General features: G+C 36.2%; 1 protein-coding gene and 1 pseudogene across 1 annotated transcript; one reads left to right on the forward strand and one right to left on the reverse strand.

Annotated features, from left to right (window-relative positions):
• Positions 1-47,531: 47,531 nt before the first annotated feature.
• Positions 47,532-109,419, reverse strand: SLCO4C1 (solute carrier organic anion transporter family member 4C1). Its single transcript, XM_019940755.3, has 13 exons — positions 109,074-109,419; positions 105,736-105,999; positions 75,123-75,305; positions 69,219-69,315; positions 67,238-67,359; positions 65,956-66,068; positions 63,768-63,912; positions 63,158-63,353; positions 58,363-58,516; positions 54,513-54,703; positions 53,169-53,233; positions 51,618-51,755; positions 47,532-49,439 (listed from the first exon to the last, which is right to left on the reverse strand). Exons 1-13 carry the CDS (start codon positions 109,417-109,419, stop codon positions 49,279-49,281), a joined length of 2,175 nt encoding a protein of 724 aa, XP_019796314.1. The 3' UTR covers positions 47,532-49,278.
• An 11,125-nt stretch (positions 109,420-120,544) lies between these two features.
• On the forward strand, positions 120,545-121,519 carry LOC117311919 (AN1-type zinc finger protein 1 pseudogene; annotated as a pseudogene).
• Positions 121,520-129,024: the final 7,505 nt, after the last annotated feature.

Consider the following 129,024-nt stretch of genomic DNA (forward strand, 5'->3'; position numbering starts at 1 on the left):
TCTTCTGCAAGGGAATGCTCCAGAAACACAGCTTAGCTGCTCTACAGATATGTTATTATTTCCAAAACCTTATTCAACATGGAAGAATTCTGCTGATTAATAACTTCAAGGCAAGAAAGAGTTCTTGCTATTTTTCAACTTGCCTTGGCTAGTCATCAAACTGTGGGGAAGATGTAAACTGTTTATTAGGTTTAAAGTGCCATTCTCCATTTCCTTTAAATCCCTAAATTTCCACTAATCTTAAAAATATTTTATGTTCTTACTACAGTCCTCTATTCACTCAAAAGATGATGATTTTTCTTTTTTTTTTTTTACGGTACGTGGGCCTCTCACTGTTGTGGCCTCTCCCATTGCGGACCACAGGCTCCGGACGCGCAGGCTCAGGGGCCATGGCTCACGGGCCTAGCCGCTCCGCGGCACGTGAGATCTTCCCGGACCGGGGCACGAACCCGTGTCCCCTGCATCGACAGGCAGACTCTCAACCACTGTGCCACCAGGGAAGCCCAGAGATGATAATTTTTATCATCAGTAGAAATATATCTTTCTATCTCCACTTCAGTAAGTGATTTCTACCCCTATATTTATTGCCTACTGTTAAAAGATACGTAGTCAAGATTATAATGTGGAGAACATTTGCTGTCCTTAAATGCATGGATGCTCACTTTAGAAGTCAGCAGAGCTATCACTCCGTCTCAGATAATGGCCTACACTTTGATCATTATGGTAATTGCTTGACAATGGTCAGCAGATCACTAGAGGCATTTGGAAATAAAATTACAAAATTGACTTGCTCTTGAAATAGAAGGAAACAATGAAGAGAAATCATTTTAATAGAAATAGGAATTCTACTTATCTCAAATATGAATCCTCTGAGGATATTCATATTAGGGATTTAGACAAATATCATCACAAGGCATTTTTGACTTAAGGAAACTGAATATAACCTATAAAGAGGAGACAGTCTGAGAAACTGGAGCACTGGCTTCAGTCTTAATAGACATCTTTATTTGCATCTAGTAGTTGCTCAAAGGAATGAACTCCAGAAAGTGAGACCACTGAGTCAATTATAATTTATAATTTTTACATTGCAAAATTTATAAAATACCAACTTAGGTGAAACTTAAAATGTACTTGTGCATATTTCTGTTACTGTGTTGCAGAGGCCTCAGCTTAAGCCTACCTTGTGTCTTTTGCTAGGAGTCAGAGTTGGCCAGGCATGACAGATATCTGAGGAACGAGGTGGGCAGTCAGGTAAGTTTTGTGACCTGAGCTGCTCCTCATGAGAGAGATGGATGTACCAAGTCTTAGCCCACCCCCACACTGGAATCTGAGCCACGTGGTAAGGGGGGCTGGAGGCATATATAACTGAGCTATATTCATGACATTCTAGGTTTGGCTCTAGTCTTTCAGTAAGAAAATATAAGCTTGAATCAGAAAATCAACATTCTCCCCAGTTCTGATAAATACTCAGCATAGTTCCAGGGACTGTAGGACCCACCACTTTGGGTCCCAACTGTGTGAGTATCAAAATCTAGGTTCTGGGGGCTTCCCTGGTGGCGCAGTGGTTGAGAGTCTGCTCGCCGATGCAGGGGACACGGGCTCGTGCCCCGGTCCGGGAAGATCCCGCGTGCCGCGGAGCGGCTGGGTCCGTGAGCCATGGCCGCTGAGTCTGCGCATCCGGAGCCTGTGCTCCGCAATGGGAGAGGCCACAGCAGTGAGAGGCCCGCGTGCCGCAAAAAAAAAAAAAAAAAAAATCTAGGTTCTGGCACTGAAACTGGCATTATCAAGGTGGCCATCAGCTAAAGTGACAGACACATACCTATGCTTTTCACAGCCAACAGCCATCATGGAGACAGCCGGAGCTGCAGAGGAAGGATTATGGCCAGTGTTCACCAGGTAACTGAAGAGAGACGAGCTGATCACCTCTTCTGCCCTCTCCTCCTCTTCTGGGGGCTTGGCATGAGTGGCATTATTAAGAGCAAGGCTTGGGCTTCCCTGGTAGCGCAGTGGCTAAGAATCCGCCTGCCAATGCAGTGGACATGGGTTTGAGCCCTGGTCCGGGAAGATCCCACATGCCACGGAGCAACTAAGCCCATGTGCCATAACTACTGAGCCTGTGCTCTAGAGCCTGTGAGCCACAACTACTGAGCCCACGTGCCACAACTAATGAAGCCCGGGCACCTAGAGCCCATGCTCTACAACAAGAGAAGCCACCACAATGAGCAGCCCGCACATCGCAATGAAGAGTAGCCCCTGCTCGCAGCAACCAGAGGAAGCCCACGCACAGCAATGAAGACCCAACGCAGCCAAAAATAAATAAATAAATTTATGAAAAAAAAGAACAAGGCTTCTAATGTATAGCAGCAGCCTTTAATTAAGCTGACATCTGATAAAGTAATTTCTCTAGCCTGGAATTTTACCTTGTCACAAAGCTATAGCCTAGCCCCTCCTAACTGCTTCATCAATATGTAGAGCAGTATAGGTGCAGTGACTCCCCCAAGCCTTTATCAAGAGAAAAATGAGTATTGCAAAGCAAGACTAGCCCTTTGTGTGCTAATCTTCCTTATGTATCTGCATAATTGCCAACTTATTCAGACCCCAGTTTTTATTATTGGTGGTGTATTAATTTGAAAAGCATGCAATCTAATTTTGTGATCATCAGTTGAGTTCACTACGTAAGCTCTGAAAAAATTACACATTTGGTCTGACAGTACAACTGATATGAATATCATAATTGGTTAATGAATATAGAACAATTGGATAACATTCATTTTTCTGATTACTTTCACACGTTTTCTTCAATTGGTTTTACTATTATCACATATTCCTTTTTAACTTCCATTTACCAAAACAGGAAAGATATGGACACTAACTTGAATAAGGCTCAGAATAACATGAGTATATACATCTACAGTTGCCCTGAACAACAACGAGCAGGAAGCTGCTGGTGTTCTGGCTCCATCTGGGGCCTTGTTACTGATGACTAACACTCTTCAAGTCACAAGATACACAGATCTGAAAAAACAGTTTGTAAACTGTCAGCTACCCAAGAAAATTCTCAAAGTACATGAAAGTCTAGTTTTAATCCGGGTGTCTTGCTTGTCTTCTCATGTTGCCTTTCCCTCAGCAGAAGCCTGAATTGGGTGGGTGAGAAAAGCACTAAGTATAGGATGAAGAATAGAGTTAAAACTGTAAGACACTGATGAAAGAAACTGATGACACAAACAGAAAGATACACTGTGCTCATAGATTGGAAGAATTAATATCGTTAAAATGACCATACTACCCAAAGTAACCTACAGCTTCAACGCAATTCCTACTTAAATACCAATGGCATTGTTCACAGAACTAAAACAAATAATTTTAAAATTTGTATGGAAACACAAAAGACCCCAAATAGCCAAACCAATCTTAAGAAGAACAAAGCTGGAGGTATCACGCTCCCTGATTTCTAACTGTGCTACAGAGCTACAGTCATCAAAAAGTATGGTACTGGCACAGAAACAGACACATGAATCAATAGAACAGAATAGAGAACCCAGAGGTGAATCCACCTTTACTTGGGCAATTAATCTATGACAAAGAAGGCAAGAATATTCAATGGAGAAAAGGCAATCTCTTCAATAAACGGTGACAGGAAAGCTGGACAGCTACATGCAAAACAATCAAAATGGACTACTTTCTCACACCATATACAAAAATACATTCAAAATGAATTAAAGACTTAAATATAAGACTTGAAATTATAAAACTTCTAGAAGAAAACATAGGCAGTATGCTCTTTGACATCTTAATAATTTTTTTTTTGGATATGTCTCCTCAGGCAAGGGAAACAAAGCAAAAATAAAAAAATGGAACTACATCAAACTAAAAAGCTTTTGTAGTGTGAAGGAAACTATCAACAAAACAAGAAGGCCACCCACTGAATGAGAGAAGACATTTGCCAATGATATATCCAATAACGGTTAATATCCAAAATATACAAAGGACTCATAAAACTCAACATCAAACAACCCAATTAAAAAACAGACAGAGGAACTGAAGAGACATTTTTCCAAAGAAGACAGATGGCCAGCAGGCACATGAAAAGATGTTCAACATCACTAATCATCAGGGAAATGGAAATCAAAACCACAAGGTATCTCCTTACACCAGTCAGAATGGCTATTATCAGAAAGACAAGAAATAACAAGTGTTGGAGAAGGATGTGGAGAAAAGGGAACCCTCATGTACCACTGGTGGGAATGTCAATTGGTGCAGCCAGTATGGAAAACAATACAGAAGTTCCTCAAATAACTGAAGGTGAAACTACCATACAATCCAGTAATTTCACTCCTGGGTATTTATCCAAAGAAAATGAAAACACTAATTAGAAAAGATATGTGCACCCTGATGTCCATTGCAGCATTATTTACAATAGCCAAAATATGGAAGCAACATAAGTGCCCGTTAATAGATGAATAAAGATGTTGTGTATATATACAATGAAATAATTCTCAGCCATAAAAAAGAATGAAATATTGTATTTGTGACAACATGGATGGATCTAGAGGATATTATGCTTAGTGAAATCAGTCAGACAAAGACAAATACTGTATGATTTCATTTACATGTGGAATCTAAAAAACAAAAATAATGAACAAACATAACAAAACAGAAACGAAGTCATAAATACAGAGGACAAACAGATGGCTGCCAGAGGTGAGGGAAGTAGGGGGAGGAGAGAAATAGGTGAGGGAGATTAAGAGGTACAAACTTCTAGTTGAAATAAAAAAGTGTCACAGGTACAAAATGTATAGTGTGGAGAATATAGTCAATAATTATGTAATATCTTTGCATGGAGACATCGCTAAATAGACTTATTGCTCTTTTTGAAATGTATAGAAATATCAAATCACTATATTGTGTAACAGGAACTAACGTATGTTGCAGGTCAATTATACTTCAAAAACAAGCAAACGAATGCCTAGAAAAAGACATCAGCTTTATGGTTACCAAAGACAGTGAGTGGGGGAGGAGGAATTGGATGAAGGCAGTAAAAAGGTACAAACTTCTGGTTATAGGATAAGTATACTAGGGATGTAAAGTACAACATGATAAATATAATTAACACTCCTGTATGTTACATATGAGAGTTGTTAAGAATAAATCTTGAGTTCTCATCACAAGGAAAAAAATTTTTTCTTCTACATCTTTAATTTTTATATATATGAGATGATGGATGTTCACTACATGTACTGTGGTAATCATTTCATGATATATTTAAGTCTAATAATTATGCTGTACACCTTAAACTTATACAGTGATGTATGTCAATTACATCTCAATAAAACTGAAAGAAAAAAAAAGAATAAAGCCAAGACTGGGCAGGATGACAACCTAAGCAAGTTGGAGAAATTTGACTTTGACCACAGATAACCACTAAAATGACATGCAAAGGCAGGTATGATTGAAGGTTAAGAGTGAATTTACCTACCCCAGCAGGAAACTACAGAAACCTATCTTGCTATGATTCTCAACTCCTGACTGAAACAACAGTCTGCTTCTCACCTCTCCCAAGCTCAAAAGGCCATCCCAGTTTTGCAAATTCCACATAGACTAGGCAACCACTTTTTCAAATTTTACTCAAGACATATTATATTTAAATATGAACCATTCAACCAAATAATTCAGGGAAGTCAGAAAAAAAATATAAGCTCTAAATTGTCTTATGCTATGTCTAAATGCATAGACTAAAATAAGTCAAAATTGTATTCCACGATTATGAAAAAAACAGAAAAATTCTCATCCCCACCTAATATTAGAAACTATTCCTTTTCCAATTAGATTTTTCTGATCTTTTTAATAATACATTTCCCCTTGTTATTGATAATCGACCTCACAATCATAGTCATTTGTAGTTTAGGAGACATAGAGTCACTGAAATTGATTAAAACTACATGTTTCTTTTCATTCTATGGCAGTATCCCTCCTCATCGCTGCTTTGTCTAAGATTTTCTTTGTAAAAATCACAATTTCCCTTCCCACCTGCAAAAGTGTACTTAACTGAGCTCTAAAGACACAAATTTGTTTTTGCTTTTTATTGTGTTTCATTAAAAAATTAGAGATTTTATATAAATTTCCATCAAAAAATCTTCATTGCAGTTTAGTTTCTTTAATTATTAGTGATGGAAAGTGGTGCCTTCACACTATTATCAAAAATATATTTTGATTAATGCTGGCCATCTGGAATGATCTTGGAAAATATTAAAGTAAGGAATAGGATTCCTTTAATCAGCTCCATCATCTTTCCCCATGTGTTTACGAGAGTTTCTTAATTTTTCTGGTTCATATTTTACTTCAATATTTCCTAATCATTTATTGAACTTTTCTTTGAGGCCTAGTATGTAACATTTGGCATTTAGGGAAAATATTCCATGAATACATGAAATTTGTATTGATTACACCACATAAAATACAACATACAACTAGTGGTTCTGCTTATTTACTGAATTACTTATATCAAATTAATTACATAAAGATTATTTTGGTGCTTATTATATGGCAGTTTCTCATTTAAATTTTATCTACATGACCAGTCACAGATTCAATTTTTTTAGTCTCCAAATACAATTATATACCTGTATAAATTCTTTGTTTCCTTATAGAAATTTTCATCTTCTATATTTTTATTTTATATTATTCCACATTAGTACTTCTATTTGTTATTACATAATGATTATTGTTATTGTACTTTATTATTTCTTTAATTTTAGTCCAATTGAATTCAGTTCACTATATCTTTCATTGGTATTTAATGTTTTTGTCAAGATCCCTGGCTTGCAAATGCCATGCTGTTGAAATACACTGGTTTTAAACAGTCAAATCTGAGATTCTCTACCATCAAGGAAAAAAGTCTGGACCACTTATACTCTCATTACTATAATAATTACATTAAAATTGATTCCAGTTTTCCCATTTGATGCTTTTCCCTTCCATGTTGACACTTTAAAAATTTTGTTCTCATTGTATGCACTAGAATATATATTTGTTTTTACTTTTCACAAATATTCTAGATTTCTTTACTAGTGATAATTTCAAAACACATAATTCACAAATATTTTAATAAGTTGTATATTTGTGAAAATCTAATAAGAAAAATGACTTTAAATTTACTTTTATAAAGGGCCACTATAAAGAAATGTCTTGACTAAACGTGAAGATGGTGGAGTAGAAGGATGTGCTCTCACTCCCTCTTGCGAGAGCACTGGAATCACAACTAACTGCTGAACAATCATCGACAGGAAGACATTGGAACTGACCAAAAAAGAAACCCCACATCCAAAGACAAAGGAGAAGCCACAGTGAGACGGTAAGAGGGGCACAATCACAATAAAATCAAATCCCATAACTGCTGGGTGGGTGACTCACAAACTGGAGAACACTTATACCACAGAAGTCCACCCACTGGAGTGAAGGTTCTGAGCCCCATGTCAGGCTTCCCAACCTGGGGGTCTGGCAATGGGAGGGGGAATTCCCAGAGAATCAGACTTTGAAGGCTAGCGGGATATGATTGCAGGACTTCGACAGGACTGGGGGAAACAGAGACTCCGCTCTTGAAGGGCACACACAAAGTAGTGTGCATATTGGGACACAGGGAAAGGAGCAGTGACCCTGTAGGAGACTAAACCAGACCTACCTGCTAGTGTTGGAGGGTCTCCTGCAGAGGTGGGGGGTAGCTGTGTCTCACCATGAGGACAAGGACACTGGCAGCAGAAGTTCTGGGAAGTACTCCTTGGCGTGACGCCTCCCAGAGTCTGCCATTAGCCCCAACAAAGAGCCCGGACAGGATCCAGTGTTGGGTTGCCTCAGGCTAAACAACCAATAGGGAGGAAACCCAGCCCCAACCAACAGAAGACAAGTGGATTAAAGTCTTACTGAGCTCTGCCCACCAGAGCAACATCCAGCTCTACCCACCACCAGTCCCCTCCCATCAGGAAACAAGCCTCTTAGATAGCCACATCCACCAGAGGGCAGACAGCAGAAGCAAGAAGAACTACAATACTGCAGCCTGTGGAACAAAAACCACAATCACAGAAAGACAGACAAGATGAAAACGCACAGAGGTATGTACCAGATGTAGGAACAAGATAAAACACCAGGAAAAAAACTAAATGAAGTACAGATAGGCAATCTTCCAGAAAAAGAATTCAGAATAAAGATAGTGAAGATGATCCAGGACCACAGAAAAAGAATGGAGAGAAAGATCAAGAACATGCAAGAAATGTTTAACAAAGACCTAGAAGAATTAAAGAACAAACAAACAGAGATGAACAATACAAAAACTGAAACGAAAAATACACTACAAGGAATCAATAGCAGAATAACTGAGGCAGAAGAATGGAGAAGTGACCTGGAGGACAGAATGGTGCAATTCACTTCTGCGGAACAGAATAAAGAAAAAAGAATGAAAAGAAATGAAGACAGCCTAAGAGACATCTGGGACAACATTAAATGCAACAACATTCGCATTTTAGGGGTCCAAGAAGGAGGAGAGAGAGAGAGAAAGGACCCGAGAAAATAGTTGAATAGATTATAGTCAAAAATTTCCCTAACATGGGAAAGGAAACAGTCACCCAAGTCCAGGAAGCACAGAGAGTCCCATACAGGATAAATCCAAGGAGAAACATGCCAAGACACATAGTAATCAAATGGGCAAAAATTAAAGACAAAGAAAAATTATTGGAAGCAGCAAGGGAAAAATGACAAATAACATAGAAGGGAACTCCCATAAGGTTAACAGCTGATTTCTCAGCAGGAACTCTACAAGCCAGAAGGGAGTGGCATGACATATTTAAAGGGATGAAAGGGAAGAACCTACAACCAAGATTACTCTACCCAAGGATCTCATTCAGATTCGATGGAGAAATCAAAAGCTTTACAGACAAGCAAAAGCTAAGAGAATTCAGCACCACCAAGCCAGCTCTACAACAAATGCTAAAGGAACTGCTCTAAGTGGGAAACACAAGAGAAGAAAAGGACCTATAAAAACAAACCCAAAACAATTAAGAAAATGGTAATAGGAACATACATATCAAAAATTACCTTAAACGTGAATGGATTAAATGCTCCAACTAAAAGACACAGGCTCGGTGAATGGATACAAAAACAAGACCCATCTATATGCTGTCTACAAGAGACCCACTTCAGACCTAGGGACACATATAGACTGAAAGTGAGGGGATAGAAAAAGATATTCCATGCAAATGGAAATCAAAAGAAAGCTGGAGTAGCTATACTCATACCAGATAAAATAGATGTGAAAATAAAGAATGCTACAAGAGACAAGGAAGGACACTACATAATGATCAAGGGATCAATCCAAGAAGAAGATATAACAATTATAAATATTTATGCACCCAACATAGGAACACCTCAATACATAAGGCAACTACTAATAGCTATAAAAGAGGAAATCGACAGTAACACAATAATAATGGGGGACTTTAAAACCTCACTTACACCAATGGACAGATCATCCAAACAGAAAATTAATAGGGAAACACAAGCTTTAAATGACACAATAGACCAGATAGATTTAATTGATATTTATAGGAAATTCCATCCAAAAACAGCAGATTATACTTTCTTCTCAAGTGCGCATGGAATATTCTCCAGGATAGATCACATCTTGGGTCACAAATCAAGCCTCAGTAAATTTAAGAAAGTTGAAATCATATGAAGCATCTTTTCTGACCACAATGCTATGAGATTAGAAATCAATGACAGGGAAAAAAACGTAAAAACAGAAACACATGGAGGCTAAACAATACATTAAATAACCAAGAGATCACTGAAGAAATCAAACAGGAAATCAAAAAATACCTAGACACAAATGACAGTGAAAACATGATGATCCAAAACCTATGAGATGCAGCAAAAGCAGTTCTAGTAGGAAGTTTATAGCAATACAATCCTACCTCAAGAAACAACAAAAATCTCAAATAAACAATCTAAACTTACACCTAAAGGAACTAGAGAAAGATAAACAAACACAACCCAAAGTTAGCAGAAGGAAAGAAATAAAGATCAGAGCAAAATAAATGAAATAGAAACAAAGAAAACAATAGCAAAGATCAATAAAACTAAAAGCTGGTTCTTTGAGAAGATAAACAAAATTAATAAACCATTAGCCAGACTCATCAAGAAAAAGAGGGAGAAGACTCAAATCAATAAAAGTAGAAATTAAAAAGGAGAGGTTACAACAGACACCACAGAAATACAAAGCATCCTAAGAGACTACTACAAGCAACTCTATGCCAATAAAATGGACAACCTGGAAGAAGTGGACAAATTCTTAGAAAGGTATAACCTTCCATGACTGAACCAGGAAGAAACAGAAAATATGAACAGACCAATCACAAGTAATGAAATTGAAACTGTGATTAAAAACCTTCCAACAAACAAAAGTCCAGGACCAGATGGCTTCACAGGTGAATTCTATCAAACATTTAGAGAAGCGCTAACACCCATCTTTCTCAAACTCTTCCAAAAACTTGCAGAGGAAGGAAAACTCACAAACTCATGCTATGAGGCCACCATCACCCTGATACCAAAACCAGACAAAGATACTACAAAGAAAATTACAGGCCAATATCACTGATAAATATAGATGCACAAATCCTCAACAAAATATTAACAAACTAAATCCAACAACACATTAAAAGGATCATACACCATGATCAAGTGGGATTTATTCCAGGAATGCAAGGATTCTTCAATATATGCAAATCAATCAACATGACACACCATGTTAATAAACTGAAGAATAAAAAGCAAATGATCATCTCAATAGATGCAGAAAAACCTTTTGACAAAATTCAACACCCATTTACGACCAAAACTCTCCAGAAAGTGAGCACAGAGGGAAACTACCTCAACATAATAAAGGCCATATACGACAAACCCACAGCCAACATCATTCACAATGGTGAAAAACTGAAAGCATTTCCTCCAAGATTAGGAACAAGACAAGGATGCCCACTCTCATGACTATTATTCAACATAGTATTGGAAGTCCTAGCTGCGGCAATCAGAGAAGAAAAAGAAATAAAAGGAATACAAATTTGAAAAGAAGAAGTAAAACTGTCACTGTTTGCAGATGACATGACACTATAGATAGAGAATCCTAAAGATGCCACCAGAAAACTACTAGAGCTAATCAATGAATCTGGTAAAGTTGCAGGATACAACATTAATGCACAGAAATCTCTTGCATTCCTATACACTAATGATGAAAAATCTGCAAGAGAAATTAAGAAAACACTTCCATTTACCGTTGCAACAAAAAGAATAAAATACCTAGGAATAAACCTACCTAAGGAGACAAAAGACCTGTATGCAGAAAACTATAAGACACTGATGAAAGAAATTAAAGATGATACCAACAGATGGAGAGATATACCATGTTCTTGGATTGGAAGAATCAACATTGTGAAAATGACTCTATTACCCAAAGCAATCGACAGATTCAATGCAATCCCTATCAAACTACCACTGGCATTTTTCACAGAACTAGAACAAAAAATTTCACAATTTGTATGGAAACACAAAAGACCCTGAATAGCCAAAGCAGTCTTGAGAGAAAAAAGCAGAGTGGAGGAATCAGACTCCCTGACTTCAGACTATAGTACAAAGGTACAGTAATTAAGACAATATGGTACTGGCACAAAACAGAAACGTAGATCAATGGAACAGGATAGGAAGCCCAGAGATAAACCCACACACCTACGGTCAACTGCTCTATGACAAAGGAGGCAAGGATATACAATGGAGAAATGACAGTCTCTTCAATAAGTGGTGCTGGGAAAACTGGACAGCTACATGTAAAGGAGTGAAATTAGAACACTCCCTAACACCATACACAAAAATAGACTCAAAATGGATTAGAGACCTAAATGTAAGACTGGACGCTATAAAGCTGTTAGAGGAAAACATAGGAAGAACACTCTTTGACATAAATCACAGCAAGATCTTTTTTGATCCACCACCTAGAATAATGGAAATTTAAAAAAAAAAACAATGAAACTTAAAAGCTTTTGCAAAGCAAAGGAAACTACAAACAAGACAAAAAGCAAGCCTTAGAATGGGAGAAAATATTTGCAAACTAATCAAGGGACAAAGGATTAATCTCCAAAATATATAAACAGCTCATGCAGCTCAATATTAAAAAAGCAAACAACCCAATCCAAGAATGGGCAGAAGACCTAAATAGACATTTCTCCAAAGAAGACATACAGATGGCCAAGAAGCACATGAAAAGCTGCTCAACATCACTAATTATTAGAGAAATGCAAATCAAAACTACAATGAGGTGTCACCTCACACCAGTTAGAATGGGCATCATCAGAAAATCTACAAACAACAAATGCTGGAGAGGGTGTGGAGAAAAGGGAACCCTCTTGCACTGTTGGTGGGAATGTAAATTGATACAGCCACTATGGAGAACAGTATGGAGGTTCCTTAAAAAACTAAAAATAGAATTACCATATGACCCAGCAATCCCACTACTGGGCATATACCCAGAGAAAACCATAATTCAAAAAGACACATGCACCCCAATGTTCATTGCAGCACTATTTACAATAGCCAGGACCTGGAAGCAACCTAAATGCCCATTGACAGGTGAATGGATAAAGAAGATGTGGTATATATATACAATGGAATATTACTCAGCCATAAAAAGGAACGAAATTGGGTCATTTGTAGAGACATGGATGGATCTAGAGACTGTCATACAGAGTGAAGTAAGTCAGAAAGAGAAAAACAAATATTATATATTAATGCATATATGTGGATCCTAGAAAAATGGTACAGATGAACCGGTTTGCAGGGCAGAAATTGAGACACAGAACAAACATATGGACACCAAGAGGGGAAGCGGCGAGGGGCAGTGGTAGTGGTGGGATGAACTGGGAGATTGGGATTGACATATATACACTAATATGTATAAAATGGATATCTAATAAGAACCTGCTATATAAAAAAATAAAATAAAATTCAAAAATTCAAAAAAACAACTGTTTTGTCACATATAACAAAAATGTCATCAGAAATACAGTGTTGAATTCAGGCTGACTAAATTTAAGACTGTGTGATATGCATTGTCATTGATCTTTACCCTTAGAAAACAATTCCATTTCAATAGCAAAAAACATGTGCATTAGCATTACAAAGAACTCTACCTCCCCCTTGTGTTTATCATGTTTTTTGATGGGTAAGTTTATTTACTTAGTCATGATGCTGGACACAGATCTATGGCTTCATCGTAATTCCCCATGTATACTTATTTCTCTTTCACAACAATGGTTGCCACATCCTTGTTACTTCTATTTCTATCTTGATTAGGCAGCTGTTGCTAAATTATCTTAATTCTCACTGTCATCTTACACAAAGGAAATCAACAGTGCTCTGAACTTCACTTCAAGCAGTTTATATCATTTACAGTCTTATGATGTAGATGGCTACCTTTTCCACAAGTGCAAATAATCTTTCCACTGTTAAAATCAAAAACAAATGAGACCAGCCTCGAAAATTCCCTGAGCAGACAAAACGAGTTTAGTCATATAAACAGCTTAATTTAGCTTATTTTGCAAGACTACCTTGAACTGAGTCATTACTTGTTTGTCCCTCTGGAAATCATAAGCAAAACTTTAAACAGTTTCCCAAGATTGATATGAGGTAACCACTAACCAATTCCCTGTCATTTAAGATTCTATTATCATAACCAATCACTGTGAATAATCAAAGTCACGGCCTTCTCACTGTGCTGCTTTATAACAATACACCCTTCAGCCTCATTCCAGTTTTTAGTTTACTCCTGATTCACAAACTGCCTTTCAGTGTGTGCAAAATAAGCTTTGATTAATTACTACTTCGTTGATTCGCTGGTTTTACTGTTGTTTTTTCTGAACTTTTGACACCACCTCCTCCAAAATTCATGCTTTAAAAATATCGTTGTAGGACTTCCACCTCTAACTACAGAGGATTAAGTTGTATCAGGTCAACCTTCCTATGAGTAAAACATTTCTGACAACATCAAGGACCTACAATTGCGGGCAAGACGGCGTTCTAAGATATTTGTGGCAGACCGATGTCAAAAATGCCCCCAGTTTTCCACTCTTCCCGTGTGCACCCACTCCCTTTGCATTTGGACTTTGCAGACCCTCCCATTAAAGGTGGAATCGTGTCCCACACCCTTGGGTACAGAGGTGGATTTGGGACTTGCTTTTGGCCAAGAGAATGCAACTGAAGACGTGCTGTGCCACTTCCAAGGCTGATCCTCCAGAAGCTTTTGAAATTTTCTCATGGGTGCCCACCACTGCCACGTTAACGTCTTTAATGAATGACACACACGTAAGATGAGACACGCGGAGAACAGCCAAAGCGCCCAGGCTCTCAGCCAACCAACCTTCAGAAGCACAACTGTCTAGTTACTTGTAACTGTTTAAGATAAACGAGGAAACCCAGCTCAAAGAAAAGAAGTCCTCGGCAGAGTCCAGCCTAAACTGCAAGCCTACAGAATCATCGTTAAATAAATGTTTGGTATTTTAAGCTGCTAATTTGTGGTGTGGCTTGTTTCACAGCAGTTGCTACTAGTGTGATCCTGGAAGAAAGGAAATTACAAAAACGGAGGTCTAGTGAAACTATCCTTCAACCAGAAAGGAGAAATAAAGATATTCCCAGACAAAGGAAAATTAAAAGAATTTATCACTAGAAGACCGACCACTGAAGAACGGCGAGGCCTCCCAGGCGCCCAGGAGCAACCCTGAGCCCCGCGCCCCGCGCCCCGCGCTCCCGCCCCAGCGCCGCCACCCGCCTCGCCCATCTCCCACCTGTCCTTGCGCCTCTCCGGGGCCAACGGCGTGGTCGCAGTCGCTGTGCCGCTGCAACGTGGCCTCGTCTTTCGGCCTGGCCCGGCCTGCCGCCGGCGTCCATCAGGCTGGATCTGAGCTCTCCATGCCGTGCGCCGACGGGAACAAGACCATCCACCGCAACAAGGAACAGCTGCGGGGCCTCCGCCTCCCTTCGCCCGGAGAAGCTGCACCACCTGGAGATGCTGAACGTTAAAAGTTGCCTCTGAGAAAACCTCCCAGAAAAGCGGAAAGTTTTGAAGACGTATGTACTTAGTACATCTTAGTGTGTACTAAGAAAACCGAGAAATCAAATATAGAAGAAAGCACCATTTCAAGTCAAAAAAAAAAAAAATAGAATTCTCTTGCTTAAAACAAGTTAATGCTTGAGATGGAATGATTGGCATTTGACTTGTTAAACAGCCTGTTCCTGAACCAAAACACCTGTCACCACTATGTCTTAAAAGTTTCAAAGTTAGCATTGAATACTTACTTTCTCTAGTAAGAAAACCACACCTTAGATTGGAGCAAACTGCAGTTCTCGGGCAATCAGAGAAGTTACCTAAGGATTCAGCTCTCTCCTCTAAAGCTCAGCTTCCTATCAATAGATGATTCAGGTACAGGGGAAGTGCGAACTAAGGTGCTTAATCTGTGCTGATCATCATTTGCTGTGAATTAAAATTAAAATCTATATTCATGCACTAGACCCAACCCTTACTCAGCTGTATAATCTCACAACTGAGGATAAACCAATCATCCACGACTGAAGCTGTTACTGACCAGGGTTCTTGGCCTCCTTAATCAATAGAAATTGACCGAGGCTGGGCAAGAAATTCAGGCAAAGCTTTATTGGGGCCCCTGCTGCAGCAGGGGGGAGCAGAATAAGAAACAGTTTCCCTTGCTGCCTGGCTCCCCTGGGGAGTGGGGGAGCTTATTCCTTATATGGGGTGAGGGTTGGGGTGTGTCTAGGGGGTCAGCCGGAAGGGTGGCTTAGGTGGTCTGCCCACCCCTTAAGTGGTGTTGTGTGCAGGGGGCATGCGCAGTACCCACAGGGGGCATGTCACTTTCAGTCAGTCAACATCACCAGAAAATATAAAAAAGAAATCTTTCTTTTTAATATCCTGTAATAAACCATAATGGAAAAGAATATAAAAAAGAATATATATGTGTATATGTATAACTGAATCACTTTTCTGTACACCAGAAACTAACACAACGTTGTAAATCAACTATACTTCAATACAAAATAAGAAATCTTTCTCTTTTCTAAGAGTCTAGCCCAACAGTTTTCTCATTGCTACAAAGTTGGTGGAGTGTCTCTTTTCTGCTGGAGAGGAAGAGATACACATGCTCCTACTTGCATGCTAGGAAGTAGATTCTGGACAGCTGACTTTTCCTCTGCCCAGCTGTGTAGCAGCTGCAGTGCCCAGTGTTCCAAGTATGCCAAGTTGACGCAGGATTAATTCTGTCAGAGTCACTTCTACCTGAACTAAAGAGTTGCCATGTCTCTGTTGCACATCTCTATTAAAAGCTCTGTGGTGATAAGGTCGTGATGCTTTTATTGAACTTTCTTACCCTAGCACATGCTTCAATAGTTCAAGGAACTTGAAAGATACTTTCCACTTCTTCCTTTCCCTTACTCCATTCCCATCTTTACTCCCCACACTTATGTAAAACATTAGTATAATAAGAATTAAAAGTCACAAGAATCCCACACACACACAAAAGAATGGCTATAACAGTTCTTCAAAGACAAAGCAAATGATAAAAGAAAGAATCTTGGAGCATCAGGAAAGAAAGAAGAGTGGAAAGTGCAGAAAAATGGGTAAATGCAATAGACTATCTTTCTCCTCATGAGTTTTCTAAATCATATGTGATGACTAAGATACAAATTTTAACACCAACTGATACTCAGGACAGTGATGCTTAAAAATGGAAAGAGTAAACATCCTCAGTGGAAGTAAGTTTTCCACCCTTCACTTGAAATGGTAGAGCGTTGATACTGGTAAACTCTGATAAGTCAGACATGCATACTGTAACACTCAGCATAACCCCTAAGAAAACTATACAAACTATACACTCAAAAACACTATAAATTAATCAAGATGGAATCCTAAAAAATGTTCAGTTAACTCACAAGAAGGAATGAAAAGAGTAATAGAAGAATGGGAAAAGGAAAACAAATAAATAAATGGCAAACTTAAACCCTAACATATCAATAATTATCTTAAGTGTAAATGACTTAAATACACCATTTAAAAGATAGAGATTAGCAGAGTGCATTAAAAATAAAACAAAGAGAAATGTGACAAATAACATTAAGGTAACATCAACTGTAATGTTATCTTGAGAAGATGTGAAGTAAATGTCACATTACTTCAGTGGTATTTCTCCCCCAAACCCATAACCCCAGTCTTATCTTGATTTAAAAAAAATAAACATACCCCAACTGAGAGACATTCTACAAAATATTTGGTCACTAATTCTCAAACCTGTCAAAGTCATCAAAGGAAGGAAATTCTGAAAAATTCTGAGAAAATATCACAATCAAGAGGATCCTGCCAACAAACACATGAAAGAATGCTCAACGTCATTAATCATTAGAGAAATGCAAATCAAAACTACAATGAGATATAATCTCACACCAGTCAGAATGGCCATCATCAAAAAATCTACAAACAATAAATGCTGGAGAGGGTGTGGAGAAAAGGGAACCCTCTTGCACTGTTGGTGGGAATGTAAATTGATACAGCCACTATGGAGAACAGTATGAAGTTTCTTTAAAAAACTAAAAATAGAACTACCATAAAACCCAGCAATCCCACTACTGGGCATATGCCCTGAGAAAACCATAATTCAAAAAGAGTCATGTACTGCAATATTCATTGCAACTCTATTTACAATAGCCAGGACATGGAAGCAACCTAAGTGTCCATCGACAGATGAATGGATAAAGAAGATGTGGCACATATATACAATGGAATATTACTCAGCCATAAAAAGAAATGAAATTGAGTTATTTGTAGTGAGGTGGAAGGACCTAGAGTCTGTCATAAACAGTGAAGTAAGTCAGACAGAAAAACAAATACTGTATGCTAACACATATATATGGAATCTAAAAAAAAAAAAATGGTCATGAAGAACCTAGGGGCAAGACAGGAATAAAGAGGCAGACCTACTAGAGAATGGACTTGAGGACACAGGGAGGGGGAGGGGTAAGCTGGGACAAAGTGAGAGAGTGGTAGTGTATATATGGACATATATACACTACCAAATGTAAAATAGATAGCTAGTGGGAAGTAGTCGTATAGCACAGGGAGATCAGCTTGGTGCTTTGTGACCAGCTAAAAGGGTGGGATAGGTAGGGTGGGAGGGAGATGAAAGGGGGAGGAGATATGGGGATATATGTATATGTATAACTGGTTCACTTTGTTATAAAGCAGAAACTAACACACCATTGTAAAGCAATTATACTCCAATAAAAATGTTAAAAAAAAAAAAAAAGAGGATCCTCAGGAAACATGACTACTGGACCTGGTAAAGAAAACAACATTAGGAGAAAACTGAGGAATTCTGAGTAAAATATAGATTTTAGTAAATAATAATGTCACAATATTAGTTCATTAATTTTGACAAATGTACCTTAATAGTTTCAAATACTAATAGGAAAGAGTGAATGGAGGATCTATGGGAGCCCTCTGGTTTACTTATAAATTTTTTGTGCAAAATACTGTAAATCTAAAACTGTCCTGAAATTTAAAAATTTTAATAATTGAATGATCAAATGGTAATCTATTAAAATGACTGTATTATACGCTTCCTCCTTCATATCCTAGATGTGACTGTTTTATAGCCGTCCTAAACTAAGCAGTGCTCATGTGTCACAGCAGAATGTTGTAATGTAAACTTCATTGTAAGCTTCAGCCTGATATTTAGAAAGGAACACTCTGCCAAAAATCTTACTGCAATATGTTTCACAGTACATTTGTACATCATATGTCATTGTCAATATGTCAATAAAGCCAAATACCACACAGCTCCCAGACTCCCTGCTATGAGGCAACACATGTACAGTTATCGAAACTGAGTTCATATTAACCACCAGATAAGTATGTGTCTACTAGCTTCTCAAAGAACCCACTTATAGGTGGAATGAAGTCAATTAAGTGATGCCTGGCCTCAACCCCTTTGAATGGTTTTGTTGATTTTACAGTTGGGTTAAATTTGAGCGGGATAATTGATTTATATGTTGTCATGTCATATGTATCAGATCTGCAGACCATTTCTTCCTCTTTCTTTGTGGTTTTAAAACCAACAGCACAAAGTGCACTTGGGGCTTTGCTTTTCATAGCTAAGAGAGGTATAAGACTGAGCTGAAGGGGTGGAGTTCATGGCTCATTTCACTACACATTATGAAACACTTATAGGATAATAACCATTTTCAATTACACCCAGTCAAGCAGCAATATTCAAAAATGATTTTAGTAAAATCTCATTCCTATTCTTCCAAATAAACAATGCTTTTAATCTAAAGTCATATTTTTCAAAATAGAATCAAAACTTCCAGGGACATCTAAGTTTTTGCCAAGGTACAGAGCTCTGAGGCAGGCCTATATCTTTTTTAATTTATTTATTCACTTATTTATTTTATTTTTGGCTGCATTGGGTCTTCGTTGCTGCATGCAGTCTTTCTCTAGTTGCGGCGAGCGGGGGCTACTCTTCGTTGCAGTGGGCGGGCTTCTCATTGAGGGAGCTTCTCTTGTTGTGGAGCACAGGCTCTAGGCACATGGGCTTCAGTAGTTGTAGCACGCAGGCTCAGTAGTTGTGGCGCACGGGCTTAGTTGCTCCATGGCATGTGGGATCTTCCTGGACCAAGGCTCGAACTCATGTTTCCTGCATTGGCAGGCGGATTCTTAACCACTGTACCACCAGGGAAGCCCGGGGCCTATATCTTGAATCTGTCAACAATTCCTATTTTTTCTCTCTCCATCATTTCTTTCTTTGCTGCCATAGCGATCCTTATTGTTTTATCGGTTCATTGGTGTTGCCATACTGTCTTTTCTCTCTTTCTTCCTCCTTGCTCTTCTCTCTTCCTCCCCCTACCCCTCAAACACACCCACAGGCATCCTTTACTTCCTCTCCCTCTAAACTATAGCACATAAAGAAACCAAAGCTGAACTTCAAGAAGTTTGTTCCGCTTACACAGGGTGACCTTAGGGGCAAAGGAAGCTACTCATAAACACGTAATGACACTTGTGCAGCAGCAGGAGTTCTTATCGTGCAGATGGTCCGTGGAGGACAGATATGAGCAAGGCACCTTACCCTGTAGTTCACACACAGCCAGGAGTTGGGCAAGGAGCATAAACCAGGTTAAATGGAATCACTCCCTGGTGAATTTTCTGTTGCTGTTGATGGAAAAAAGCTTCTTCCTCTCAGGACCTGTACTAAAAGGACACAACCCCAGGCATGCTTGAGGCCAGGCCTCTCATCCAAGGAAGAAGCCTGAGGGCGTGAAGGTGGCACTCTGAGAAAAGAAGTGATGAGATGCAAAGAGAGAACCTTTGTTACATACATTTCGTAATTTGAGTCTATGAAGACAAAAGAGCTTTGACCTTGCCTTGCACAGTTCTGGGCAGGAATAACCTGAGACCATGAAAACCTGCAAAAGACAACATGAGAGGCTCTATGGGAGCTAAAGGATTAAAAATACAGATCATGAGGACCCAAAATAAAACAACTAAAGAAAAAGATCACTAAAGGAAAATGAACATTACTGTTCCATTTTAGGGATGATTTAATGATTGAAAACCTTTCATGGTCTTTACCACTATGTTAAACTCTAAATAATAAAATCTGAATTCACCAAATAGGGTTATTTATATTTTTCTAAAGACTTCTGCACTTTCATTATAAATTATGATTGAATTACTTTAACAGTGAAATTTTCTTGTGTGTTGAATGATATAAAACAAAATATTAAAGTGAAATAAAATAATGTATAAGTAAGTACTTACTGGACAAATGAAGAGTACAGTACTTTACTACACAGAGGATGATTATAAGCAGCTTCTTAATTGGAAATAATATTAAGATATGAGGTTAAAGTAGTTACTTTTTATAGTACATATGGTAATAGCCACAGGGATGAGCTATTACAATAATGAAATTTCCTCCTCTTTAGTTTTTAGAGCAAAATATGTACTCATTTTTCACAATGTTGCAGATACCGTTTTGTTACCTGCAATCCAGTTCTCAACAGATACTTTGTTTTTCAGTTTTATTTCTTTCATGCTGCTTGCCTCCCACTTTCTAGTCTAAGGAAGTCAAGGAGAAATATATGAGAAGTGAAATAGTTTTAAATGAGTCACATCATTTAAGATTATAGGAGGAAATAAAGTCAAGAAAGAAAGTCAGAGTTGTTAGCTCATTGCTCTCAGAGTAGACCATACACCTGGAAGGGATTGAGAGTCTTCAGGACATTCTCAGAAGTTCTCCTTCATTGATTTCCCCACCTCTGCCTGGGGCCAGACATCAGGATGATTCACCTCAACAACCCAAAACCTCATCAGAGATCTAACAAAGAGGGCTTTGGGTTTCTCCTTATCTTGACTCATTTCCAGCAGAGAGACGGATCATCCAGAATAAACTGACATGTGTAAAATTATGAGAATGTAAGTAGATTGGATCAGAACCATTACTGTCATCAGAGTGAGGGGGTAGCCTGGTATATCAGAGCTTTTCATAAAATGCAGGTGTTACACACTGGGTGTAATTGTGTGAAGCTATTCTTTATAGTGGGAAAGTTATCCTAAAAAAGTAGAAATTTATTCATTAAATGCATAGATTGATGGCCCACAATTCATACAAACTTTAAAGTGATAGCCCACTGTTGCATCTTACTTGTTATATTTAGGTCTAGAGGTCTTATCTTCCCCAATGTAATATAGATGAAGTAGTATTTCTTCCCCTCAACTCTACAACTTAAATCACTTAGAACACAGAAAATTATTATTGCATGGAATTGTGGTCTGAAATCCTACTAGGGTTTGTGGTAATACCCAAAAGTTTTCAATCTATAGTCACCAAGTCATAAAAACAACCTTGTTTGGTGAGTTCTCATATGTATAACATCAGAAGTTAATAAATGTCATCACAGAGCTTCCCTGATGGCGCAGTGGTTGAGAGTCCACCTGCCGATGCAGGGGACACGGGTTCGTGCCCCGGTCCGGGAAGATCCCACATGCCGCGGAGCGCCTGGGCCCGTGAGCCATGGCCGCTGAGTCTGCACGTCCGGAGCCTGTGCTCCACAACGGGAGAGGCCACAACAGTGAGAGGCCCGCGTACCACAAAAAAAAAATCATCACAAATGACTGTCCCTTCCAAGTTTATTTTCCTGCTTTCACCTCACTCTTTACTCCTCAGCTAGCAGATTTACTTGAAGTTTTTGTAGTGAATTAACCAAATTGAGCTGAAATACTGCTCCAGGTGAGAAGCTCTGTTGTGTGGGCCAGGGTGGCAGTAGTGGAAGACTTGAGAGTTAATCAACTTCAAGGTATATTTTTGAAGATTAAGAGGACAGTATTGCTCGTGGTTTGGACATGGTTTGTTTGTGATGTGGAAGGTGTCATTTACTGAGACTGAGTGACTATCAAGTTTGTGGGAAAAAAGGGGTTTAGGATAATGAAGTTTGATACAGAGGTCTATTAAACATTCAAGTACAGAAGTCAAGAAGGCATTTATAGTTATTGAAGCTTGAGTTCAGCAACACAATGAGTGCCTGAGATATAAAGTGGGGAATTACAGGTATAGAGATGGTATTTGAATGTATGAGATGAGATCAGGTCATCCAGGACCTGAGTGTAAATTTAAAAAATAAAAAAGTGCAAGAATGAGTACCAGGTGCTCCAATATTTAATGATTCAGGAGAGGAAGAAATCAGAAAAGGAGTCTGAAAAGGAGCTACTAGTCGGTAAGAAGAAAAGTGTGCAGGGTTCTGAAGAATGTTGCAGCCCAGAAGTCAAGGAAAGAAAATATTTCAAAAAGGTGACATAGATCAACAGTGTTGTTATTAAGAGGTCTAGTAAGAGAATGCTGTGGGTGGTGCACTGGGCTTCAAAGATGGAGATCACAGAGCACTTACATAAGAGCAATTTTAGTGGAAAAATGGAAGTGAAGCTCTGATTGGAGGGGACTGAGGAGGGAATAGGAAGTGAGTAAAGGGAGAGAATGAGAATATATAATGTCTTAGGGGGGACTTTTGCTATAAATGGATGAAGCAAAAGCAGCTAGAGGGCCATGTGGATTTAGGAGGATTACTTTTAATGGGAAATAATATATTACATATATATATACATATATATATATGCATACATATAATTACTGTATAATATATAGCTAATATTTACCCACTAGAGAAGAAGAAATCAAAAATGCTGAGGAGTTATGGGACAATTACAGAAGGTTCTTGATGTTAGAGGGCATAGTAGCCACTGGTCACATCACGGGCAGACTTAGTTAGGAGCTCGGACTAGTCAACCAAAGTAACAAGAGAGAAAGCAGAGTAAATACATAGTGACACAAATAGGTGTGCAGATTTGCAGGTGGAAGATAAGACAGTTTTCTTTGGATTGCTCAGATTTTTTTCAGGGAAATAAGAGATTAAATTAGCTGAGATTAGGAATGGGGAGAGTGAGTAGAGGTTTGGAGTGAGATGAGAATAGGGGAAACAGTTTTCTTGGAAGTAAGAGACAGCATGGATACCCTACCTATGAATATGGTTGAGGAATCCATGCTCCTGCCCACATCTTGCCCATCACATGACCAATGGATACCATCTACTCTAATATCAAGAACCTCTACCAATTATACCACAGTTCCTCAACATCTTCAACTTCTCTTTCCCTACTAGGTAATAGTTTTGTTTGTTTTGTCTTGTTTTGTTTTTTTGTAGTACGCGGGCCTCTCACTGTTGTGGCCTCTCCCATTGCGGAGCACAGGCTCCAGACGCGCAGGCTCAGCGGCCACGGCTCATGGGCCCAGCCGCTCCGCGGCATGTGGGATCTTCCCAGACTGGGGCACGAACCCGTGTCCCCTGCATCGGCAGGCGGACTCTCAACCACTGTGCCACCAGGGAAGCCCCACAGTATTATTCTTAACATGTCTTTCTGATTTATTTTTCGCTTATCTAGATCATTCATAATCATAATGTTTTACTTAATTTGAGAAAAAGAGAAATAATTCATGTCAATATTAGCATTACTAGGAAAAACAATGTAACGCTCGACTCTTCAAATGCCTATGTACTGTCATTTATTTATACAAATAGGAAAAGTGAGCCGCGTGAAACAAGTACAATATTTGTTGAATACCTCCTGATTTACACTCTCCTGTTTGTAAGCCTATTTCTCCCTCCCAAGGCCAACCTGCCAGTAGGATTTCAAGAAAGGAAACAGAATTAAATACGATTACAGAAAGAAGAGACTGATTTAAGAGAATACCTAGAAGACAAGATGAGAATGGGAAGTGCCCCCAAGTCCCCTGAGTCCCTTGAGATAAAAACAGGAGACATGAAGGTGGTAAGAAAGGTCAACCTATGCCCTCATTTTTCCTTTCTGGAAAATTCCTGCTGGGAATGGTAGATCCTGAGAGTAGGAGAGGGGGAGAGGATGGTGACATGTTTACCCAGGATACTCAGAGAAAGGCTGCAAGGCTGCAAGGCTGTAGGGCATGAGTCAACAAATCTTTTCTGTAAAGGTCCAGATATTAAATAGTTTAAGCTTTGTGGCCTATATCATCTCTGCTGCAATTACTCAACTCTGCCCTTGTAACATGCAGGTAGCCATGGACAGCACATAAATGAATAAGTGTCGTGGACCAATATAAGTTTCTTTACAGTATCAGGTGGCAGGTGGATTAGACCTAAGGCTGTAGTCTGGATATGTTTGCTCGAGGGAAGCTTTGCATGTGGCCAAGTTCAACCTGGCATGTCTGGAATCCTATGTCAGTATTGGCAGAGAGAAGCAGTTAGAGAGATAGCCTAAGGTAGCCCCCTTCTGGATCGCCTCCAGCTGGGGTGCTGTGGAGGGACGTCAGTTTTGTTACACCCTGGTAAAGAGATAGACACAGGGTACCATCAGAAGCATGTGGGACTGGGATCAAAAGAATGCTATGTGTAGGGACTTCATGGGACCGTGCACTCCAATAGGAAGTTTCAGCACAATGCCGTGTTAAATTAATTAAACAAGGAGGCCATTAGACTGAGGTGGCTCTAATGCCCTGGCCGCCTATGTAAGCAAACCAAAATTTAAGCCTATAAATGCCTCAAGGTTACAAAATTGAAACTTAAGGACAACCAATCACAAAGAGACAATGGGCTTTAAGCTACAGATAATCAATAATTTCCTTTCTTTGTGTCCACCTTTACTCCATAAGAATCTTTCCCCAAGCTCCTGTCAGTAGAGCACTCCTAACCACTTCTGGTCTGGATCTGCCCAGTTGGAATCAATTTTTGCTCAAATAAACTCTGAAAAATTGTATTATGCCTCAGTTTATCTTTTAACAGTCCAAACATTCATGGATCCACCACAGCGATCACTAACTCAAGGAATATATAGGACTAGTCACTCCACAGCAGAGACCAGAGAAAATCAAGAGAAGAATCACTTGTTTCCACAGACCTTGTCTCCTGACATCACCATAAGGTCACATAAGCCCCACGTCGCATGTACCAGAAGGCATCTTGGCAAACAGCTGGGGATGACAAAAATATTTTTTTTTAATGTCGAATCATCTCTAAGAGAATGTTACCAAATTATGTAGAGAAACTGTTAAATTGCTGAATTTGAATGCGTTTGCTGTATTGTAAATTAATAATAGTAAGGGAGGAGAGGGAGGACGTGAGACTTGTGTTCTACCCTACAGTCAAGGCATTGCAAGGAAAGCCAGACAAATTATAGGAAGAAAAGAGACACTTTAAGTTGAGCAGATCATTATCAAAAATAAATATTCCACCCTATTATACAATTTCACACAGGGTATTTCTTATTCCTTGAAAATTTATTTTGTGGAAAAAGGATGTTAGTTCAATGCCTAATCCTCACAATTCTGCATCCTGCCTACGTATCAACATAGAAAAATAATCCCTACGCAACTTTTCATCTTTAGATCAAAGACTGATACAAGGCTTATATAGATACAGGGCTTTTTTCCCTCTAATAGGAGTAGAAAAATTCAACAAACAACGTGAGCCACAGAAGAAGAAAAAATATTCAAATAGCTCGATTTATTTGCACGCTTGGGAATTTACTTTCTCTTAATACTAGCTTCTCCATTCTAAATTTCAAATGATAAAATGCAAACTTAGGAATACTAGGGAAGATCAAAAGGATTTTTAAAGTACATGACTCTAATCAAAGCTAGATGATACATTAAACTGAAAGCCAAAGTTTGATTTGGTGAAAGTAGCTTTTCCATTTCTCAGCAAGCTTGGCCTTGCTTTTATGACACTGACGTACTACCTGCTGCACTAAGAAGGCACTTGGCCTTTGCTTTAGATTAAGCGAGTCTGGTCCTCACTCCTGATGGCTCTCCCATGTCATCTTTGTACCATCGTGATGTTATGGAAGAAAATACAAAGTTGGTTCATATCATTCTAAAGGCAATCTTTCTTTAATTATTCATCGATGGGCCAGTTTCTAAAATATTATAACTGAAGATAGAAATTAAGATCCATTTTCCCAGATGACTTGTAAAATATCAATGACAGAGATAAGCAACAAGAAACTGGAAGTATGGCAATGCTTTAGAGCTAGAATTTTGTTTTATTTTTTCATTATTTCTAAAGTTTCTCTATTAAGATGTACCTTTAAAGGCTTAGTCAATGATGTCAAGAACTTCCCAGAAAACCCATGTCCTGTAATTTTATGACTATAATAAACTTTTTGCAAAGACCCCTGCTATTTATTTACTTATTGATTTTTTTTTTTTTTTTTTTTTTTTTTTTGCCACAGAAGAGACGGCTCATTCCTGAAAGCAGAGATTCTGACTTGATTTTTCTAAGCCATCAGAATATTATGAAAAATAAAAGTAACAGATCCCTGGATCCCTAAACTTACAGGTAACTAACAGTATATGAAAGAACAGGACTAAATATTCAAAACAAAAAATAAATACCGTATTATTATGGTAATTATTATTACAAACAAAAATTTATACTATATTGTTATGATAATACCACATTTAGTTATATAAATCCATATCTCTTCTCATAATTTCAGCCTAATTGAAGGGTGAGTGGCATGCAAGCATCTAGGTTCTGATCTATGGCTACTCTTAACAAATCCTTTAAATCTCACCATTAAATCAAGAATGATGACTGCATTTAAGAATTCCTTTTAGGGACTTCCCTGGTGGCACAAGTGGTTAAGAACCCACCTGCCAATGCAGAGGACACAGGTTTGATCCCTGGTCCGGGAAGATCCGACATGCAGCAGAGCAACTAAGCCCATGCACCACAACTACTGAGCCTGTGCTCTACAGCCTGCGAGCCACAACTACTGAACCTGTGTGCTGCAACTACTGAAGCCTGCGCGCCTAGACCCCGTGCTTCACAACAAGAGAAGGCACCGCAATGAGAAGCCTGTGCACTGCAACAAAGAGCAGCCCCTGCTCGCCGCAACTAGAGAAAGTCTGCATGCAGCAACGAAGACCCAATGCAGCCAAAAATAAAAAATTAAAATAAAAAAAAAAGAATTCCTTTTATTTAAGGGCATAGCTAATTAAAAATAAAAGAGTACCCTTAATCAAGATCTCCATTTCCTCATATTTATTCCTCTTAACTACATAATTCCACAGAGTATAATGTGTCTAATCATGAGAAAAGAAAGACAAATCATCAGACCTTTCTTTTCAAGTTTTAAATTTGGAATTTTCAAGCAATTTTGTTTTCAGGGATAAGGAAAAACAGATGCTTCTCCAATTTCAAGGCTGTAGCCAGATCTTTAGTATTTTCTTGCTAAGAGAGTTTTGCAGGGTAGGAAGACAAAATCTTGTTGAAGCCAAGCCTTTCCTCTTTCCTTTGAAAAATGTTAGTCTCATAAAGAGACTATTTTAGTGTGATGAGGTAGGGAGAGAAAGAGCCAGATCTTCCAGAGGGTTACGACCCTCAATATTGGGAAGTAGTATAATGAGAAGTAAACCTAAGTAGTATAATGAGAAGGAAAAAGAAGTCAAAGTAATGGAATTTTCTTCTCTCTGAGAAGACAACAGTCCTGCAGAGTACCTCTAAGAATGTTCAACACTTTCCAGCCCTTCACATTTGTCATATGAAGCAATAAAAGCCAAGAGAATGGATTGAGAGGGTAGGGAAAAGGTCACTTGGAGATTAGGGGAAGATGAAAAGGCTTCTAGCAGAGAAAGCAGCATTCCTATTTCCATTCTAAATTCCCTGTGTGTGGCAATGGCTGGGTTAGTTATCTTTGATGTAATACAACTTCATTTTGGATTAATTTTGTGAAGAGAAGTGAAAGTTACAAAAGGTAAATAGTGATTACAATCGATGTACCTCATATTGCTGTTTCTTTCAGTTTATCAGGAAAAAATGTCCAATGTTGTGAAATAACCTAAATGATTTCCTATGGTCTTCTACTTACCCAGGGTCTCTGTTAGTATGCAGTAAATTTTATGATGGATGCTACTAGTTCTAAGTATTGAAACTCATTTCCTGAACTATGCTTAGTTACAGAGCTGTTCAGAACAATTATTTACTGGATTTAAGGCTGCCCCATAAAAGATACCTTTCATGTGTGTTGTGTGCAGGGAAGAGAAAGTGAGGTCTTCATGTTACTGTGCCGACACAGCTCTAAAGTGTATTCATTCATTCATTTTATAGTGGTTAGTTTGAATAATAGTCATTTAACCTTCTCAAATCTCTGTTTCTTCATTTATTAAACCCATCTCAGGGGCTTCCCTGGTGGCGCAGTGGTTGAGAGTCCGCCTGCCGATGCAGGGGACACGGGTTCGTGCCCCGGTCCGGGAAGATCCCACATGCCGCGGAGCGGCTGGGCCCGTGAGCCATGGCCGCTGAGCCTGCGCGTCCGGAGCCTGTGCTCCGCAACGGGAGAGGCCACAACAGTGAGAGGCCTGCGTACCGCAAAAAAAACCAAACATCTCAAAAGGTTCTGTGGACTAAAGGAGTTAATATATGTGAAGACACTTGGATTGGTTTCAGGAACGTACAGGTTTTGAATTTTTCTAAACTTTACTGATTCATTAAGTAGCAACTATGAGACAAGTGATTTGAATGCACGCAAAGAAATATATGACGCGTTCTCTGCCCTAAATTTCTGAGGCACATTCATGACTGGGTCAGTTGCAGAACTTAAAACATGACCGATAAACTTGGCACATACTAGCATTCTGTCCCTGACAATGATTTATGAGGGGTCCCTTACATACTTCCTGCCTGGGCCATGGGGAGACTTTCCACCAGGAGCCCAGAACTGTTTCAGCACTGACTGGCCAGCAACAGTAGTGTTCTTTCAGTACAGGAAGACTCAAAGTCACCTGGGCTAGAAGACTGTGTGAGGCACCTGCATCAAGTTCCACCATGCTTCCCTTCTCTCAGCGCATGGTGTTCCATCATCATTCTAGTCATGACCTTGCTTTATTGCTTAGGGAAAGATTACTAACAGGTCATGGATAAGCTGTATAGAAAATAGCAAGCTCATAATAAATATGCCGTGGAACAAAATCACTGGCAGACAATGCCCTGGTATAGGAAGTAGGTGGAGAGGGGACCCATTCACTAGATCTCTGTGACAAGAAATGTAATTTTTATGATTTAAGGCAGGGATTTTCACACCTTGTTTAAAAGAATGAACAGTATGATCAAAGAAATGCATGTTTTATGCTAGCACTATGAGCACACTTTGACATTTCTTTTCATTTCCTGACAAATGTTTTGCAAATTTCTCTCTAATATTTCCATAAATCAGTAGCTGAGTATATAAAATTGTGATTACATAGTCTCTGCAAAATCGGAGAAAAACTTCTTTAGGTGACTAACTTCAGGATTTTCAAAAGTCTGTATATTTTACACATTTTAGTTTAAATTATAAGCAATCAACTTCCTGGCACTTCCATCCTGCTCCATACCTGTGTCAAACCTGCTTCCATGACCAGAGAATTCCCTCAGGATGCCAGCAAGTAAGACAACGGACTGTGTGTAAGCTCCTCGGGGTAGGCTGAGGGAGGTGGCTGGGCACTGACAGTATCCTGGTACAGTAAGGATGGTAAAGAGTCCAAAGTATTTAGGATGGTTTGAATTTGTGTGACTTGAGGCAAGTAATAGAATAAGTATAGTCAGAAAAAGAGCAGTGTGTAGACTCTAAACCCAGTTTTGGTAGCACTGGGTTTGTGATGCTAATGAAACAATTGAAAACGTGTGTCTGGGACTTGAGAACTGATTTGGGTCAGTATTATACAGCATAAACAAGAAGACAGGCTGCGGGGGAACTCCCTGGCGGTCCAGTGGTTAGAACTCCACATTTTCACTGCCGAGGGCCCAGGTTCAATCCCTGCTCGGGGAACTAAAATCCCATAAGCTGCGTGGTGCAGCCAGAAAAAAAAAAAAGGCTAGGAACAGGAGAAAAATTGGCATCTAGGAGACAAAAAGAGCTGCCCCTTAAAAAAGAACAAGCTTAAAGGTTGAGGAGGAACCAGATATTAATGAATTGGGTTTTATTGGCATAAAACTATTGGCATAAAACATAATAGTATTATGCCAGTTTTGCTATATTAGAATTTTTTATCCAAGATAATTTGTTTCTAATATTAATTTGGAGATGTAACAAAAGTTTATGGAATATTTGGTTTTGCAATATTAAGTTTCATCCATCACTGATGCGTAGGATTGGCTATAAGAGGAAACGTGCAGACTAATTTTTACGAAAGTAGACATTGTTTCCTGAGACTTGAGTTTTCAAAGATTGCTGAAGAAATATTTCTTCAACTTTCAGAAAAAATAACCTCTGGAAAGCCTGAGAACAAATGTGAAAAAGTTATGTCAAAACTAGGTTTTGTTTTAGTTAATTCCAAGTGATTGAAAATAATTATTTTGTTGAAAGCTAGTTTGTAAACTTAGTTATTGTATTCATTATCACATACCCCATAGTAACAGTCATTTGGTCCAAATGACTTTCCCTTGCCTTTGTTTAATAAAAATGCTGTTCCAATTGTTCCTTCTTCAAAAATAACCTGTAATAACATTGCCACTGCAAAGTTGGCCACTGTTGGGATTGCAAGGGTTGCTCTCCTGATCAGGATCAAACTTCAAGTCCAGATGCCTCGCATTTCTGTGACTAGAGAAAATATGATGCAATCAAAGCATGTCAGAAATGTACCAGCAGGAGGAAAGACAAAAAAGACTATGAGGTCCTTTTGGAGAGATTCTTTAGGCTTATTATCTCACATGATAGTATCTTAGAAGCATAATGAACAGTTTTCTTTTTATTAGTTTAATGATAAATCTTCTGATGTCTAGATATTACGTGAATTCAGTGATGATTTTAGTAGATTCTCATTTTCTCACCTTAGAGCTTAAGGCTGCTTATCAGTAACGAAGAAAAATGATTACTTTGATTTTCAATTTTAATGTTACTTACACACTTTTTTAATTAACAAAGTTGTGGAGCACATAACTTTAATGCACACATTGAGCTAAAATTTATCGCATGTGAAAAAAATCACAAAACTTGCCTTTCTCACCAACTCCTGATTATTTTCCTGCCATAAGCTGTGAGTATTCAATCAAATAAATTTCAGGTTGTGCTTCTGAGCATAAAAATGAAGTATTCTATTTCCATGTATTTCTATTACTGTGGTCAAGAAATTTTTTAAAACTCAGGATTTGAATTCTATGAGGGAAAGAAAAAAAGTGTGTGTGTGTACGTGTGTGTGTGTGTGTGTGTGTGCGTGCAAAAGCTTGGAGGTCTATTTAACCATTCCATAGCAAATGCATTTAAAACTCAGTAGCATAAATGCTAGAAAGCACTGAATTTGTATCTATACAAGATGGAAAAAACCTGGCAAAGAGTCAAAAGCCTTTTTGCATTCCCTTGACTGACTAAATTCTTCCCTTTTGAGCTGATTATTCTGGCATCCTATGCAGACATAATGTATCTATTCCAAATTTTTAGACAAATAACAAATTTCAGAAAATCTTCAAACTGTGTGTTTTACCTTGAGATCCATCAGTCTCTGTGCATCCTTTTCATAAACACATAGGAGAAGCAGAATGAGAGGACAGAGTATGAAAGTTCTATCAAAGTTCAGGCAATTGTACTGAAGGAAAATTTTAGACATTCCACTGAAAAACCCACAAAACTCTTTGTAGGTCAACTTTTTTGCAAAAACAATCTGTTTTCCTGTATGAATCAAGAGGTTTTTAACTTTAATCTTTGTATACATAATATATACACAGAGTTTGAAAGGTCAAATAGTGCTGAAAGCTAAATGAAAACAAGAGTTTTTGTGAAATGTCAGAGAAAGACAGAAACTGTATGATTTCACTTATATGTGGAATCTAAAAAACAAAACAAATGAACAACAAAACAGAAACAGAGTCATAGATACAGAGAACAAACAGGAGGCTGCCAGAGGGGAGGAAGCTGAGAGGAGGAGAGAAATAGATGAGGGAGATTAAGAGGTACAAACTTCCAGTGACAAAATAAATGAGTCATGGGTAGGAAATGTACAGTTGGGGAATACAGTCAGTAGCTATGTAATATCTTTATATGGTGACAGATGATAACTAGACTTATCATGGTGATCATTTTGAAATGTACAGAAATACCAAACCACTGTGTGTGACAGGAACGAACACAGTGTTGTAGGGCAATTATACTTCAAAAACAAACAGGCAAACAAACTCAGAAAAAGATCAGATTTGTGGTTACCAAAGGCATGGGGTTAGGGGAGAGGGAATTGGAGGAAGGTGGTCAAAAGGTACAAACTTCCAGTTGTAAGATACATAAGTACTGGGGATGTAATATACAACACGATAAATATAATTAACACAACTGTTACATTTGAATGTTGTTAAGAGAGTGAATTCTAAGAGTTCTTAACACGCAAACTTTTTTCCTATTTCTTTATTTCTGTTTCTATATGAGATGATGGATGTTCGCTAAACTTTTTGTGATAATCACTTCATGATGTATGTAAGCAAAATCATTATGGGGCTCCACCTGTGTTATGTTTTTTAAAATGCTCTGTGGTCAGTTTTTGGCAAACACTGTCCTGCAAGGGAGAGTTATCTTTCATGCTTTTTAAAAATTAGTATGTTCTTCCGTGATTACTACTGGATGACTTTTAATGCCACTATTTAGTCTTTGTTCCAATATAATCTTGTCCCCTTAAGGTTCTGCTCAAAATTTGCTATTCCTTAGGAATTTTTCTAAGATTTCAATCTCAGCTCTATGAAGTTGGATGACATGGTTTCAAAAATATTGGCAAAGAAAGCTTTTAATTTTCTTTTGATTTCTTTCATTTTTATGTTCTAAAATCACTTTATGTCCTACATGAAGTACCACATCTACCAGATGTGGTACTTTAAGTACCACATAAGTACCACATCTACCAGAAAGGCTGTGTTGCATACCACAATTGTTTATCTCTTGGTAACTGACAAACTCATCAAATTTATCTCCCATGTCTGATGCAACTTCTACTGCATTCAAACCCATTTAAAGATATTGGCCTGTCATATTACTTTTCATAATATGGAAAGAAAGAGTAAATTAATCATGATAGTCATACATTAGAAATCTATGAGGTTGTTTAAAAACTAGGTTAGATCTATCTAGAGAGGCACTGATGTTGCCCATGATATAGTAAATGAAAGGGGGGAAAAATAGTGCAAGATTCGTTTTATAAAATTAAATAGACAAATAAATAAGAAAACACTTGTGAATGTGTGTGTGTGTGTGTGTGTGTGTGTGTGTGTGTGTGCCTACATGTAGGAAAAAGTTAGAAAGCCTATGCCCTATTACACTAATTAATTAGGGGAGTTAGAATGTGAGGGGTGGGAAAATCGAGAAAAGAATGGTGAAGGGATGGAAAGATTATTTGATTTGTGTCCATAGCCATATAAAAATGTTATAATTTAAACCAGAACAGAAAATATCAATAAAGTATAGTCTCCTGAAAGAAAAGTTCCAGGACCTTACTTGAATGTGATTTCTAATGTCTTACAAATTTTAACATACAGGAAGATTTTTTTTCTCATAATTTAAGCATATTTCTTCTTTGTTAGTCTTTTTTTTTTCCTCCTGGCTGGGTTAGAGCTTTATTTATTTATTTATTTAACATCTTTATTGGAGTATAATTGCTTTACAATGGTGTGTTAGTTTCTGCTGTATAACAAAGTGAATCAGTTATACATATACATATATTCCTGTATCTCCTCCCTCTTGTGTCTCCCTCCCACCCTCCCTATCCCATCCCTCTAGGTGGTCACAAAGCACAGAGCTGATCTCCCTGTGCCATGTGGCTGCTTCCCACTAGCTATCTATTTCACATTTGGTAGTGTATATATGTCCATGCCACTCTCTCACTTCATTCCAACTTACCCTTCCCTCTCCATATCCTCAAGTCCATTCTCTACATCTGTGTCTTTATTCCTGTCCTGCCCCTAGGTTCTTCAGAACCATTTTTTTTTAAGATTCCATATATATGTGTTAGCATATGGTATTTGTGTTTCTCTTTCTGACTTACTTCACTCTGTATGACAGACTGTAGGTCCATCCACCTCACTACAAATAACTCAATTTCGTTTCTTTTTATGGCTGACTAATATTCCATTGTATATATGTGCCACATCTTTATCCATTCATCTGTTGATGGACACTGAGGTTGTTTCCATGTCTTGGCTATTGTAAATAGAGCTGCAATGAACATTGCGGTACATGTGTTAGTCATTTTTTAAAAAAAAAAATCCTTCTTTCATGAAGTTGTGGAAAGTGTGATGAGATAGTGAAATTTGGGTGCTGAATTAGACTCTCAGGCAAACCATATACAATGAGTTTTTTAAAATAATGTAAAAGAATAGCTATCATACCCATTCTAGATACTAACCTTGTCCTTTTCCTGGCAACTCACATAATCCTTGTTAGATTCTTCTTTGTCTCTAAAATCAGTTTTTAAAAAGGAGTGTGATATCTGCCTTCTAACTTGTAGAAGGTTGTGCTAATGTTATGGGATACAAATGATCTCTTCAACATATAAAAAAGTGAAAATGTCTATAAGTATAAATCTATGATAATCATAACTTGTTTGTAATATTTGAACCAGGTAAAAACATGGAAGACTACAAACTTTGCATCTAGGATCATATTCTGAAACTAAGCCCAAGATCATAGAGAAATATAATTAAAAATCTCCTCCCTACAGGAGAAGACAGAAGGAAGCTACAAGTACAAGTTTTCTAAAGATTAAATGCTCTTAGAAAAGGGAGGGAAAAGAAGTCTCTTTCCTTATTCCCACAGGGAGAATTAAGCATCTAATTTTTAATTTTTATTTGCTCTTTACATCCCAGTATGCCACAGCAAACTCACAAAGGCCCAGTGGGATATTTAAAGTTTTTAAGAAAACAGCACTATTCAGTATCTGTTGTACTCTGTACAAGCTGCCAGCTTGAGAAATTCAAAGTCTTAATATTTGATTGTACTATATTCCTTTAGATGATGTTATTTGCAAAGATGGGTTTTCAGCAATCACTATGATAATAAAAGCAAGTACCTGTGAATATCAGTGTAGGAAAGGAAACAAGGATAACAGTGTCCAATCCAATTCCAAGCTTTGAGAAGGTATGCAGTGTCCAACAGGTGCACACATTAGTAATTGTGATTACTGAAGAATGAAATAAAAATATAATTGTTCTTTAAATTTATGTGTGTTGTGTTTTTCAAATAAATATTAAACTTTTAGGAAATAAATAGTTATTAAATTTTGGACCTATCTTCCTATCTAGTTAATAAACACAGTTGTTAGCTGTTTCTTTGGGTCTAGATGTGCCATGAAAAAAATTACTGAGATGCTAAGTTTGTTGTGAACTAAGAAAGTTTGGGAACCTCTGGATCAGTACCTAATCTCTGCAAAATTACTGTGTAATACAGGAGTACAGTAAACTCACCTCAGTCTATGCCTCTTTTCCTCATAACTTAAATGATAGAAAGGAAGATATTTGCTCCCTCCCACTCTCTGAGAGTTAAGTCCATATTCATTAAAATGGGAATAATTCTAAGACAATCTTAATTTTTTTATCTAGGACAGATCAGAGATGGCACCAAATTTAAGTTTTATTTCCCCTCACTAATGACAGGATCCACTGCTATCTTTTTTTCTTTTCCTTTTTTTTAATGAATTCTTTATATATATATATATATATATATATATATATATATATATATATCCTTTTTTTTTTTTTTTTTTTGGCCACACTGTGCATGTAGCATAGGCATACAGGATCTTAGTTCCCTGACCAGGGATGGAACCTGTGCCCCCTGCAGTGGAAGCACAGAGTCCTAACCACTGGACCATCAGGGAAGTCCCATTGCTATCTTGTCATAGGAATAATAAAGCATATTATTCACATTTATATAAGCATGAGAATGAATTAATGAAAAAATTACTTTCCACCAAAATGGAGACATCCACCCGACAGAGGGCCAGACTTCTTGGGCCTAACAATTCACTGAAAATTGAGAAAAAGCCCTGACAATGCATTATTTCATCAATTAAACAGTTATTAATGTGTAAATCCATCAGTGTTTTGATTGGTGAAGAGGATATAACATTGGAAAAGTCTGTCTTCACCTGGATAAGCATAGCCTAATGCTTTAAGGTTCCATGTGTACAGATTGTAAACCTGCAATGTAATTAATTATCTAAGCATTAAAGAAAAAAAAGGAAAGAAACAGAGAAAGACCAAAAAAAAAAAAAAAAGACTAACCTGTATATCACTGATGTGTCTGTGTTCTCTTATAATACTGGATTCATGAACTATTGCCAACCAAGGTCATTCACTTCAACTGGAATGAAACACGATAGCAATGTAATTTTCTTAAGCTCCTATGTGACTTTCCTTCCATGTGTTACATTTTCATCCCTCATTGCTTTTGTCTCATTTCATGTCTTCTATTATAAGGGGCTTTAATATGCTTACTCCCCAGTCTCTTACTGGCCCACATTCAAACCACTTACTGTAAGTAATTAGCTTAGTGTGTCTGAGCCTGTGTTATCTATGCCTGCTCTGTTCACAGCAGTCTTTTATGTGTATTCTTCTTATATCAGAATTTTAAAGAGTCAAAATAAGCCACAGTGTCCTCAGCAGACATTGGTCCTATTTTTTTCAGTTCCTAGCAACTAACTGCTCTGTTACACTCTTTGAGTAAAAACACAAATCCATCGACAGATGTATTGTTTAATTAAAAACTAAAAGGTTAAGTCAGACTAAAATGTATGAAGGGCTACTATATTACAGAGTCCCTAAGTCCAAAATGAAATACCAAGCAACTATAAAAATATGCTATATAAAATGTGCTCAGAGAGGATTTAAGGAAGATTGAAATGAAGTCAAAGAATCTGTATCCTTTTGACAAATACATCCTCAGCATTTCCCTCAGCTTGACTGATCTTAAAAAAGCTTCTTCCTGACTCTAGGCCCTGACTTCCCTTTTCTTAGAATATTTACTTTTAGAAAACTGGTGAGCGTAAATTTTCTCTGCCCCTTTGAGATGTAAACTTTTTAAAAAGGTTCTTGCCTATTTTACAACCTAGGGATGTCTTTTTCGAGGATTTAGGAGCCTTTCCTTTGAAATGCATTATCAAGGAAGATAACATCCCTATTCATCCCTCCCTCACCCATTTCTGTGTAAGGATAGGAGATTAACTTCAGTGGGCTCCTTGCTCTGAGCTGTAAAACTATCTCACTCATGAAGAGAAAGTTTACTTTTCCTTGGGTTAAATAAAGCCCATTGGCAAACACAGGTGTCCTATATCCTCCCCTCACCCCCACCTCTTACAAACCACACCACCTTTTCTTTCTGCAGAGCTGAGTTCAGACTGAATTTGGTGTTTGTCTGTCTCTCCCCTATTGCAACAATCTTGAATAAAGTCTTCCTTTCCTGTTTAACTTTGCTAGAGCAATTTTTGCTTTGATACCCTAATGCCTGATAAAATTATTAAAAAAATATTCAAAATCATTGATTTTATTTCATAGTTTTTTCCCACCTCTGGCCAATCAGCTGAGTACTGTGGAGCTGGGAAATAAGAATTTAAGAGAATAAGCATTTCCACTGACAGTTTATATCATCAAGTAATTCATATTTCAGATTATTAAATTATCATACATTCATAAAATAATGTTTGAAAATAAAAATTAAGCCAGAAATTAAATTTAGTGTATTATCGTTCTTGATTGTTTAAAATTCAATTGTCTCTTGACAATACATATAGATAATGAATAAAAATTTACTCTAGATGTAGACATGGCATTTTGTTTATTCTACTTTCACATAGTATGACCCAATACATATTTATTGAAGAAATTTAAAACTGTGTTTGTATGTTATTTTTTTTCCCTTGAAATTATAGTCATATGCACTATTTGTTGCTAGTTTATAATCAGTTGTAGAGATAGGGATTGTTTATGGATTTAGAAAAGGATGCTGACAGGTTTACAATGCAAAGGCAGGTGTCTGGGATTCAGCTGGATCCAGTCATCAATCAAAACAGAGAAAAGGAGAGAGGTAAGAAAAGAGGGAGGGGCAGGGCAGATGGTGAGTTCAGCTGCTGACAAATTGAGTTTATGATGCCTGTGATTTAGCCCGAGAGGTGTCCACTAAAACCCTAAATATTTAATGGCTGATCAGGGCTGGACTTGGGCATTTGGAAAGCAGGAGGGAGAAAGATAATGTCCTACAGAAGGGGAAACTCTGAGCTCTTTAGATGTGAAAGAAATAGAACAGAGAGAGATTAATACATTCCACAGAACAGAGGAAAATTGAGCAATGTCCTAAGAAGATCAGGGGGCCTTCAGAATAGAATGAAGGGACTAGGTTGGTAGATAACTGTTAAAAACGACCTCTTTTCCACTGAAATGGAATGAAAGATAGACGTTAATTTGTAAACAGGGTGTAACGAGACCCTGAGAACAGTCCTATTTAATAGTCTCTGTCTTCTCTGAAAAGCAAAAAGCACTATCACCTGTGGAAAATGAGGTTAGGATGCATAATCAGGGCTTTGAAATGTATGTTCCTTTATGGAGACAGCTCTAACTGAACCAGTTGGGGCACAGAGCAGTGCAAATCATTTGTGATCAGGCATTGCTTTGTAACGTTACATCAATCCATCACCTTCTGAATCACTAACACAGCTGTCACTGCCCTGCATGACTTGTTGTGTCGCTCCCATTGTGTGTTCTGGTAACAATTTGTAACACCATATTACACTCCCATATATTTATTAACTGTAAGCACTGGCTTGCGAATGGGGGGTGAGAGGGGAGGGGATCTATTTCCATTGTTATCTGTGTTATGCTTGACATCAATCTCCTCTACAAAAAATGCCTGGTAATAACATTGAACTGTATTTTAATATAATTGATTAAATACAGTTCTATTTACTAAAGTCTACAAGCCCCTAAGGAATACAGACAGATGGCCTCTCTCTCAATCTCTTTCTCTTTCTCATTCCACCCCAACCCCCAATTTTTAGGGTTCCTGGCATTAAGTAAACTGTCAATAAATGTTTCTGGAAGCTGAATGTTCTGATTTCGTTTAAACCTTTAATTGCTTTACTTTTTTTTTTTTTTTTTTGTACTTGGGCCTCTCACTGTTGTGGCCTCTCCCGTTGCGGAGCACAGGCTCCGGACGCGCAGGCTCAGCGGCCATGGCTCACGGGCCCAGCCGCTCCGCGGCATGTAGGATCTTCGCGGACCGACGCACGAACCCGTGTCCCTTGCATCGGCAGGCGGACTCCCCAACCACTGCGCCACCAGGGAAGCCCTAATTGCTTTACTTTTGAGGAGAGTAACTTTAGTCACAAAACTGCATACTAAAGCCCCTATTGGCGTAAAAAGAAAACCTTAAGAGGCAGTTTTGTAAGAAAACTACATATAACATAATGCATTTCTTGGCTAGCCAAAAAGCGTTTGAGCATTATAAACACAACTGGTATCTCCTTTTAATAGCAAGTATAAAGTATGAGAGCATATTATTTATGTTCTCATCTCAGACTTGTTCTTTTTAATTCGATTTTGAGAAGGTCTTACAGATACTGATGGGATGAAATGCCAGCCTAACAGTAAAAGAATGTTAATAATTTCAGGATGTACAGAATTCATGCTTACCCATGGAAAGACAATCTTAACAAAATTTTGAAATTTATTATTTTGGGGTTTTTTTTCTATGCTTTTTAAGGATCAAATTCTTTTTATGAAAGATAATTTAAATAGCTTTTTGGTATTTTAAAATAAAATATAGAATAATATGAAAAATTCACTCTTGGTCAATATCTGGAGACAAAACCCATGAAATCAGAAATATGTGCCGTCGTATTTCTAACCGGGTAAAGTCAGCATAGTGAAAACCGTTCTGCTGCATTTGCCAAATAATTCTCGTTAGTTACTGAATAGTGTCACTTCTAACTGGAAATATTTCCAATGATCTGCATGAGAAAAGAATTCTGGCAAAATTACTAAAAGGATAGGAAAATGAATAAATGAAAATGTAATTTTTACCAAAGAGCCAGAAAGAATCCTCCATCAAGAAAACGTTCACCTCTTGCACTGCTGGTGGGAATGTGAACTGATACAGCCACTATGGAGAACAGTATGGAGGTTCCTTAAAAAACTACAAATAAAACTACCATATGACCCAGCAATCCCACTACTGGGCATATACCCTGAGAAAACCATAATTCAAAAAGAGTCATGTACTGCAATGTTCATTGCAGCTCTATTTACAATAGCCAGGACATGGAAGCAACCTAAGTGTTCATCGACAGATGAATGGATAAAGAAGATGTGGCACACATGTACAATGGAATATTACTCAGCCATAAAAAGAAACAAAATTGAGTTATTTGTAGTGAGGTGGATGGACCTAGAGTCTGTCATACAGAGTAAGTCAGAAAGAGAAAAACAAATACCATATGCTAACACGTGTATATGGAATCTAAAAAAAAAAAAAAGGTTATGAAGAACCTAGGGGCAGGATGGGAATCAAGACACAGACCTACTAGAGAATGGACTTGAGAATACGGGGAGGGGGAAGGGTAAGCTGCGACAAAGTGAGAGCGTGGCATGGACATATATACACTACCAAATGTAAAATAGCTAGCTAGTGGGAAACAGCTGCACAGCACAGGGAGATGAGGTAGGTGCTTTGTGACCACCTAGAGGGGTGGGATAGGGAGGGTGAGAGGAGGGAGATGCAAGAGGGAAGAGATATGGGGATATATGTATATGTATAGCTGATTCACTTTATTATAAAGCAGAAACTAACACACCATTGTAAAGCAATTATATTCCAATAAAGATGTTAAAAAAAGAAAATTAAGAAAAGGTTCAAAAAGCAAACCACCTTTACTGTGGTAGCCAAGCCAACACTACCACCTGCTGGTAAAAATATAAATTGCAAGCCTGGAAAGGCTATGAAAGGATTTTAACACTTTTTCTGGAGACCAGCTTATTTTCATGTCTAAGTGCCTTAAATTTGCTTACCGACTATAACTTCATAAAATATAATTTTAGAATTATTATTCTATTATTATATTGGGTAATCACCTAACTAAAATATGTGTTTGAGGTTTTTTGTTTGTTTGTTTAAATCTAAGTTAACCTCAGCATGTTCCAATGAAAAAGAAAAAGCCTGAGCTTTGGAGCCAAAGATACCTGGATTCAAGTTCTAGCTCTGACACTTATTAGCCTTGTGGCCCTGAAAACTTAATTTCCCTGGGCTTTAGTTGTCTCACATGTGAAACAATTTATAGGACTGTAGTGAGTATAAAATGTGTAACATGTCCAGCTCATTTCCTCATACCCAAGAGATAAACAAAACTGATATTTTCAATAAGCAAGAGCAGCCTCATTTTCACTAGAATTTACCTGACCTTTGCTATATTTTTTAAAAGTGTTTTCATGAGTAGTGTTACCCAACAGGTTTGCTGCTTATAATTTTCAGAACGTCAAATTCCTTGTCAAAGACCTATGGTAATTATCATTACACCACTTACTTATAGAAAGAAGAAAGCCAACAATAACCTGATTTAGTCTAACCAAGGCAAAAGCAGGATGTATATAAAGCAAGGGAAAGAGAGAGGAGAAGGAAAAAAATTCAGATACATTTGAATCAGTGATGTATTTTTCCTTTCTGTGGGCAAGCTTCTGCTTTGCTGAGAAGTAGCAAAGACCAGCCAGTGTCCTGTCATTGGGAAACCAGATGGATCAGTTTTTTCCATATTCTTTAAAGGATCTCAGGAATATTGCTGAGGAGCATGTGCCAGGATGTCTTTGTTTTATGTCTGTCAGTGTCTTGCGCCTCTCCACTTAGTTATGTCAAATCTGCTCTGTTTTACTTTATTTATCAGAATTTCTCATGTCCCATCACCACATGATGCCATGCACTCAACCCCACTATTCTTGGATCCCTCCATGAAACAGGCTGTAGTAAATGTTCGGTCCACATTATTACTGAAGTACCTCGCTAATACAAGAAAAGGAATTCATCAAGTGCTGTCTCTAATTTTTTATTTCTGAAAGGAATAGCCCTGGGAAAAATTTAGAACAGGTAATTTCTCTCCATTGCTTTCCAACTTACTAGCACCCTTTCTTCCTCAACTCACTTTACTGCATCCCAGAGAACACATGCTTCTGTGTTTTTTTGGTTTTTGTTTTTTGCGGTACGTGGGCCTCTCACTGTTGTGGCCTCTCCCGTTGTGGAGCACAGGCTCGGGACGCGCAGGCTCAGCGGCCATGGCTCACGGGCCCAGCCGCTTGGCGTCATGTGGGATCCTCCCGGACCGGGGCACGAACCCACGTCCCCTACATCGGCAGGCGGACCCTTAACCACTGCGCCACCAGGGAAGTCCCTGCTTCTGTGTTTTGAGAAGAAAGCCCCAGCAGCAAAATTACCCAATTATTTCTTCTCTCTCCTTTAATTTCAAACCATACTTGTATTTTCTTAGAGACCAAAATTAGAAATAAGAAAACATAATTAAATCACTGACCACAAAATGCGATTCATGCCCTTCCCCCATCTTCCTCAATGTGTTAGTTCATATTCAAAAGTTTCCAGCCCTGATTTCACTTTAACAATCACCTAGGAAATTTTTAACGAATTTAATTGGTCCTGGATGGGGCTTGAACATTGTGTTAATGTTCCACAGGTGACTTCAATTATAGTCATCTTAGCCAACAACTCAATCCAAACACTAGTTAATGAATTTCAAAAAGTTAAGAAATAAATATTTTCACAGGTTAGAGAGGAAGAAATATACTAAACCCATAATATTTATTTCCTTTGAATAAGTAAAAGGATACAAAAATAGTACAGTAATTCAAAAAGGTGAAACTCATGAAAAACATTTTAATCCCATTGTTACCTTCAAGTACATTCTGCAGGATCTGCTAGCTCTACCCCTTGAAAACATTCTTGGATAGATTCCATAGCTATGTGGCCATTTTTAGGTATCAGAAAGGTTCCATTTCTCTCTGGCCCCCGAATTAGAACTGACTTGTGGAAAAGAGTCCTAATAAGGACTCTTTTAAGAGCAGTAGGTTAAATTCCTCACTACAGACGGGCCCCAACTTACGATGGTTCCACTTACCGTTTTTTCAACTTTAGGACTGAGGTAGGAGATAGATGGGCCCCTGGGCTGGACAGCTGGTGTCTGTCAGGTGGAGTAAAACTGAAGCTTTGTTCTCACCCAGACACTCCAAGACAAAGCTAGTGGCAGAAGCTGAGCTCTGCTCAAGTAAAGAGATAAGATGACCACTCCTGAGGTCAAGGAAACTTCCCTGTCTGCACATGCGCAGGAAGGCTCCCTGGGGGTCAAAAAGGGAGGGGCCGCCACCCCATAATAAGTGTGGATATGCACCCACAGGCCTCTGTGGTGGGATCCATCTTAGCAAAAATTTGCGCATGCATGTTGGGGAGGATCCTAGAACAGGTCACACGTGGAAAAAAAGAAACAAACAATTGGCCAAAGTAAACAAAGACCCGGAAGGACCGTCCTATGTAAGTGATTTAAATCACCTCTTTCCTGCGCTCCTCATTTAGGACGCCCACGCTCCTCTCCGCGTGTGTATCTCTGCCCAGTTTCTGACTTACTGAGCTCCTCCTCAGTGGAGAGGACGCCCACACGCTTTCTCTCCGGGTGTGTATCTCTGCCTAGCTTCAGTCCTAAACCGTTTCTCTGTGTGCTCTCCCATACATTGTGCTGTATCTTTAATAATAAACTTTGTACCTGTTTTTACAGTTTTTGCCTCCTTGAAACATTCTTGCTTTCAAATAGGGGAAAGAGCCAGGGCCACTTTGCTTCTAGCCTCCAGCCCCTGGTGGTCTAGTGACTAGGATTCCTGGTTTTCATCCAGGCTACCCAGGTTCAATTCCTGGGCAGGGAACTAAGATCTCTTTTCAGGACCACTCACTGCCGTCTCTCTGAGATCAGGATGGTGGGAAAGTGATACTAATTCAGTAGAAATTGTACTTCGACTTTTGAATTTTGATCTTTTCCCAGGCCAGCGATATGTTGTAGATACTCTGCTGCCACGTGGGCAGAAGCCGCCACAGCTCCCAGTCACGTGGTCACTGAGGTAAACGATACAACCATTTTGTACTCATACAACCATTCTGTTTTCACTTTGTGGAATTCAGAATTCAATAAAATCAACACTTTATTATAAAATAGGCTTCGTGTACAGGATGTTGCCCAACTGTAGGCTAAGATGTGTTCTGAGTGCCTTTAAGATAGGCTAAGTCATGATGTTTGATAGATAGGTGTATTAAACATATTTTTGACTTACAATACTTTCAACTTACAGTGGGTTTATCAGGACATAACCCTGTTGTAAGTCAAGGGAGATCTTGACTTTTCATCTTCTGTATTCTTGTGCACTGAGGAAGGGGTGGAAGGAATAGAGGAAGAGAGGCGAAAACCTGACACCACCAGGACCTACATAATTTTCTCTTGACTAGCCCTGGCTGACCTCCATGCCCTCCATTATGGCAAGTCTATAAAAGCTGGTTTAACAATGGGGTGCAATTGTGGGTCAATACTGACATCTGAAAGTATCAATTCCCAGGCAGGCTGACGCTCCCTTGAGTTGATTTCTTACAGACCTACCCACCTTACTTTCTTCCTATAGTAGGCCCTCATAGCAGGCAGCTCTTTTGGGCAGAGTCCCATCAGGGCTGCTCGAGAATGTCACATTTCATGGCATCTCATGATCTCATGGCACATGGGAAATTCTCATTTTCAGATGTTATGAGTGCATCTAACCCTCTGAGGCTTCCTCTCTCTGCATTGTGATCCCTCAGCTTAAGCCAGGATCCCAGTTCTGTGTTCCTGTCCTGCCTTAACATGTTGGGGTACATACTCCATTCTGACGGGAGGGACTGAACTCAGCAAACATCCAAGTAAGGAGGAGATACCAGCCTCCTTTCTTAGAAATACCCTCATCACTAGCGTGATTCTCTTAGGCTTTCTCATTTGACTTCGAAACACCCAGCAATAGTTGTTTTTTTAACATTGTTTCTAATATCATTTCTTCTTTGCAAATCAACTCTTTGGGGGCATAATTTACATATAGCAAAATGTACCATTTTAATGTGCATAGTTCAACAATTCAAAAATAAAACTACCATCATAGTAAATAGTTCTGCCACGCCCTTTTGCAGATGTGGTATTAACTGATTTCCTGGTTTAGGTCATTGTTCTATGGATATGTAAAATGTCAATATTAGGGGAAGCTGAGTAAAGCTTATAGGGGAATTGTATTATTTTTACAACTTTTTAAGAGTCTAAAATACTACAAAATAAAATTTTAAAAATAGACAAGTTAAATCTAAAAAGAAAAAACTAGAATGTCAATTCTTGATAATCTTTATAAGCTATATTCATTTTAGTTAAAATTCTAAATGTTTTGATCCAATTTACCAGATCTGTTTTTGATTTCTTAGTTATTTTTCATCACTCACATGTAACATATGTTAATGTTTATTGTTTGGGGTACATACAAAAAAGGCTAAAGGAACCTGAATGTGCTATAGTGAGGGGAAAAGAATATTACATCTCAAATTAATGTCCAATTTGATTTCTTTAAAGATATTGTACTGAGAATTTTGATAACCCAAGATGAATTAAATATAACCTTTCCAAGACACATTACTTTTGGTGTCAGATACTTCACAATAAACCATCTGTAACACATATCCTACTCATATAAATCCTATATATTCATCTGTCTTACATGGAAAATGTTATATGAAAGAATTTTAGACTATATTTCATAATGAATGGCTTATATTGAATTAAATACATCGATTGAGATAGCAGAAATCACTGGATTAATTAAATTACATTCACCGACTTCAAAAGTACACTGATTTTCCCTCTCCCAACCATCAAATGTATGTGTATACATAAACAGAGACAAATCATATTTCAAAATCTGTGACATTTAATAAGGTTAAACACTTAAAACAAACTAATACAAACATTTTGATATTTTAAAAATATATATATACATTTTACTAATTATTTATAATAAAGAAAATCTTGAAAAAAATAAAAGCCAAAATTTTACTTGTATTTTCTGTCACTTTACATAGCTAAACAATTATATACTGTTATTTCCATGTATAAGAGCTTTACATTTGTATTTCCTACAATTAAGAAAATCCAAATGTTAAATTTTAAGACATATATCCAATTATGTACAAAAATCACCATAGTCAACTTACAGATTCAAACTTACTTAAAAATCATTATAAACTGTGAAAAATACATATTATGAAAAATTATGTTCTAAAAGTAGCATAATACCAACTCATATAATCTAGGTAAATCCAAAAGTATAAACAATGTTTATAAATTACAGTAGTGTCTATACTGCCCTATCATAAGAGGAGGTATTCTTTGTAAATATGTATGTTATAAATAAAAGTCTGACTTCTTTCAAGTGCCAAAATTATTTTCACTTTAATCATTTTCATTTAAAGCTTTGTAAAAATGTTTATCATCTTTAAAATTGAGTATGCTGAATACAGTGAAACCCTTGGTAACTGAAAATCATTATGAATGCCAATTATTTAGTGACTTATTCATGGAACTATATCTATGAGTGGGGTGATTTTTTTTCTTTTCTCTAAATTAAGTGGCTTTAGACTACTATGTTTTATAATTATTGTTTCCTCTCTTTCGTTGTTTCACATCTCTAATAATGAGTTCCTGAGGATTTGCCATTATTTTACAGCTAGAAAATGTTTCAATTCCCTGCTTTCACGTATAGGATATAGAAAGCCTAAAATCTCCTTTTAGCCTTGGCTCGAAGAGGAATTTAAAATGTGTCCGTCTGGGTGGGAGGGAGACTGCTTCTGAATTGAGGTATCACGTGTTTGCTCCCCTGCCTACCTTGAACTGTCTCTTTGGTTGTTATGAATTTCCTGCTTCTCAAATACCTGGGTTTTTGACCACCCATCTGGCTTCAACCTCTGGTGTTTATATGTTCCTGGTTTAAGTAGGTCTGTCCCTCTGATTCCTGACCCACTGCTCCTGTAATTCTCTAATATTCAAGTGTGCTTGCTTGCCTAACTCTAATGCATTCCTTCTTGCATTTCAATTTATAAATGCTACTCATTTCTTGAATCATCACTGGCCACTAATTACCACCAAACATAATCTCCTAAACTCTGTGAAGTACTAATGCTTCTGATCCTGGTCTCCTATCAGGCCTTTACTCTGTTTGTTATTCTGATCACAGTGTATATAAAACACTACTTGTAAAAAGCTAACCTAGGAAAAAGCTGATAATGAATCTTATTAAATTAGTAGCCGTATTTTATGAAATTTCAAATGGGTATGAACTTCAGCACTTCTTTTAATCAGTAAAATTCTTGACCAGGTAGCAGTTATTTTTACTGATGTTCACTGATCTATCTCCTCCACATTCTGAGTAGACAAAGTTGGCCTAAGTCTGATCTGAAAAAATGGAATTATAATGTTATCATATATGTGAAATACTTAATCTTTAAATAAGTGGATCAGTTAAAGAGTAGAGTTCAATGTTTTAATCAAACAACAATAATACATGCCTACTATGAGCAAAGCACTACTGAAGTGCTATAAGGAATGTACTAGGTGATCAGTTTTTAAAATGAGAAAAGTTAAAGGTGATCAGTTTTGAAAATGAGAAAAGTTAAAGTACTGAGTATACAAACATTGATCAGTAGTTCATTAAGAAATCTTTTCAAAGAATATCAATAAAATGCATGTAAGCCATTTAAAAAAAAGCGATCTTTTCCTGTCTAATTGGCACTTTTCTTTACTGAAGCTGGCACATTCCTCTGGAAGACATGTAATTGAATAAAACTATCATAGAGTAATAAGAGGTAAGTGTTAAAAATCAGCAATATCAACAAATCACTTTCTGGAATTCTTGAGTTAAAGTGAAGATATGTGCATACAATGCTAATATTTCTGAATTCACTATGTACTGGGACACAAAGAAGGTAATTAACCAATATTCTAATAGTTCAGTAACTTTCTGTAATAAATCCAGGACAGATTAGTATATGTATATTTAAAATCAAATAATATTATTTAGATGGTTTTAAATTCATGGTCTTTCAATAACAGTTCTTGAAACTTCGAACATAAACTTGATGAATTTAAATTTTTACACCATAAATTTTCTAAAAAAGCCCAAACTATTGGCAATGATAATTAAGATAAGACAAGTTGTAAGAGGGATAGAAACATCACTTTGTTTTTAAAATGTAAACTTTTAACTAATCATTGGTTTTATGTTTCTAGTATAGTTTATTAGTTGGGGATTTCGTACCTAGATGTATCTCTGTGTGTATATGTGTGTGTGTGTGTGTGTGTGTGTGTGTGTTTTGAGGCTTCTGATGGGCCTTGAAGGCACAGGTCTGTTTCTTATATTAAAACAAAACCAAATTAAGAGTCCATACATATACAGAAAACACATTTAATTATAAAATATCAATTTTTAAAATATGATTATCCATATTGTATAGTTAATGCTGCAGTGACAATGTGTATTCTTACAGATGGAGGCCAATTTTCAATCTTCTTTTTTGCTGTTTTACCCATCATTCCCTGCTTTGCTGAGATCACATTCTAATGAAACCGTAGTCACAACTGAATTTTGATTTTGATATGGCACATCCGTGCCTAATGGTGGCGGTTTATACAAAAAGACTGCAAGCCCATTGAAGAAAATGGTGATAATTTTACAAGTAACACCTAAATATAGAAACAAATATTAATCATGCATTTGGGCCTTTAATTATTACAAAAATTAATTCTCATTGAAAAATTCTTCATGAGTAGAAACTCACTACTGAAAGAGAAGTATATAAGCAATTAGTTTTATGTTTTAAATTTTTAAAACTTTAGTGAGAAGGTTGATATTCTTCAATAGAACATCTGTCCATAATTCAATGAACTAGTCCTTATTTTCTTTCTAAACAATGAAAATGTACAATAATTCTTCTATTTTTGGTTACAATAATACATTCTTAACCAAGGAAAAATAGCTTACGACATCCTTGAACCTGAATAATAAGTTGCAACATTTTCATGTCCATGATGAAAAGTAATTCTAAAAATAAAAAAGGCTTTGGAGTTCTTAAAAGAAAGCCTCTATGGGAATATATAACATTCAATACTCTTCACAGGCTTCAATTTGTCTTCAAAGAACTCTGATTTTAAGCTCAGTTATTTGAAGAAAAACTAGTTCTGGTCACAGTACAAGCATCAAAGTGCCAGCCAAATAAATTAAATGACCTCACAATATGGTTTTTGCAGTAGCTAATTTGTGTTAATCATTAATATTTTACTCAAACTGGGTATTTGAAAAACAGGCATACTCACTGCGCTAAGCATTTCTAGATTTATAAGAAGAACAATTACATAGGTACTACAGTTACAATGTTCTTGGAATATTTAAAGGTATATATGTTTTGGGGAAAAAAATTCTCATATTCACTACAGAGTAGGTAAAGGAACAATTCATTATCTATATTTTTTGGTCAAAAAGTACAAACATAACCAATTAAATAAATTTTTAAGCATAAAAATACACTGAATAAAAAATGTTTTTTAACTGGTAAAAGTGATGGGAAGGGCTTCCCTGGTGGCGCAGTGGTTGAGAGTCCGCCTGCCGATGCAGGGGACACGGGTTCGTGCCCCAGTCCGGGAAGATCCCACATGCTGTGGAGCGGCTGGGCCCGTGAGCCATGGCCGCTGAGCCTGCGCATCCGGAGCCTGTGCTCCGCAACGGAGAGGCCACAACAGTGAGAGGCCCGTGTACCGCAAAAAAAAAAAAAAAAAAAAAAAAAGTGATGGGAAGATTAATTTTGCCTATTCTAGTCAATATTTATCTTCTCATTATTTTGCTAGATTTATATATTTATTTCTTCTGTGGATAATTTATTATTCTGTCATTATAAATTCAGACAGCATACTATGGATTTAAACACATGTAGGAGAAACAAGCTATCTTGATACATGTGTGAAAATAATCACACCACAACCACACATTATTTTAAATACACACATACACACACACACACAGTTGACTCTTGAATAACTCAGGGGTTAGGGGCACCGGCAACCCATACAGTCAAAAATCCTCATATAACTTTACAGACTGCCCTCTATTTGCGGTTCCACATGGCGGATTCAACCAACCTGAAGACTGTGCAGAACTGTAGTACATATTTATTGAAAAAAATCTGCTTATAAATTGACCTGAGCAGTTCAAACCCATGTTGTTCAAGGGTCAACTCTGTATGTGTGTGTATTTATACCTAGAATTTCTCTATTTTTAAATACTCTAATTTCTTAGGTTGTTTTTTTAAATTTTAAATTTTATCATACTCTTTCAAACTAGATGCATTGATCTATTTCCTTATTCTTAATTTTCATTGATTGCTTAACCAAGACTATGGAAGACAGACTACCAAAGGCAAAAAGGGTTAAACGTCATGGCTAACCTTGTAAACCATAAAAAGGTTTCTTACAACGTGCCTTAGAGCCAGAAAATACTTCCCTACCTCAGCTCTGTGTGCTTTCCAAAGCCCAGGTGCCTAAATGACAATCGTTTCAGTTTCTTAGAATTCTCTTTTAGCTTTTTGTTATACTTTCCAAAAAAAGTTTGAAAGAAGTTGTTAAAAGAAAATTATATGATATGTGATATGATGAAAGCTAAATGTTACTCTCTTCTATTTTAGACTGAGCCTTGCAGACTCCAGTTAAGACCTTTTATAATATGCTATGATAAATGATCTTGGCTTCAGGACCATAGGATAATCCAAAAGCATGGACTGAATATTTCAAAACCTAAGTAAGTAACAATAAGATTTTTTTTCTCTTGACATAATCCATTTACTCTAAAGATATCAAAAAGTCACCACTTACTTATGGCCACTAGCATATAGGCCATCTTGATGTTATTATAAATCCAGCAAGCTCCTTTAATTCCACATTCGTTGACATCCCAGAGAATACATGTGCTGTCTATTGTGATGCCAAATATAATAGGCCCAGGTATTGTGCCTAGAAGAATTACATGTGAAGATTATATATGTGATTATATATATATATATATACACATAAGTGAATATTATAGTTTATAATTACAATTTTATATATGATTATGTATATATTTTATATAAATATAGGTATTAATCTGCCCATATGCAAATCAATCCGTTCATGTACAAGTAATAGGAATATAAAGAAACGCAGATAAAACATTCTAAAATAATTATACATATTATATATTTCTAATCAATTCAAGAAATTATTTTAATAAACGTCTCTGTCATGTATTGGGTTAATATTTAGTTAAGTAAATATTCTAATTCACTGCTTTTCTAATTTAATAAATGTCTTTGAAATTAGCTATTATACTTTAAAAAAATAAAAATAAATTATTGATGCACAGAATAAGTCTCCTAAACTACAGCATATATATTATGCGTGTGTGTGCGGGTGTGTGTGCATGTGCATGTAAACTAATGTGGGTGTGTATATATATTTATATATATATATATACATACATTCGGTGACATAGATGTGCATGGGAATGTACATATGTACATGCACACAAACGTTCACACTAACATGCCTAGTTCACCATTAATTGTGCAACTATGGGCAAATCCCTGAATCTCTCAGGTCCTTAATTTACTCATCTAAAAAATTGAAAACTTGGTCTAGGGGATCTCTTAATATTTCCTGCTTTTGATTTTTATTTTTATAAATAATCTTAATATTATTCATAATATTATTCATTAATATTATTCATAATATTATTCATAAAATTATACACACATATAATTACGCGTAAGACATGTTTCTGCCTTATTATTCTTCCTACATCTGGAACCTTAAAAATTTTCTGGCATAAATTATTTCTTCCATCAATTCTTAACTAGATACAATATTCACAGCACAGTTTTTATTGAAACATATAAATTCATCATTTTTCAATGCTAATGTAACATAATTATGTCCTAAATGGAGTTAAATACAGAGAGGAAAAGGAATTACAATAGTTATAAATAAGATTTTATCATAATTTATGTTGGTGATGGGTTTTATATGAATAGAAAAAAAATTATGTCTTTTACTTGCTCTATTAGAAATGTGCTGATGATAATATGTTATATTTTAAATAAATATAATATACTCTTTAGGGTTATATTTGCTACAGAATTGGAAACAACAGTTAACCAATCAGGTAGGTGAAAAGTAAAGTCATTATTTTCCTATGTGATATATAAATAATACTACATCTTGAATAGTGAAAAACAGCTCTCTTCAATGACAATTGCAGAAACTAATTGCAGTTCCACTGCAGTTAAACTAATTGTTTTCTTGGCACATACTGTAAGTGAATAAATCAATAACAGTAATGAATAAAAATAACCAACAGTTACCAATGCATTAAGAAAAATGGCATACCTAATAATCGAAGCAACACACACTGTATTCCCAATGCTAGAGACCGCTGCTTTTGATCAACACACCTGGATATATTAAATGCATATAAGACAAAAAATGGTTGTATAGTATATTTACTCTTTGAGCAAATTCATTTTTGTAACAGCTTAGCATTTCTAGATTAAAGCAAATACTACACACATGAAATAAACAAATTATTTATAACAGCTTATATACAGTTCAACCTTTCTGGAATTATAAGAGAAGAAAAATGTTATCTCAACTAAAATACTGCAAATAATACCAAAAAGGAGTCAAATGAGTTTTAACAAATGTATTGAATATGTATGAATTTTAGCAAATGTAAAGAAGAAAGGACATTCATTAACAAGACTTCTATTTGACTATCCCATAAGTTACAAGTCATATGGCTTAAGTTGCAAGCAAATAATTCTTATTCTCTTATTAACTTTGAGATAGAAATCATACCTGTGAGTTACGGTTACAAATTTGAGGTAGTGTAAAACAATTTCTGATGCTCAATTTGATTCAACAATATTTCTTTAAGTAATAACTGTCAGAGATGAATGAGACATGATGTTGGCACACAAGAGAGTTAGATGGGAGATAGAAGAGATCAAGTAGTCTTTAAAAAAATATATATATGTAGGTAAAAAGTGACATAGATGTAATAGGTGTTATGTTAACAGACTACTTAATGTTTTTAGACAAAATCTCTGAAGCTTCTGTTTGTCAAAAAGTATGTGAAAAAGTAGTGAGTATCAAGGAACAAAAATTGAAGACGGAAAAACCTAGTTTGTTAGGAAAGATATCGAAAGGCTTATGAGCTTACGGAAGGGCAAATAGGAAATATTTTTACAAAGTGGTGTGGAAGGAAGAAGAGCCAATGAAAGCACAAAACACTGAAGAGCCAGGGGAGAGCCAGCATATTTTACTGTTTACAGGAAGGTTTAATATCACAGCGCCTACTGTATAAGACAGAATGCACATCATTCTGATTCTGACACATGTGGAATGCACTGCCATTTCCATCATACTCAAATGCAAATGATTATAACTCCAGCTTACAACCGAAGCCTCATGAAAGAAGCAGAGAAACTAGCATCGAGTACATGCCCAGTAGGCAATGTTAAGACACTTTCACAACCATGATCTTGTTAAAGCCTCAAACATCTTGGGTTCAATGAGGTAGCATTCCCAATGCCACAGAACTAATGATCTTGTAAGGGCTGAATTAGTATTGGAACCAACAGTCAATATAAACCCCAAATAAATCCCTAAGTCCATTTTTTTTCATTCAACATGTTGGCTTAGGGATGGCAAATTTCACAATATAACACATACCTTAGGATAGACACAGTTATAGGAGTACCAGCCATGAAGGTAAAAACAATTGCAGCAAAGAAAATGCCAAGGAATACAGGCAAGTTTTTACATTGACTCGAACACTTCCCAGCTTGAGCTTCAAAACTAAAACTTGATGGAGTAGGTGTTACTTCTGTTTTTCTTTCAATACATGAACAGTTATAATATACCTGGAAATATTAGACATAAACATACTAAAAGTGCTTATCTTCAAAACATATTTTATCATTGTAAATTATGTGAGTTTTAGACATGGCAAACACTTACACAGTCTTAATTCATACACATCAAATAGTGATAAGAAACAGTAATAACCCTTAAGAAATCAAGCAAGTGAAAACAAGGGGCCATAGTCACAAAGAATAATCTGTATTTGACTTTTGTGTCCATTATTTTAACTTGTAACCTGTTATTGATTCATGTCTTATAAAACAAATTGACAAGAATATAACAATTAGATGATCTCACACATTCTAGGCTGCTTTCAATAGATCACAATTGTTCAAACAGTTTTCCTAATTTTCTTCTTTTCCATTATTAGGACACAAAGAAAAGCATGCATAGTGACAATCTCACTATTTATGCTAGTTTGAAAGAACTAACACTCTAATTTTAACAATTGCCACAGTAAATTAACTAATACATTACAAGAGTTTGAGGGAAAAAAAACTACTTTCAACTAAACCTTTTTACTATAATTTTCTGAACTTTTTGAATTGTTTTACCAAAAGCAAACTGGATCCTTCTTAAGATGGCATATTTATGATAATCAAAAACTAGAAGTTATTATGTTATCCTGAAGGCTATTTTTATTAACATATTAACTATTTAATATATATATACACATATATATGCACATATATGTATACATATAAATTAATAATATGAAATGTTGGAAAGTAACATGTTTAAAAATCACAAGTATTACTTTTGCAGGAAAAGAGTTCAGGTATTTGAAAAGTTAGGCATAATCATTTTTAAAGGCTTTTTACATCTCAAGCCCACCCTTACTACAAATCTTTTTATATGTTTAAGGCCTCAATAAAGTCAGAGCAGAGCTAGAGAAGTCAAAGTGAAGTGGTGCTTTTACTGTCCCAAAGGCCAGAGACCACTGGTACTGATTCAGGAAAATCAAATATGCAGGTGACATTCCTAAAATGAAATATTACATACTCAGCAATCCGATATGTCAAATAATGAAATAAAGTAGCCTTTAAAATTTTTAAGGAAAACTGAAAACAGTATTTTGTATCTTAATGAAGCTTTACAACTCTCTTACATAAAAAAGTATATATTTGCCTATAATATAGCTAGCTGCTAGAACATCTGTTTTTGTAGTTCAGATCACTGGTAGGAAATATATTCTATTTCTGTGAAAAAATGTGCATAGATATTTATTACATTATTATCAATGCATTTTGCCTATCTGATATATTTCATAAAAAGATCCTGTGAAAAAATGAGTTGTTACATGGACTAGTTGAACATAAAAAAGCCAGGTCAAAAAGAAAATTTGGAAGTCAAAATAACTTGCTTTTCTGAAACAATCCCTAGAAGACAATTTATTGTTTAAAATGGTGATGATAATATTTGGTGACAAATATAAATATCGAATTAACCATGTCAAAATAACCAATACCATTTCAAGTGTGCTCTGGGTATTAGATTTTTTATTTATTTACTTATTTATTCATTTATTTTGGTTTCCTTGTGCAGGATGGTATTTGTGTCTATACATTTTGCTATGTGAGTAAAACCCTTCCATTAATTTAATTCCTTGTCATAATCTTCTCATTAGAGTTAGTCAATAGCACTTATTGATTGATGATATTTTATATACAGGAAAATGCTACCTACTTATCTGCCTCTCAAAGGAATAGTTTACCTTCACCTATGATATGTATTATGCTCACTTGTGGAATCTGATTCCTTATAACTGACACAAACACCTAATTTTCTCAACCTGTTTTGAAACTAAAGCAACCCCAGATGTCCACTGGTTTGAAGGCATGGTAATCTTTCATTAAATTTTCACAGGAACTTTATGGTAGTTATTTAGTTAGTTTTACTCCAAGGATTAAAACTGCACGTCAACCAAGTCTATTAAGTCTGCTATGATTCACCACATTTTTTCTGGCATATTTTTCAATGTTCTTAGACAACTATTTTAAGTCTATAAGCTAGGTAATATGAAAAAAAATGTATACTGTTTCTCACATTCTGGTTTACCCCTAGCAGAAAGATGAAATCCTACATCTCTGTTGAGATAAATGTTCGACGTATTTATTACACACAAAATCATTAAAGATATGTATACATATGTACAGACATATATTTATGTGCGTATATATGAACATATAAATGTGTATAACCACACACACACATACAGACATCTGTGTTAGTTCTAAAATAAATCTGAAGTACTGTTACAGATTATTTCAATTAATGATTTCTATTTATTTATGTAAAAATCTTTTCTTGCAATCTTAAAGTTATCTTTATATAGGAAAAGGAATGCCATTTCACTAATACATATTTCAAATATCCAAGATTGTGCTGTTTTGTCATATAATTCTTACATACCTTATTCATTGTAGTCTCTCATATCATATTATATATTTCCCTCAGGTCTTTTTAAAGTTATCACATTATCTATTAATGCATAACATTACCTATTATGTACTACTAGTAATGTGAATATTATTTCTTCCCAGGCTATTAAATTTAACGAAGATAAAATCTTTAGAGTGTAGATGTAATACAACAAAATTCTATTGGATTTTCTTAAACCATTTAATTGTATTAAAAAGAAATCATATTTACGTAAACTGATATGCATTCTTTTTTTTAATTTTATTTATTTTTTGGCTGTGTTGGGTCTTCATTGCTGCACGCAGGCTTTCTCTAGTTGCAGCGAGCGGGGGCTACTCTTCATTGCGGTGCACATGCTTCTCATTGCGGTGGCTTCTCATATGTGGAGCACGGGCCCTAGAGTGCGCAGGCTTCAGTATTTGCAGTGCGTGGGCTCAGTAGTTGTGGCATGCGGGCTCTAGAGCACATGGGCTTCAGTAGTTGTGACACACAGGCTTAGTTGCTCCGCGGCATGTGGGATCTTCCCGGACCACGGATAGAACCCGTGTCCCCTGCATTGGCAGGCGGATTCTTAACCACTGCACCACTAGGGAAGTCCTGATATGCATTCTAATCCACAGCTAAAAGTAAACTTGCATTTGAGAACAGATTAGTGATCTGTATATATTTTTAATGTGTCCATGGTGTATCAATTAAAAGCAACAAATATTTATGTGTTTTTATTATATACACTGTACTCAGTAAGAATAAGAGAAGTTCCCTGACTTCCAGCGACATAAAGTATAGTTGAGAAAAAATAAAACAATGTAAAAAGGTAAATAATATTTCACTTCTATAACAGAAGTGATGTTATAAAGATGTAATGTGAAGAACTGCTAAATTGATTTTTCAACAGTAATTGAATGTGAGGTATAAAGGAAGAAGAATCTTTTTCATATGGAGTGGTCAGGGGCCTTTTTTTTTTTTTAATTAAGGTAAGAACACAACAAATTTTAAGTGTACGATGCATCATTGTTCACACAGGTACAATGTTGTATAGCAGATCTCTCGAACTTACTCATTTTACTTGACTGAAACTTTATGCCTGGCTTCTGAATGGAGGAGGTGGGCCAGGAAGGAAAGACTAGGCACAGCATAACACCACTAGAGGGATAAGGAAGGGCATCAGAAATACACAAACATACTGCCTCATTGAGGTAAAGGAAGTAAGGTAAAGTAAGGTAAAGACACAAGTTACCTTTGGATGTCTTTTGGAAACAGAATTTGTACAACCTGCATAGCAGGGAGAAAAATATTGGATTCCATTTCCTCCACAGATAGGATAATAATATGATCGCAGGCAGTTACAATTGGCATTACAAGGAGCGATCAAGTTTCCCAGTTTTCCTGTCCTGTCAACAAGAAATAAAAGATGGGTAAATTATCTATGTTATAACTTTTAATGAACAGTTCAGAAGCATTGTTATATCTTGCCATTCAATCATTTATTCACTTACTCAACACTTCATTTAATTACTGAACAAATAAAACAAACAGAATGTCTGCCTTTTCACATACAGCTTAATTAACTTCTTGTGGAAGAGACAGGCAGTAGAAACAATAGCTATATAATATAATGTCTGTCAATGATTTAAAAAACATAGGCAGAGTAAGCAAATAAAGCAGTTTCTCATTTGGTACCAGATAATTCTTTTTTTTTCTTTCTTTCTTTTTTTGGTGCGGGGTGAGGGATGGCTGGTTCTGTGGGTTGTAGTACATTTAGCAGCATCCCTGGCCTCTACCCACTGGATGCCAGTAGCATCCCCTTAGTTGTGACAACCAAAATGTATCCACACACTGCCTAATTTCCCTGGGATGTGAGTGAAATTTTAAACCTGGAAGGATGAATACAATTGTAATCTTCAGCATACTCACTTTATCAATGGGAAAACTAAGTCCCAGAGAAATTAATTTACTTTTCTTTCTTTTCCAAATATAATACTCCTGGTTCCCAGGCTTGGTGTTGTTCCATGCTGCCTCTTAATAGGAGGAACATCTTTTAAAATATAAAGGGTTACCCTAGGCAAAGAAACTTCTCCAATCCCTTATTTATTTGTTCATTAAACCAATATATATTGAGCAAGTGCTAGGCCCTATGCTAGGTATTGGGACTACAAAGCTGATAAGACAGTCACCATTCTCAAAGATTTCACAGTCTAGGAGTAGAGTGGACACAAATTTATACACTAATATGGTTATAGACTGTGGTTATAGATATCAACAGAGTGTATTTTATACATCTGCACTGAGGAATGACACTTAAAACAAGCCAAAGTTTAGATAAGTGGGTCTGAAGGAGCATCTGTCTGAGATCAGTCTTAGAGAATGAGTAAGAGTTAGCTGAGTAAATGGGGAAGGCGAAGGGTACTTCAGAGAAGCTAATAAAAGTCAAAAGGTGAGAAATAACATTCTATATGGAGAAATATGAATGATGTCTGAGGCAGAGAGTGATAGGAAATGTAGTTGGAAAAGAGTCATGGACCAGATTGTTGAAAGCCTCATGGGCCTTGTTAAAAAACAATGGGCTTTAACTTATTTTGAAAAAGTAATCAAGTATTTTAGACTGAAAAGTGGCAATGTGAAAAGTACATTTTAAAGAAATAACCCTATGTGGAGTTTGAATTTGGAGGAAGGGGACCAGTTACAATACCCTAGGCAATAAATTATGATAATGTGTAGGAGAACTAAAATAGAATTTTGATTAAAACAAAAACAGATTTGAGAAATATTTTGGATGTAGAATCAGTAAGATTTGGTGTTTGGTTGACTGAAGATAGGAACAGGATGGAAAAGTCAAGAGTGACTCCTAGTGTCTAACTTGGCATTTTGGTGGAGAAGAACTAGTTCTGGGGAAGAGGTGATGGGTATGGTTTTATACATATTGAGATTAAGAGTCTCAAATTTGGTGAAGAAATCTGGCCTGGAGCCAGGTATCTTAATATCCATTTGCATATAGATGTAGCTGAAACTCTGAGAATGATAAGATCAACCATATAAAGAGTCGAAGAGTACAGAGAGGTCTTGGGAGTTCATTTATTTCATGAATACGTAGTGAGCTCCAATCATGTGCTAGACTCAAAGTGGTGGAAATATATCTAAAATAAATAAAGAAGTAGAGATAAAGATAGAGGAAGGAAGGGAGGGAGGAAGGAGGGCAGGGAGGGAGGGAGGGAGAGACGGAGGCGGGGAGAGGGAAAGAAAGGAAGGGAGGAAGGGAAGAGGGAGGGAGGGAGGAATAAAATTCCCTGCAGCCATGAAGCCAAGTTTCTTGCACTGGGGATCAAAAACAGTAAATGAGTGATTTATCTAAGTATCAGAAGATAACTGCTATGTTGCAAAATGATGATACCTAAGGAGTAAGTGGAGAACAAGAAGCTCATGAAGGAAACAGATTAAAGAGAAGAATATAAAACAAATGGGGAACAAATCAGTAGGGAGTTTGAAGGAAAGGGTGATCAAAGAGTAAATTTTAAGTAATTCATCTCTCTGCTTAGAGTCTCTCTGTCTTCAAATCTATTCCACAGGCTGCTGCTAGATGTCTTTATCAAGCATGATTCCATTCATGAAAGCAATCAGGATAGTCTCTGCCCACATCTAGTTTACAATATAGATGTAGAAATAAGGTGACAGAAAAACTATCCCTACAACTCTAGAAATAGCCTCTACACAATAATTTTTAAATTAAATTTTTCCAATATATAATCCCCATATTATTGATAAATGATTACTAAGAACATGAAAATTTAAGACAGTCTGAGGCAAACTACAGTAGAAACAAAGAAATATAGAATATATTCTTTATTATCAAGGGTTTAATCACCTTAGCCTACACATTTTCTAAAGGTTTATTTCATAAAGTAAAGGGGAAACTATTACCAGGAAAATAGCCAGTGCCTGTGAAGTTTATTAAATTTTCTTAATATATACATATTTTTAATATATAAAAATCTTAAATTTTTAAAAATTGAATATTAAAAATATTTAAAATATATCATTTTGATTATACACAAAAAATATATAATTTTAAAAATACACATAAATGTGTGTTTATGCATATATATATGTATATATGAGAAACATGTTTATCACGAATAGCTGAATTTAAACATTAATGTCTTATTTGAATCCAAATTATTATTCTATAATTATGTTTCTACAATAAGCAAAGATTTCCCTAAATCTACTGCAACTCCTTGATAGACATGCCTCTTTAAGGTGCTGTTTCAGATAAGCAATGAAATTCTAGCTATAGGCCAGATAGGGAAAAAATACTGAAAAAAAATACTGAAAAAATTAATAGAATCTACACACACACGCACACACATCCCGTGTGTGTGAATGTGCGTGTGTATGTGTGTATACTCACTTTCAGTTTTTTTCACCACTGAGAATGTGTATGTAATTAAGCTCTGTCTCTATGTCCCAGACCTTGATACCTCTCGATGACCAGCCCCCACATGCACCTCAAACTGACACCACCTCACTTGCTTTCCCTTCTGATTAGGCTAAGGCCACTCATCTGGCAGTGACTCTTGCTTAAGGTAGAAAATATCAGATGGATTCACATCCACATCATCTCTGCATCAAGGTGATAGAGTAGTATTAAACTATCCAGAAGTTTCTGTACTTCTAAAAGGAACATACAAAAAAAGTGGTTTCTTGGGGTACATTTGGGTAAAGTTTATAGGTGTCAGTCAGTTTCTGTACAACTTACCTCTATCTATCTTTCGACCTTTCCAGGTATCTTTCTACTATTTCCAGACACATGACCTAAGCGCCTGGTACCTTCACTTTCTAGCATTTATGCTTTGGCTTAACATATTCCTTTGCCATTCCCTCTCTCCCAAATCTTTCTCTCTCAAGCTTTTTGTATACTTAGAGGATATTTTAGCCCTATTTCTCTATTATGCCATGAAGCCATTCCTAAATCTAATTAAAGAAACTGAAAAGCTCTTTTTAATTCCATAGCCTTTTATATCTCTCACCACCTAATTCATTGTTCATTCACTGTTTTGTTTCCCAATCTATCCTGCTACCCTGGAAACTCCTTTAGAGTAGGAATTTTGCCATAAAAGTCTGCCAGAGGAAGCAGTCGATGAATTGTTGAACAAATGTAATGGAGCTGGACTAAACATTGCTTTCGAACATTTTTCATTAATATAAAAGAATGACAGACATGAACAGTAGCTACAAATCACGATAATTGTTAGTGGCAAACTTTTCAAACCAAACTTTTTCCTTTATTTAGGTTATCTGAATGCCATATTAATACAAAATTAGAGAGTCCTTGACCTGGAGCACCACCCCCTTCAACAGTCTCAAACACATATATTCAAACAATTAAAGCAGCACCGTGGGCCATAAAACACACTGCTGGGCAATGTCCTACAGCCTGATCCTCTGTTGTGGCTTAGGATTTCACAGCAAAACAAACAAGGCAAGGAAAGATAAAATGGTCAAACCAGGTATAGGTAGAAATATGTTTACAGGTCATAACAACAAGAAGTTATTTATTTCTCTATAATAAACATGAACTTCTAAAGTAAACACAACAGTGATTAGTATCACCTAGTTTTAGCTTCATTTTAATTTCTCTACTAGCCTATTTTCAATCCATCTAATAGGAGAATTTCACCATAGGGAGTTTTAAAATTTAAATCAATAGGAACATATAATATGAAATTCTCCCTAGGATGTTGAATCCGTTACGGACAAAGATTCTGTAATATTAATCTTTGTATCCCCGAGAATAGTACTCAGTACAGAATAGTTGTTTCTTAAATTCTTTCTGAAAAAATATCCAACTGTTAATATGATATCAGTTATTGAAACTAAAAGTAAAAACTACATAGTCTTACATAGGAAAAGCAGCCTTCCAATTTTTTTTAAAAAGCCAATTTCTTATCATTTTATTTAAGAAAGCATATACTTGGAAATACACACATAGTTTATTACTCTGATATTAATATCAAAAAGCAGTGAAATATATTTACCCATTATATGATTCAGATACACCTGCAAATGGCTCATTTTCACAGTTGGCATAAACAAATACGAAAGTCAGTGTAAGTGCAGTTATAGACATGAGCAAAGCAAACTTCATTATGTTTTTACACGGCATTTTGAATTTCGAAACAAGGATACCACCTAAAATCTGACCAAGAGCAGCTCCCGGAATTAAAACAGTCCCTAATGAGAAAGAAGACACAGTGAGAAAACATACACGTATACTCAGTAATTTATACCAACAATTGGAAAACATCAAAAACAAGTAGTACTATGGTTTTAACATATGAAAGCACTCATGTGATTTAGAAACAACATGAGTAAATGAGTTAACAGTTATATTAAGAGATTAATAAAATTAATGTTTTGAATATTAAGATTAATATATATTCGCTTTACCTCGGTATATAGCATTTGTATCTCTCAAATTCATACAATAGATTGTCTAATGTCAGAAAATTGGAAACGTTTATCAAAATCAGTGTAAAGTTTAAACTTCAAGGAGTGGGCTATCCAAAATTTTATGCTATTTTAATAAATATCTAATGTGGTAAAGTAAGATTATTAGATTAAGCTAGAACAAAGAAAATGTTTTACCTGCAAGGGTAGCTGCAGAGCTGGAAGACAATCCAAACTGATTTTCTATAAATTTAGGTAAAAATGTAGCAAATCCAGTAGTAACTAAGGCTTCTGAGCAAGTTGATAGAACTAAACACATAAAGACAGTATTCCTCATCAAATTCTAAAGAAAAAATACAGTTCACCAAATGAATAACTATGATTATACTGCAAAATGCAGCATTAGAATGGTAGGTACCATGATGAAATAGCACATTTTAAATACACACAATATAATTATTTGTAAAATTTCAGCATTTTCTTTAGCACAAAAGTATAAATACTGATCACTAATAGTTTTATACATACAATGTTGAGAAAATTTATACATGGAGCACCTAGAAAATTGACAGATGATTAATCAGCAGGGTGAATGTGCCTTGATCATATGCAAGGGACCAGGAAAGGAGGTAGAAGCTGGCTTGGAAAGTTCTCTTCCCCAGTCTTACTATATATCTCCATACAATAAATCTACCCCATATTCGATTTTTTTAAATTGTGTTCTGAATCCCTATGTCCAGTAAATGAAGAATTGACTGTGAGCAAAGATGAGAGTGGTCTCTAAGTATCAAACTTTTGGTATTGCTCCACAAGTATTGCTCTCGGTAGTTAAGAACCTTAGGTATAGAGTTAAGCAATTTTCAATAAGGGTCTATATTGCTGGAGTTCTCAGAACCTTATTAATCTACCAGAGGGGAGTGTAGAGATTCAGTTATTTCACAATATTTAACCATAAAGTGAAAAACCACCAAGTATAGTTCTAGAATATTCAATGCAAAAAAGTTTAATAAAACTGAGCAACACACACACACAAAGGAGTCACAAAAAGGCAAGATAAGAGATTTAGAAGTCAGAGCCAGATGATCGAACATAAGAATAACAATAGTGACAAAAGGAAAAAAAGTACCTGAATGAAGAAATGCAATAATTTTTAAAAATAATGAGCAGAAAATATTTAAGTTTTCAGATTGAAAAAGATAATGGACTCCAAGCAAGGATTAATGAAAAATGATACATATTTAGGAATAAACTAGTGAATTTCCTGAAATCAAAGAGAAATGAAAAAATTTACAAATTTGCAGATAGAAATAACTAAGAATCACATTAACTTGAAACTTCTCAACTGCAACATATTTAACTAGAAAAGAGCCAAACAACATCTACAGACTACTAGAATTAAAGGAGTATGATCTGAAAGTATCCATCCAGTCAGAAATATCATTCTGACATTCAAGGATACTTAGATGGCATCCTATCTGAGAAAAACCAGCAATAAAATGCTGTATCTATAGAGATCTGAATCAGAATCAAGATCTCAAAGCATGAGAACATAAGGATAAAAAAAGCATTGGTGAGTAATGACTCTTGATACATATAAGAATTTATAGAATAAATAGAAATATATGAAATAGAAGAGAACTACTATAAAAGAAAATAACAGTAATTAGAATTAAAAATTATAAACAATCTCAGCAAAACACAAGAATGTGCCTGTATGGAAGAGGAGGAAGGAGAGTTAAAAAGTAGGATGAATGGAGTAAAAACATGTTAAGGCTTTCATTTGAGGAGGGAAAAAAATAATAAAAAGTAAATAAGTTCAAATCTTGAAAAGGTAAAATTATAAATTCCCTTATGTACAAAACTTTTATGATGCTAAATAGAAAGAATACTTCTCTGCCGAGTTCAATAAAACAGACCATAACACTTTTGTTTCTTTAACCTCAAATTCAAAACAAGTAACCACTAACCGCCACTTCTTTCACAAGGGAAAAATATTGGTTTGGCATTCTCAAAAACATTTACAATTCAATGATAATTGATCCATCCATTACACAAGGGAAACGGCATGGGATAATGGACTACATGCTAACGCGGAACCACTGAATATTGATATTGCCAATAAGATAACTCATGTTCTTCCAACCGATCTACTCTGGAATAGTTTTCATTTACTCAAAGCACAATACAATTAAATCTGAAGAGGTTTTTATAAGAGCTAGAACTATAGTAAATAAGCCAGCAAGAGTGCATTATGATAATATTTGTGTGTATGGATATACTGTTTACACATATATGTAATATATACATATATCTACATATGTATGTGTGTATAGTTGTGTGTGTGTGTGTGTGTGTGTGTGTGTGTTTGTGTACAGTGTTATTTTACCTTTAGAGCAGCTGGAAAATCTTTAAAACTTTGTCCAAAATTCCCATCTGTATGTTGTAAAGAATTACTCTGATGAATCTGGGAAGTTTTTCCGTCTTGAATTTCTGCTGTACCTAAAAATATAGTAAATTTACCCACTCTATCTTCTTGCTTTCTAATGATTCTTTCTCATCCTTTATGCATTAAACAAAGAATGTTTAAAGCGCTTCTCTTCTACTCTAATTCTAACATGTTTTTTAGATGAAATAATATTTATTACCTATTATCATGTCTAATTTTTAATAATAGTACCGTGAATAAATCTGAGAAAACAGTCAATACATAGACTCATAAGTTGGATGGCCCAAGGTAGAAAGAAATCAATGAGTCCATCTACTTCTACTCTGCCTACTTTTCTTCTACCCATTTCCAGAAGTTAATCATCTATCCTGTTACATCTATTCTGTTACATATAACAGAAACAACTAAATGCCTTCAGCCTGGAGAAAAATACTTCTATAGATATGTATATGAACCACATGATTATAAAGAAACAAAATCTCACAGACAAAGGAATAGATATTCTTTTCTATTAATCTTTTCTTTTAGGACAGATTTTTAGTATTGAAATTTGGTGAAAATAAGTATACAAGGGCTTCCCTGGTGGCGCAGTGGTTAAGAGTCTGCCTGCCGATGCAGAGGACACGGGTTCGTGCCCCAGTCCGGGAAGATCCCACATGCCGCGGAGCGGCTGGGCCCGTGAGCCATGGCCACTGAGCCTGCACGTCTGGAGCCTGTGCTCCGCGACAGGAGAGGCCACAACAGTGAGAGGCCCACATACCGGAAAAAAAAAAAAAAAAAGTATACAAAAGCATGACTTTGGTGACAATTGAAAAAAAAGTACTTGTACTATCATTAATAAATAATTAACATCAATAATTTAAAGCCGATTGGCTCTTGAAGTTACTAACTAAATACAAACTAATAGTTTAAAAGATATTATATCTCACATAAACATAAAGCAAGATTCCAGATAACACATAAGATATAAATTTAATAAAGAGGTGAATATGTACAGTTTTATTGGGTATTAAATGAAAATAAAGAAAAACCATGAATATTAAGATTGTTACCCAATATTTCCTAAAATAAAGACAGATATTCAAAAGTTTGCATAGGCAGACAACTGAGATTCTATTAAAAAAAATAGTGAATTTTCTAGGGTTCTTAGTAATAATGTAGAAAGCAATAATTGGCCTAGAATTGGAATAAAACTCCCTGGTTTTAAAGAAAATATTTTTACCTGGTAAGTGCTTTGGAAAGCAAGAAAAAGGTATTATCAAAGACCAGGCAAAGAGCCAAGACATGAGAAATCCAATCCACCATGCCCCCAGCCATCGTGGATCATCCTCAGTGATATCAATGCTATATGACAGAAAAACAGGAGGTAAAAGTCAACTCTACCTTGTTAATTAAAACTCAGTCACGATAATTATATAATTTATCATTCAAATGCATATATAGAGAAATATTATTATATTATCCAAAATTTCTAGTGGAGCCATTTTGAAGAATCACAATGGATAGCAGGCATAAGTGAGAGCTCTAAGAATAATGATTTACAAAGTATTCCACATGGCAAATACAACACAGAAGTTTTAAATATTTAATAGTAAATATATGTATGTTGACTATTTGAAAGCATGCATGGAATTTCTGAACATTCTTTATCTAACTTTGGCTACATTTTTCTTCTCTGAATATTATAATATATAGTATATATATAGAATACTAAATACATCTCACAGCGAATCACTGATTTTTGTTAAACGCCCATACACTATGCCCCAATTGTGGCATTCATTTGAATGTGAAATTCTTCTTAAAGTGATAATATATTAACAGTTTGTTATAATGGTTGTCATATTTTTATATCAACAGGCTCTTCCTCAAAATACATCATTTCTACAACTCATTTCACTCCACTGAAATTAAAACCCAGCTTTCTGCTCAAGGGCTTCCTCTGTACACCTTTTTATACAGTCTGGAAAAGATTAACCTAGGGCTACAAACATCAGTAACTTTGTGTTGTACCACCTTCTGAAATTTTTTATTAACCTATAGTCTCTAAAAGATTAACCTAGGGCTTCCCCGGTGGCGCAGTGGTTGAGAGTCCGCCTGCCGATGCAGGGGTCACGGGTTCATGCCCCGGTCCAGGAAGATCCCACATGCCGCAGAGCGGCTGGGCCCCTGAGCCATGGCCGCTGGGCCTGCGCGGCCGGAGCCTGTGCTCCGCAGCGGGAGAGGCCACAACAGTGAGAGGCCCACGTACCGAAAAAAAAAAAAACAAAACAAAACAGATTAACCTAGTCTCTAAAAGATTAACCTGGGACTAACAAATCACATACTGTGACCACATTTTCTTATTCATTGCTCACAGTCATGCAAAGGACTGTGAAGTTACAGTAAAATGAGAAAATATGGCCTCAGCAAAGGCCACTAACTTCTCTATTCAGGAAAAGGAGATGGTAACTCAGTGGGTAAGAAGGGGATTTTGGAGTCAAAAAGATCTACTTCAAGATGATCTGATTTTGGATTTTGGAGTCAAAAAGATCTACTTCAAGATGATCTGATTTTGGATTTTGGAGTCAAAAAGATCTACTTCAAGATGATCTGAAAACATTTCATGCCTTGGCCACTTACCAAGTTCTGTGTATCAACTACCTTATAAGATTATTAAGAGGATTAAATAAAATGGCATGTAAAATTACATTATACCCAAAACCTATGTTGTCTAGAACACAGTATGGGATAAACAAACATTACCTATTATTATCCTCCAGTGTTACAGTTGTTAAAGCTGAACAATTGTGATCTCTATATTATCAGAGCTACTATAGCACTTAGTCTGAGAATCATAAACTCTCGAGACTCCTCAGGCTATCTACCTACAGCTAAATCTACTGAAAGCACAACTAACTTTAATTAATCTATTATTTTTGAACAATGCACAGGGAACTGGTTATGTATTTTGAAAATGTTCACCATCTAACTATTAAGCATCCTTATTTGTAAATAAATACTCTATACCAAGAGATGGTGTGGCATTAATTCGTGAAGCAATGCAGCCAAAATAGTACATAAAAATTGTGTGTATTCAGTTTTGTTTCCTGAAAAATCCCTCATGATATTCTGAAGAAATATTATAAAAATATTCCGCCTATGGTACTAACGTGATTCAAATAATATAAATCTAAATAAAAGAAAAATAGATATTGCCTTGCCTTTGTCCCAAATCAGCATCAATGTACACGGTTAGCAACTGTCCTCCCAACACATAGCCAACAGCAGGGCCTAAAATTGACATGGAATAGCCAATTCCTAGAAAAAGAACAAAGACAATGAAAATGGTCATCTGTGGGACTTTGCTTTGAATGTCTGACAAGTGAAGAAAGAGAAATATTTTACTATAGAAAAACAAAATGATTAGAATTATATGAAAATTACACATATTTGTCAAGGAGCTTAAAATACATAATTCAATGTCAAATTTTTTAGACTACAATAGTGATGGCAACAAATCCAATAATTATAAATTTATGAAAGTTATATCACGTTAACTCACAGCAGGGGTAGTTCATCTACTATTACCCTTTGTGAACAGTGATAGTAATTACTGGCTACAATTCTTACGGAAGAAAACAAAGTGAAATGAGAAGGCTTTTATATTCTATACACATTCCAAAAGCATTCTATGGCAGCTGATTTAAAACCTGGATCTGGTTCATTAGTCTGTTTCTTAAAAGTAAACCATTAAACTCCTTCTCTTAGTGAATCTCCCATTTTAACTTGCAACAGAATTAAACTGACCTTATTTCTCTGATATTTAAAACTTTGCCATATATAACTTTTTACTTTTTGTTAAAAAATTATGCATACATCAGTATCTTCATATACTACCACCTTCTGAATTTTTTCATTAATTACTGAGATTCTCGTTCTCATACACAAAAGAAAAGGAATATACCATACACAAAGTGAAGCATACATCAATGGTAAAAATGACTTATGTACTAGATCAAGGCTCCAAAGTAGAGGTCATTCAAGATGATCTGAAAACATATAAGAACTTTTATTTATCTATCAACTACCCTAATTTATATTATAACTATATATATATATATATATATATATTTTTTTTTTTTTTTTTTTTTTTTTGTGGTACACGGGCCTCTCACTGTTGTGGTCTCTCCCGTTGCGGAGCACAGGCTCCGGATCCGCAGGCTCAGCAGCCATGGCTCACAGGCCCAGCCGCTCCGCGGCATGTGGATCCTCCCGGACTGGGGCACGAACCCGTGTCCCCTGCATTGGCAGGCGGACTCTCAACCACTGCGCCACCAGGGAAGCCCAGAACTGTATTTTTGAGTGTAAAAAATGTATTGGTAGAAAATTTTAAGTATATAATTTATAAATAAGTATATATATATATATATATATATATATATGACTCATGCTCAAAAAATTTTATAGCTAAAAGTACATGATTAAAAATGCTGGAAATCTGGAAATCAATGATTCCCAAATTATCTTTGGTGATAGATCCTTTTATAAATTATTTCCAAAAGGGTTTAGACTGATACATTTGTAAGAATACCTTATAAGTTTTGTGGAAGTATAAAATTGCCATAGGGCTTCCCTGGTGGCACAGTGGTTAAGAATCTGCCTGCCAGTGCAGGGGACACGTGTTCAGGCCCTGGGCTGGGAAGATCCCACATGCTGTGGAGCAACTGGGCCCGTGCGCCACAACTGCTGAGCTTGCGCTCTAGAGCCTGCGGGCCACAACTACTGAAGCCCGTGTGCCTAGAGCCCATGCTCTGCAACAAGGGAGGCCACCACAATGAGAAGCCTGTGCACCACAATGAGGAGTGGCCCCCACTTGCCGCAACTAGAGAAAGCCCACGAGCAGCAACGAAGACCCAACACAGCCTAAATAAATAAATAGATCTATTTTAAAAAATTGCTATAAAAGTTTCTAAAAGTTTTATTTTCATTTTTTGACTTTCTTCATGTTGGCATGGACCTATGTAATTCACACTGAATAGCACTATCTATATCACCTGCTTTCTCAGTCCTCAGCAATTACTCCTTGGTTAACAATAAAGAATGCTTTGCATATGTTCACAAATATGTTCATAAAAGAAATATATCAAGAAAGCAAAGAATTTAAAGTTTTCAATTGATGAAAGGTGAATTTGCTATGACCCCAAAATTAAAAATTCTGGTAATGGTGGATAACCTATGGTAGACTAGCATTTCCAACCAAATTGCCCACTAAGAAAAACTTTTAAAAACTGTAAAAATTATCTTTAAATATAAGGCAGATAAAAATAGTGAAGGACCACTGTGTTAAGATTCTTAAGAAGAGAGAGATTTAACAAAAATTGGGACTGATTTTTTTTCCTGGGTATGTTGGCTAATTCTATAAGAGGCACTGGGAGGGTAAACTGTCTTTTGCTAGTCTCTAGGAAGTAGGGAAACAAAAGTTGCAGTTTAGGGAGTAGAGCTTATAAACTTTCCCTGTCCTACATTTTAAGTTGGCACCTACGAGGCTATACTCTAAAAGCAAGGATGAGTTAGAAGTAGACTGGCTCACAGAGTAAGTGCAGTTTAGCACTTACTCAGTCCCTGAAATTAGATAAAGGGCATCCCAGACTGTAGTGTTCCCATGTACGACAGAGGTGGGAAAGTTATTAAAAGACACACAGAGTGATTCTGAAAAAAAATTCTAGAACTATAAAATGCATTTGTCACAATAAAAATGAAATGGATCCACAGCAGATTACTTAGAACTGAACTGAGTATTACTAAACTGGAAAATATATTATTAAATCAGTAAATATTTATCAACAAGCACAGAAAAAATACAGGATAGAAAATACAGAAAAGACAGTAAAGGAGAAAGAATACATTAAAAAAAAACAAAACCCACAAAGGCCTACCATACATGTAATTGGAGTAGCTAGAGTCCCAGGAGAGGAGACAACAGGGCAGAAGTTATATTAATAATCATAGGAAATATTCCAAAACCAATGAAAAGTATCAAGCAATATATTCATTAAGTCATATAAGTTCAAAACAGATGAAATAAATGTAATCTTTCACCTATACACTCATAGTAAATAAAACAAATGAAAATCAAATACCAGAAAAGAATCTTAAAAATGGTAAACATACATAAGAAACAGTGGAAGTGAATACAGTAGAATAGCACTTTTAAAGTACTGAAAGAAAATTAATGGCCAACTAATTATCTATTCCCAGTGAAAACTAGATGAAAAACTAAGAGAATTCATCACATGCAGACTGTTGCAATAAATTAACTCAAGACTGTTCTTCATGTTAAAGGAAAATGATCCCAGACTGAAACTCAGAGTAGCAAAGTAAAGAAGAGCAATAAAAAAAGGTAAACATGTTTATAAAAGTGGATCAATATTTTTAAATAAAACAATAATACTTATTTCAGGAATTTAAATATAGAAGGGATTAGAGTACACAGAAATAATTGAATAAATGTTGGGAAAGGAATAAATTTAAAGGGTTTTAAGACCTATGTGATGATTAGGAATGTGGTAAAAGTATCAATTAACATTAGAATTTCATAAAATCAAGTTTGCATATAAGGTAATTAGCAGATGAACAGTAAAAGAGCATATACCTAGGAAGTTAATGGAGGGGAGAAATGAAATAATAAATATTAAATTATCAAAAAGAAAGAAAAAAAGGGCAAGAAATAAGAGTGTAGAGCAGATAGGAAGCACATATTAAGATGAAAAATTTAAACACAAAATAACATTAAATGAATTTAAAAGTTCAATTAAAGGACAAAAATTGTAAACCCCAAAAAAGCATTTAAAGAGGAAAAGGTTGTGAGGCTAGAGATGCTGTGTAACCACTTTTTTCCTTCATTCTAATAGGTAGCAAATTTTGACTGTTTTCATTTTGCCCATTTTTGCCTTGTTACATAAAATTGTTTCACATAGAGGAAGGCATGCTACCAGTAATATATACTATTTTAAAAGAAATAAAGAAGGGAGGAAGATTTTGGAAATGGGGAAATGTATACAAATATAAAAAGCATATGAAAGGATTTCAATCAACAAAACCTAATTACCCAATGAAAAGTATCAGTTAACTGAAATTGAAAAAAACTAAAATGAGTTTCCCAGTTTTGTTACTTTTTGTTTTTTTCCTTTACTCTCAAAAATTACCATTCAATGAATTCCTACAGTAGAAGAAAAAGATAAGGTAGCAGGCCTTGTGGCTGCTATCTTTAGAAAGACCTGCTTGCAACTTTGGCTTTTGTCTGGCACCTGGGATCTTAAATGTCCAGAGGGATGCCACAGTTCCCTAACTAATAAAGGTGGCTCATTGTGCTCAAACTGTTCGTATAAACAATGCGGTTTTGTTGAACACTTGTATTCCTTCTGAGAGTCTAGAAATTTTCTATGTGCAAGGCAGAGGGTTCCTACATGATCAACTACCAATAAAATCCTTGGACGTTGAATCTCTAATGAACTTAGCTGGTAGAAAACATTTCATACATGTTGTCACAACTCCTGGCTGGAGGAATTAATTTCAATCTGTAGGGGGCTCCATGAGGAGGGAGTGGACTCTTATAAGCTTGCAGCTGGTTGTCTCTACTTCACCTCATGTACCTTTTCCCTCTGCTGATTTTGCTTTGTATCTTTCTGCTGTGATAAATCATAGCCCTGAGAACTGTCAAGTCCTAGAGAACTTCAAATCTGGGATGGTCTCGTGGGCCTTCACTCCACCTTCGCATGCTTAAATAATCTTTGAATAACTTCGTATTTTGTGTGTTACTAAAATATAAAGATTGAAGTTGTTTTATGAGAAGTACTGATTAGAAGAGGACCTCAGAAAGAAAATCTGTGAACTGGAAGAGTGAAAAGCATCACTAGTAGCTAATTGAAATAAAAGCACTGTTAAATTAGTAAATGGAGAAGTTGTACAGATCAGCCAGAATGTGTAATGAGAGCATCAGATCTTGTGGAGAGACCAAAGCAAAGCAAGTAGAGAAAACAGTAGAAGTGTAGTGCTTTCCATATTAAAGATGAGCCTAAGAGATTAGTACCCTCTATCAGGGCTGCATTGAACACACTTGGCTTCCAGTGACTACGGCAATAGGTCTTTGTTATAGACTAAGAGTTTGTGTCACCCCAAAATTCATATGTTGAAAACTAATTCCCAATGCAATTGTATTTGGAGGTGGGGCCTTTGGGAAGTGATTAGGTCATAAGAGTGGAGCCCTCAAAAAGGGACTAGTGTGCCCTTAAAAGAAGGCCCCAGAGAGCTCCCTTGTCCCTTCTGCCATGGCTAAAAGTCAGCTGTCTATGAACCAAGAAATGGGCCCTTACCAGATACTAAATCTATGGGCACCCTGATCTTGTATTTCTCAGCCTCCAGGATTGTGACAAATAAATTTCTCTTGCTTGGAAGCCAAATAGTCTATGGTATTCTGTTATAGTAGTCCAAATGGACTAAGTCCCCTACATTAGAATAATAGACTGATAAAGTGAAAATTCATGTGCAAATAAATTACACATTAATTTGGATGTAGGGCCATGCATGGTCTAGTTAACTCTACCTTCCAGGAACTTCAGGGATGGAATTTAAGAGAAACTTGTACTGCTAAGTATTAGTTCACAAAGGAAAAAATTGAGTCATACATAAAAGGCATTAATCTGAAATAGAGAACTCCACAGGAGTTTCTGAGTACCATTGTGTGGTTTCTTTTGTTGACTCTAGTCAAGTCCACGTAGGATGAAGTAAGTCAGTAGAACAGCAGAGCTCTATCCCCACACCTGTGTAAATTAGCCTGGGGTACATTCCAGCAATCTAGACAGCCTACTGCTTGGATGGCACTTCCAGGAAGGCTGGCATGCCCCCCACAGGAAACAGAGCAGGATGTCAATAAAAATCATAACCGCATTCAACTAAAGGACATGATACATCAGCATATAAACAAAAAAAGTAATATTGCATTTACCAAATGTAAATACCTATGAAATCATAACTTCTTAATAAGTGTATGTTATGTTTTACTTATAAATTAAACAAGCAATAAGATAAAATGACACCGAGACATTAACATTACAGAGCAAACTTACCTATATAGAGAGAAGATTTGTGGGTGGGCACAGAATCATCAATAAAGGCTGTTCCTAGGGTATAAAGAGGAGTTCCTCCTGTTCCCAGCAATAGTTGTCCCAAAATAAAGACATACAAGTAGTAGAAAAGTGAAGAACTTGAAGCAGTACAGGTGGTTTTATTCTTTGCTGTTAAGCATGTATCTTTAGGGGAAAAAAAATTGTGAATTTATCAAAATTTTAGCTAATAATTTAAACATCTTACAAATTATACTTGCCTAACATAACCTTCCTTATTTCTTCCAATCACTTCACTTTGATTATACTTAAAATATTTAAAAATACATACATTATTAAAAACAATTTATGAAACATTACATCAAAATTTAGAAAATACAGAACAAAACTGAGAAACATTACTTAAGAACCAAAATTAACAAATTGTGTAAACACAAGTGAATTAAGTGGTGCCAGGGAAGGACAGTTTCCAAATTGAAGGGAAAAAAAACACTACACTTGATATTTTTACAAGTCATAAATACAGTATGACCACCGTATTGATTTTTTCTTTAAAAAGATTTTTTTTTTTGTTACCACTATATTGATTTTATCAATCAGCATCTTAAACACATTTGAAAAGTGTACTTAGACTATAGGATATTTTGGCCAAAACAGTAATTCTCGATATTCACTACATGAGACTCCCATGGTGGCACAGTGGTTAAGAATCTGCCTGCCAATGCAGGGGACACAGGTTCGAGCCCTGATCTGGGAAGATCCCACATGCCGCTGAGCAACAAAGCCCGTGCACCACAACTACTGAGCCTGCACTCTAGAGCCCGTGAGCCACAATTACTGAGCCCACGTGCCATAACTACTGAAGCCCGTGAGCCTAGAGCCCATGATCTGCAACAAGAGAAGCCACTGCAATGAGAAGCCTGTGCACCGCAACCAAGAATAGCCAACGCTCGCTGCAACTAGAGAAAGCCCGCGCACAGCAACAAAGACCCAACGCAGACAAAAATTAATTAATTTTTTAAAATATTCACTACAAAGCAGTAATATTTAGAAGTTATGTCCTTCTTTTTTACAGGTCAAATATTTTATTACATTTATATTTTGAAGCAATCTTTGGGTCCATAGGATGTTTTTTTGAATATTTTAAAAGGAAAAATTGTTATCTATTTTTTTCTTTTTTTCCTTTTATTGAAGTAGATTTACACTGTTGTGTTAGTTTCTGGTGTTTAGCAAAGTGACTCAGTTATACACATATATATATATATATATATTCTTTTTCATATTCTTTTCCATTATGGTTTATTACAGGATATTGAATGTATTTAGCTCCCTGTGCTATACAGTAGGACCTTTTTGTTTATCTATTTTTATATAGATTGTATCTGCTAATCCCAAACTCTTAATTTATCTCTCCCCCACCCGCTTTCCCTAAGGGGGGTAACCCTAGGTTTGTTTTCTATGTCTGTGAGTCTGTTTCTGTTTTATAAATAAGTTCATTTGTATTGTATTTTAGATTCCACATATAAATGATATCATACGGTACTCATCTTTCTCTCTCTGGCTTACTGCACTTACTATGGTAATCTCTAGGTCCATCCATGTTACTGCAAATGGCAGTATTTCATTATTTTTTATGGCTGAGTAGTATTCCATTTTATGTATTCAGTCTTCTTTATCCATTCATCCATCAATGTACATTTATGTTGCTTCCACGTCTTGGCTATTGTAAATGGTGCTGCTATTAACACTGGGGTACATGTATCTTTTCAAATTAGAGTTTTCTCTGAATATATGCCCATGAATGGGACTGCTAGATCATGTGGCAACTCTGTTTTTAGTTTTTTAAGGAAACTTCTTACTGTTTCCACAGTGGCTGCACCAATTTACATTCCCACCAACAGTGTAAGAGAGTTCCCTTTTCACCACACCCTCTCCAGCACTTGATATTTGTAGATTTTTTAATGATGGCCATTTTAACCAGTGTGAGGTGATACCTCATTGTAGTTTTGATTTGCATTTCTCTAATAATTAGTGATATTGAGCATCTTTTCATAAACCTATTGGCCATGTGTATGTCTTCTTTGGAGAAATGTGTATTTAGGTCTTCTGCCCATTTTCTGATTGGGTTGTTTTTTTTGTTATTGAGTTGTATGAGCTGTTCATATATTTTGGAAATTAAGCCCTTGTTGGTCACATCATTTGCAAATATTTTCTCGCAGTCTGTAGGTTGTCTTTTCGTCTTGTTTACGGTTTCCTTTGCTGTGCAAAAGCTTATAGGTTTGATTAGGTCCCATTTGTTTATTTCTGCTTTTATTTCTGTTGCCTTGGGAGACTGACCTAAGAAAACATTGTAACAATTTATGTTAGGGAATGTTTTGTCTATGTTCTCTTCTAGGAGTTTTATGGTGTCATGTTTCGTATTTAAGTCTTTAAGCCATTCTGAGTTTATTTTTGTGTATGGTGTGAGGGAGTGTTCTAACTTCATTTATTTATATGTGGCTGTCCAGCTTTCCCAACACCACTTGCCAAAGAGACTGTCTTTTTCCCATTGTATATTCTTGCCTCCTTTGTCAAAGATTAATTGACTTTAGGTGTGTGGGTTTTTTCCTGGGGTCTCCTTTCTGTTCCACTGATCCATGTCTGTTTTTGTGCCAATACAACACTGTTTTCATTACTGTAGCTTTGTAGTATTGTCTGAAGTCTGCGAGGGTTATGCCTCCAGCTTTGTTCTTTTTCCTCAGAATTGCTTTGACAATTCTGGGTCTTTCATGGTTCTGTATAAATTTTAGTATTATTTGTTCTAGTTCTGTGAAAAATGTCATGGGTAATTTGATAGGGATTGCATTAAATCTATAGACTGCTTTGTGTAATATGGCCACTTTAACAATATTAATTCTTCCAGTCCAAGAGCATGGGATATCTTTCCATTTCTTTAAATTATCTTCAGTTTTCTTTATCAATGTTTCATAGTTCTCAGCATATAAGTCTTTCACCTCCTTTGTTAGGTTTATTCCTAAGTATTATATATTTTTAATGCAATTTTAAAAGGGATTGTCTTTTTACTTTCCCTTTCTGATATTTTATTGTTAGTGTAAAGAAATGCAACAGATTTCTGTATGTTAAACTTGTATCCTGCTACCTTGCTGAATTCTTTTACCAGTTCTAGTGGTTTTTGTGTGGAGTCTTTAGGGTTTTCTATATATCATATCATGTCATCTGCATATAATGATAATTTTACCTCTTCCTTTCCAATTTAGATACCTGAGAAATAGTTATCTTTAGGATTTGATTAAAATCTTTTAAAAAAATCACATTCAGTGGCTTCCCTGGTGGCGCAGTGGTTGAGAGTCCACCTGCCAATGCAGGGGACACAGGTTTGTGCCCCGGTCCGCGAAGATCCCACATGCCGCGGAGCGGCTAGGCCTGTGAGCCATGGCTGCTAAGCCTGCGCGTCCGGAGCCTGTGCTCCACAACAGGAGAGGGCACAACAGTGAGAGGCCCGTGTACCGCAAAAAAAAAAAAAAAATCACATTCAAAGCCTGGGTATTAAAGTAAATCCATATTTCCTAAACTCATCATATAATATTAATGAACTAAGAGATTTGTTAAAAATATATTTCCAACCCTTTCCCTTTGAATCTGGTGTAGTATCCAGGAATTTTCATTTTAACAATGGCCTCAGCTAATTCTATTTTCATTTCCTTGATATCAGATCAAGATTTATTATTTCCTGATTGATGAGACATAGGCCCCTAAAGCACCAATCCTGAATATTCTTTAACTGGTTCACTGTCATCAAATTTTCAGATGCAAATTCTATGCATAAAAATATATATTTTAAATTTTGTATTTAAAATATACTCTATAATACTGTATATATTCATGTTATAAGAGGTTGATGGATATTTTGGCAGATAATTTATTTATATTTACAATTGGGCTAGGTCTGCATTATCTGTGATATTTCCCTGGTCATGTCAAACATTTGAATTATAATTCTTGGTTTCAATATTCACTTTCCTGGAGGTAGTAGATTAGACTAACAATCTCTTATTATTTGCTTTGTTATTTGCAAATTGTTCATTTTGCAAAACTGAACATACGTACATGCATTATTGGTTTACTATTTTCTCCTATTTCCTTTTTATAATAGGTAAATTGCCTTTAGGAAAATATCTTTCTGTAGTAATCTGGTAGACTTTTTGATTATAAGAGTATTCTGTGGGGTTTTGGTGTTTTTTTGTTTCTCCAAGAGGAAGTAATCAATGGGTTTCAACCTACTTGTTTAAATAAATTTTAAATAAAACAGAAGAATACCAAGAAAAAATCCAAGCTCTCCCTTACCTCTGCCTGCCTCTATTTATGCTCTCCCATGTCACTTAGATGAAGGCAATAACCCCTGTTAACAGTTCCTTCGATCATTTTTCAGACATTTTCTCACACATTCACATGTTTTATATCCATTTACATTTTTACATATGTATGATCATACGAAACATACTATCCTTATTTTCAACAACTTCCAGTTTTCACTTCTTATGTCCTAGAAATCCTTGATGTTGGAACTTAAAGCTGTATTTAAATTTCTTTGTTGGCACTGTTATAATATTCCACAGCATAAATGTGATTTATTTACCAAGTCCACAACTTCTATTTTTTTTTTAAGTTTGCTTGTATGCTTTCTTTTTAACATCTTTATTGGAGTATAATTGTTTTACAGTGTTGTGTTAGTTTCTGCTGTATAACAAAGTGAATCAGCTATATGCATACATATATCCCCATATCCCCTCCCTCTTGCATCTCCCTCCCAACTTCTATTTAATAATAATATAACATATATTATTAATATTATATTATACATACATTCAGGTCAAAACAATGTTGTGATGAATATTTTTAAAATTTATCTTGGCATATTTGTGCAAGCCTATCGTACGACAGGTTCCAAAAAGTGGAACTGCCGGGTCAACGTGTATAAATATTTATATTTGATTTGCCAAGTTGCCATAACAAAGAGTTATAAATATATGCATTCCCATTAGCAATGCAGCAACACTTTTGAAAAAATCTTCAGTGAACTTAAGCATTTTTCTGTATATTTATTGGCCACCTGCTTGTTTTTCTGTGAACTAACTTCTCAAATTTACTTCAGAGCTTCTGAGTTTGATATCTGACTTATAAAAGTCTTCCCTTTCTCCATGATTACATATAAAGTTATTTATGTTGGGTTTTATCCTAGCATTTTTACTACTTTATTTTTTAATTCATATGTAATATATTTTAGTGGGAAAAGACAGGGATTATAGCATTGTGTTGGATTAACCAAAGAGTACATATTTTGTTACATTTCCTATGTATGGGTTTATTTCTGGATAATCAGTTTCATGTCACTGATCTTTGCAGTCCCTCTCCACAGATCTGTTTTAAGTACTTCAGCTGTCTAAGGTTTGTGGGTATCAATATTTTAGCCTGGCTATATCCCATTTTACAGTACTACATGAAAGGCTGTAACAGTTAACAGATCTAATTTTATCATTTTTCCCAAATAAACAAGGCCTAAGATCTACTTATTAAAACTACTGTATCCAATATATTACTCTCTCTGCATTACTTCTGAATAATTTCCTTCTTTTACTTTTCCTAGAATTGATAAAAATTGATAATGAGATGTCAAGCCACAGAAAGGCATGGATGTATCTTAAATGTTTATTGCTAAGTGAAAGAATCCAGTCCACAAAGGATACATACTTTATAATTCCAAATATATGACAATCTGGAAAAGTAAAACCATAGAAATAGTTGCCAAGGGAAGAGGGGAGGGAGGGTTGAACAGATGAACCACCACAGGATTTTTTTTAGGGTAGTGAAACTCTTCTAATATGATGGTTTGATTGTGGATATACGACACTAGTCATATATTTGACTAGTATTTGCCAAAATACATTGAACTTTATAGTACAAAGAGTGAACTCTACACAAACTTTTAAAAATCATTTGAGGCCAAAAGTTTCCAGGAGGAAAGGCAGAATGTGACAAAAGGATCTAACTGTAATACAAATATATGAAACAACCTCACTAAGGAGAGTGGGGGTAAGGGTGCTGACCTAAGTAACTTTGGAATGAGTGGAGTCTGCAAGACTAAAGGCAAAAGTAACTATATATAATCACTGTATTCTAGATGATAAAGTTATTTCCCATTCCGTAATTAAAGAAACCAGGGCCCACTGGAGAAATAGCTGATTTTAGGACTGGAGCAGGAAATATATAGGATGAGCCTGCAGCACCTCAGAGTGCAAGAAAATAAGGAAAACAAACAAAAATATCTGCAATGATGGAGGTATGTCAAAGGTACACAGGAGCCAACCGAAAAAACTCCAGGTAGACAAAGCTGGAAGAATTTGAGCAACGAAATAAAGTTGCATTGGATTATAATCTAATGTAAAATATAAATCCATGCAGCCACACTGAAAAAAAATAATTGAATAAATAAATAAATGTGGGAGAAGAGACAAATGTCTAATGCAGAATAACTCCGAGTAATTTATGTAGATACTGCATCCTCAAAGAGATGGCACATAACACTCCATTTCTGAAATGTTGGGTGCACATAGTGACTTTCTTCCAAATCATATAGTATAGAAAGGAGGAAAAGAGTTACTTCACAATGGATTAACCTGAAAAATACTACCTGAGTCAGGTGATCAAGGTTTTCATCAAGAGTGATAAGTGATGTTGATAGCATGTACCCTTCATATGATGTGATGAAAATGGCATTTTGCCTGTGTGGTCCTCCCCCTGAAAATCCTATAAAGCCAGTCTAATCACAGGAAAAACATCAGACAAATCCCAGCTGAGGGACATTTTACAAAATATCTGACCAGCACTCCTCAAAACTTCTATGGTCATCAAAAAAAAAGAGAAAACTCTGAGAAATTATCACAGCCACAAAGAGCCAAAGGGAGATGACAACTAAATGTAATAAGGTATACTGGATCAGATCCTAAAATAGAAAAAGGAAACTAGGTAAAACTAAGTAGATCTACATAAAGTTTGGACTTCAGTTAACAAGTAGAAAATTTAATAAATGACGTACCAATATTAATTCATTAATCATAAGAAATGTAGCATACAAAGTAAGATGTTAATAATAGGGGAAAATGGTTGTGGTATATATGAAAACTATACTATCTTCACAATTTTTCTGTAAATCTAAAACTGTTCTAAAAAGGCAAGTTTATTAATATTTTTTAAAGTATAGAATAAAACAGCCAAGTACAGATAAAGGCTTAAACTTTCATAAAAATTAAAAATAAATAAATAAATAATATAAATACACAGCAGCAATTTTTATTAAGCAGATACTACCAGAAATGCAAAAATAGACATAAAAAGTTAAAACAGCAGACTAATTTTCATCTTTCCCAGTCCAAAACAGCAAATTGTTAAAAATAAGCAACAATAGAGCAGGCCTAAACAGTATAATTAGTACCACTGAATTTAGGGAAACATGTCAAATTCTACTCTCTTATAAAATTGTGTCTTCCATTTTTAGGTACCATGGACAATTCTAAAAAAACCTGACCAAATATTATGCAACAAAAATATCGGTATACAATCCAAAGAGTAAATAACAATAATACTCTATGACCAAAATGGAAAAAAAAAAAGCTAGATACTTTTAAGACAACAGAAAATGAAAAGGCCCTTCTATATGGAATTCAAAAAAATTAAAAAACTCTATTAAACTATTCTTTGATCAAAAAATTATAATTACAAAATCTCTCAGAAATGATACTAGAAACAAACCACATCGAAATTTATATGCTATAACTAAAGTGGTTCTTATAAGAAAACCATCTCATTGAAACAAAAAAAGACCCCCAAAAAAAGAAGTCAAAATAAAAAACATATAAAAATAAATTGCACATTAATGAGTTGCCCCCAGCACTAACACCACTGGCACTAGATGAGTTTATCATAGAATAGCGATGGAGAAGATAACACGCAAAAGAATATCTAGGAAAAAGAAATACTGAAAAAAGCAAGCAATTAAGAGGCATCTCTAATAAAAAGCAATAAAGAATTAACAAAGGGGGGACTTCCCTGGTGGTGCAGTGGTTTAGAATCCGCCTGCCAATGCAGGAGACCCGGGTTTGAGCCCTGGTCCAGGAAGATCCCACATGCCACAGAGCAACTAAGCCCATGTGCCACAACTACTGAGCCTGCGCTCTAGAGCCCATGAGCCACAACTACTGAAGCCCACACGCCTAGAGCCCGTGCTCCACAACAAGAGAAGCCACCACAATGAGAATCCTGCGCATCGCAAGGGAAGAGTAGCCCCCGCTCGCCACAACTAGAGAAAGCCCGTGTGCAGCAACGAAGACCCAATGAAGCCAAAAATAAATAACAAAATTAATTTATTTAAAAAAAAGAAAGAATTAACAAAGGAATAGAAATCTGATTAATAAAATGTAATAATAAAATTCACACAAAAATAAATCCTTTGAAATAATCAGTAAAATAAACCACTAGCTAACATAATGAGGAGGAATTACATAGATACAAATACATGAAAAAAGGAAATAAACTAAGAAGAGAAGAAATTTTTTAAAAATCACAAGAGACTACTTACAACAAATTACTAGCATATTAATTTGAAAATCTAAAATGGTTAATTACCAAGCCCAGATAGTTTCAGAGATGAATTTTACCAAAACTTTATATATTAAATAATAATCATGACAATAATAATAAATGATAAACTTAACACTACTTAATCTATTCCAGAACATAGAAACAAGATAAAAATTACCAAAATATTTTTACTGATTACAAATTGATAATAACATGTGAAAAAGATTAACAACACCGAAGAAAACCATAGACCAATCTCATACCTGAATATCAACGCAAAAAAATCATAAACAAAATATTAGCAACAAAATCCAACAACATATATGAAAAATACAGCATGTCTTTTTAAAGAAGCACATTAGGAAGTCTATTAAAATTTAACATATTAGATCTAATTAGAAAAATCAAATGATCAGTTTCATAGATTTCAAGTAGAAAACTGACAAACTGACAAATGTCAACATAAAATAGGAATAGACATTTCTTTAACATGATCAAACATATAAGTGTGTATACATACACATGTATGTATATGCACACATACAGACTGCTAAAATCAGGAGTAAGACAAGGATGTGCCCTAACTCTGCAACTTTTCATGTTGTATTGGAAGGAAAGAGAAAGGAACTAGAGGCCTATGAATTGGAAATCAAGAGGTAAAACAATTTCTATTTGCAGAAATTATAATTGTCTTTTTGGAACACTTAATTGGTTCCAGAACCAATGGAAAAACTACTAAAAACAATAAAGGAATTTAGTAAAGTAGTAAAACATAAAATTAATTTTGAAAGAGATAAAAAAAGAATATACAAAAAAATAAGTTAGCTTCACATGCATAAGTTAGATGACATGATGGTAGAAATACCAATGTATAGTAAGAAAGACCAACTAAATACACTTAGAAATAAATGTGAACATCCTATATGATGAATACTTGTCTACCTAGCATCATTGAGAAGCAAGCAAGGTGGGACAGAACAAGGAACAGTATGTCATAGACGCATGGTGCCAGAGAAAAATTCTAAATCTGAACAGCAATCTTTCTATGTGGGGAAGAAATAAAAGCTAAATAATTTATTCAGAAGGAACATCTGTCTCAACCAGAGAAAATCTCCACTTGTCCAGACAGAGTTCCAGTCCTTCTCCTGCATGCATACTATGTTATGCAGGACTCTACAATGGTCCCCAAGATTCCCCATCCTAATTCCTGGGACTGTGAATATGACAACATCACACCTATTTCTGTTACAGTGGCAAAAGGGATTCTGCAGAGTAAGTTCACCTTACTAATTAACTAACTTAAGTTACTAATCGGTTGATTTTGAATTAGTCAGAAAGGAGATTATCTGGCTGTGCTCAACAATCTAATCACATGAGCACTTTAAAAGCAGAAAGCTTTCTGTGGCTAGCAGAAGCAATGAGAGAAATTTAAAGCAAAGGGGCTCTGTGAACCTTTGCTGCCTTTGAAGATGGAATGTGGGGAGCTTCTAGGAGCTGACAGCAACCCCCACTGACAATCGTCAAGGAAATGGGGATCTCGGTTCAACAATTACAAGAAACTGATATTTCACAACAGTTTAATAAGCTTGGAAAAGAATTCTCTAGAGCCTCAAATGAGAATGCAGCCAGCTGACACCCTGAGTTTGAGACTCTAAGCAGAGAACCCAGAGCTGTGCCAGACTCTTGAACTATGGAGTGTGTAAGATAACATATTTGTGCTTTTTCAAGTTGGTAAGTTTGCGTAATATGCTATGCAGCAAAAGAAAGTTAATACAAACATCTTACAAAAAGCTGGCCAAGGAATAATTCACTTCATTCAAAGGTAAATAATAACCGAAGAAGAAAAGCAAATGCATAGCAGAACAATTACCATATTGCCATCCTTTAAAGTGATAGGAACAATTGCTTCCTAAAATCAAAAGGTGAAAACAGGGATTTAATAAACTCATGAATGTGGTGAGATAAGGGATTTTAAAAAAAGGAAAAAAAATGGGCTGAAAGAACTCTGGAAAAACGTTCCCAAACAGAAATAAAAGTCACATTGCAATGGACAAGAGAGACTAGAGACTGTGAGAATTACAAGGACAGACAGAAAAGGTTTGAGAAATACAAACAAAATTAAATGAACAAAACCTAAGACTTAAAAGATCAGAGAGAAAATTATAGAAATGATATTCAGACAAAGAAAATAAACATGCATAATCAATCAGAATAGAATATATATATATATATTCAGAGGTAAAACTTAATAAATGAAGACTGATCTATAATTTTAAAAGGCATAGAAAAACCCTGGAAATTTTGATGCAGAACTTTCAACACTAAAAGTCACTGAATTTTAAAGATGAAGAAAGACTTCTTTGAACAGTCAGGAAAAAAGATAGTCACTTAGGCAGAGGAAAAAAAAACAAAACCCTTAGCTGGCATCAGACTTTTTAAAAGCAACATTAATCCCATAAAGGCAGTAAAGGAATGGCAAAAAAAATCAGTGAAAGATAATATGACTCAGAAATTTTACACTCAGCCACACTCTTATCCAAATATAAAGGCAAAAGACAAATATTTAACATATTTAAAATCTCATGGAATTAACTTTCCTTTAAAATCAAAAAACAAACCAAAAAAACACTTACTAGAGGGTACATTTCAGCTTACCACGAAATAGTCAGAGATGCATCATGGGGACCTAAAGAAGACTATTCATCCTTAGTAATATTAAGTAATTTATTAAATTGTGTCTGCTACAATACAGCTTTACAAGATAGATAGATTTACCCCCTATGTGAATTCTGAGGTATTATTGCTTAAGGAAACTATCTGAACCTCAAATTTCAACTTCTAACGTGAAATCAAAAAATTTCTGACAAAATACTTAACGCTAAATTAAAGGCATGTGATTTGACAATACACCACAAGAGGGAGCTTCTATGTTGTTTATGAACACAGAGGAGTGTTGCCAATAAAATTAAGGCTTAGAATTTTACTTAATGAACAAACCAGTGTCTAGTCCTGCCCAGTAACATGTGCAGGAACTAAAGGCAAAAAGGCAAAACGGCAAAAGAAAATCCATATACCAGAATAGTTAGAAGTTAAATATCAAGCTCAGTGCAGCCCTCACCCTCACCTAGAGGTCCACAGCCTGCTCCCCGCCAAGCATTTACCTTCAACACCTATAAGTTTAAAGAGACCACCTTTTCCTCTGGCCCATCTTGCTGCCAGGGGCAGGGAAGGATGTTGCAGTCTTGAGATGGTATTCCACTCCCCTAGCCACACTTTTCTGACAGTATTTCCAGGAGGTGCCCGTGCCTCCTGAGAAGCACTGTTTTCTGGGGAACCCGGTCTGCCTAATTACCTGCATCAGGTACTTTGAGGTGGCTAACTTTAATGAAAAGCAACCTCTCTTTCTCTCTTCCCAGGAAGTGACTGTAATTTTCTCCCCCTGGCTCCACTTCCCATATTCAACCCCCAGCCCTGAAAAGGGAGAAGGAGCTGCTGCTTTTCTTTAAACTTGACCATCCCCAAGTCTATGTAGCAGCTTCTGGACTGGAGATGGTAGCTCATCCCTACCTCCCTCTCCTATAACCTCTGTTCACTTATCCTATGTACCAATCTTGCAAAAATCTTTCTCACAAAACTTTAAGAGAAGAACAAATTATCTTTGAGTTTCAGTGTCTGTGATATGGGTCCCTCTAAGCACAGGGCTCAGGGCAAGACCCTTCTTGTCCGGACCTAAGGGCAGGCAGCTGGTGGCAGCTTTGAGAAAGAGGGGGGAAAAAATACTCTTCTTGAAGGTGGGGAGCAACACTCAGAAGTCCAGACTTCCCTTGCCTGAGACAACTGATACAGGAACAGGAGATAGGCCAGGTGGCAGCAGGGAATTCTTGGGCTGCTTTGGTTCATAAAAATAGATAGAGTGGGTGGGAAGAGGCAACACAAGGAATCTCACAGACAATTTAGGACTCTATATTTATGGGTACTAAAAAGTTGAGAGAGCCTTTGCCTGTGCAGCTAACCCACCTGGGATGCTGACCTGATCACTCACCTCCCATGGGAACCTAACTCAACCAATAAAGTGATTTTTCAAAAAAAAACCTATCATGGCATCCATACAAAGATGTTGTAAGAAAAAAGACCAACATACTTTCATTAAAATTAAGATTAGGACACAGACCACAGAAATATTTTCATGGAGCAGGTGAAAAATGTGAACACATCATAATGGCAAAGCAGAAATGAAATAACTTAGAAAAGAAGTGGTGAGAGGAAGAGGATATGAAGCTTGCACTGGTAGAACTCAGAGAAAAAAGTAAAAGGGAAAAACTAAAATCTCATAGAAAGGAAGATAAAATTGAAAGGGGTACAAGGGTGAACAAATTGAGAAAACACAGTAACAGGCACGTAATACAGAAATTAGAAAAGTGAGTAAAATGAATGATAAAGAAAAAAAGCAGAGGAAATGCTAAGGATATAAGGTGGCCAAAGATCATACATACACATAACTGAAGTATCTGAGGAAAAAAAAAAAACTAACATCATGGAACAAAATACTCAGATATGTAGCTTAAGAAAATGTCCCTAAAATGTTAATATGCATGTAAATCTATATACTTCAATCTGCATAACTGGGTGCCAGGGAAACATGACATCAACAGTCATCACCAAGATAGACCTTAAACTGGACTTTGAGGAGACTCCAAATTTCATAGACATATGGACTCTTGAGAATATTCTTGGTAGAAAATATGAGCAGTATATTATATATCCAGTGTGACAAGCACTTCTAAATGATTTCAGAATACACAGGTGAAAAAGGCTGCTGAGAACTTAAATGATATAAGAATGGATAAGAAATTCCCTAAAAGGCAATGATCAAATTACGAATGTAAAAAAGAGAAACAGTGAAGTCACAAAAATGAATAACACCTTGTGCCAAATAACATATTAATCTTTAACTACAATTAAATCTATCCTATTTTACTCACATTGTATTGTTCCAGAGGAAAAAAACTATAAGCTTTCACATACACTTCCTAGCCTAATCTTTACAACTTTCTGCAATCATTTTACCAGTGAAGAAACTGAAGCCCCAAATCACATGCTATGCATAGTCAGATTTTGCAACACAGCCTAATAATCTGATTCCTATTCTTCTGATCCTCCAATATATACTCCATGATCTTTGAGCTATAATTTAATGAGCTGAACCATTATCTAAAGAGGTACAAAGGAAGATTTCCCCAAGTATAATTTATAGAACCCTAGGCTTCTGAGAATTTCCATAAACAAAAGGATGCTTTGGTCAAATTAGTTTGGGAAACACTCTATTATAGCACTTCTCCTCTTAGATTAATAAGCATGCATTTATATGTAATATGATAAAGTTTTATACATTATTTATTGTATATTCAAGTTGCTTTTTTTCTCCATTGATGTCTAACAGCTCACAGAACTAGTGTTCCATAAAACACACTTTGAAAAATACTGGTTTGAAGTATGACAAAGGTGTCAAGTAAAACAAAACATTCCTAGATTATTAAAAAATTTAAATGTAACCCCTGTATAGACAGACGTAAATCTTAACGGGTTAGTGTTATCAATGATTGCTTAATGATTCATAGTGCCAAGATTCTGCTTCCCACCTTTTCTATTACTACCCATCTCCTTTGGAGTGAACATATACTGTCACAGATGTAGAAACTGTGAGGATGGCTCCAAATCTCAATTTTGAACGTCCAATGTCTTATGTTCTAGCGTTATATTTCTAATGCCAAATTTCTACCTCAAAATCTAAAACAAAATTCACAATCTTCACCATAAAACCAATTTCTCTACCTGATTTTCCCATATGTGTTCATAACATCCATTTTCTAGTCATCAAGTTTAAAACACAAAAAGCATTCAATAATATATTCCTTGTCTATAATGACCATATCATATGCTTTTCCTACTGATATCATACCCATTGTTCAAGTCTAGCTAAAACTCCACTTCCTATTAAAAGCTCTCACCTGAGTTGTCCAAGGGAAACCCTTTCTTCATTTACTTTTTTCAGTCAGTGACAATAAGCCTGTATGACTCACTAGGTTCTTGATAACCATACCTTATTTTTACCTTATCCTCATTTATGTTAATAGCAATCATAATAGTAGTAATACTTATGGGGTGCTTATCTTATACAAGGTCCTTCACTGGCATACATTATCTTCTCTAATCCCCAGAAAAACTCCTATGAAAGAGATACTATTATTTTCCTCATTAACGATGAGTAAAGTCAGGATTGGATTAACTTCAAAATCTCTAAGATTTAAGAGCCTATGTATTTTAAGAGATTCATCTCATGGTTAACGGTGACAAAGTAAAATTAATCAGTTACTTAAATAATTTGGGATGTAAATTCAAAATATTTCTGTAAGAGCTTCTGACTATCAAGATAGACAAAAACTTTTGATATAAGATCTAACAGTCAACCTCCTTATGGTCTCTAAAATACAAACTCCTGACCTACCAGGCTATTAACCCATTAAAAGATATTAAAACCAGAATCCAACATCATGAATATAATAGGAATGACCACAAATGCATAAAAAAATTTTAACATTAGAAAATTCTATGTATAATCATATACCAAGAAATTTGAAAATCTCTTAAAATAAAAATATTGACTATAAATGATATAAAATTTGAATGAAGATATGATTCTGGAATAAATTGAAATGGGAATCAAAAGTGTACCTCAAAATCAACATATCCAAAATGGTTTTTCTGGAGAACTTACATCAAAGCTCCATCAAAAAAATCAATCCTTGTGTGTTATTTAAATTGTTCCAATATAGAGAAGAAAATAAAAAGTTTCCCAATTTGTTATGAAGTATTAGCACAATTTCACTTCAAAACAGCTGTCATGGGCTTCCCTGGTGGCGCAGTGGTTGAGACTCCGCCTGCCGATGCAGAGGACACAGATTCGTGCCCCAGTCCGGGAAGATCCCACATGCCGCGGAGCGGCTGGGCCCGCGAGCCATGGCCGCTGAGCCTGCGCGTCCGGAGCCTGTGCTCCGCAACGGAAGAGACAGCAACAGTGAGAGGCCCGTGTACCGCAAAAAAAAATAAAAATAGTAAAAATAAAAACAAACAAAAACAGCAGTCATTTGTAAGGAAGAACTTACTTAAATCAAAATATTTGTTAAAATACTCAAGTTAGAATATGTGTATGGATATTTTTACGTATTAGTTAAGGTTGCAGTAGGACACAGACAAAAGAGATAACTGAAGCAAATTTAAAAGTTTTGTATGGATGTGGATTGTTTTATGGGTGGATTTTTTACAAAGGCAGAGTTAAGGGAACAAACAGTGGGTGCTACTAGGCAGTTACCGAAACCCTGCAGCAACGTGGCCTTAGGTTGAGACACACAGCAACTCCCACACTAGGTCTTGTGGGGAGCACACCAGGGAAATAAGCACAAGAACCTCCTTCCCCACATGCAAACTCCCACTGGCTGAACCCAGCTAGAAGCCGGAAGGCAAAAGTGCACGGCAATATAGTCCGTGAGGCTTATTCTAATAAAGCAGTAAGACAACTGACAAGCTTGATAATGCTCCTGTCTGTAATCACTTCTTTTTCTATCATCCAGATCATGTTTCCTTTACCTCCTGCCTATCCCTTAGCTGGTGAGGGATTTTACAAAGTTCTTACAAGTCTTCAGCTGTTCTGTCTCTATTGGATTGCCACAGTTTTCCTTTCAACAAGTACTATTGGGTTGGGGATATTAAGAGGCACAGGAGTGAATTCCCTCAGTCCAAAATACGCTCCTCCTTGCCTCTGTTAGAAACAACCCAATTTCCCCTTCGTAATGAGGATCCATCACTTCTGTCAGTTCAGTGACCATCTTCTCTTCCTGTTGATTATTGTATGAAGACCAAGGCAGGAAACAAAAATTCTGTAGGTGGATTTTTAGGTACAGTAGCAAGAGGCTCCAATCCATTGCCACGCCCTAGTTCACTACCCTGTGTATGCTGGCTATGGAGGACCCAGCAACGCAGAATGGTTTCTGCCTTATTTAATGCATATACCATATTCTGTAGAGAAGGAAATCTTATTCTGTAAGTTATAACACAACAGACACTATTCTACCGAGTCAGCGGCTTCTGGGTGTTGAGGTACATAGTAATAAGACACACAAGTGAATTTCATGAGCAGAAGTTTCTTACCATAATTCTGCTGCAAATGAATTTCTTCATCAGAAGTGATGCTGTATAGGTTATAATAATGAATAAGGCATTTTGTAAGTCAAACAACATTGAGTGTTGGTAGAAGTATTGCAGGCAGTGAAAATAAATTCATATTTAGAATATTTACTTGTCTTGGGAGGACAAATTGCAACCAGGATATATATTTTTTCATTGCCCTGGGGTATAGTGGTTGCCCTAGGGAATGTTACCAAATCACTGCTCTCAGGACTAACCCCTGCAATTGGTAAACTGAGCAACCAATCTGCAGTACAGGTAGTTAGACCAGCCATTATGAGGGAAAGGGCATTTTTGGAACCCATGTTTAGCTTCCTTTTATGCTATATGGCCATTTTTTTATATGGGACAATTCCACAAGCACCACAGTGGCTGGGGAAAAACACCGATTGACACTCACTGTACAGACCATCTTTTCTTCCTGATTGAGAGCCTCTTCTACAAAGGATGCCCTCAAGTGAGTATTAACATGTGGGAAAAATAGCTTTACATTCTAGGCCCATGCCCAGAAGCATACTACAGATCTCTTGGCTGGAACTCCTCGTACCTTGTAAACAACTTTCATTTTTGTTTTCTTCCAAGCTTCTGACTGGCCAGCTTATCTATTAGTGTTGTGCATGAATCAATATAAATCTGTACCTCAAGCCTTCCCTTCTGTCAAGAGAATTTCCACTGACCATTGCCTTTTAGGGACATGCCTGACTGGGGTTTTTCTTCAAAATGTTCATCTTTGGTGGGTGCCAGCAAAAACCCACTGTGAGCCAGGCTACACCTCTTCCTCCTCTAACTCTGTGAGATCCTTTTAATAAGGACATCTCGGTTTTTGTAGTAAGACCATGCTAACTTCTGCCTATAATAACCTTTCTCTATTGAAAAAGAAGGAAGTGAAAGTCAATAAAAACAAGCAGGATAGTAGTATGAGATACCTGCCTATATAGTTATTTGTGCCTTCCAAATCTGCCTGCATCTACCAACAATGAGATGTCTAATTTTCACATGTCTAATTTTATGATTTGTTACAGTAGATAACATACACTTCATGATGGGGAGTCCAGGTTGAACGGTGTTCATAATCCTGTTTACCAGCATTAAGGAGCAAACCAATAGCTGCTTTTCAAAAGGAGAACAGTTAGGCAGAAAAGCTTGGTCTTACTACAGAAACCCAGGGGTCCTCACTGGGATTTCCCTATTGGAGACTTGCCCGAGGCCTCCTACATCTTCCCTGTCTGCCATAAACACTGTCATAAACACTGTCCATACCTGCTGTAAGAACTTTATCTTGTTCCAGAACTCAGAAAGCCTTTGAGCAGCAAAGGTTAATTAAAACAGCCTGTGGAGTAGATAAAACCAAGGCTATGGCCCCACTCCCTGTTAATGCCATTGAATGGATTAAGGTGGCCCCAAGCAAATACTTTTAATTGGAAAATATGGCTCAAGGAAAAGTACCTAAGGGTATGACTCTCCCATTAGTCTGATAAGCTTAATTAAGTTCAGAGAGACAGGAGGTTAAGACAAGATATAATGCAAAACTAAGTGTGTGGTTATTGGCACATATATCTGAATCAATTAGTTTTTGAAACATCTGCACTATCAGATGAACCATTAGCCTCTTCTAGGAGAGATTATGACAGAATGAGTGTTAAAATGTCCCTTAGTTCCCAAATTTCTACAGGCAAGAAACAGGCTGATACAGTTTCTAAGCATCTAAGTAATATATTCTCCATTTGCCCTCTTTAAATATAGCCAAGGATAATTTAAAAAAAAGACCAACAGAGAACAATGAACTATGAAGCCCCTCCCAAGAAGCAAAGGAGAGTTTACTCAAGGAACAAGCATGACAGCTTCCCAGTGGGATTTCAGGATTTCTCTGAATCAGTGACTCCTGTGTATTTTCCCCTTTCCAACCGGTAATGATTATTGTGACAAATACATTAGTTATACATTTCTGTTTTTAAAAGGAGTAAACAGAGAATGTTATTTGGAAATATAAAGAGAGTCAAATCAACTCAAAATGTATCACAGGTTTAAATGGAAAATGATAAACTTCTTGAAGAAAAGAAATAGAAACTCTTTGGGATCTAGGACTAGGTAAAGAATTCTTAGACTCGACAACAAAAGGAAAAAAGTGATAAACTGAACCTCACTCAAATTAAAATCATTTGCTCTGTGAAAAACCCTGTTACGAGGTTGAAAAGGACCAGCTACAGACGAGATGAAAATATCTTCAAACCATCTATCTGACAAAGATCTAGTACTTAGAATACATAAGTAACTTTCAAAACTCAACAGTAAAAGGTAAACAATATAGTTAGAACATGGGCAAAAAACATGAAAAGATATTACATCAAGGACAAACAGATGGCAAATGAGCACAAGCAAAGATTCTCAACACCATTAGCCATTAGGGAAATGCAGATTAAAAGCATAATAAGATTTTACTACAACCTATCAAAATGGCTAAAACAAAAAATAATGACAGCACCAAATGCTGGCAAGGGTGCAGATAAACTGGATCATTCATACATTGCTGACGGGAATATAAATTGGCACACTCTGGAAAACAGTAGTTTCTCAATAAACTAAGTAGAGAACTATCATATGACCCATTGGTTCTACTCCTAGGCATCCATCCCAGAGAACTAAAAAGTATGTTCGCACAAAAATCTGTACACAAATGTTCATAACTTTATTTGTAATAACCAAAAAACTGGGATCAACCCAAATGGCCTTTAGCAGGTGAATGGTTGAACAAACTATGGTAAACCCATACCATGGAATACTTACTAGTTAGCAATAAAAAGGAATGAGCAACTGATAAATTCAACCCTGATGAGTCTTCACAGAATTATTCTGAATGAAAAAGCCAACTCCAAAATGTTAAATACTGTATAACTCCCAAAATATAGTAAAATCTTGAAACAGAAAAATGTTATCATGAGATGACTTATAATGGAAAACTTTTAAAATGTAAATATTTATGAGAATCATTAAAATATAGAATGGAATGCTATGCAAGAATAAGAATGCTCACATGCTGCAAACTATGAAAAATATTATACTAACTCTACAAGAAATAGGCACAATAAAAATATTAAGACAATCTCAAAGTTGTTCTCCTTGAGAAAAGAATAATAATGAATTGGGTTTTTTTCTCTTTGTACTTCTTAGTATTACCCAAATTGTCTGCAATGACCAGTAGAACTTTTCTAATCAGAAAAATAAAATGTATTAATAAAAATCACAACAAAGGAGGGTTGATTAAACATATTATCTATAAAATGAAATAAAATAAAAACAAATATTCTGCAGTTTTGTCTTTTTTAATATTTACAATATCCAATATATACTCTAAGTTAAAAAAAAGTAGATATCCATAAGTTCAAAATCTTGTTTCTTTAAAAATGTGCATTTGAACGTATATGTGAAAATGTGATGTAAAGATGTATGAATATGTATAAAGGTTAGTAAGAGGGTGTGAGAATGTGTGTGCATGAGTGTGTGTTAATGACTATGTAATGTAAAAGTGTAATTATGCATAACTATTTGTGAATACATGTGTGAATGTGTGTATATATTAAAAAGGCTGAACAATACTGATAGTGTTATCTAGGCTCTGTTATAAACAAATTTTATTTCCTTACTTTTTTATTCCATATATTCCATTTTTTTCCCTTCTATTCCATTTTTGTTTGTATTTTTCTATCTTCTGATTGGCTTGCAAAGGGACATATCATGTTTAAAATTAGGAAAAAAAATTAAAAATATTTAGAAAGAGTCAACTTGGCTATCTAAAAGGCAATATTTAATATGTCATATTAAATGACATATTAGCTCCATATTAATCTGAGCTACAGCAAATAAATTTATTTTCTTATCTCATAAAAAGAATACAATCTTGGAAACATAGCTAATTAAAACCTTTTCTAATATATTACTTTGAAAGTGTTTAGCCAGACTTTTGGGATATGTCAATATCAAGTGGCACCTAAAAAAAAAGTATGTATCATATTGAAAGATTTTTAGTTGTTCATATTATCTTGTAACTATCATTGACAATAAGTAAACAAACCAAGAAAGGCAGTTTTTTTACATTAATATAGCTGTTACTTAATTATCATGAACATCATTTTTATTCATTGCTACTATTTAATGAGCACTTACTCACACCAGGCACCGCCTTATCACTATTTGTGTATAATTTCCTATGAAGTAGCAGTTACTATCCCCATCATGATTTACAGTTGAAGAAACTTGTCCAGGGTCACAAAGCTCTATCATACAGTGCTTGAGCAAAAATTTTAACTGTTTTGTCTGATCTTAATATCCCTGCTATATTGCTGCATACTTTCACTCAATGTGATGTGCTAACAGCATTAAAATAAAAGAGAAAAAATACATTAAAACACACGTTGGTTATTTGTGCATTTTTAAGAACAGTGACTAAGAAAAAAGAATTTCCTCATTTCTTTCTTACCACAAACCACATTTTTACCAACCTTTCTGATGTAAGCAAAAAGCATTACTTAATCATTACCTCCCATACATTATACCTGGTTAGACACAACTTTGCCTATGGTCCGCTTGAATGTCCTACCAGAGCATTTCTTTTTATTTCATACATGAAGACAAATAAGGGTAATCACTACTAACAGTCTATGAAAAAATAACTCTGACATTTTATCACCACTTTAGAAGTACAGTAGATACATAGTGAAATCAATATTTTATCAAGTAATTAAGATGAAAACCAAAAATAGAATATCACTGCATTTTGCTTCTATTTCTGAATATGCTTCTCATTTTAGCTTCCTTTTTCATACTGCAAATTTTTCAGATCCAAAATCTTACCCGTAAAGATCATCTATGGCAAATAATTTTTGCCTCTGATAACTTACAATTCTTCCCAAGTCAGTGGCCAAAAGAAAATTCTTTATGGAATATGTTTATTCCATAAAGCCAAGTTTATGGAAAATGTGAACAGAGAATCCCAGATCGCCTTTATCTGCCATTACCTACTCTTACTGCCTTCTACAGAAGGACAATTCATCAGACTCCTAATATGCCTCCGTTGAAGGGATCCAATCGTTCATTTATATATTTGACAACTCAACAAACATTTCTCAGGTACCTACTATCTATCACACGCTGTTCTAGGTGCTGGCCATAAGGAAGTTTCTAAATTCAACAAGGGCTTCCAAATCACATACTTAGACATAAGACAGCATAGAGCAGATTTTTCCAAAGCCTGTTCACTGAAACACTAATCTGGAGGAGAAAATGTAAAGTGAGTAGTTGAAGCAGGGTAAAAGGGACAAGCATATCAATGGAGTTCCAGAACTATACATTTCATATTCCCTAACTAAAGAGGCACACAATGCATTCACTTTTACAGTGATGCAATGGAGACGCCTCTTTAACTTTCACCTTTTCCCAAACTCATTGAACTACGGAACCCGTGTTTAACATACTCTTTTTTTTTATTAGTAATTTATATTGGAGTATAGTTGCTTTACAATGTTGTGTTAGCCTCCACTGCACAACAAAATGAATCAGCCGTACACATACAGATATCCCCTCCCTTTTGTACTTCCCTTCCATTTAGGTCACCACAGTGCATTAGGTAGAGTTCCCTGTACTATACAGTATGTTCCCATCATTTGTCTACTTTATACATAGCATCAATAATGTATATGTGTCAATCCCAGTCTCCCAATTCCTCCCTCCCCACTCCTTTCCCCCTTGGTATCCATACATTTGTTCTGTATGTCTATGTCTCTATTTCTGCTTTGCAAATAAGATGATCTATACCATTTTTTCTAGATTCCACACATATGCATTATCATACGATATTTGCTTTTCTCTTTCTGACTTACTTCACTCTGTATGACACTCTCTAGGTCCACCCATGTCTCTACAAATGACCCAAGTTCATTCCTTTCTATGGCTGAGTAATATTCCATTGTATATCTTAATACCTTCAGAAACTCTGCTCGGCAAATCATATTTTGAGAAATGTTGGGATGTTACTTTCTCTTGTTCAAGGCCACTCATTTTAAAATTTATACCTATCTGCAAATTATAACTGCGGGCAGAACAGAGTTTGTGCTAACATCTCATTGACACATACTTTCGTACTTATTTTTCTCAGTGAGTTTCCTCTATTTCAAAAGTTAGGTCATTTGAATTTCAACAAAACTGGCTACATTAAGGTATGTAGTATTTCATGATGGTTGTGAAACTCCTATTTTAAAGGAAAATATAAAGCAATAATCCTGAAATGAAAAGAAACCTTTTTCTCTATGCCCACAATTGACTTTACAAAATAAGTAAACACTAAACTGGACACATATTTCCCAGATGCCAAGCAAAATTAAAGCATCCTGTGTTGAACTGGTGGTTGAAAAACTCTAAGATTCTTGGCCCTATGTATTCTCCAATCTAGGCAAGCATTCCATATTAAAAAAAAAACAAACAAAAAAACCTTAAGAATACAAGACAAAGACAAAACAGTAACTAAAAATTAAGTCTGACTTTGAGTCCCACTCTAATCATTTTCCTAGTTCAACATTTTTAGGTAGTCAGCCTGTGTAACCATAGTCTTTTAATGCAGAATTCTCCTTGAAATACCATTTCTAAAATATTAGAAATTTAGTGATGAAGCAAAAGGGAAGTGTTGAGAGTTACATTCTTTTGAGAGAAAGGGATGGAAAAGAGAAACAAGAAAATAATATAACTTAGGAAAATTTATCCAATATTGGTCAATAAAAAAAAAGAGCTTTACTGGATTTAGTAATTACTTCTCTACAATTCCTAAGTATTGCTATTTACTAATGGCCCCTGTCACAAAGTTTCAAAGAGAAAAAAATATTATTTTGTTTACCAACATTAAATTAACTCATCCAAAGGAAATTAAAAAGTGCTTGAATGAAAACAAAATGTTATGTGGTAAAGATTTATTTATTTATTACATTTTTAAAAATATTTAAAAGTTATATTAAAATATGATGTGTTATGTTAATGGTCTATTAAAATATATCAAACGTGAGTGGCAAATATGATTTACTTGAAAATGTTTTATGACATTATTCTATCTTCAGGTTAACACATACCAAAATTAGCCCTTAGAAGCATTTTTCTTCGTTAAATTTAATTCTTCCTTTTTCGTGTTTGTCCGATAACAAGCAAAACTTCTCTTTGATAAATGTTATCTCCATTCAAAGATAGATAATCACCTCTAAACCTTATGTGTCCATTAAAACTTCCCTTAAGAAAATACTTTCCCAAACCTACTTAAATTTATTTTTTATAGAACAATAGAAAATTCAAGCTGATTCCAAACACATTTTTCTACCTTTTTGCTAACTCTTAACCTCCTTCTGTGTAATTCTCACACCTGTGGAAATTATACAAGCTTATCATATTTCATATTTTGTTTTCTTCTACTTACAAACTATATTACATTACTTTAATATCCTCTTACAGAGATTATTTCATCCAAACTGAGCCTGAGTTTGGTTTACCTCAAGTTCAAAAAAACAACAGCAACAAAAAAAGCACACAAGGGAATATGTTAATTCTCTCAATGTCAGTTTCAAATTAAATTACATGTATGATTTCAATTAATAATATTATTTCTTAATATTATACTCTTTAGGTTATTTATGTAATGTTACCTAAGAAGATTATACATTTCCTTGCTTCTAATTTATTTACACAAAGCTTTCAACTAATTTGTTTTCCTTTTCTCACTTAAATCTCCAGTTTTCCTCTATATTCTCCTTAGAGTTGGATAAATAACTCAGATTTTTGGTTACAGAATCCCATATTTGCAAAAGTAGGTTAATTCACGTGAGGAGACAAGTATATAAAATAATGTAAAAATTTCAAAATAGCAACCAGGCATTTTCATATATTGACTGTGGGAGAGTAACTGGTATATCCCTTCCTAAAAGTCAGTGTGACATTATCTATCAAAAATTAGAATGAGGAAGCCCTTCAAACCAGTATTTTCATTTCAAGGAATGAAGACTAAAGAAAAACTTGCACATTTACATAAACATACATGTCCAAAAATACACATCGCAACATTGGATATATAGTATGCAGTTCATACTTAAGTCCAAACCTGAATTCTTGATTTCCACTCCCAATTCTGTTCTAACCCAGTCTTCCACATTAGAGTAAATGGCTCCAGTTGGTCAAACCAAATATGAAGGAGTCACCCCTTCTTCACAATCAATCCACTAGAAAGACCCATCTCTTTTTCCTTTAAAATACATTGAAACCCAAAGTGGACAGAAGGAAAGAAATCATAAAGATCAGAGCAGAAATAAATGAAATAGAAACAAAGAAAACAATAGCAAAGATCAGTAAAACGAAAAGCTGGTTCATTGAGAAGATAAACAAAATTGATAAACCATTAGCCAGACTCATGAAGAAAAAGAGGGCGAGAACTCAAATCAATACAATTAGAAATGAAAAAGGAGAAGTTACAACAGACACCGCAGAAATACAAAGCATCCTAAGAGACTACTACAAGCAACTCTATGTCAAGAAAATGGACAACCTGGAAGAAATGGACAAATTCTTAGAAAGGTATAACCTTCCAAGACTGAACCAGGAAGAAATAGAAAATATGAACACACCCATCAAAAGTAATGAAATTGAAACTGTGATTAAAAATCTTCCAACAAACAAAAGTCCAGGACCAGATGGTTTCACAGGCGAATTCTATCGAACATTTAGAGAAGAGCTAACACCCATCTTTCTCAAACTCTTCCAAAAACTTGCAGAGGAAGGAAAACTCACAAACTCATGCTATGAGGCCACCATCACCCTGATACCAAAACCAGAAAAAGATACTACAAAAAAAGAAAATTACAGACCAATATCACTGATGAATATAGACGCAAAAATCCTCAACAAAATACTAGCAAACAGAATACAACAACACATTAAAAGGATTATACACCATGATCAAGTGGGATTTATCCCAGGGACGAAAGGATTCTTCAATATACGCAAATCAATCAATGTGATACACCATATTAACAAATTGAAGAATAAAAACCATATGATCATCTCAATAGATGCAGAAAAAGCTTCTGAAAAAATTCAACACCCATTTATGATAAAAACTCTCCAGAAAGTGGGCATAGAGGGAACCCACTTCAACATAATAATGGCCATATACGACAAACCCACAGCCAACATCATTCTCAATGGTGAAAAAGAGAAAGCATTTCCTCTAAGATCAGGAACAAGACAAGGATGTCCACTCTCACCACTATTATTCAACATAGATTAAGAAAACACTCCCATTTACCACTGCAACAAAAAGAATAAATACCTAGGAATAAACCTACCTTGGGAGACAAAAGACCTGTATGCAGAAAACTATAAGACACTGATGAAAGAAATTAAAGATGATACCAACAGATGGAGAGATATACCATGTTCTTGGATTGGAAGAATCAATATTGTGAAAAAGACTATAATACCCAAAGCAATCTACAGATTCAGTGCAATCCCTATCAAATTACCAATGGCATTTTTTACAGAACTAGAACAAACAATCTTAAAATTTGTATGGAGACACAAAAGATGCCAAATAGCCAAAGCAGTCTTGAGGGAAAAAAATGGAGCTGGAGGAATCAGACTCCCTGACTTCAGACTATACTACAAAGCTACAGTAATGAAGACAATATGGTACTGGCACAAAAACAGAAATATAGATCAATGGAACAGGATAGAAAGTCCAGAGATAAAGCCACGCACCTATGGTCAACTAATCTATGACAAAGGAGGCAAGGATATATAATGGAGAAAAGACAGCCTCTTCAATAAGTGGTGCTGGGAAAACTGGACAGCTACATGTAAAAGTATGAGATTAGAACACTCCCTAACACCATACACAAAAATAAGCTTAAAATGGATTAGAGACCTAAATGTAAGACCAGACACTATAAAACTCTTACAGGAAAACATAGGAAGAACACTCTTTGACATAAATCACAGCAAGGTATTTTTTGATCCACCTCCTAGAGTAATGGAAATAAAAACAAAAATAAACAAATGGGACCTAATGAAACTTCAAAGCTTTTGCACAGTAAAGGAAACCATTAACAAGACGAAAAGACAACCCTCAGAATGGGAGAAAATATTTGCAAACGAATCATCGGACAAAGGATTAATCTCCAAAATATATAAACAGCTCATGCAGTTCAATATTAAAAAAGCAAACAACCCAATCCAAGAATGGACAGAAGACCTAAATAGACATTTCTCCAAAGAAGACATACAGATGACCAAGAAGCACATGAAAAGCTGCTCAACAACACTAATTATTAGCAAAATGAAAATCAAAACTACAATGAGGTGTCACCTCACACCAGTTAGAATGGGCATGATCAGAAAATCTACAAACAACAAATGCTGGAGAGGGTGTGGAGAAAAGGGAACCCTCTTGCACTGTTGGTGGGAATGTAAACTGAGACAGCCCCTATGGAGAACAGTATGGAGGTTCCTTAAAGAACTACAGATAGAACTACCATACAACCCAGCAATCCCACTACTGGGCATATACCTAGAGAAAACCATAATTCAAGAAGACACAGGCACTCCAATGTTCATTGCAGTACTATTTACAATAGCCAGGTCATGGAAGCAACCTAAATGCCCATCGATAGATGAATGGATAAAGAAGATGTGGTACATATATACAATGGAATATTACTCAGCCATAAAAAGGAACGAAATTGGGTCATTTGTAGAGACGTAGATGGATCTAGAGACTGTTGTACAGAGTGAAGTAGTCAGAAGGAGAAAATCAAATATCGTATATTAACGCATATATGTGGAAGCTAGAAAATGGTACAGATGAACCGGTTTGCAGGGCAGAAATTGAGACACAGATATAGAGAACAAACGTATGGCCACCGAGGGGGGTGGTGGTGTGGTGGTGTGCTGAATTGGGAGATTGGGATTGATATGTATACACTGATGTGTATTGTATAAATGGATGACTAATAAGAAAAACAATAAATAAATAAACATTAAAAAATAAAAAATAAAATACACTGAAAATCAATCACTCCTCTAGATCTCTACTGCTACCAACCCCATCCCAACCACCCTTATTGCTCACCTGAACTAAAATAAAAACCTCCTGGGTGATTTCCTCCCATCTACTCTTGTCCCTCAGAACAATAGAAGCCAAATGATCAATTAAAAACATAAATAAGATCATGTACCTCCCTGTGTAAAACTCTCTCATGAATTCCCATTGCACTTGAAGGAAAATCCAAATGCCTCACACTGGGGTCTACCTGACTCTCAAATTCATCTCATGCCACATTCTCCCTCGCTTTGATCATGCTGGCCAAAACTGACAATTCCTAAAACCAGCCAAGCTGTTTCCTGCTCCAAAGTCCGTGATCATTTTTTCTCCTGCCTGGATATCATCTTCCTTGGCTGGGTCCTCATTAACCAGTTTCAATCACAATAGACTTTCCTTGCCCACAAATTTTCCCTTTTGTACACTATTACTTCACACTATTTGTTCTGTTATACACTCACCTCAATCTTCAGTTATCTTGTTTGTTTATTTTGTATTTCCTCCCACTAGTATATAAAATCCTGAGGGCATGAAACAGTTTCACTGCTATTATTTCAGCATCATGTATAGTCCATATCAATAAATATTCCTCATAGGAATGGCAGAATAATGTAAGGGCAACCTGAGTTTTTGCTTTTATTTGCCACAGATAAACTATTATTTAAATTATGAGTCTTAGAGTAAAACTTTTACAGATCAGCCAATTCCTCTACCTAATCTACCTCAACTAAAATAATGAAAAATATCAATATGAATTTGGTGAAAACTTGCACAATATACAATAATGTACTAAAAGTTTATAACCTGGCTTCAGCAACCTTCTTGGCTTCATCTCTGGCCACAAACACACCTTAATTTGTGGCCATTTCTCTTTAGTAAATATAACTTATTCAGACTGGCTGCAACTCAACACATGTATGGCAAGAGAAGAAGCTAAGAAGACGGCTGAGGACAAATCAGGCTTTTGCACTGGACTAGGTGTTTATGTTTTAGTTTAGAGAGTCAAAGAGTTTTTTAACAAAGTCTGTATACTTTAAGAACAAACAGGGCATCTGATCAACTGGAAAAATGAGGGATTAGGGCTTCCCTGGTGGCGCAGTGGTTGAGAGTCCGCCTGCCGATGCAGGGGACACGGGTTCGTGCCCCGGTCCGGGAAGATCCCACATGCCGCGGAGTGGCTGCGCCCATGAGCCATGGCCACAGAGCCTGCAGGCTCCGCAACGGGAGAGGCCACAACAGTGAGAGGCCCGCGTACCGCAAAAAAAAAAAAAAAAAAATGAGGGATTAGATTCAGTACAAAGAAAGATCAACACCTAAATACTATAGACACAATAATATTTTTGCTATCATAGAATCAGTTTCATATTTCTTATGTGACAGACTAAAATTAGCTTTTTCCTTTCCTCTTTGAAATTAGGATTTCAAAGGTATTATACTAAAGTCTACATGTGTTTTTCCCAAATCTACCCCCAGAGAAAGTATGTGAAGTTGGCCTGATAAAATCCTGTGGAATCTTAGTTAGTATACTAGAACCTAGTAACTGTTCTTTCTACTGATAACACATTCACCTTATCCAATTCATTCCAAACTCTATCACATTTTAAAAACATCCTCTCTTGGTCCATATGCTTGCATATGCTATTTTTATTTCCAAAATGAAGTCTGCTTTCTAAATAAGTGCACCCCTAAAACGCTGCAAGATATATACTTTGTTATTGAAAATATTTTCCCATTTGTTGTCATTCTATAATTGGGAAATAGATTTTGGGAAATGTTAACACTTAATATGAATTTTCAAAATTAATACAAATATAACAATCTTAACTTTTTAAAAATAATGCCTATTGTGCAGGAGGCCCCAGTTCTCCCTTCTTCTTACTATAAGCCTTTTCTTCACTTACCTAACCTATCAAAACTTCAGATTTTGTAGCCCTCTGATTTTATTTCAATACTTGCTATTAAAAGTCTCAGGAAGGACAAAAAACGTTAAGGTCTACTTTCATTAGCACATTTCTTGGGCTCTACCATAATTGTTTTTCCATTAAAAAGGATTATTTGGAGAAAAAAAAGGGAAGAAATATAAATAATCAAACTTCCTTTCTGAGCCTTTAAATAATGTACTGACCAGAGCAACACTTTAGGTAACTCATGAAGTTCTGTGTCTCTAAACTAGAGTCAAAAGTAAAGCTAGTTTCAGTTCTCAGGAAAAGCCCCACTCCTACAAGTTTTACCTCTCTTTCTCAAATCAGGAGTCAACATGTCCAGGGTGCAGAGCTATAAGCACAGCAAATAAAACCATAAAGGGAAAAACTAGATCTTAGAACCCCAGTGAAGTCACACCACCTGCAAACCAAAACAAGTCATGTCTTTTCTGAGGAAGATTGTGTATAATATGGGGAATGAGTATTAGAGGATTAAAAACTTGGAGAACCACTGAAGGGATGAATAATGCGCAATCTGTCTCAGGAATCTCCTAACACAATTCACATCATAACAAAGCAGTAAGCAGTGGAAGAGACTAGCCCTTACCCTATTTACCCATACAAGTGAGCTGCAATATAGAGTTGCAGTATAACACAGTTTCATACTACGTCTTAAAATAAGCAAAACACAACAGAAACTTACCTTCAAAAAGGGACCCAAATTGGTATTTTCCACTAAAAAATTTTGGCAATGAATATACAAGTGCTCCCAATCCTATCATAAAGGATGCAAATGCAAGCCATCTTGGTTTGTGTCCTCTTTCACCAATGAATGATACAAATAAAGACAACAAACAGAATGCGATATCATAGCTTGATGATATCAAGCCTGTCAGGGAACTCTTCAATTCATAGCGCTTCTCAATAGTGGAAATGCTAATATTTACTAGGCCATTTACCACCATACCTAAAAGAGAGAAGAGGAAATTTAAGTGCATTATTACAACTTTACCATATAGATTATGATTATTAATGACATACTAAAATTTGATTGTTTCTTTTGATATTTTTAAATGTACCAATTTTAAAAATCTCAAAGTTTCAAAGCTAAGCAAGCCAAACATATTTCCTTTACAAATCAGCTCGCTTTTAAATTATACACTTGTGAATTTTCAGATGTTAAATAAAATTGATGCTTATCACATACTGAATTATAACTAACTTCATTTTTCTTTAAATGACATAAAGACCGGTAAAGTCTCATGAGGCTGGTTTGCTAGAGAGTTCCAGGTGTAGCATAGTCCCATGGACCTCGCTTGGAAGAGTACAAAATGTAGAGGTGATTGAGAGTTCAAATACTAAAACTGCTCAAATTACTCAATCTTTAAACATATTTATAACATGAGATCCTTGACTTAGTCTTAAGAAAGGTGAAATTGAGTTCTCAAACCTCTATTTTCTTCTAGCACTCTTTAAAGTTATCATTTAAAAGTTCCTGGAGCAAAAATAACAAACTGAAAGTCTTATTTTCACCACTGGCATTCTAAATAAAAGGCAAAGTAACAGAAAAAAGCAAAATAAAAAAACATTATACTTCATCTGCTCATTATAACCATGATGAAGGAGTACAAGATAAACAAGGAAAAGCTGAAAATCCAATTTGACTGACAACGAAAATGTCCTGTTTGGATATAGATTAAATATACAGAAGTTTAAATATTACTATAAAGTGAAAATAAAAAGCATCTGATCAAATTACAAAGTTTTTAACTGATTATTCCTTTTGCTTAAGAGGCTGCCATGAATTGTTTTCATTAATTAATTAACAGAAAGAGTATATCCAAGTCATGACCTCTATAATCTCTTCAAATTTTGCTTTATCAAGACTGTAACTAGGAATGTATTTCAAGAAAATTTATATAAGCTTTAAAAGTCCTAACATGATTTTTACTTTTATGCCAGTTTAATAAATCTATAAGCCAATTTATAATTCTTAATGTTTTAAGAAAAAATTTCTAAGGTACCTAGGAATGACACATTTATAAGGAGATAAGCTTGTCTGAGAATTTGAAAATTTCCCATCTAAAATCAACTTTCCGACACCCTTGCCATACTGATTAAAAGTCAGTCATTAGAACTCACTGTTTTTATGGTAAAAAATTTTCTAAGAAAGCAAATTTGCAAACTCTTGTGGAAATATAGCACTTTAAGCCTATGATCCCAATGTGAATTCTATGCTACACAAGTTCCAAGAATTTTGCTTTTAAAAAAAAGAAATTTCATGAAACATTGCATACTATGTCTATTGTAAATGCATGAAGCAATGAGGTTCATTAGGAAATTAAGTGCTAAGAGAAATCCTGTTTATCTTTGAGAAGTGCTGGGTTAAGTAAACTCACTTGACAAGTTTTGGGTCTTTTTACCAATTAATCACCTATTACTATATCATGGAAATGGTCTTCCCAAGGATCTTGTTTGAAAAACAGAATAATAATCTTTTCACTCATTCAGACTTAAACCCAAATAAGAACTTACTGGGTCACTTTCATCACAGATTATACTTCTGAAATTGGAGATTTCTAGGTAGAGTAGCTCCAGGCTAAACTTGACACATTTCTCTAAGAATTTCAATTATATTCAATAATAATTTTAAACAATATTTTATATTAAATGTAAAATGATATATTCTGGAATAATATTGAAATTTCAAAATACGTTTAAGGTAATACACAAGACAAGGAATTTTTTACTTGTGCCCAATTTCTTTGAACTTTGCATTCCCTTGACACTAAGATGCTTCACAATCACTGATTTTGGACAACTGAGATCAAGATGTTGAGAGGCGGCCAACTTTGGTGGGGACAAGAAAGGTGGAAAAGGAAGTAACTCTTTAGCACAAAACTGTCCCTAGTAGAAGAGCTTCAGACTCACACTCAACAAATATTTACTCAGCACCTAACCTGTGCAAGGGTCACTGAGTTGCTTTAAGACAGTGGAGCAGGAATAAGAACAGGAAGAATATATTTAGATATAGTCTTCTGTTAATCTTAAAAAAGAGCAATTTCAACCCACCTCCTCCCCCCATTTTTTTTTTTGGATTAGATTTCTTTCAGTCAGTCCTTGATTGCCTCTTTACAAAATATTTTTAAACTATGACTCAAGTGACCAAAAAATATCTACATACTATCAAATTCTAGCTAACCATCAGCATGTCCTTGAAGATGCTGCACTTTAATGCCCCCCTCCTTAATTTGTCGCCTTAGTGTAACTTCCCATTTCTTTCATTCCCTGTATGCTTTCTTTCAGGAGAGTCATAGTCCCTCTGCCCTTCTACTCACTCCTCCAAATCAGGCTTAGATTGCAGACTCCTGAGGGTATAAACCTGGACTTTATCAGTAACTCCCAAGAGAATATAAAAGAGCTCCTTGAACAAACAACCTTACCAGTTAACAACGCCTGAAGCCTTTGCGGATTTACTCACTGGGCTCCACGTGTGCATCCAATACACTCAAACTATACTCACAAAACACGAATGCCTAGATCTAACCGATACCATATATTTTCAGCAAGTTTCTCCTTCGAGAACCACCCTACCTCAACTGCAAAGTTATTAATTCTTCTCTTCCAGAAACAACGTAAAAAAAAATCCTTTCAATAAGGGGATTTAGCAAAATGTATGTTTTTGTAACGTACAGTGGATCTCCCCCGCCCCACCCCCCAGCAAAAGGTTCCCGAAGAAAGGCTCCACTCATCTTCTTTGTAGGAATCGAATCTTCTAGACTGAGGTAGAACACTAAAGAGAAAAAGCTTGCATGACCAGTTTTAAATGTTTCCATAAAAGAGAAGCTAAAATGTAGATGCCTGAACCTCATTGGTTGACGTCGGCGCGAGCGCTTCCAAGTCCCAAGCCTGGGGCCACCTAGCTCGGCGCGTCGACCCCTCGGGCTCGCGGCGCATCTGCCGTCTCCTCCCCGCCGGCCCTCCGCGCCACCCTCGCCCCGCGCAGGCCCACCGCCCTCTCGAGCCGGCTCTGGACCTTACCTTGCGTGAGGGCCAAAAGGCAGTAGTGAAACAGAAAGCCCTGGGGCGTGTTGCAGCACTGGAGACACTGGGGTTGGAAGTTGCCCCACCCGCAGGGCCCCTCCTCATACTCTGACAGTGACTCTGGCCCGGACCGCTCCTGGGAGCCAGGAGGAGTTACTGAAGAAAGAGGTGGCTCCGGGGACTTCTGGGGCTCCTGAGGCTCCTGCGGCTGCGAACCCTCTCTCAGCGGATTGGTGGACAAGACAGAGACCTCGACGGAACAGGGCAATGGACACAAACGGCGCGGGCTGTCTGGACTGGAGGCGACGAAAGCCGGGTTCCTGATGCCTTTGCAGCCCTTCATGATCAGGGTGGGTTCTCCCGACTCCCGTGCGTCGGGAGCCGCAAAAAGCTAGGTCCCGCTCTGGCTCCTCCTCCGGGCAGGTGGCAGCGCCCCCGTGCGGGAAGAGTTCCCGCCTACCGGGCGTCCGTCGGCAAGGGCTCTCGCCGCCGCCGGGACACTCCTCCGCCAACTCGCGGCCGCCTGCGGCGCAGAACGCGGGCCTCTGGCCCCGCGGTTGTGCAGTTGGCGCTCCGCCGCGCCTCACCTGTCGCGTGGGCGTGCGGCCCCGCCGCCGCCACGGGAAGGGAAGAGGGCCCTCAGCCCACCTCGCTGCTTCCCAGAGCCCAGGGACTGAGAGCCAAATAAAGGCTGTGAGAGTCTCCTGGCCCTAAAGTTCCCCCAGGGTGCTGCCAGGAAGGCTGTAAACACAGTTGCATCAGGATATCGTTCAAGAAAGTATCTGGCGGTTTTCTTCCCTTGCTGCTTACCAAACCAGGCTAGGTCTGGACTCCAAGAATCAAGCAGCCGCAGGTACAATACTTTGGATTCCATGAGCCACGTGGTAAGACTTTCACCTGGAACCCTCCCTAGAAACGAAATCCCCACCCGCCCTTCAACACTGCAGCCATTAGCATCACGACAGAACCCCTTGTTTTAGCTTTCACTTCCCCCAAACTGAAGGAATAGGAACTCAGAAACTTTAAAGCCGTATATATAATATTCTTTCTGCTGTACATTGCCTATCTTAAGATTAACAATAGTGATAGTCATGTAAATAATTTCTACCTGTGGAATAAATAAGAAAAACACTTTGAAGAACTGAAACCATTATGCTAATTGTAGTTACAATTCATTCATTCATCCTTTCATTCATTCATCAAAGCATATTTATTTCCTGAGTGCCGAACACTGTTCTAAGTTCTGGGGGTACAATAGTGCACAAAAACTGACAAACACTCCTACCCTTATGGTACTTTCATTCTAATGGGAGACAGAAAATAAGTAATAAATATGTAGTACATCTCTACAAATGCTATGGAGAAAAGTAAAGCAAGGACAGGCTGGAAAGTGTGCGTGTGTGTTAGGGGAAGGGGGAGAATTTGATGCAATATCTTAAAGAGGGTGGTCAGGGAAGGCCTCGCTGAGAAGGTGATATTTGAGCAAAGAACTGAAGAAAGTTAAGGGAGGGAGCCTGGTATATTGGGGAAGTAGTGTGACTGCGGTGGAATGAGATGGTTGGAGAGCAGTGGGAGTTGAAGGCAGGTAAAGGGGTGCAGGTGGGGTGAGGGAGAAGTGATTGGGGCCAGACCCTGTAGGCTATTATAAGGACTTTAGCTTTTATTGTGATTAAAATAGGAAGGTTTGGAGCTAAGGAGTGACATGATCATGGTATGCTTAGATTTTCAAAGGACTCATTCTCTGTCCCCTTGTAAAGATACACTAATACATCCCAAAGTAATATATTTTAAACAGAGACATTTTTAAAACTATATATTACAGTCTTGGAATGTTTATCTTTCCCTAAATGAACTATTGATTCCAATAAGGAACATAATATAAACCACAAATATTTTCTTTTTGCTATGTAATCAGGACTACATACACAAAGCTGTTATGCTTCATAAGACTGCAGATTGTTAAGGAACCTACTTCCTCAAATCTAATTGTTGGCTGTAAAACTTCTCAAAGATATGTCTGAACTACCTTTAGCAAAGTTAATAGAGGTCTCAGATATTACTGGATACTATGATATTTTCAGCACGTTAGTACTATTATTCATTTATAAGGGTCCTTTCATCGAAAGTTAGAGTACTTCACTAAATATTAATTAATCATGCTATCAAGTTCTAGAGATAGTTTTCTAGTCTTCCTATCTGCATTTAACACCTGGCTGGTTGCCTGGCCAAGAAGCTACTTCTAGATTCAGTGCTGATACCTCTCAAATAGCAATGATTTGGCAGCATATGATGGTCATATCCAAGTGTAGCCTTAAACCCAGAGAAGAGAGTATGGTGATGGAAAGTTTACCTCTCATCCTGAAACAAGATGTTTTTATTTATAACTGTAGACAGTAGGCTCACTTAAAGTGGCCTAGAGGAATGTTTTCCAAACACTATTACCTTTTAATGAAATAAAGTAGAATTCAGAAGAAAAAAAATACACAGTGCATGACATAGTACATTTTCACAAGTACTATTTTGTGAAAATTTTGTTTCACTTATATACACCTATTTTACTGAGTTGAGGATTAAGATATAAAACATTTATCTTATTTTGAACAGACATACATTCTGTTTTTTATTCCCTCACAGTCAAAAAAGGTCTAGACTGGCCTAGAACCTAAGGAAAGAGCAGAAGTAGGAGCTAACATTTTTTAAATGTCTGCTATATATCCCATTATTAATCCTTACAAGAGCAGTATCTATTAACATCTTCATTTTACATATTAAAGAAACTACATTCCAGAGAGGATTAGCAACTCTTCCAATGTCATATAGCTAATAAGTAGCCAACCTTATTAAGGATTTGAACTTAGTTCTCTCGGTTAGGTATCTTCCCTGGACTTTGCATTTTCTCTCTTATAATTGTTACAGCCTGTCTTTGTGGTTAGGATTATTGCATAGCAATTCTGAGAGATCAAAACTCCTATTTATCTCGTATTGATGAGATTTAGAAGACTAATGCTGCTCTGAATTCCCCAGATTTGGCAGATATTCAAATTAGGCTTGGTATGTAATCCTCCTAGGCCTTCTACCGAAAAAAGTTTCGACAAAAATAAACTTACAGTGGTGTTTAAATGTGTAAATAGATATGATCACCATTTTATCTATGAAACATGAATTAATTTAACCAATCAGCAAAGTTTGCTTTGTTGAGATGTAAATAGATTCATGGTTTAAGACTATTTTGCAGCTTTGAATGAACAAATTCAAACTATCAAAATCAAAGTAGCATAATCTTTATGCACTTAAATCCATAGTGTCTAAGGAGAAATCTCCACTGTTGCAGTGAGGAAGAGTAGAATTTTGTTGAAAGATTAGCAAAAGCGCTATTGCTTCGTGCTGAGTACTTCTTGGTCTTCATGAAATAGTTATCAGCACTACTTTCCTGTTCCCTTAAGTTCAGGTTTACAACAAAGAAAACAAAACAAATTCATGGATTTTGTCTGTGATAATTCTGTGGAAAATTGTCATTTAAAAATTCTTTGTTCAACCTAGCGTAAATCTAATGAGCATAGTCAAAATACCATCTTAAGTTTCAGGAAGTAATTAATAAATTGCTATGCTTTTAGCAAATTTCATTTGCTATATTTTTAAACTGTGGAGAATGGGAGAAAGAATAGTATCCAGATTTTAAAGTAGAATTCCACCAATGTACACAGAAGCAGATGTCCCTGCCTATGGGTTTCATTTTCTGGGATGTGCAGCAGGTCTTCCCTATCAGGAACTGGATGAACCTAGGTAAAGTGGCTTAATGACAGAAGCTTCCAAGACTATCCCACCAACTCCCCTTGCTCTGATTCCATGCTGAAAAGCATTCTAAGGATTATATTTTTGCCTTCCAAGTAGGTATGCCTATAGGGTGAAAATGTACTTATATGCCTATTTGAGTATTTTATCATATTCTTTTCTGTTTGCTCTTAATTCCTTATTAGTTCCCTTCCAGTTTCAGACTGCTGTGAAATCTTTAGCAGTATAACACTATGAGGCTCATAGAATATTAAAATTGGAGCGATCTTGAGGAAGGCTGAATGGAAAGATGGTCAAACGCAGATATTTTCGAGATAATTTAAAATTTCAGCATTCATATACACAATATTATATATAAAATGGATAACTAATAAGGACCTACTGTATAGTCCAGGAACCCTTCTCAATACTCTGTAATGACCTATATGGGAAAAGAGTAGATAGATATATATATATATAGATATATATATATATATATATATATGTATAACTGTACAGCAGAACCTAACACAACATTATAAATCAACTATACTCCAATAAAAATTTTTTTAAAAGAAAAAAACAAAGCAAGGCAAAACAGAAGGAAGCAACACCAGAAAAAAAAATTTTTTAAATCCCAACATTAGGAGAGGACTGGGGTTGGCGGCGTGAACACAGCCTGCAGGGGGTTAGTGCACTACGGCTGGCCGGGAGGGAGTCCGGGGAAAAGTCTGGACCTGCCGAAGAGGCAAGAGACTTTTTCTTCCCTCTTTGTTTCCTGGTGCGCGAGGACCAAGAAGGGACTAAGACATTTAGAGAGGAGCTAACACCCATCCTTCTCAAACTCTTCCAAAATATAGCAGAGGGAGGAACACTCCCAAACTCATTCTATGAGGCCATCATCACCCTGATACCAAAACCAGACAAAGATGTCACAAAGAAAGAAAACTACAGGCCAATATCACTGATGAACATAGATGCAAAAATCCTCAACAAAATACTAGCAAACAGAATCCAACAACACATTAAAAGGATCATACACCATGATCAAGTGGGGTTTATCCCAGGAATGCAAGGATTCTTCAATATATGCAAATCAATCAACATGATACACCATATTAAGAAACTGAAGGACAAAAACCATATGATCACCTCAGTAGATGCAGAGAAAGCTTTCAACAAAATTCAACACCCATTTATGATTAAAAACCCTGCAGAAGGTAGGCATAGAGGGAACTTTCCTCAACATAATAAAGGCCATATATGACAGACCCACAGCCAACATCATCCTCAATGGTGAAAAACTGAAAGCATTTCCTCTAAGATCAGGAACAAGACAAGGTTGCCCACTCTCACCACTCTTATTCAACATAGTTTTGGAAGTTTTAGCCACAGCAATCAGAGAAGAAAAGGAAATAAAAGGAATCCAAATCAGAAAAGAAGAAGTAAACCTGTCACTGTTTGCAGATGACATGATACTATACATAGAGAATCCTAAAGATGCTACCAGAAAACTACTAGAGCTAATCAATGAATTTGTTAAGTAGCAGGATACAAAATTAATGCACAGAAATCTCTGGCATTCCTATACACTAATGATGAAAAATCTGAAAGTGAAATCAAGAAAACTCTCCTATTTACCATTGCAACAAAAAGAACAAAATATCTAGGAATAAACCTACCTAAGGAGACAAAAGACCTGTATGCATAAAATTATAAGACACTGATGAAAGAAATTAAAGATGATACAAATAGATGGAGAGATATACCATGTTCTTGGATTGGAAGAATCAACATTGTGAAAATGACTCTACTACCCAAAGCAATCTACAGATTCAATGCAATCCCTATCAGACTACCACTGGCATTTTTCACAGAACTAGAGCAAAAAATTTCACAATTTGTATGGAAACACAAAAGACCCCGAATAGGCAAAGCAATCTTGAGAACGAAAATGGAGCTGGAGGAGTCAGGCTCCCTGACTTCAGACTATACTACAAAGATACAATAATCAAGACAGTATGGTACTGGCATAAAAACAGAAATATAGATCAATGGAACAGGTCAGAAAGCCCAGAGATAAATCCATGCACATATGGTCACCTTATCTTTGATAAAGGGGGCAGGTATGTACAGTGGAGAAAGGACAGCCTCTTCAATAAGTGGTGCTGGGAAAACTGGACAGGTACATGTAAAAGTATGAGATTAGAACACTCCCTAACACCATACACACAAATAATCTCAAGATAGATTAAGGACCTAAATGTAAGGCCAGAAACTATCAAACTCTTAGAGGAAAACATAGGCAGAACACTCTATGACGTAAATCACAGCAAGATCGTTTTTGACCCACCTCCTAGAGAAATGGAAATAAAAACAAAAATAAACAAATGGGACCTAATGAAACTTCAAAGCTTTTGCACAGCAAAGGAAACCATAAAGAAGACCAAAAGAGAACCCTCAGAATGGGACAAAATATTTGCAGATGAAGCAAGTGACAAGGGATTAATCTCCAATATTTACAAGCAGCTCATGCAGCTCTATAACAAAAAAATAAACAACCCAATCCAAAAATGGGCAGAAGACCTGAATAGGCATTTCTCCAAAGAAGATATACAGATTGCCAACAAACACATGAAAGAATGCTCAACATCATTAATCATTAGAGAAATGCAAATCAAAACTACAATGAGATGTCATCTCACACCGGTCAGAATGGCCATCATCAAAAAGTCTAGAAACAATAAATGCTGGAGAGGGTGTCCAGAAAAGGGAACACTCTTGCACTGCTGGTGGGAATGTGAATTGGTACAGCCACTATGGAGAACAGTATGGAGGTTCGTTAAAAAACTACAAATAGAACTACCATATGACCAACCAATCCCACTACTGGACATATACCCTGAGAAAACCATAATTCTAAAAGAGTTATGTACCAAAATGTTCATTTCAGCTCTATTTACAATAGCCTGGACATGGAAACAACCTAAGTGTCCATCATCAGATGAATGGATAAAGAAGATGTGGCACATATATACAATGGAATATTACTCAGCCATAAAAAGAAACGAAATTGAGTTATTTGTAGTGAGGTGGATGGACCTAGAGTCTGTCATACAGAGTGCAGTAAGTCAGAAAGAGAAAGACAAATACCATATGCTAACACAAATATATGGAATCTATAAAAAAGAAAATGTCATGAAGAACCTAGGGGTAAGACAGGAATAAAGACACAGACCTACTAGAGAATGGACTTGAGGATATGGGGAGGGGGAAGGGTAAGCTGTGACAAAGCAAGAGAGAGGAATGGACATATATACACTAACAAACGTAAAATAGATAGCTAGTGGGAAGCAGTCACATAGCACAAGGAGATCAGCTCAGTGCTTTGTGATAACCTAGATGGGTGGGATAGGGAGATAGATGGGTGGGAGGGAGGGAGATGCAAGAGGGAAGAGATATGGGAACATATGTATATGTATAACTATTCACTTTGTTATGAAGCAGAAACTAACACACCATTGTAAAGCAATTATACTCCAATAAAGATGTAAAAAAAAAAAAGGCACGGATGGTAGGTGCTACTAATGAGAACAAAGCAAGAACCGAGGCATTGAAAAACAAAAAATCCCAACATTAAACATTTATTAACACCACTAGATCTTATATTAACTAAATAAATGCAGAAAAGCAATGAAGCAATCTAAGTGATCTTCCTAGTATTCTTCACTTTAAATGCTCTAGAAATTGTATAATTAAAAATCACAAATTATAGGGACTTCCCCGGTGGCACAGTGGATAAGATTCTGCTCCCAGTGCAGGGGATCCGGGTTTGATCCCTGGTCAGGGAACTAGATCCCACATGCATGCATCAACTAAGAGTTCGCATGCCACAGCTACGGAGTCCGCCTGCTGCAACTAAGCAGCCCACGTGATGCAACTAAGGAGCTGGCAAGCCACAACTAAGGAGCTTCCCTGCAGCAAACAAGACCTGGCACAACCAAACAAAAATAAATAAATAAATACTTTAAAAAAACACAAATTATATGTTAAGAAAAAATTTAATGCTGACTAGATTTTTTTTTTTTTTTTCGCGGTACGCAGGCCTCTCACTGTTGTGGCCTCTCCCGTTGCAGACCACAGGCTCTGGATGCACAGGCTCAGCAGCCATGGCTCATGGGCCCAGCTGCTCCATGGCATGTGGGATCTTCCCGGATCGGGGCACGAACCCATGTCCCCTGCATCGGCAGGCGGACTCTCAACCACTGCGCCACCAGGGAAGCCCCTAGATTTTTTTAATACTGCTTTGAATTGCAGTTTCACAGAAAAAATATATTTATATTTAGGAGAAATGCACCTACATTTTTCTTTTAGTAATACTAAGCATAAATCATTAAGAGATACATCCATAAACATGACTGATCATAATTTTTAAAAAGAAAATATGTAAACATTTAATACAATAATCCCATGAGAAAGCAAACTCAGTAGGAAGTGAAAAATGAATGACTAGTATAATATTTACTATATAGTACCAAGTTAAGCTTTTCACTAAGTGATTGTTATTATAATTCACTCAAAACACTATGAACTTTATAAAAGCATACTTATGATCAAATATCACAACAGTAGATATAGTGAAGAAAGCATAATTGGATTTATATATCAAGAAATGCTTTAAACTAGAAGAAATTAACCTACTGTAAATTAGTAATTAGGATATTATTTCTAAAACATATTTCTTTTCTACTTGAGGTCTGATTTTGATGCCTGGAAACAGTCTTCAACATGCTATGATTCTATAGGATATACACAATCACAATGTCATAATCATAACAAAATGCCACCTTACTGAATAGAGAAATAGCCATCCTGCCACTCTTGATAGTCCCATCACATCCACAATTTAACCACTATCCATTTCTTAACAAAGGAAAGGAGATAATGAAGGTTACTAAAATTTAGATTTATAAAACTATACAAGACCGATTTCATTTGTTCCAGCAGTCTGCTTCTAGCAAGATTAATGTCAAATACACCCAAAAACTCAATGCAGTCAGAAGCAGAAAATAGGCCAATAACAGATAAAGCGATAGCAATGAGTGAGGAATTTTCATAAATTCTTTCACAATAATCTTTTCACAATTTCCTGGGAGTTGGGAGAAGTCTGGTGTGAGGCTGAGGGAGCTATCAGGCTGCTATTAATTAGCAAAATAATTTACTTGTAAATAAGAGCTTTAATGAACAAAGCTCAAGTCTACTGACATAGGTAAAACAAAACAAAACGTTTACATTTCTACTTTACAACTTGTGAAAGCTCTCAGCGTATGCTCCTATAGGACAAAGACAAATGTTTTATACTCTACAAGAGAGATATGAAAATAGAGAATTGCTTAAGTGAGTATCAGAGAAAATTCACAGAATCAACTGTCTATTCTTTGATGAAGAGGTACAAGGATCTCCATACTCCAGCTTATCAGGGGAGATGAAAATTTGCTAGACTAGAAAAAGAAAATAATACTGAAGAACTATAAGAAGTAAAAACTTCTGAGGCAATGGTGAAATAAAGACAATTTTTTTTTAATATGAAAAATGGAATACAAAAAACTGGCATTAAAAGAACAGTCAGTGAAGGGACTTTCACTTCCAGGCAGGATGGAGTAACAGAGACTGGATTTAACCTCAACTTGAAACACCCAAGAGAAAAAGAAAAAAATATATGAAGGAAAAAAAAAAAGGTTTTTAAGACACTGGATACCAGGTAATGAAGGACAATCATCTCAGAGAGATGGGAAACAAACTAGGTGAGCAGTTTATTGCCTTGAGAGAGTTTTCAACTGATGGTGTGGGTAGGGTGGGGCAGGATGTGAGATCCATAGAAAACCCATCAGACTCTCTTGGGTTGAGGAGACAAAGCTGAAGGTACAAGACAACTAGAATGTGCAGGACAGAGTACTGGAGAGGAGAAAGCTGGACAGAGTTGATATGCAGAGGGTTCCCTCTAGTATTCAGCAGAATACTGAGAGCACATGTATGGGAAGAAACTATCCTAGTCCAGGGAAAGAACCATCTGAAGGGATTAGAGGGACAGTGGCCAGTAAGACAACATGAAGGTGAAATAAAGAAGTTTTCAGACATTAAAAAAAAAAAGAAAGAAAGAATTCATCACCCAGAGCACCTGCACACATGTTATAGAAGTCCTTCAGGCTAAAGGAAAATGATAACAAGTGAAAATAATGATTTATGCAAAACAATAAAGAACACCAGAAATGAGGAGATGGAGTTCAAGACCCACGGAGAAATATGTGTGATTTTTAAAAAATTATTTCAATCTCTTTAAAAGATAATTCACTGTTTAAACAAAAATAAAGAAGTATTGTGGAATTCATAAGTTGTGTAGAGGCAAAATGTATGCCAGCAATAATGCAAAGACCAGGTAAAGAGAAATGGAAGTATGCTATTGTAAATGTCTTATATGTGAAGTGATATCATGTCAAAGGTAGAATATGATAATGACTTACACCATGAGCCCTAGAGCAGCCTCCAAAATAGAAACAACAATAAAAAAGCCAAGAAAAAAAATAAAGTGGAATCACAGAAAATATTCAATTAATCTAAAAGAAGGCAGGAAAAGAGATCAAAGGGAACAAAAATAGATAAGAGAAAAAGAAAACAAGTAACAAGGTGATGATTTACAGCTAACTGTATTAATAATCTCACTAAATATAAATAGGATAAACATTGCAATTAAAAGGAAAAGATGATCAGATCTGATACAAAAAGCAAAAACCAATTAAATACTGCCTACAAGAAACACACTTTAAATATAAACGCTAATAGGCTAAAAGAAGAAGATTGAAAATGATATATTATGCCTATACTAATCAAAGGATAGCTGGAATGGATACATGAATAACAGTGCAAATAGATTTCACAGTGAAGAATATTATCTGAGATAAAGAAGGTTATTTCTTAGTGATAATGGGGTAAATTCATCAACAGCACTTAAGAATCTCAAATAATTAATCACAAAAATAGAGTATCAAAATGCCTGAAATAAAAACTGATAGAACTGCAAGGAAAAATACACAAATCCACAATTATGCTCAGAATAATTAATATGCTCTCAATTACGCTCTCAATAATTAATAGAACAAATAGAAAATCAAGAGTATTGCAGACTCAAACAACACTATCAACAAACTTGACCTAATTGAAATTTATAGAACCTCTTGCCAATAACAGTAGGCTACACATTCTTTCAAAGTTCACATGGAACATTTATCACGATAGACCAGATCCTGAGCCATGAAAAAAGTTTCAATAATTTTTAAAAGATTCAAGTCATACAAAATATGTTGTCTGACCACAATGGAATTAAATCAGAAATCAGTAACAAAGATATCTGGAAAATTTCCAAATGTGTGAAAAACAAATAACACAGCTCAAATAACCCATAGGTCAAAAACAAAATCAAAAGGAAAATAAGAAAGTATTTTGAACTGAATGAAAAACAAAACATCAGAATTTGTAGGATGCTACGAAAGCAGTGCTTATAACATGCCTGTATTAAAAAGAAGAAAGGTCTCGAATCAGTGACTTCAAGTTTTTTTTACTTTTATATAAAAAAACTTTATTTTTCAGTTTCTTTCTTTCTACCATAAGAAACTGAAAAATAAAGAACAAGTTAGCTCGTGGCACTGGGAGATGGCAGAGTTGGACATTGGGCGGCACTGCCGGGTGGAACAGTGCCGGCAGCAAGATTTTCTTCCATTTGTATGTGATGGTTGTTCAGGAATATTTTGCCTTGAACACAGGAGCAGGGAGTCACATAGCTGTCCTGAGGTTACTGTAATTGAGAGACTGAAGTCAGATACACATACATCTTACCCATGCGCATTCAAGGACTGTGCTGAAAGAGAGCTTGTGCCAGTTATGTGTCCTTATCGTGAGAAGAATTTTTGCCTGAGACATCGTCATCAGTCAGATCATGAATGTGAAGAACTGGAAATCCCTAAGTCTCATATGGCTGCCACTCAGAAACTTGTTAAAGACATTATTGATTCCAAGAGAGGAGAGACAGCAAGTAAACGACGGAAAGGTGCAAAAAATAGTGAAACAGCTGCAAAGGTAGCATTGATGAAATTAAAGATGCATGCTAATGGAGATAAATCATTGCCACAGACGGAAAGAATTTACTTTCAGGTTTTCTTACCTAAGGGGAGAAAAGAGAAGAGTAAGCCAATGTTCTTTCGCCAGCAGTGGAGCATTGGAAGGGTCATAGACTTTGCAGCTTCTTTAGCCAGTCTTAAAAATGACAATAACAAATTAACACCTAAGAAATTGAGATTATGTCATAGTACCTCAGGAGAAGCCTTACCCTTGGATCATATTTTGGAAACCTGGATTGCTAAGGAGGATTGTCCTTTATACAATGGTGGAAGTATTATCTTGGAATATCTGAATGATGAAGAACAGTTTTTAAACAATGTTGATTCTTACTTGGAATAGTCATTCAGGGAGCCAAGCTAGAAATCACGAGGAAAATTCATTGTTAATCAAATTCTTTTACTACAAATACTATGTATTTTTTATTTTTAAAACTTGCTTTTTATTTCATATTATGTCATAATTTACATTATCAGTCTTCTATTAAATTGGATTTGAATTTTTGTGTTTTCAGGTTTAACTATGAACTGACATTTAGCAAATTCTCTTATCTAATTAACTTTTATTAGGTTATGCTATAATAACAACAACAAAGATATATTTCTCATTTGGTTAATGTTGGCTTTGATTGGCTGTGACTCTGCTCCATGTTGTCTTTACTCCAGAATCTAATATGAAGGAATGACCCCTTTTGGGGACATTGCCATTCTTATGGCAGAAGAAAGAGATGGCTCTTAGAAGATAACATGTATCACTTTTGCTTTACGCAAGACACATGACCAAGCCTACCATCATGGAGCCTTAGTATCCACCTACATCATGATGTATAAATTGATGTGTATACATGAATCATAGAAACTTAGAGGTCATCTCACTCACTCTTCAAAGTTTGTGGATGAGGAGTCTCAGGCCTAGGAAGGGAAAATTATTTTCTTGTTGTCACCTAAGTGCTTTGTGGCATATCTCTGATTAAAAAACTCCCTCCAGTAGGATTCACCATTTTATCTGTATCATATAGTACAGATAAGAAGAAAGATGGGATAGCTAAACTACATTACAAGTCCTTTATATATATACCAAAGCAAAACACATGCCAAAAGTAACTACATTTTACCAACACATTAAAATTAATGCTCCTGACTGATGTATTCTATCTATACTCAGCAAAGTACTACTATAGAGAAGAAATAGAAGTTATTTCTGTTTGTTATTTGTCCCTTTCCTACTTTGCGATAGACAGGGATAGTGGCTTTAGGTTTAATTAAAGGAATAAACTCACAGTGTTTATTTCATCTCTAATTCTTTCTTCATATTATTTTCATGCAGTGAATGGAGATAACTTCTGACTTCTATCAGCTGCTTATACATTCATTTATTAACCTAGTTATTCAAGTACCTACTAAATGTAAGGATTTGATTCTAACTGCCGTGGTGGATACAATGAAGAGATGTATACGTACTTAAAACTATAATACAAAGCAGCGTGGCAAGTGCCAAAGAATATATAGTAAGTATAGCTATGTTCTAATAGCTCTTTTATCAGAAACCATAAGACCAGAAGTAGAAATAATATTTAAATATATTCCCAGATACCAGAAAGTTTTAATACAAATACCTTAGCATCTGCATAATTACTTGCACAGGGTAGATGACCAACACATGTCTCATGAATTGAACTGAAGCTAAACATACTGGAAAAAATACCAATGTGGGTTGAAAAGAAGGGAAGTAAGGCGAACAGAGATTGAGCTACACTTGAGACTAAAGAAGAGGTCCTGTCAATGATTAGAAAAGAGACAAAGCAGCATGGAGGGAAGGACTTATGTCATCTGGTCCCAGATAGTGGAGCAAACTAGTCTGTAAGAGACACAGGTGCCAGCATTCTTGGAGGCTCTATGGACAGGAGATCCGGCCTGAGAAGTCTCCTAAAGAGAACAAGATTGTGGGCACGAGAGGAAGTCCCCCCAGTGTCTCGTTTCCAAATTACTCTGAAATCAGACATCTTTCTCAGGCTTTCTTTTAGGGCTTTCAGTTGAGTCTGCTTAATATAATTCTAGGGTTGGCTGTCCCCACCCCTCCTTAGAATCTTTCTACCTGCTCACAGGCGACTAGAATTACAAGCAGAAAACCCACAAGTAGAAAAATGTTTTAAATTCAGATAAATATCTAACTACGGTATGATACAAATGAGCTTAAGCTTCATATAATCAGCCAGTAAATACACATGAATAATAAATTACTAGATTTTTCCCAGATTTGTCAGATTTTATTCCAGGCAGTTTTCAGATAAGAAGCCTTGGAGAACCTGAAGAAGGGTAAAGGCTACAGATGGAAGGATCTGAGGAAAGTAAAATTTACATTCCTCACCTCCTTTGACCTGGGCGACAAAAATTGTGAATTAAGATATTTGGTCACATAACTGTAAAGATAGCTTTGGTTTCATAAAGTTCTTGTCTTATGTTTATTTTTTGTCTTTTTAAACCAGGGAAGTTCTCTGGGAACTTAACTGAAATATCACAGAAGCATTAGTTCCAGTCCCTTTTTCAACATTGGTATAGTGTATTTTGTTTTTCTCAGTGTGGTACATGGAAATAAAATTGATGGACTATAAAGTCTATTGTATTTGAAAGATTAACCTACATAAGTCAAAATTTCAAAAACCTGTAAAAATATCCAATAAAAATTGCTTTGACAATTTTTGAGGAGCAAACATTTTATGATCTAAAATACTTAATGTGTAACTGTCATTGTTGCATCTGACACAGATTGTGTCATGATTACAGGAAGGATCTGCTGAAATGATTATATGATCAGAGACTACTAGATCTGTAGGCTCAGTGGTAGATAACTGTAGTGGGGTTTCTTTGTTGTTCTTTTTTTTTTTTTTTTTTTCTTTTTCTGCTTAGCATCAGAAGCCCCTCCTCTTGTTTGGGAAACAGAAAGCATTTGTGAATCTGTGGGTTGAAGTTCAAAAAGCCTGACTCTTTTCCTTATTCCTTCCTTATTCCAAGACAGGCATATGACCTAAGTTGGGTCAATTGAATATCCTTCATAGCTGTGAGTAAGGAGTCGTGTTACTAGGAAGGAATAAAAGATTAGAATTAGTCAGTGGGCTTCGATTGCCTCATTGTGTCAGGGTCCAAGTGTCCAGCAGCAGTGGTCCCTTAACCAGGCTGTACCTTTGGCCATGGATCTGGCTATGTGCTCTCCCTAGGTTGCCAAGCTATCTGGTAACCATCCAGGAATTTTTTTTTCTACCTAAGGACACCACAAACCGTTTCAGTTTTTGCCTAACTGATACCATCACTGTTTAGAGTCATGGGAAAACCCTAACTAGCCTAAGGATGCTGCAAGGCCAATGTATGGGCTCTGCAGTTTCCTAAGTAATGATGAAGAGCCACCAAGGCTAAGCTCCAGGAGGGACGAGTCACCTAGCTTGATTACTGTGGTATACTCAGCTCCTAGCTCAGGGCCCTAGAACACATATTCAGTAAATTTTTACTTGATTCTGACCTGAATGAATAAAATAGTAACACCCACCTCTAGGCCTCCTCAACATCTATTTAAAATTTTTGGATCCTGTCTGCTTTTAGTGTAGATTTTCCTTAGGAAGGAACAGAACTCAAAAAAAGATGACACTAAGGTTTTAAAATCAAATAAGTAGGAGGCTGTTTTTCCAGTGGCAGAAATGAAGTCAGGAGTAAAGATTAAGTTTCTGCTGTGATAAACTGAACCTGTTAAATGCTATGACTTTGACATTTCGTAACTGTAGGTTAAACCGTTATGTCACTCATTAGATAGCTCTGTATTTGTTTGAAAAGTACAAGAGTCCCTCCTACTGGACTTTGATCTAGCAGAAACAACTGTTACCTAACAACCTCAGACCATCACTGGAACACCTGTATGAAGAACGTTCTTTAGTTTATTTAAATGGTTTTGCATATGTAATTTATTTAAGGCTTCAAAATGATTAGAAAACTTTTTATGGTCCTGCTTTTGTCGTCTGTGACTCTTGGGGGAGGCAAGGAAATCATTTCTCAGTTTTCTGAACATAGAAAAGACTGAAATACTATTTTTCACAAAGACTGAAGAAACTGTCGTTGTAAGGTCAAGTTACAGAGGTCAACAGCCAAACTCCAGCTACCTCTTTGTACAACTAGAAGATCCTAAAATGCTCCAAGTGGTGAATGTGACTAAGACTTTATCAGATGTTACCAACTTTACCATAAACCTGGTGACAGATGAAGACGGGGAGACAAATCTGACCATTCAATTGTGGGATTCTGAAGGTAGGCAAGAAAGACTCATTGAAGAAATAAAGAATGTCAAAGTCAGAGTGCTCAAACAAAGACAAGACAGTATTTTCCAGACATCAAACCTTATTGATAGAAATATCCTTATGCTTTTTCCGCCAATGATACTGTTAAATAAATGTGCATTTGGTTGTAAAAAAAACAAAAAAAAAAGAACAAGTTAAATGCAAAGTCAATACAGGAACTAATAAAGACCAGAAAGGAAATCAATGAAATAGATAACAGGAAAACAATAGAGAAATTAATAAGACCAAAACTTATTTTTTTTTAGACGATAAAGAAAATTGATAAATCTCTAGCCAAACTGACCAGAAGGTACAAAGCACCAATATCTGGAACAAGAGAGGTGATATTACAGATTCTACAGATATTAAAAGGATACAGTTATAAAAAACCTTACGCCTAAAACTTTGACATTTGGATGAAATGAACAAAATACCTATAAGACAAATTACAAAAGAACTCTTAAGAGGTAATAAATAGATACTCTAAACAAGCCTAGGTCTATTAAAGAAATTGAATTTGTAGTTAAAAATCTTCCCACAAAGCAAACCTCAGGCCCATTGACTTCCATAGTGAATTCTCCTGAGCATTTAAGGGAGAACTAATACCAATTCTACATAAACCCTTTCAGAAAATCAAAGATAAGGGAATACATCCCAACTTATTCTATGATGTAAGCATCACTCATCATTTATCTAAATTTCACCATACCATCTACCAAAAATTATCTTATATTCATGTGGATATGATAAATATGGGGTAAATGACAGTACAGTTAGTACTCTTAGTATTGTTGAGGTAGTACAGTCCTTTTTTTTTTTTTGTGGTACACGGGCCTCTCACTGCTGTGGCCTCTTCCGTTAAGGAGCACAGGCTCCAGACGCTCAGGCCCAGCGGGCATGGCTCACGGGCCCAGCTGCTCCGCGGCACGTGGGATCTTCCTGGTCCAGGGCTTGAACCCGTGCCCCCTGCATCGGCAGGTGGATTCTCAACCACTGCGCCACCAGGGAAGCCCTTAGTACAGTCCTTTTTGATTGACTGACTATGGCAAAACAGTGATTGAATAACAGACTAATGTCAACCATAGAGAATTTTAATAGAAGCTGAGAACATGTAGGCTATCAAACAATTCAATGAGCGTAGAGCAATAAATAACAGTTTCTTTCTGGCTCATGGAAGGTTCAGTGTGAATTTTCCTCTTCAGAAGGCTCTTCTGGAATGTCTCCTTCAAATGATGGACTCAGGGATCCACTTTTTGTTCTCTCTGAGGTCTTTTTTTGCAACAAGTCAATTGGAGAGAGAGTACACCTTTGCACTGCATGTTTCTAGCCAGCACTGAAACAGATCATAGGGCACTTCTGCCTATATCCCACTGATCAAAACTCAGTCCTATGCCTAGATGCAACAGGAGCTCAGTATGTAGTTGTGCTGTATGCCCAGGAGGAAAATAAAGCAATTTGGTGCATGTTGCATTATATCTGCCATAAATATTATGAATACTTTGTATAACAGCATCAGGATCCACAAACTAAAACCATGATCCATATCTAACAAGATGACATAGGTTTAAAAAATTCTATAAATCCACTTAAATCAAAATTGCAAAATAGGGCTTCCCTGGTGGCGCAGTGGTTGAGAGTCCGCCTGCCGATACGGGGGACGCGGGTTCGTGCCCCGGTCCGGGAGGATCCCGCATGCCGCGGAGCGGCTGGGCCCGTGAGCCACGGCCGCTGAGCCTGCAGGTCCGGAGCCTGTGCTCCGCAACGGGAGGGGCCACAGCAGTGAGAGGCCCTCATACAGCAAAAAAAAAAATTGCAAAATAAAGATTTGACTAAACATCAGCTAGTTAAAATATGGATCAAATATGTATTAATTTGAGACATTAATTGAAGTATGAAATCCAGGTTAAGATTTTCTCTCTGCACCATTCAGACTATCCTGAAATATTGTATTCAACCCTAATTGATGCACGAAGAGAACAACTGACTAATGGGAGTAGGCCCAAGGATAATATTGGGTTGGCCAAAAAGTTCATTTGGGGTTTTCCGGAAGATGTTTCAGAAAACCTAAATGAACTTTTTGGCCAACCCAATATAACTAAGGTGGAAAATTGAAAATTTTCACATGATAATTAGTTGAAAGAACTATGAAAGTTTATCCTGAAGGAAAGATACAGAGATAACAAATAGCTGTCATAAAATATTTGAGTGAGGGGATCATTTGAAACAGAGATCACACTTATTCTTTATGGTTCTTGAGATTAGTACAAGGACCTGTCAAGTAGAAGGATAATATGAACTCAAAATAAAGAAAATCCTGTGTAAATAATTGGAGCAATGGTTCTCAAAATGTGATCCGGAGTCCCAGCACAATCTGAGACCTTTTCAGAGGGTCTGCTAGTTCACAACTATATTTAAATAATACTAGGATGTTATTTGCCGTTTAGATCCCCATTTTCATGCAAGTGAACACTGAAGTTTTCCAGAGGCTACTTGACGTGTCATATCACAAAAAAGAAGACATAAGAACCCCTTATTAAGCTAGACATTAAAGAGATTAAACCATTTCATTCTTCTCACTATAATTTTTTTTAATATAATTATTTTTTTCAATTTTATTGAGGTATGATTGACAAATAAAAATGGTATAGGGGCTTCCCTGGTGGCACAGTGGTTGAGAGTCCGCCTGCCGATGCAGGGGACACGGGTTCGTGCCCCGGTCCGGGAAGATCCCACATGCCGCAGAGCGGCTGGGCCCATGAGCCATGGCCACTGAGCCTGCGCGTCCGGAGCCTGTGCTCTGCAACGGGAGAGGCCACAACAGTGAGAAGTCCGCGTACCGCAAAAAAAAAAGAAAAAAAGTATATATTTAAGGTGTACAACATACTTTATATATATATATATATGTATATATATATATATATGCATTTTGAAATGATTACCACAATCAAGCTAACAAACCCATCATCTTATACAGTTAGTGTGTGTGTGTGTGTGTGTTGTGAGAACACTGTAGATCTATTCTCTTAGCAAATTTCAAGTATACAATGCATTATTATTAGCTGTAGTCACTATGGCTGTACATTAGGTCTCCAGAATTTATTCATCTTATAACTGAAAGTTTGTACTCTTTGGCCAGCATCTCCTCTTTTCCCCCACCTCTTCCAGTCCCTGGTCCCATACTACTCTCTGTCTCCATGAATTAAACTTTTTAAAAAATTCCAGGGGTTTCCCTGGTGACACAGTGGTTGGGAGTCCGCCTGCCGATGCAGGGGACACGGGTTTGTGCCCCGTTCTGGGAAGATCCCACATGCTGCGGAGCGGCTGGGCCCGTGAGCCATGGCCGCTGAGCCTGCGCGTGCTCCGTAACAGGAGAGGCCACAACAGTGAGAGGCCCACGTACCGCAAAAAAAAAAAAAAAATTCCACATATAAGTGAGATCATGTAGTAGAAGTTTTTCTGTGCCTAGCTCAAAATTATTAAAATTTTAAAACATTTATGCTAATATCTAATGGGCTTATTGTTGCTATTTTAAATGAACTAATTATTTAAATGCCTCATTTTAATTCCTAATATCACTATCAATAGATATACCCCATATAAACAAAAAGCTCTTTGTGATGTTTAGTTAGTTCTAACAGTATAAATGGGTCCTAAGACAAAAAAGTTTAAGACCCATTGAATTAGAGCTAT

The sequence above is a fragment of the Tursiops truncatus genome, chromosome 3 (genome assembly GCF_011762595.2).
Source record: "Tursiops truncatus isolate mTurTru1 chromosome 3, mTurTru1.mat.Y, whole genome shotgun sequence".
In the NCBI taxonomy this organism is placed as follows: domain Eukaryota; kingdom Metazoa; phylum Chordata; class Mammalia; order Artiodactyla; family Delphinidae; genus Tursiops; species Tursiops truncatus.

What these genes read in the sequence shown, in the direction of transcription:
- SLCO4C1 (XM_019940755.3), bottom strand. Translation starts at nt 109,419, where the DNA reads ATGAAGGGCTGCAAAGGCATCAGGAACCCGGCTTTCGTCGCCTCCAGT. An exon ending in ATTTTCCAGCTGCTCTAAAG is followed by an intron (nt 63,913 to 65,955) that starts GTAAAATAACAC and finishes TTTTTTCTTTAG; the next exon opens with AATTTGATGAGGAATACTGT. An exon ending in GTATCTGAATCATATAATGG is followed by an intron (nt 58,517 to 63,157) that starts GTAAATATATTT and finishes TCTTGTTGACAG; the next exon opens with GACAGGAAAACTGGGAAACT.